A 144,179-nucleotide genomic window follows, 5' to 3' on the forward strand; every position below is an offset into this window, starting at 1 on the left:
CAATACACAGGTTAAAAAAAAAACTGGATTCGGTTTCCTTTAAATGTAGTGCTAATTATTGGTAGAAACTTTTTGAGTTGGTATGTTTTCTTTAGGGAAAGTCTTTTCCTCTGGTAGGCAAGAACCACCAGGAGAAAACTACAAGCCATGTGAGGAATAGAGTTAATAAAGAGCAGTGTTTATGGCTCATTTATCTGTATTTACTTAAAACTTTGCTTAAATAATTCTGGGTTAGGAAAAAAGCCCCACAAAATAAAATGAAATATAACAGTTAAATGAGAACTCAATTTTATTTACATCTATTTCCATTCAGTGTATCACATCTTCAGGATAGGTGATAACGTGTGAAGGGTGTGCTCATTTTCTTCAGATGTGAGTAGAGGACTCTTCCCCAGAGTAGCAGTTGTTGATCCAAATGATTGAAGCCTTCAGGTAAGGGAATAACTGCTGCAGGAATTCTTTCTTGAAGAATTTAAGCTGTTTGGTAGGAATTGTGTAACTACATACCTTTGAAACACTATTCACATTCAAATAAACGCTTGTTTTCTAGCCAGGCACAGGCTCAGTTAGTTTTTCGAACTCTAGCCAAGACAGTATTTCATTTGGGAAATCATGTGACAGAACTGCTCAATTCGTAAATTCTCCTGCTGTTAACATTTACGCTTAGACTGCCAACAACAGTTATCTTAAATTTTGGTCTCAAGAGATCAAAAAAAATTGCATTCAGAATTTAATATAGTATTTTAAAACTAATTTTAGCCTGTAAGTCATTATGAGCAATAGTAACTTTTATACCTCCTCATCTTGTCTGATAATATATTCTATATGCTATCAATCTGATTATATAGTCTATATGCTAGAAGGTGCTAATTTTCATTCTGCCACCAAGAAAATTGTACTTTTATTTATGGCAAAAGGATTTAAATACTCCTAGATACTTAAAATTTTTTTAATCTAAAAGTTGATTTTCTCCCAAGAACAATTTTGTTTGCTTTCTGCAAAGTTTTAAGTTTAATAAAATGCCGGTAATCACCGTTTTCCTCCCCAAAATAAATGCTCTGATCCATATTATATTAGAGTGATACTGTCACTTAGTATTGATATCTTATTAGTTTTTTACATCATGAGACATTGTTATGATCTTACCTGATTGTTATCTCAAGGTGAGCTAATCATCTTTATTTGCCTTAAAAAATACTGTACTGGCTGGATATTTAATCTTGTTAGTTTAGTTATACACTTGTTTTAGTCTAGTTTAATTCAAAAGGACTCTTAACAGTATGGTGTAAAACTCAGATTTTCTAGTCCAGACAAATTGCTCTCTATAACTATTTGGCAGATCATTGGAGACATCCATTTTAACTTTATTGTTCTGTACTTACTATGTAGTCATGTGCAGTTTATCAACACAAAGAATACGGATGAGGGCATTTAAATGGACTACAAGTGACTCTGACTTGTAAACTAGGGAAGCCTCTTGTGTTTGACCTTAAAGGCCAGAGAAAAACTGAAGATAGATTGACTTAACTATTGCCAAGCAGATTATGGGTTACTTTATACTTCCTTTCTTTCTCCCAGAATTGCTCTTAGAGCTAGGTGTCGTCATTAGCATGTTGTTGCTAATGATACAAACAAGAACATACATGTAATCAGAGGTGGACAAATCTTCAGAAGTTCCTTAAACTGGTTTAAAAAAGAAGATTGGGAAAGAAGACTAAATCAACATGTTTCTCTGCTTTGAAGATAAAACCAGAAATGGTTTCCATTGTAGCATCTTGACAGTAGACAAATATGTGACGTTTATAGCAGATAAGGCAGTATTACTAGTTTTTCAGGGCATTGAGAGTTACAGGTTACTCGTGCGTGTGTGTGTGTGTGTGTGTGTGTGTAAATTTTGCGATTTATCACTAGAGTGACTAACTGCTTTATAAAGCTATCCTGGTATTCATATGCCATATACTAGGGAAACAACCAGGCCAATCTCCATTCGATTTCATTTCTCACTTTGTTCACTTGCATATTAATCACGTATTTCCTAAAGTATTATTTAGTAGACCACACCAGCACAATGGTTCCTCCAGCTTTTGGCAGGTGGTCTTACTGTACAGAAGATATAAATGACACATACAACCTTCCCCTGCTCCCTCCCCATGAGCATGATGCATGTTGTAGTCAGACAGTAACATTTCCATATGTACATGTGCACAAATACATTAAAAACATTTCAGAATTATATAAAATTGTACATTACAGGAAGTAGAACCATAAAGATTATCCTAAGTGTAACTACAGAGAAAATGCATGCAGGGAGAGCCCAGTAAAGTACACAGCCTGTGGGGTGTATAATTTTATTTTTTTTAAGTTTATATTTCCTGCAGGATAGTAACATACATCTTTTCCTACCCAGAGGCAAAATACATTTTCCAAAAACTTGGACACTGCCCACTGCATTAAGTTTAAAGTGCTCCCTATGTATATAGACAGTAAAAGTAAGCAAAGAAACTTACAACACATTCCAATCTTTAATATATCAAAAATGTTTCCAAGGCGACATTATTAAAATAATTATACCACAGTCCCTAATATAACATCAAGCTCTAGTAGGAAGGTACAGAGAGGGCAGGAAGTTTCCATCCAGTCTGGTTTAGGTGCTTTTCTTTTCTTCACCCAGTAAATTCACAGTGGCTTTCTTGGCTGTTAGGAGGGAAAGAAAAATATATCAAAGCTCTTTGGAATGCATGCTTTGTGCCTAATGTAGCTACTAGATAACAAAACTTGGATGACTCATGTTCAGGTGCGATCATGTTGGGGTTTGTGGTCTGGGCTAAGAGGGTTTCCAGGAAATGGAGAAGGTACCTCTTAGAGCACAAATCCTAAATACTTGAGCAAAATACTTTAAGGTCATCTAGCCTAGCACCTTGTTGTGACACTGTCACCTAAACTGTCTGCCCTCTGTTCTCCTTTAAGCATTAAAAGAAGCAGAGATTCCTTAAGAGTAGTGTTCAAATTCTAGTTTGTATCTGTGTGCTTGCCTGTAAGATTTCACTTATCAATATATTATCAATCTGATGACAACTAGGTCATCATATTTATCCCATGGCGACAAATCAGAGAAGTCCTCATTCCCAGCACTAGAAATACAGTCATCCCTTGATATATGTGTTTGGGGGGGGCTGGGGGGGGTGAGGGAGAGGAGATTAGTTCCAGGAACCCTACAGATACCAAAATCTGTGAGTGCTCAAGCCCTTAAATAGAATGACATACATAGTATTTCCATATAACCTATGTGCTTCCATATACTTTATTTATTTATTTATTTATTTTTTGAGATGGAGTCTCGCTCTGTCACCCAGGCTGGAGTGCAGTGGCGCGATCTCGGCTCACTGCAGGCTCTGCCTCCCGGGTTCATGCCATTCTCCTGCCTCAGCCTCCCGAGTAGCTGGGACTACAGGCACCCGCCACCACGCCCAGCTAATTTTTTTTTTGTATTTTTAGTAGAGATGGGGTTTCACCGTGTTAGCCAGGATGGTCTCGATCTCCTGACCTCGTGATCTGCCCGCCTCGGCCTCCCAAAGTGCTGGGATTACAGGCGTAAGCCACCACGCCCGGCCTCTTCCATATACTTTAAATCTCGGCCAGGCATAATGACTCATGCCTGTAATCCCAGCACTTTGGGAGGCTGAGGTGGGAAGATCACTTGAGGCCAGGAATTTGAGACCAGCCTGGCCAATATGAATGGTGAGACCCCCACCCCCCACCTCTATTTTAAAAAAATTTTAAAAGCCCATCTCTAGTTAAAATACCTAATGCAACATGAATGCTATATAAATTGTTGTTATACTAAATGGTTTTTAAAATCTGTATTTATACTCTTACTGTGCCACCAGTACAGTAAGATGAGAAGAGTTTGCTCTAAGTCTTTGAGTTGGTGACAAGACACTACATTCATCAAGAAAACATTCTGTCCAGGTGTGGTGGCTCATGTCTATAATCCCAGAGCTTTGAGAGGCTGAGGTAGGAGTATTCCTTGAAGCCAGGAGTTTGAGATCACCCTGGCCAAAACACAGTGAGAGCCCATCTCTATAGAAAAAAAAGAAAAATATATTTTCTTACGTCTGCAGGAGACCAAGCCTTCCACTTTCTAATTACCAAGTGGCAGGGAATGTGCTATAAGAACCAGTGCAGTGTGTGAGATGGAGGGGAAAGGGGTTGTCTAGAAGCCTCCAGGGCCCACTGTGAGATTTTACAATCTGCAGCTGTTCTTGATGGAGCCCAGAGTCTTAGTGATGAGGGCCAAGGAGTCCCTTCTTGTCCTGCAGCTGCCTGACAGCTGCTCTCCCTTTGCTCAGTTAAAATTACTGAACCAAGTTCACAGCAAAGGAGAAAATGTAGTCCTTCCCTTAACTAACCCTTTGTAAAAATTCCTAGTTAATCCAAAAGCTTTGAGAAAAGTCTAAAATGTGTCAGCATGTAAATTCCTCCTAACTTATTTTAATTCTCTTGCCCCTGTTTAGGAATGTGTCATACCAAAGTGAGATTGGATTTTAAGTATTGATATCTAAGAGAACCAAGAGGCTAAGAAATGTGGGTGAAGTAGACAGAAATGACATCACCACAGGTTGCTGATTAGGCTAAGGGAAGGGAGAAGAAAAGAAAGCTCTTAAAAAGAAGCTGGTAATCCTGGCCGGGCGTGGTGGCTCACGCCTGTAATCCTAGCACTTTGAGAGGCCGAGGTGCGTGGATCACTTGAGGCCAGGAGTTTGAAACCGGCCTGGCCAACATGGCATAACGGTGTCTCTACTAAAAATACAAATATCAGCTGGGCATGGTGGCCCACATCTGTAATCACAGCTACTTGGGAGGCTGAGGCAGGAGAATCCCTTGAACCTGGAAGGTGGAGGCTGCAGTGAGCCGAGATCATGCTACTGCACTCCAGCCTGGGCAACAGAGTGAAACTCTGTTTCAAAAAAAAAAAAAAAAAAAAAAGCTGGCAATCCTAAAGTGGGAGGAGGTTAAGGCTACAAGTTAAAAAATACCTAAAACATATTGAAGTAGACTGGATTTGTATGCCCAAAAATAGGAGTCCAGAGAAGAGAGGTCTGTGAGGGAGAAATGGGGAACATACCACCTCTGGGGCATCAGTGCTGCTGGAGAACTGTCTTGGGATTTTACTTCCCCATGGTCAGGCTACCTCACAACTCCCATGTCTAACTACCACAGAGCTCTAAAAAAACACAAAAATCTTTCTCCAATTTCTAAAGTCCTTGAGTCCCTCTGGAACTCAAGACCCATCATCGGCAAAATCTATATCCTCATCCATTCCTCCGAATGTTTCCTTTACCTTCTTGCTCTTAGAGAAAGCTGGCTGTGCCCTGAGGACACTGCTTTCTCAAGTGGTGGCTGTTTCTTCCCTCTCATGACCGTAGTACAAACGGATCTGGTAGGTGTTGTTTTTGTTCTTCGTTGCCACTTTCAGAATCTCATGTCATCAGATTATATCACTGAGTAGCCTTCCTTTTCCCTGTCATCCCTGACTCTTGGGCTACTCTGCCTTAGTTCTTGAAGATTTTAGCTCCTAACTTAATGTTCCTTTCTAACACTACTCTTATGATTTATTTATTTATTTATTTAGAGACAGGGTCTCACTCTGTCACCCAAGCTGGAGTGCAGTGATGCCATCTCAGCTCACTGCAGCCTCAACCTCCCAGGCTCAGGTGATCCTCCCATCTCAGCCTCCTGAGTAGCTGGGACTACTGGTACGCATCACCACATCTGGCTAATTTTTGTGTTTTTTTTGTAGAGACTGGGTTTTACCATGTTACTCAGGCTGGTCTCAAACACCTGAGCTCAAGCAATCCACCCACCTTGACCTCTCAAAGTGCTGGGATTACAGGTGTGAGCACTGCACCTGACCTACTACTATTTTAATTATTGATGATTTTAATATCCATGTAGACATACATGATCTTCTAATATCCTGACCTCTTAGTTCCTCCCCTCCAATAACCCTTATATTCCACCCTACATATGGCACTGACTCCCAGGATCCCTCTTAGTACCAATACTGCAGTCCCTCCATAATCTTGTATCAAGCATCCCACTCACCCACCATCACCTTTTATCTTTGTAGTGCACTCCCCACCCCCCTTTTTTGCTCGTTGTAGATGATGATGGAGTATTCCCGCTATTATCCTGATTCAGAGTTCTTCCACCACCACTTCCCACCTTACTCAGGTTAAATTCCATTGTCAAGCATTAACCACTCCACAGTCCCACCCTCACTTCATAGTTCTTGCTGGAAGTCACAACCTTGACACAACTCTCCACCTACTCTGCAGCTATACCCATGTAGCTGAGTATGGCTAGAGAAAAACATAAACAAGAACTGGTTTCACTATAAATTCATGAACACAAATCTCAAGCATGCCTTTAACACTGCCTGACAGTCCATTTACTCTCCAACTGTCCTAGAGGGGCCAGCACACTGCAGCCACACTCGATTATGTAGTGTCCATGGCTGTTTTCACACTACAATGGCAGAGGAGAGTAGCTGCAACAGAGACATGGTAGCCTATGAAACTTAAAACATTTGTTATCTGGCCCTTTACAGAAAAAGTTGAGCAGTCCCTCTCCTTTGCAACTATTTCATACCTTCTCTTTCCATTGTCTCCTTCCCCATCCTCTCTCAATTGGCCTTCTTTCTTCCTACTTTAGTGAGAAATTTGAAACAATTAGAAAGTCACTTCTGTAGGCTCCCATAGTCACATGTGCTCACAGCATACCATAAACCCTGATTTCCCTGCTGTTACCATAAACTTGCAGCTCTTCGACCAATCCCTCTACTGTATACTGGATCCTTCACTGGTCGATAGAGCTCCAACAATTCACCCTCTCACTCCTATCATCATTTTTTGCTGTGTTGAATTATTCCCATTAATTTTCAAACAGGCTTTGTTTCTCCTACCTTAAGAAAAAAACTTTTAAAATTTCAGGACCCTAATTCCTTCTTCCCCATTCTTCTGCTCCCCTTTGCAGGAAATTTCTCAAAAGAAAGATCTATATTCTCTCATCCCTTTTCTCTCATTCTCTCAAATCCATTGCAGTCAGGAGTTTGATACCACTCCACAAAATCTATGTTATCAAAATCACTAGTACCTTCCTCATTGCTAAATCTGCTCAGTTCTCAGTCCTTATCTTACTTGACCTGTCGACAGCATGTAACATGACAGATCACTTCTACTCTTTGAAAGAAGCACTTTCTGTTCTTGGCCCCAAGGATACCACACGCTCATGGTTTTCTTGCTACTTCAATTGGCCATTCCTTATCAGTCTGCTTTGCTAGTTGCTTCTCATCCCTCCAGTCTCTAAACCCTAGACTCCCCAGCGTTCAGTCTTTGGACCTCCCGTTTCCTAACTACACTACCTTCGTGATCTCATCTAGTCTCATGCTTAATATTTATAAGCTTGTGGCCCCCAAATTTATATCTACAGTCCAGACCTGTTTCTTGAACTCTTGACACCTGTATCCAACTAGCTATTTGACTAATCCTTGTAGGTATCTAACAGACACCTCAAACAAATGTCCAGGACTAAATTCCATATCTTCCCACTCACCACAACCTCCCACCCCAACAAAACCTGTTCTACCCAGTCTTCTCCAGCTCAGTGGCAATTTTATCCTTCCATTTGTTCAGGCTAAAAAGCTCGTCCTTGTCCTTAACCCCTCTGACCCATGCCCAATCCATAAGCCAATCCATAAGCAAATCCCATTACTTCTACCTTTGAAATATATCAAGAATCTGATACTTCTTACCCCCTACTGCTAAACAAGGAACCAAGCCACCATCATCACCTCCAGCCAGATCACTGCGAGAACCTTTTAACTGTTCTCCCAATTTCCTGCCTTATCCCCCTTCAGTCTGTTCCTAATACAGTGGCCACAGGCATCTTATTAAAACATAGGACAGATCATTTTGCTCCTGTGGTTAAAAGTCCCCAATACCTCCACATCTCACATAGAGTAGAAGCCAAACCTTTACAACGGCCTATAAGGCATTATGTGATATGTCTTCCAGCCTCCACTCGCAACCTCTCCCACCTTGTCTCCTCCTGCACCCCTCTAGATCACTTCTTTTGTTGCTCCCACCTCAGGACTTCTGTATATGCAGCTTATTCTGGAGTATGATTCCCCATGGTTCCTTCTTTTACCATTTTCTTTTTTTTTTTTTTTTTTTTTAGGGGGATAGGGTTTTGCTTTGTAACCCAGGCTAGAGTGGCACAGCTCACTTGCAGCCTTGACTTCCTGGGCCCAAGTGATCCTCCTGCCTCAGCCTCCTGAGGAGCTGGGACCACAGGCTTGCATCACAATGTCTGGCTAATTTTTTAATTTTTGTAGACAACGGGTCTCCATAGGAGACCTTGTCACAAACAAGCTGGTCTCAAACTTCTGGCCTCAAGTGATCTCCTGCCTTGGCATCCCAAAATGTTGTGATTACAGGCTGAGTCACTGTTCCTGATTCCTTTACTACTATTGAGTCTGATTCAGTAGAGCCTTCTGGTATAGATTTCCTAAACGTCTCTATTTAAAATCATAACCATCCCTCCAGTCCTTGGCCCCCCCATCTTTCTACTTGCTTTATTTTTTCCCTATATTATTTGGTAAATATACCATCTAATTTTCAATTTTACTGCCTATCTCTCAACTAGACTGTAAGCTTCATGAATTCAAGGAGTATGGTCTCTTCGGTTTGCTGGTTCACTGCCAGTGTTATGAACATGCTTGGCACATATTAAACACCTCAATAAATAAATATTTATTGAGTGAATTAATCAGAGCTGAGAGTGGACATTCTTTTGTACCCATAACAAAAACTGAACAGCATACTGAACCGATCAACCTGAACTGAATTAGGCTGGCCGTCAGGGCCTCCAAAGTACTGCTTCTGTCTGGTCAGCCTGCTGCTACAGCCTTGGCCAGCTAGGCCCTGCTGCTCATGGTGCCAGCCCAGAGAGAAGCCAGCCAGGAGATGGTGAGTGCTGTGGGGGTGGGGAGCCCCAAGGAGAAGGCACTGAGGAGGAAACTGGAAAACAGGGTTAGCAGCTCGAACTTCCAGAGACAGAAAGCAAGCTCAAATGAGTGACCTGAAACAGCAAGTGGTAGATTTAGAACAGAACCAAAAACTTTTGCTAGAAAATCAGCTTTTACAAGAGAAAATGCGTGGACTCATAGTTGAGAACCATGAGTGAAGAACAGCACTTGGGGATGGATGCTCTGGTTACTGAAGAGGAGGTAAAAGCCAAGATAATTCCATCTATTTGATGCTTGACATCCCTAACTAGGCAGATGAGGGTAGAAGTTAGTTGTGGTGGGGTTGGAAGTAAACATTAACTACCTTCCCAGTATGATATCCTGTTGGGCATGGTGGACAACTTAGACCCAGTAGTGTTCTTCAGATGTCCTTCCCCAGCGTCTGCCAGCCTGGAGCAGCTCCCAGAGGTCTACTCAGAAGGACCCAGTTCCTAACCATCCTCCCTTTCTCTGTCAGTGGGGACATGATCAGCCAAGCTTGAAGCTATTAATGAACTAATTAATTTTGACTACATATATGCCAAGCCCGTAGTCTGAGACAGAGAGCCAAGCTAATGTGGTAGTGAAAATCAAGGAAGCACCTCTCAGCCTCTTAGAGAATGATCACCCAGAATTCGTGGTCTCAGTGAAGGAAGACTTTGTGGAAGATGACTTCATTCCAGACCTGGGTATCTCCAATCTACTTCCATCCAGCCTACTGGATGTTTATAGTGACTGTGGGTATGAGGGCTCCCCCTTCCCCTTCAGCGACATGGCCTCTCCACTTGGTGCAAACCATTCTAAGGAGGAGACTGGCCAATGAACTCTTTCACCAGCTGGTTAGTGTCTAAGGAATGATCCAATACTGTTGCCCTTTTCCTTGACTATTACACTGCCTGGAGGATAGCAGAGAAGCCTGCCTGTGCTGCTTCATTCAAAAGGCCACAGAGTGTACAGTCCTAGAGAATTCCCCTAACATATTTACCTGTTCAAACATCATAGATAACCCCAAGTATTGTCTTTTGGCATCCAGCAGTCCAAGGTATTTGATATGTTACAATTCAGAACTATAGCTTTTGAGGTTGTACTTTCTTTTTCTAAAGAGTGGTAGTTTGCCCTAAATATTTATTATGTGAGGGTGATTAGACAAGTGTCTTAGAGTAGACATGGAATTCATGAATGGCTCTTTATCATTTCTCCTCCCGCTTTTTGGCATCCCAGGCTTGTCTCTAGTTTTAGGTCCTTTAGTTTTCTTCTGCAAGTGGAGAGAACACGTACCTGAGGGGGCTCTTTTCCCCTCATGTACAGTTCAAGTAAAGATCAAGAATTTTTTGTAAAATTATAGAAATTTACTATGTAAATGCTTGATGGAATTTTTCCTGCTAGTATAGCTTTTGAAAGGTGCTTTCTCCATTTATTTAAAACTACCTATGTAATTAAGTATAATGCAAAAAAATTAAATAAACAATTAGAAGAGATGGACTTGCATATCAATATAGATGATTCTCTAAAATTGCTGCCTACCAAGGAAAGTCATTTTTCCTAATGTTCTCACTGAAGGCTACATTAAATGTGGCATGGAGGAAGAGTCCTGGGAAAAGTCGAGAACTTTAAGTGTTCTCAATAGGCAAAGACTTTGTAAAGAAATCCCAGAGTAACGTTGGCATTTGGCTGAGGGGTGCTGATAAGATGAGAAGGCCAGGAAGCCTGTTATTTGAGCCCAGTGTGTCACATCTCCTCTCACATGTGGGGCCATGTTGTTCCTGAGTCTTACCTTCTTTAGTGATGGCATCTGCAGTCTCTTTGGCCTTGTCTTTAAGGTCCTTGACCACACTGTCCACCTGGGACTCGTGCTTCAGGAAGAAAGGACGGATGATGCGCTTGTAGAGCAGTTCAGCCCCATTAGAAGGGCTCGGGGCCATGCACCACAACAGGAAGCCACACTGCACAGAATAAGAGCCAGCATGGGTAACAGGAGGGTGGAGGGGGCACATTCTGAGAATACACACTGTCTTTTACTACTCTGGGGATGGGAAATGCCTCTGTTATTTTCTCCAAAGGCATTACCAGTGTTTTCTGCAGGTTGAAGGTAGGCTTTCTTTAGATGGAAAAAACATGATGAGTAATGAGCTGGTAAGGAAAAGCTGAGACTAAAAAACAAAGGGTAAAACACACCAGGTCCAGGAGCTTAACTATCTTCCTAACTTGGACCACGCTTTAGTATATAGCTGTAAGAGGCTTTTATTAATCATAACTCTTAGAAATCAATTTAAGAAAATATAGTACTTATCTGCATGTATAAAGCCCTGTACAGATAAGCCTAATATCTAGGAGGCCTGTGCTTGATAGGCTTATCTTGGTAAGTTTATCACATTTATTCATCCTATTATAGAAAAAATACCTTGTCCATTCTTGAATTCTTCCTTTGGTGGAACCTCAGTTTTGGGTAGATCTTAGCCTTCAAGGAATCTTTACAGTTGTTCTTCATCTTTCATCTTGAATGTAGTTATTATTCCTAACTCCTTCTATACAGCTCTACTTTGCCATTGAGATTTTTTTTTAATTGACAAGAATTCTGCTCTAATTACTTAAATAAGGATTTTTACACTATGTCCAAAAAATTTTTACTGTTTATTCAAATAATAAATACCAACTCGCCACTTCAAGTCATCCATGCAATTTACTCCTTTTTAAGATAGAAAGAAAAAAAGAAGGAAAGGGAATATTCAGAGTAATCTGCCCATTTCCCTAGAAAGTTTAATAAACAACATACTGAGTTATTTTAGTTTAAAAGATTCTAACCACATTGTATTCCACACAGCCTAGGTGACTCTACAAAAGAACAGAAGTCACTTACAGAGATTCCAAATCAGTATTTTTTACAACTTCTCCTTAATGTAAAAACATCTTAATTTCTCATGCTTTAAATTTAAAAGTCTTAGTCCTTATGATTCCAAACCAAGGGATGTACTCTAATAATCAACAAGCTATGATGCCTAAGACAGTCTTTCAAGTGTTTTAGAGATACAAAGCTGATAAAAGGCTAACACTAATGACAAGAGTTTCAGTTTAAAATGCACAAATAGCTCACTCCATCAGCACCATGTTGGCTCTGAGAAATTTATACTAGACTTTGAACTTGTATTACACTGAAAATAAAAAACAAAATCCAAGTTCTCAACAATATCTCCAGATTATTCTTTTTGAGAGTCTTGCTCTGTCACCCAGGCTGGAGTGCAGTGGCACGAACATGGCTTACTGCAGCCTTGAACTTCTGGGTTCAAACAATCTTCCCACCTCAGCCTCCCAAGTAGCTGGGAATGACTGCAAGCATGAACTACCAGGCCTGGCTAATTTTTTATAACTTTTTTTTGTAGAGACAAGTCTCACAATGTTGCCCAGACTCCCCTTATCTCAACTACAGTAAAAAGTAACTCTTGAAATGTAACCTTTGTGAATTAAAATTTGTTACACATGCACAAGAGTTTTTAAGACAGAGACTTGCTGGGCATGGTGGCATGCACCTGTAGTCCCAGTGACTTGGGAGGCCAAGGTGCAAGGATTGCTTGGGCCCAGGAGTTGGAGACTGACATGGTTTAGCTGTGTCCCCACCCAAATCTCATCTTGAACTGTAGCTCCCATAATTCTCATGTGTTGTGGAAAGGACAGGGTGAGAGATAACTGAATCATGGGGGTGGTTTCCCCCACGAGAACGCCATACTGTTCTCGTGGTAGTGAATAAGTCTCACGAGATGTGATAGTTTTATAAGGAGTTTCCCCTTTCGCTTGGCTCTCATTCTTGCCTGCCGCTGCCATGTAAGACATCCCTTTGCTTTTCCTTCATCTTCCACCATGATTGTGAGGCCTCCACAGCCATGTGGAACTGTGAGTCAATTAAATCTCTTTCCTTTATAAATTGCCCAGTCTCGGCTATGTCTTTATTAGCAGCATGAGAACAGACAAATGCAGAGACTATCCTGGGCAACACAGCAAGAGCTCATCTCAAAAACAAAACAAAACCCAGACACTATAGGACTAAATTTTTTATAAAACCCCAAAACTATAGCTGTATGCTTAAGAAACATACCTACAACAAAACCAAATAGGAACACTGAAAATAAAGTTATGGGAAAGATATATCAGACAAACACCAACTCCCAAAATAGCTCATTAGTAATATTAATACATACAAATTACTTAAGGCAAAATAAGTAAATAGAATGATAAAGAAGGAAAGCAATTCACCAAGAATATTAAAATTCCTGAACTTGTATATACCTTTGAAATATGTAAATTATATCTAGCTTTGCATATGTTTGCAATAGAATATTTTTATAATTATATATTTTATATATAGCTATAGATAGCTTTCAGATATGGCTTTGAAATATGTAAATGTAAGTCAGAATTATATAGACAAATGGACAAGATCTGCAATCACAGATTTTAACATTTCCATCAGAAATTGATATACTAGCCAGGCTTACACCTGTAATCCCAGCACTTTGGGAGGCTGAGGTTGGAGGATCACATGAGCCCAGGAGTTTTGAGACTAGCCTGTGTAACATAGGGAGACCTCATCTCTATGAAAAAAAAAATTTTTTTTTTTTTTTTTGAGACGGATTCTTGCTCTCTTACCCAGGCTGGAGTGCCATGGCACAATCTCAGCTCGCTGCAACCTCCACCTCCCGGATTCAAGTGATTCTCCTGTCTCAGCCTCCCAAGTAGCTGGGACTACAGGCAAACACCACCATGCCCAGCTAATTTTTGTATTTTTAGTAGAGACGGGGTTTCACCATGTTGGCCAGGCTGGTCTTGAACTCCTGGCCTCAAATGATCCGCCCCCGTCGGCCTCCCAAAGTGCTGGGATTACAGGCGTGAGCCACCACACCTGGCCACAAAAAAATAAATTAAAAATTAGCCAGGCTTGGTGATGTGTGCCTGTGGTCCTCCTGGGAGGCTGAGGTGGGAGGGTGGCTTGAGCTTGGGAGGTTGAGACTGCAGTGAGCTGTGATACCATCACTGCAATCCAGACTTGGTGAGAGAGCAAGACCCTGTCTCAAAAAGACAAAAAAAAAAAAAAATTGATATATAAAACAACCTAGAAATTAGTAAGAATACAGAATAAAGAACACAAAATTTAAGTCTTTTTTTTTTTTTTTTTTTTTAATAAAAAAGGGTTTCACTTTGTCACCCAGGCAGGAGTGCAGTGGCACAAATACAGAACACTATAGCCTCAACTTCCTGGGCTCAAGTGATTCTCCCGCCTCAGCCCCCCAAGTAGCTGAGACCACAGGCACGCACCATCACGTCTGGCTAATTTTTGTACTTTTTGTAGAGATGGGGTTTCGCCATGTTGGCCAGGCTAGTCTCGAACTCCTGACCTCAAGTGATCCACCCGCCTCAGCCTCCTGAAGTGCTGGGATTACAGATGTGAGCCACTGCACCTGGCCTGAAATCTCACTCTAAAGATATATACAGATCTCTCAACCCAACAAACAGGGATTCAAAGAGTGAATATAGTATATAGAGAGTAACAGGATGGACTCAAAGAAACTAACTTCCAATCCTGGTCCTGCCATTTACTAGCTAAGCAAACCTTGTACAAGTTACTTAATCACTTAAGTCTGTTTTTTCCTCTATAAGATAGGTATTAATTGAAAATTTTAAAATTTACCCCTATAATTTTGTAAGAAAATAAAATTACTAAGCATAGCAAAGACTTTCTCTGACCCAAGAATACTGTGTTTTCTAACAACATCTATGAAACGTTACTAACAGGAGAACATGTTAGCTTTCAGTGGGGGAAAGCAAATCCTAGAACCAAAAATATTTAAGCAAATATTTATTTTTATTTTTTATTTTTGAGACAGAGTCTCACTCTGTCACCCAGGCTGGAGTGCAGTGGTGCAATCTTGGCTCACTGCAACCTCTGCCTCCTGGATTCAAGCAATTCTCCTGCCTCAGCCTCCCAAGTAGCTGGGATTACAGGCACATGCTACCATGCCTGGCTAATTTTTTTATTTTTACTAGAGATGAGTTTTTGCCATGTTGGCCAGGCTGTTCTTGAACTCCTGGCCTCAGGTGATCCGCCTGCTTCGACCTCCCAAAGTGCTGGGATTACAGGAGTGAGCCACTGCGCCTGGCCATAAGTAAATATTTTAGAACTCTCCTTTTAGTACATGAAATGAAATTCAAATTTATGATACACTTAATTACAAAAAAAAAGTCTAACTGCAATATAAAGGAGAAACAAAATGAAAGTAATTTGTAATATATATAAGTATGCAAACAAAACAATACTAGAAAACATAAAATATTCATAAGTAGAATCACTGACTGTGGCAGCTATGAACAAAATCTTCCATACATTCCCATAGGTTAAGAATGTCTGAGGGGCCAGGCGGTGCCAGCAAGATGGCTGCACTCGAGAAGATGACGTTTCCCGAGACGATGACGTTTCCAGAGAAACCAAGCCACAGAAAGTACAGGGCCGCCCTGAAGAAGGAGAAACGAAAGAAACGTCGGCAGGAACTTGCTCGACTGAGAGACTCAGGACTCTCACAGGAGGAGGAGGAGGACACTTTTATTGAAGAACAACAACTAGAAGAAGAGAAGCTATTGGAAAGAGAGAGGCAAAGATTACATGAGGAGTGGTTGCTGAGAGAGCAGAAGGCACAAGAAGAATTCAGAATAAAGAAGGAAAAGGAAGAGGCGGCTAAAAAATGGCAAGAAGAACAAGAGAGAAAGTTAAAGGAACAATGGAAAGAACAGCAGAGGAAAGAGAGAGAAGAGGAGGAGCAGAAACAACAGGAGAAGAAAGAAAAAGAGGAAGCTGTGCAGAAGATGCTGGATCAGGCTGAAAATGATTTAGAAAATGGTACCATATGGCAAAACCCAGAACCACCCGTGGATTTCAGAGTAATGGAGAAGGATCGAGCTAATTGTCCCTTCTACAGTAAAACAGGAGCTTGCAGATTTGGAGACAGATGTTCACGTAAACATAATTTCCCAACATCCAGTCCTACCCTTCTTATTAAGAGCATGTTTACAACGTTTGGAATGGAGCAGTGCAGGAGGGATGACTATGACCCTGACGCAAGCCTGGAGTATAGCGAGGAAGAAACCTACCAACAGTTCCTAGATTTCTATGAGGATGTGTTGCCTGAGTTCAAGAACGTGGGGAAAGTGATTCAGTTCAAGGTCAGCTGCAATTTGGAACCTCACCTGAGGGGCAATGTATATGTTCAGTACCAGTCAGAAGAAGAATGCCAAGCAGCCCTTTCTCTGTTTAACGGACGATGGTATGCAGGACGACAGCTGCAATGTGAATTCTGCCCAGTGACCCGGTGGAAAATGGCGATTTGTGGTTTATTTGAAATACAACAATGTCCAAGAGGAAAACACTGCAACTTTCTTCATGTGTTCAGAAATCCCAACAATGAATTCTGGGAAGCTAATAGAGACATCTACTTGTCTCCAGATCAGACTGGCTCCTCCTTTGGCAAGAACTCCGAGAGGAGGGAGAAGATGGGCCACCACGACGACTACTACAGCAGGCAGCGGGGAAGGAGAAACCCTAGTCCAGACCACTCCTACAAAAGAAATGGGGAATCCGAGAGAAAAAGGAGTAGTCATAGGGGGAAGAAATCTCACAAACGCACATCAAAGAGTCGGGAGAGGCACAATTCACCAAGCAGAGGAAGAAATAGGCACCGCAGCCGGGACCAGGGCTGCCGGAGCCAGAGCCGCAGGAGCCACCGCAGCCGGAGCCAAAGTTCCTCTAAGTGCCGAAGTCGTGGCAGGAGGAGGTCGGGTAATAGAGACAGAACTGTTCAGAGTCCCAAATCCAAATAAACTAGTTTTGTTCTTAAAAAAAAAAAAAAAAAAAAAAAAAAAAAAAAAAAGAATGGACTAGAATAGTGGCTCACACCTGTAATCCCAGCACTTTAGGAGGCTGAGGCGGGTGGATCACTTGAGGTCAGGAGTTTGAGGCAAGCCTGGCCAACATGGCAAAACCCCGTTTCTACTAAAAATACAAAAATTAGCCAGGTGTGGCAGACGTCTGTAATCCAAGCTACTTGGGAGGCTGAGGCAGGAGAATCGCTTGAATCTGGAAGGCAGAGGTTGCAGTGAGTCGACATCATGCCACTTCACTCCAGCCTGAGTGACAGAGCGAGACTGTGTCTCAAAAAATGCAATTTCTGGACTAGAGGAACTACACCGCCTGCTTTCCATATCAGACCATTCAACCCAATGCGATTCACTGCCGTAATCTCCATGTTATGATTTTAAGCCAGGCCTCTCTTCACCTTTCCTATTCCTTACATTTAAAGACTCCAAAGCTTGTTTACTGAGCACAGATCTTGGAAAACAGGATCTTCAGACTTGGGAAAGCATGACAGTAGATGATGGAAGGGTAAAGACTCAGACTAGCATCTAGTAGTCTCACTACACATGGATAGTAATGCTATGTGCATGAATGTGCAATCATGCAAAAACTCAAATCAGCCTTCCACACACACACACAATGGTAGACTAAGACCTTCTGTTAAAGGTCCAAGCACTCCAAGGAAGCCAGCGCCTTGAGGTACCCTCAGTATGTGCAAGTAGTTCCATGTTACTCTTAGTTTTCCCAGCAACTCTGCTCTAGCATGCCCTAGGCTTAGCCAGCAACAGATCTCACTGAATTATAAGATGTTGCCAGAAGTTCAGAACCTTGGTTTTTTTGAGATACGCATTTGCATTGACCCAAAATGGAGAATTAAATGACTGTATTTTTCACTGGCATTAGCTTTGTTTCCTTGGCATAGTGCCAGTTAATTACAACAGACCCTGCAAGACCACCTCTCTAGTTATTTCCCTGTGGAAGCCTTTTGGTTGGTTTTGTTTTTTTGGTTTTTTTGGTTTGTTTTTTTTTTGAGACGGAGTCTTGCTCTGTTGCCAGGCAGGAGTGCAGTGGCACGATCAGCTCACTGCAACCTCCGCCTTCCAGATTCAAGTGATTCCCCTGCCTCAACCTCTCGAGTAGCTGGTACTACAGGCGCGTGCCACCAAACCCAGCTAATTTTTTGTATTTTAGTAGAGACAGGGTTTCACCATGTTGGCCAGGATGGTCTTGATGTCCTGACCTCACGATCTGCCCACCTTGGCCTCCCAATGTGCTTAGGATTATAGGCGTGAGCCACTGCGCCCTGCTGCCTTTTGTTTTTTAATATCCAAAATTCATATAATGTTTTACTGTAGTTGCTTATATAGGAAAAGCTATACATCCCCAAAATGCAATACATTATGATATGCAGGAAATGTCTTGAGTAACATTTTTGACAGAATATGAGAATCCTTGGTGGACATTTTGAAGAATATGCAGAGCATCACAGGGGATGTGCTATGTATTCCAGCACACAAAGCAATTGTTTGTTACTATATTAACTATTTGGAGAGCAGCAAGTGTTTTTAGCATCTAACATCCTAACATGATATTTGTTACTTATATATAGGTATTTTGCTATATTTTATTAATACTTAGCGAATTTCGTTGAGTTTTACACTGACATGTAATACATTAAAATTTTTCCCACTTAAAATAGTGGAAAATAAGCTTCTGCATAGAATGTATTCCTACATAGAATATCTGATTTTCAGAAATGGATTATCGAGAGAGAGACAGATGTCCATATTAAAACCAGAGCATTAAGGTGAACTGAAAATGACTCATTGGATTAAGAATCAGGAGAGGTGGGGCCGGGCGCAGTGGCTTACGCCTGTAATCCCAGCACTTCAGGAGGCTGAGGCAGGTGGATCACGAGGTCAAGAGACCGAGACCATCCTGGCCAACATGGTGAAACCCTGTCTCTACTAAAATTAGAAAAAAAATTGCCGGGCATTGTGGTGGGCGCCTGTAGTCCCAGCCACTCGGGAGGCTGAGGCAGGAGAATCACTGGAACCCAGGAGGCAGAGGTTGCAGTGAGCTGAGATTGCGCCACTGCACTCCAGCCTGGTGACAGAGCGAGACTCTGTCTCAAAAAAAAAAAAAATCAGGAGAGGTGGGGTGTGTTTTATGACTTTAGGCAAATCAACCTAAGAGACAGTTTTCTCTTCTGCAGAGTTTTAGGAAAGTCACAAATTAATGTACTTGAAGAAAGCATACAATAGAATAGTAGTATTACCAAATCCTAAAGTTCTTATTGTGGAAAATCTCTGAAATATTACCTGCCTATGTAGATGCCAACCTTTCAGCAATCCAGACAAGCTGATTATCTTTTCTGGATGAATTAAGTCAAGTGTCCACAGTTTTGTACCCCTTCAATGTGATTACTTTGTACGCCAGACTGCAGACTGTTAATTGACTACTTTCTGGTACCCTCTAGCTATTGTCTTGAGACAGTAAAATAATTACTGCTCTCTAGCTACATCCTTAGCATTTTCCAGTTCTGAAATGAAATCATTTTCTTATGTTAAAAATAAAGTTAATTACTGTTCAACTCCCAAGGTGATATTCAGCTGCCACCTCTTACAACCCTCTCTTCTTAATCTATGTAACTATTCTACAGCCCAGGAATAGCCTGAGTTTATTAAAGTCACCCACACAGATCTGGCTCTTTTCAATCAAGCTGCCCTCAAAGTGCCAGTTGATGATACTCCCAAGGAGACTCACAAGCCCACTGCTGCCTGCAGTTCAGACAGAGTCCATGCTGTTTTAACTGGACTCTTGGCACTATTAGCACTGACACAGTGACTCCTTAAATTACGAATTACAACAGGCCATTCTATTCTGTCTGTGCTTCTAATGCTGTCACCATCTGATTTTCCCCCAGAAGAGGTATTTCCCAGGTAGGGGTATGCTTAACATGCAGTTAGGGAACTGAGAGTTAATGTCAGAAGAAAATGTACTTCAACACTGACTTCCTGATAGGCTACAATGACTTGATCAGAAACAGAAGTCTAAGAAAGCCTTTGCAGTGTAGCCACAGAATAGTTATGGGCTACATTGCTCAGCATGCACAAATAAAAGCTTAAAAGAACGTGTTAAAGGAAAGATTTCCCTGTCTTTTTAGCCTCCTACGAAGATTAAGAAGAAAAATGTTGCCAGGCACAGTGGCTCACACCTGTAATCCTAGCACTTTGGGAGGCTGAGGTGGCCAAGAGGATCACCTGAGGTCAGGAGTTTGAGACCAGCCTGGCCAACATGGTGAAACCCCATCTCTACTAAAAATACAAAAATTTGCCTAGCGTGGTGGTGGGCACCTGTAATCCCAGCTACTTGGGAGGCTGAGGCAGGAGAATTGCTTGAACGCGGGAGGTAGAGGTTGCAGTGAGCAGAGATCACGCCACTTCACTCCACTCCAGCCTGAGCGAAATAGCGAAACTCCACCTCAAAAAAAAAAAAAAAAAAAAGAAAAGAAAAATGTTATATTCTCTGTCAATGGGTGAAATAGCACAGGTGACAATTCAGGTCAGGACCTAATCCTGCCAGAGTTTACTCAACCTTGTTCTAAAAATAAATCTAGCCAGGCCTGGTGGCTCACGCCTGTAATCGCAGCACTTCGGGAGGCTGAGGCGGGTGGATCACAAGGTCAGGAGTTGAGACCAGCCTGGCCAACATGGTGAAACCCTGTCTCTATTAAAAATACAAAAATTAGCCGGGCGTGGTTGTGCACCTGTAGTCCCAGCTACTCAGGAGGCTGAGACAGGAGAATTGCTTGAACCTGGGAAACAGAGGTTGCAGTGAGCCGAGGTCACGCCACTGCACTCCAGCCTGGGTGACAGAGCAAGACTCCGTCTCAAAAAAAATAAAGTAAATCTAGAAAATGATTTAAATGAAGGTAAACAGAGGATACAAAGATATTAATTGAAGCATTATGTATAATCGCATGACAAATGTCCTAAATGTCTTTCAATTGGGAAGTGGGTATCAATAACAGATTAGATAGCTATGTCAAAGAATACTGAATAACATGAGAAAATACTCATAATACTGTGTTAATTGAAAAAAGCAAGACACAGAATTATATATGTGATCTAAACCACACATATGGTTAAGACAGCAATACATACATACATATATATATACACATACACATACATACACACAGAGTTCTGTTTTTATTTATACACATAGACCAATATATTTGCACATTTTAAAAAATAGGAAGACTACTCTAAGATGTAGGATTACAAATGTTATTTTCCTCCCTACATAAAACACATCCCAACACACACACACACACACACACACACACAAATGTAAACAGTAGGACAAGGACTTTGTTTTATTCACCAAAGTATCTCCCAGATGTAGAACAGAATCTGGCACATGGAGGTTCTAAATAAATCTGCTGAATAAAGGAATGAGCATATGTAAATTTCATAATCAAGAAAAAAAGCTTTTAAATTTATTTTTAAACCCTCTTGCTCAAGGCGAGACGTCAGAGCAAAGCTCAGAACATGCATGATCCAATTTCTACCTAAATATGTCATATATTATCTTCTCAACTAAGCTTTGATGCCAAGCCATTGGCTCCTTTTATTTTCCTCCAATCTTATAAGCTGCTTTAGAAAAATGAAAATAAAGCCAACAATATTAACTCTGCAAAAAATAAAATATTAAACATGTCCTTGGGCTGGGAGCAGTGGCTCACACCTGTAATCCCAGCATTTTGAGAGGCCGAGGCGGGCAGATCACTTGAGGTCAGGAGTTTGAGACCAGCATGGCAAACATGGCGAAACCCCATCTCTACTAAAAATACAAAAATTAGCTGGGTGTGATGGTGCACGCCTGTAATCCCAGCTACTTGGCAGGCTGTGGCAGGAGAACCACTGGAACTGGAGAGGCAGTGGTTGCAGTGAGCCAAGATGGTACCACTGCACTCCAGCCTAGGTGACAGAGCGAGACTCCATCCCAAAAAACAAAAAACCAAACAAACCCATGTCCTTACTTGTAAGTCTCTTTCCCACACTTGCAGTCAGCATGCGATTGCAACAGCATAGGTAAGATGGATTCTAGTCCCTAAAATTCAATACTCTCCTGAACCTTCTCGTACAGACTCTGCAATTCAGAGGCCTCTTCTCAGTCTGTTTACTAAGTCATTCAGAATATGCCACTAATGCAGGAAGAAAGTATTTTGATTGACAGCATCATGACTTTTTAATCCTTTCAAGTATATTATCTATTTGGAATGTATGCAATAAATTCACTCTCATGAACACTATGATGCCATGTAGCTGGAGACTACTAACGGATGCACATTCATTTTACCATTAGGGAAGAAAGTTTGCTGCAAAGCAATATTTTAAATGAACTTCAAAACCAAATATAAATGATTCAGTGACTACCATTTATTTTGGATCTTCTCTCTACCTCTCTGTGAACTCCATTAGCAGAGGTGATTAGGAGTAGGCTAGAAGTCAAGCTTGCTCACATTTGGAAGTTTGAGGTCAGAACTACTGCAAGTAGTTCTGCTGACAAGATACTGTTCACTGCCACAAGCAAGTGGGCCCAAAGCAAAAGCCAATTTCTTTCCACTAAAGACTGCACTGTGAGGTCCCTACGATTAGATGAATCTTATTAAGGGCTTTAAAATTATCTGAAGTTTAAATTATGTCATGTCCAAATTAAAGATTATAAGAATATTTTTATAAATGTTAAATGACTTTGAATAATAAAAACAAAAAAAATCCAATCTTTGAAATCAACTCTTTCCACAGACCAATTTTTATTTTCTTCCATTAGTTTTGAAAGGAAAATTCTTAATTGCCTTACAAGGCATTCTGTGGTGAAGTCATTCCAAAATATAAAAGAATCGATACTGAGCATGTTTTCATTTAATTCTTTAAACTTGAAAAGACACTCACTTCATATAGTGTCTTGTCTTTTTTCTAACCATAAATGGTGTGATACTGTATTTAATGTTCTATTACTTTTTTTCTTTTTCGAGACAGGGTCTCACTCTGTCACCCAGGCTAGAGTGCAGTGGGGTGATCGTTGCTTATTGTGGCCTTGAACTCCTGGGCTCAAACCATCCTCCCACCTCAGCCTCCTGAGCAGATGGGACCACAGGCATGCACCACCATGCCTGGCGTGCGTTTGTGTTTTTTTTTTTGGGGGGGGGCAACATGCTGTGATCTGGGAGCCTGGTTAATTTTTAAATTTGTGTGTGTGGAGACAGGGTCTCACCATGTTGCCCGGGATGGTGTCAAACTCCTGGCCTCAAGCAGTCCTTCTGCCTTGGCCTCCGAGTATGCTGGGATTGCAGGCAAAAGCTAGCACAACTGTCCTCTATAACTTTTCATAATTACTAAATTATGCAAAAAATTTCTGGGTCTGTACATATGGATCTGTTTCATTCCATTTAACTGTATGGATATACCATTAATTGAATGAACCATTTACCTCCTGATGGACATTTATGTTTATAATGTTTACATTATGGAGTTCATATTATATACAGTTTACAACAAAAAATGCTGCCATGAATCTCTTTGTGCAGCTCTTTAATGCACAGTGACTATTTCCTTAGAATTGTTAAGAATATCATTTTTCAATTCAACAAGAAATTGTTAAAAGGTCCCTTAAAAAGGTTATTCCAATTTATACCACTACCCTGTTAAGTATCCCTTATCTGAAATGCTTGGGACTAAAAGTGTTTCGGGTTTCACATTTATTCAGATTTTGGAATATGTACATTATACCAACTGAGCATACCAAATCAGAAACTCTAAAATCTAAATGCTCCAATGAGCATTTCCTTTGATCATCATGTGGGCACTCAAAAAGTTTGGGATTTTAAAGCATTTAGGATTTCCAATTTCAGATGTTCAGCCTGTACCATTACATGTCCATTTCCCTATACATTCACTAATACCAGATATTTTCAATCTTTAAAATATCTACCAGTTTAATGAACAAAATATGGGATTTCACTATTTTAACTCACACTTCCCAGATCACTGGTGAGCTGTTTACTAGCCATTCATATGTTTTCTCTTCCATGAAATACTTATTTAGAACCTTTTCCCATTTTTCTTTTTCTTTTTACTTACAGAAATTGTTATGTATTCTGGATATTCCTTATTTGGTGTAAATGTTGTAAATTTATCTTCCTAGTCTGTCATTATTTTAACTTTGTTTATGCTGCCCACTGTCATATAGAAATTTAATTTTTAGAAATTTTATTTAGTTGAATTTATCAAATCTTTTTCTTTGAAACTTTCGTATTTTGTCTTGCTTCTATACCTCAAAGTTAAAAAATATTGTCCTCTACTTTTTTCTAAAACAGAGGTTTTGGCATAAAAGTCCTGTCTTTGCAAGTCACTCAGGAAAACAGGTGGACACTAATTAAAGGCAGTTACTTCCCTACCCCTCCTGCTCCAACCCCTAGAGCTGTGAACTATAACCCAGGATCACTTCCTTTTGATGCTGCTTTGCTGGGGTGGAGGGGGACTGTACAGTGAAGCTTTGACCTGAGGAGCTCTTCTGTAGGTGAAGAGTGGTTAACTATGGTTCCTGTGTGCCTGGGGCCCCCCACTCCTAGGACTCATCCACGCCCTACCCAGAACTTACTAGTACTAGCACGGACTGGGGCCCCCTCCATTCCAGTGCCTGATGGGATAGCTGATACTCATGGATGAAAAGCAGTTTGTAGGCCAAAATAAAAAGATATTTTAAGAATATATTTCTTTTTTTTTTTAGAGATGGAGTCTGGCTCTGTTGCCCAGGCTGGAGTGCAATAGTGTGATCTCGGTTCACTGCAACCTCTGCGTCCCAGATTCAAGCAGTTCTCCCGCCTCACTTCCCGAGTAGCTGGGACTACAGGTGCACTCTGCCACACCCAGCTAATTTCGTTTGTATTTTAGTAAAGACGGGGTTTCACCGTGTTGCCCAGGCTGGTCTCGAACTCCTGAGCTCAGGCAATCTGCCCACCTCGGCCTCCCAAAGTGCTAGAATTGCAGGCGTGAGCCACCATGCCTGGCCAAGAGTACATTTCAAAAGAAAAACAACACAATGAACTACAGGTTTTGGTCAGGAGCAAAAATATTAGAACTGCTGACCAAGAATTTTAAACTGGGGAGCGGTAACCATACTAAAAGAAATGAGAAAATATTAGCAATATGAAACAAGAACAAGAAAACAGAAAAGAGCCAAGCAAAGGCATTAGGTGTGAACAATATAATAAGTTGAAATGAAGAACACAGTATATGGCAGGAATAACAGAATGGTTATAATGTAATCATGGAATACAGTTGAAAATTAGATGGTCAGATTGAGTCCGGGCACGGTGGCTCACGCCTGTAATCCCAGCACCTTGGGAGGCCGAGGTGGGTGGATTGCTTAAGGTCAGGAGTTCGAGAGCACCCTGGCCAACATGGTGAAACTCTATCTCCACCAAAAAAAATACAAAAATTGGCCAGGCATGGTGGCACATGCCTGTAATCCCAGCTACTCGGGAGGCTGAGGCAGGACGATCACTTGAATCCAGGATGCGGAGGCTGCAGTGAGCAGAGATTGTACCATGGCACTCTAGCCTGGGCAACAGAGCAAGAGTCCATCTCAGGAAAAAAAAAAAAAAAAAAAAAAGGAGGTCAGATTGAGAAATCTCCCAGGAAGAAGTACAAATAAATAGATTTAAAAAAACAACAACAACAACCCTGTCTCTACTAAAAATACAAAAATTAGCCAAGCATGGTGGTGAGCACCTATAATCCCTGCTACTTGGGAGGCTGAGGCAGGAGAATTGCTTGAACCCGGGAGGCGGAGGTTGCAGTGAGCCAAGATCGCGCCACTGCACTCTAGCCTGGGCAACGGAGCAAGACTCCATCTCAAAAAAAGAAAAAAAAAAAGCTAAGACCAAAGACAAAAAGATATCTATATCCATAATTACCCAGAACTAAACCTCGAGATACTACCATTTGTGATGGTGGTTGGAGTGATGGAGCTTCCTATATTTAATTTCCTATATCTAAATTTCTTTAGAAAAAATTGTTGAAAAGAGTAGCCAGGTGCAGTGGTGTGCGCCTATAGTCCCAGCTACTCGGGAGGCTGAGGCAAGTGGCTTGCCTGAGCATTTTTTTTGTTTGTTTTTTTTGAGACAGAGTCTCGCTCTGTTGCCCAGACCTGTCTTCTTGTTTATAATCTGAGACAGAGCCACAGATGTACAACATTAAAGCATTTATTCCTACTTCTTCTATACAGATCCTGAGATGGAGTTTTAGTGGTAGCAAGACCAACATACCTTCAGCATGTAGTAGAAGGGGAACCATGACAGGAAGATATCAGAGAAGAATTCAGCAATGCTGAACACACCATACACTACCCAGTAGGTCAGCCACTGGGTATCATCTTCTTTGTTGGGACTCTCTATAGCTTTAATTCTGAAAGGCAGTACAAAAGAAAGTATATCATTTGGTAAGATATCAATGAAACATGTTCAAATACACTTTCATAATCTGTCCTCTGATACCACTGAGAAACTTAGGCACATGTAGGCACTGTGTCACTAGATGCAAGAGTACAGCTTAAAGACTGGAAGCAATGTGGATATCGGGACAAGCCATTATAACCACTTGTTTCTAGTCTCCTGGTCACCAGAGAAACCAGCACCAGCTGTCACTGCCCTGGATCTCCACCCTGCTAAAGCCTCCCCACAAGTCCTAGAATATACCACTAGTGACTGGGAGCTAGAGTAATTTCCACTCCCAAGCTGGGTCCTGCCACCAGGGATATATCAGGACGAATTCTCTCATGATAACCAGGTTCTTATATACTTTTAATAATTGAGATATATCATGGGTGAATAAGAATTTCCCATAAAGCAACATTTGGAACATAGGTTAGGTACTGCCCAAAATCCACAGTATATTTTATAGTAAACGGGTGAAAACAAACATCATGGTGTCTATTTAGTTCAGAATGTCTTTATCTGATCCACAGGCTATGGACTTTCCTCCTCTCCTCAGTTAATAACAGAACTTTCCCAACCCTAACTATTGCTTAAACAAAATTCATTCTGCAAATGGATGGAAATACACTTAAAATAATTTTCTCTTCTAAATCACAGAAATTTCCTTCAGTCCTAGGAATCTCATTATTCTAAACCTGAAGCTCCACAACTTCTTATCCTAACAGATCTAGATATTTATCATAACTGAGCTGGACTGAAACAGTAAAATAAAAGAACTCTGAATCTTGTTTAGCCTATGAAACAGGTTAACTACTGAAAATACATTGGCAGGGAGCTAAGCTATGAGGACACAAAGGCATAAGATACAATGGACTTTGGGGACTTGGGGGAAAAGGCTGGGGAGAGTGAGGGATAAAAGACTACACATTGGGTACAGTGTACCCTGCTCAGTTGATGGGTGCACCGAAATCTCACAAATTGCCACTAAAAACTTATCCATGTAACCAAGTGCCACCTGTTACCCAAAAACCTATTGAAATAAAAAATTTTCAAAAAGCAAATACATTGGCTACTCCATAACATCAGCTCTCCAAAGAGACAGTCAGGCTGCTAAATCATGCTCAGTCACTCACTAAGAAAGCCCTTGTACAGTTAATTAGAAGCAGCTATGTGTGTGAGTTTTAGAAAATAATCAAAAGGGGAAAAATTATAGCTCAATGAGATGATTACTAATGAGGAAGACATAGAGAGGAACAAGTAATAAGGTGACTGTTGCTTTGAACTTCAAGACTAGGCAGAATTTTTATTTTTTTGAGACAGGGTCTCTGCACAGGCTGGAGTGCAGTTGCACTCCATCATAGCTCACTGCAACCTCAAACTTCTGGGCTGATGTAATTCCCTTCACTTCGGCCTCCCAAGTAGCTGGGACTACAGGTGCACACCACCACACCTGGCTACTTGCTAAATTTTTAGTAGAGACAAGGTCTCACTGTGTTGCCTAGGCTGGTCTCGAACTCCTGGCCTCAAGCAATCCTCCTGCCTTGGCCTCCCAAAGTGCAGTTTGGCGGCTCCCACACCCAGCCCCAAATATTTCAAAGTACAAAAATCATATAAAATGAATTTAAGAGAGCTGATTATTAAAAAATGGCTTGTAATGTATGCACAAAGTCTGTATTTTTTTAGCTTCCTTCAGATAGAAGCTGGCTGATGTAAGACCAAAGGAAAAGTGTAGGCAAGCATGTTAACCAAAGAACACAGTATATCCTTTATGTGTAAGATTTCTTCTCCTGCTGTGTTTCATTTGGTATAGTATGGCTTATCCATATTTAATTGGATTTATTTAATTATTAGTATAATAAAAATTTGTTTCCTGTACATTCATTCTGGGCAGAGGAGATACGTAGTTACATTTCACTTAAGGTCTTAGTTTTGTGAATGCGATAGCTCACAACTAAAATACCTACTATGTACTTCCAAAGGAAGCAACTCTCAGTACACACCTGGGAATTAAACAGTCTTTTCTAGAATATGACGTAAAAACCTCAAAATGTGATAGGACTGTCATTATTAATCCAGTGGCTTTTAAATTCTTTTGGCCACAACCCTCGATAAGCATACATTTTACATCATGATCCAGTAAACAGACATCTTCACATAAAAATATAAACTTAAATAGACATTTCCTGAAATTATTCTGGTATTTTAAATTCCATTCTATTTCATTATTTTTTAAATGTTAGTCAAGTTCCACAGATTGAAAAACAGGAAGCCTAAAGTTCAGCTCTTTTAGGAAAAAAAAAAAATTTTTAATTCATATCCACAATATAAATTCTAAAGTCCCCATGTTAATATAGTAGAACACTATATAGTAACATTGAAAAGTAGAAGTAAAAGAACTCCAAATTGAATACATACATTGATCACAACTTTGCAGAAAACCAAGGCATATGAAAGAAGCCAGGAAAAGGCCACTGAGTCTATTAAGCTAAAGAGATTTTTTAATAGATCTTCTCATATTATTGAAGCATTTAATTGTTTTAATTTAAAATAGCACCATGTTCAATTTAAAAAATGTCTTTATGTGTCATAACAATCACAAACTACCCAAAACAAGAAAAAAGGGAAGAGATGGTCTAGCTCACTCAGGAAACCGAGGTTCAAAAAGGTGAAGTGCCCCATGTAGTCATGGTGAGAGAAGAAAAAAGCTTAAAACTGAGGTTTTTGGCCGGGCACAATGGCTCACACCTGTAGTTCCAGCACTTTGGGAGGCCGAGGTGGGCAGATCACCTGAGGTCAGAAGTTCAAGACCAGCCTGGCCAACATGGTGAAACCCCACCTCTACTAAAAATACAAAAATTAGCCGGGCGTGGTGGCACATGCCTGTAATCCCAGCTGCTTGGGAGGCTGAGGCAGGAGACTAGATTGAACCCGGGAGGCGGAGGTTGCAGTAAACCGAGATTCCACCACTGCACTCCAGCCTGGGTGACAGAGCAAGACTCGGTCTCAAAAAAAACAAAAAAAAACCAAACTTGAGGTTTTCTGAATGCTATTTACTTATATATCTTCTTTTTAAAAATATTGATTGATTGATTGATTGAGACAGGGTCTTGCTCTGTCACCCAGGCTAGAGTGCAGTGGCATGATCACAGCTCACTGCGGCCTCAACCTCCTGGACTCAAGTGATCCTCCCACCTCAGCCTCTCCAGTAGCTGGGACTACAGGTTCACATCATCATGCCTGGCTAACTTTTGTACTTTTTTATAAAGATGGGGTTTTGCCTTGTTCCCCAGGCTGGTCTCAAACTCATGGGGCTCAAGTGATCCTCCTGACTCAGCCTCCCAAAGTACTAGGATTACAGGCATGAGCCACCATGCCCAGGCTACTTATATACCTTCTGATTAGACTTGTCCAAATTCAGCAGACAAAAGTGATTCTCCAACAAAACATATTTGTACTGCCTTGTACAAATATGAATCATATTCCAACTTGGTGTATCAGAATAAAGAGGTAGCAATTTAAGCAACATAGAGGATTCATGAAACCATAAGATATGCTCTATGCTCTTAGGTCCCTTGCAGTGTAGCCAAAATGGCCAAGCCATAGAATGGAGGGGTAGAAACCTAATAATTATTTAATTTAACCTTCATAATAGCCATGTAGGATAGGTATTGTTCCTGTATTTGAGCGGAAGAAACCGAGGCTTAGTGTAGAGAAATAACACGTGCGGGGCACCCAGCTACAAGTAGCAAGGATTGGTCTTACACTTAAAACTAACTCCAAAGCCTGTGCTTTGTTGACTATCCTATGCTGTTTTGCTAATTAAGAAGACAATTCAGTGGCAAGCTGGATAGCACTTAGCAAAATGTCCGGTACAAAGTAAGCATTTAATATTTATTGAATTAATATACATACAATAGGAGGTCACAATCTTACTTTTGGAGGGGACCCCAGAGAGAGGTTAAACTGGCCACAGAGCAGAAAAACAGGAGGAAGGGTCATAGTCTCAGTGTCCAGATCCCTGGAGGTCCATTCTACCCTCCACTCTACTCACCTGGGTTTGCAGGGAGGAACTATCACCAGTGAACAGGATAGCGTTCTGAGTTGGTGTCCTAGTCCACTGGTCCTCAAACTTAGATGATCATCCACATCCATCTACAGAACTTACTAAAAATATACATGCCTGGGTCCTTCTTCAGACCTAGTGATTCAGCTGCTCTTACAAGTCTGTGCAGGTGATCATAATGCAGAACTGTGTTTGGAAACCACCTCAAAGTTCCAGTCTTCACAGCACCTGCCCTACTTGTTCTAAGAAAGAAAATCCAAATGGCCAGTTTGGGTATAATCAGCTGTAGCCAGAGGGCAGGCTACCCCTTTCCAGTAATGAGTGAGAGGCCAAAAGAGAAGAAAAGTTGGACGTAGAAGGCAAACTGAATAATGAATGTCTCTACTAAAATTAGAATAAGTCAACTCTAATATGATCTAGAACCCTCATCTGAATATTCTGAAATTTGTAAAAGGATTCAAGATAACAACACTAAAATAAAACTGTTCACTAAGATTTCAAGAACTGCATCTAAAAGCCCTGTATCTGTATAGCTGGAACTTCAGCCTGCACAGCTAACCCCTAGAGGAGTTCTGGAATGACCCCATGGCAACAGGCAACAATTCCTACCACTCTCTCCACAGGCCTGGTCCACTCTTTTATAGGCTCCTCTCTCTCTAGTACCGCGTCATCCTCTGGCAGTCACACTGATCCTGGGCTCAGAACTAACACACCCACATACAGCTTCTGTGGACAGACACCACAGTCTTACTGCTCTCTGCACACCTTACTGTCATATTCTCACCACTGTTCTAAAGCCTGGCTGCCTAGGCTCAGTGCTGTGGCTTCCTTATTCTCTCTCCTGAGCCACCTACCATGTTCTGGGGCAGCATTTCCTTCCCCAAAGCAGATATCAAGAGAAGCCAGGGCTGGGTGAGCAGCAGAGGCACGACTACAAGGCAGAGGATGGTTGGCAAAACTGTGGGAGCAGCTGGCAGCTCTAAAATTAATCGAGCAGAATTAGGAATCACCATGTGTGGAGTTGGAAGACATCTCAGAGATGAACTAGTTCAAATTCTACATTTTATATAGACAAAATGAAATTTAAAGAGAAAGGAGTTATATTAAAATGAATGTTAACTTATTAAACTAGAAGGTTACAGAGCATGTGTATGTAAAGGGCAGTAGACTGTTTACATTTTGGCACATCCATGCAATGAAATATTCTGAAGCCTTTAAAAAGGGTATTGATAGGAAAAGATGTCCAAGATACAGTGTTGAGTGTAAAAAGTGAATTCTAATTTTTTGTTTAAAAAAAGGTATGTTTTTGTATGTTTACAGACCAAGAATGATATCCAGAAAGATATGCAATACATTTCAAATTGTATAAAGTTAATCCTGAATAACAGAATTTTACTTAAGGTCTTTGCAATGAGTATGTACTAAAATTGATTAAAAAAAGAAGGGGGTGGGGGAGATTTCCATTTGGAAAAGAATGAGCATCAGAGACTTTCTTTCCTTTTTTTTTTTTTTTTTTTTTTTGATGGAGTCTTGCTCTTGTGGCCCAGGCTGGAGTGCAGTGGCACGGTCTCGGCTCACTGCAACCTCTGCCTCCCCGGTTCAAGCAATTCTCCTGCCTCAGCCTCCTGAGTAGCTGGGATTACAGGCACCTGCCACCACGCCCAGCTAATTTTTTTGTATTTTTAGTAGAGACAGGGTTTCACCATGTTGGCCAGGTTGGTCTCAAACTCCTGACCTCAGGTGATCCACTCATCTTGGCCTCCCAAAGTGCTAAGATTACAAGCGTGAGCCACCGCGCCTGGCTGAGCATCAGACTTTCTATAATGATTTTCTCCTATGAGAGTAGTTTTCTCTATGAGGCTTTGTTAAAAAATAAACACTAAAGTGAACATCAGATATATTCATTTAATTTCTCTTTGAGAAAACAGCTAATAATTTTTTTTTTAAGACAGAGTCTCACTCTGTTGCCCAGGCTGGAGTGCAGTGGCGCGAACTCCACTCACTGCAAGCTCTGCCTCCCGGGTTCATGCCATTCTCCTGCCTCAACCTCCCAAGTAGCTGGGACTACAGGCGCCCACGACCACGCCTGGCTAATTTTTTGTATTTTTTAGTAGAGACGGGGTTTCACCTTGTTAGCCAGGATTGTCTCGATCTCCTGACCTCATGATCCGCCCACCTTGGCCTCCCAAAGTGCTGGGATTACAGGCATGAGCCACCGTGCCCAGCCCAGCTAATGATTTTTATTTTATTTTTTTTTACAAATTTCTCTAACAATGGTCAGATACAATCTGTTTTGTTTTAGAGCATTAAAAGGCCTTCAACACACACACCCACATAGAGACACACAAAGACAAAAGAGAGCCACACAGCCCATCACATGAAATTGACTCATTTTAACCTTCTACTTAAATAATATAAACTATCATAAGTTACTGATTACACTGAACTATGGAATGGCCAGGGCTTTCCCTTCATTTCTTCTCAGTGCTTTTCTGGCTTTGCAGCATTTCACCATCCTTAGTTTGTAGCTTTGTATTCTAGCTCTACTACTTACTAGATATATGACCCTGGGCAAGTTACCCAATGTCTCTGAGCCTTAGTTTGTTCACCTATCCAGTATGGATAAGCCTCATTGTGTTGTTGTGAAGATTAAAGTAGTTAATGTATGTAAAGCACTAAGAAAGTCTCAGTAAATACTCCCTTAATAGGTATTAATTATAGTACAGTAATAACTTATTATTATAGGCAGATAAGAGATTAAAAAGAAAAGAGAGAGATAAGAAGACTCTAGTTTCTTTGGCTAAGTAGCTGTCAGAGGGTTTATATTGTTAATAAGGCTAAAAGGAGATTAGAGTTACCCATCAATTTTAATTATACCCTACTCCAAATGCCATATGCTACAGGTAGTAAGAAGTTAGCTGAAATCCCCAAATTCATGTTTGCAGGTAGTGGGAAGAAATTTGAACATTGCTGAAAACATTTTCCAGGCCCACTCTGCAATGGTAGAATGGCAGAAATTCTTTACACTGGCATTGGACTGGTACATATATGAACACAACTCACTGGCCATCCCTCATCCAGTACGCTGGGCCCCAGTAACTGGTACCAGTTCACTCCACCCTTGCTGGCCCATCTACTTGTTCACACCTTGGCTGCTATTTTCTGAAAGCAAAGGCAAGAACTAAGGATGGCCAAAGAACAGCATTTACATGTGAAGAAAACAAGGCTGAGCAGAGATGATTCTGGGCTGGAATGTCCTTCCCAAATTAAGTGTCATCATTCAGAAAACCTAAGATATTCCCTGACCCATGACACAAGTAAGCTGTACATCCTCTAAGAACCTTAGGTGACAATGATGTGTCAATGTATGTTCACCAATTATAAAAAAATAGCACTCTGACCAGGCATGATGGCTCACGCCTGTGATCGCAGCATTTTGGGAGGCCAAGGAGGGTGGATCACTTGAGGTCAGGAGTTCAAGGCCAGACTGGCCAACATGGTGAAACCCCGTCTCTACTAAAAATACAAAAATTAGCCAGGCATAGTGGTGTGCACCTGTAGTCCCAGCTACTCGGGAGGCTGAAGCAGGAGAATTGCTTGAACCCGGGAGGTGGAGGTTGCAGTGAGGTGAGATCGTGCCGCTGCACTCCAGCCTGGGCGACAGAGTGAGACTCCATCTCAAAAAAAACAAAGACAAAAACATACCCCTCTTGTAGGTGATGCTGATGGTAGAGGAGGCTGTGTATGTGTAGGCGTAGTGGGTACATGGGAAATCTTTGTATCTTCTGCTCAATTTCACTGTGAACCTAAAATTGCTCTAAAAAATAAAATCCATTTAAAAACAAAAAAAGAGAAAAAAAAAACTACACTTACCACCTAGGCATTCTATAATACCAGATTTTTAAAACTATTTTATTACCATCATGCCATTTTGGTTGTTTTGATCTGGAGAGAGTATCTGTCCCCATAAATCTAGATACCATATATATGCTAATCACTTCCAAATTTGTATCTGCAGCTCAATCTCTCCATTGTACACTGCCTGGCAGTTATTCACTGCTGAATGATGGTCACCAGCATGATCAGATTGTCACGGTAACACTGCTGCTTCAAAAATCCTATTACAGCAACCGGTCACTATCATTGCTCAAGGAAATAAGCAGACACTGCTCCTTGCCTATCAATTAGCCAGTCCTTCCTACTCACCCACAAAGCCCTGATTTTATGTACATGTAGCTGGCAAATCTGTCTTGACTCAGGGAAGCTAGGCTCCTGCCCCAGGCCTGGGGGATAAATCAAAGTTAGTACAAATCCACCATGGTAATCCCATTGCTTTTTGCTAGATACTGACTTTCTTAGCCCCCTTGGAGTTAAGGGTGTCCATGTGACACAGTTCTGACCAATGAAACAGAAAAGGAAATACGGTAGAAGGCTTTGGGACAAAATTTTCCTCTGCTGATAAAATAAGAGAGGCGCACAAATAAAAGGTCTCCAGCTTCCTGCTCTTGAAAGCCTTAGCGCTATATGGCAGCAATCTTGCTATATATTGAGGAAACAGGCGTGGGCAAGGAAGATTATACTCCAAAGTCGCTGGAAAAGAGCATGGATTTCTGCTGCAGCGCCTTGAAATTTCAACCTCCAGACTTCTTACAGGAGGTAATTCAAGGTCATTATTCTTTAGGCCACTGTAAATGGCTGCAACTCACTGAACTGACATAAAAGGTGTGCAGCATCACCAAAAGCTTTCTAAGCTAAGCTTAAGTTAGTTATCTCGGTATTGGTCAAAATGTGCTCTTCTTCTTTTGCTGAGGTTTCATCTATCAATTAATATTTCAAAATACTTACAGCTAATGCTTACTTGGAGGCAGACAGGAAAGAGACAACCTTCCATACTATTTTTCAAATTATTTCAGACACAATAAATCCATCTGGAAAAACATCTACTTTTACATGTTCTTAATTCAGATCTATTTTGTTCTTACTATGCAAAATAGATCAAATGCTTTTTTATATGTGAACTGTACAACCTTTTTATATTTCTGTTTTGAGTTCTTGCTTTTAGGACCAAGTTCATATTTCTTATGCATAATATAAGATTTAATATTAAAAAATTGTTAGTCCAAATTATACTCAATGCTTAGGAACATATACACCATTGTACCAATACAGAAGAAAACCACTAGCCCTATCACATATTTTTAACTTGGAAGAACAAAACTTTATTGTGTTTTATTCTTTGAATAATGATGTCTTAAGCTGATTTAAGTACAGGAAAAAAATAATAAGACAAGGAACAAAAAATGAAAGTGAAAAAATAAATGAAAGAAAATACTCTTAGGAAGGTTTTTCCTTAAATCAATGAAAAGCTTAATGACACAAAGTTAAAGAACTATGACTATGATTAAGTCAATTTTCCTCTTTATATGTTAATGAAACTAACTGCCCTTAATTGAGCACTTACAGAATGCCTGATTTGTCCTAAATGTTTGACATATATTATCCCAACTCCCCCCAACCCTATCCCCACCTTTTACATATGAGAAAACTGAATTTTATAAAAGTTAAGCTGTTTGCTCAAGAGGTAATAATCAGCTCCACATACACATGCTTCTGGCTACTCACACCTAAGACACATAGGTACATACTATGTGTACTGTGCATGGTTCATAAGTAACTCAGTTGCTACAATTCAAACTAGCCAAAGGACATAAAATTAAGTAATAGTATGTCTTCACAGCACTGGCTTTATTATTCAAACCAGTTGTACCAATACCAACTATTTACCAGAGACTGACAGTGTGAAAAAAAAGCAGTTCATTAAAATATATCTATATATCCATTTATATCCATATATATTTTAATTTTATCCATATATATGGATAAAAAGCTTTAAGATGTCCTATTGGTAAAGAACAGAAAGGAATCATCATCTGGTCCATCTGCTTTATATTTTATTTCTAATGTGGTAGCTTATGTTTAATAGCAAATATTCCAGAGGTTAAGGTAGGTTCTTTGAAAACTGAATATGAAGAACATGGACCATAATGTTTATAATCCTTTTTGTTATGGCAGACACATAACTTGACCATCCTCCATGCCCACCATGCATGGGATTGCTTTTGGCTGTATTTACCAGAGAGTATGATGTAGGAATTCCTAATAATTCAAAATGGTTTTGCTATTATCAGTACCTCAAATAAGAAGGAAAAAAGAATCAGACATTTTAAGACATAAACACTAGTTCGTTTCCATGAAGAAAATATTTTTCTCCTTCATAGAAAAAAAGGTAGGAAACTATGCGTGATCAGAAAGTTACATATCTTTTTCACTGCAGAGTATATGTGCTTTTAAAGCAAGAGAGAAAACCAACAAACAGAATGAGAAAGACTAATGAAAGACTGACCCGGTGCAGTGGCTCACGTCTGTAATCCCAACACTTTGGGAGGCCAAGGCGGATGGATCACCTAAGGTCATGAGTTCAAGACAAGCCTGGCCAACATGGTGAAACCCCATCTCTATTAAAAATACAAAAAATTGGTGGCAGATGCCTGTAATCCCAGCTACTTGGGAGGCTTGGGATTCTCCATCACTTGAACCCGGGAGGTGGAGGTTGCAGTGAGCTGATTGTGCCACTGCACTCCAGCCTGGGCAACAAGAGGGGAACGAACGAAAGAAAGGAAGACAGACAGACAGACAGAGAGAAAGAAAGAAAGAAAAGAATAAAAGAAAAGAAAAAAGATTACAGAGGCTGTGGAGTGAAGATAGCTAGAGCCTGGGAGGGCAAGGCTGCAGTGAGTCATGATTGCACCACTGCACTGCAGCCTGGGTGACAGAGTATGACCCTGGCTCAAAAAAAAAAAAAAAATTAAGATGCGTCTATAGAATACCTATAATGAAGTATAAAGAAAAAGTGCAGTCATTCAGTGGTCAAATCTTTTGGTGTTTAATTACAGTGATCTCATTTACCACTGTCCACCATTTTGTTTTTAAATGCAAAATGGAAGAGTCAGTCACAGTCAAATATAACAACGTGGAATGTTGACAGACATCCCTACACTTAAGACTGAATTGGTCACAACACACCTGTGACCTATGTCAATTAACTTCACTTTGTGCCCTTGATTTCCACATCTGTTAAAGGTGGCTATCACCCTAGCAGCTTAGTCTCTAAGACCCCTTTTAGCTAACATTTTATAACTCAAAACAGAATGTGTGTGTGTGTGTGTGTGTGTGTGTGTGTGTGTGTGTGTGTGTGTGTGTGTGTGTGTGTGTGTGTGTGTGTGTGTGTGTGTGTGTGTGTGTGTGTGTGTGTGTGTGTGTGTGTGTGTGTGTGTGTACACCCAGGAGTTTCAGACCAGCCTGGGCAACATGGCAAAACCCCATCTCTACAAAAAATACAAAAAATTAGTACACGCCTGTAGTCCCAGTTACTCCAGAAGCTGAAGTGGGAGAATCACCTGAGCTTGAGAAAGTCAAGGCTGCAGTGAGCTGTGTTCATGCCACTGCACTCAGCCTGGGTGACACAGTGAGACCCTGTCGCAAAAAAAACACACTCAAAAAAACCAGGCTGGAGTGCAGTGGTGCAATCTCGGCTCATTGCACCCTCCGCCTCCTGGGTTCAAGCAATTCTCCTGCCTCAGCCTCCCAAGTGTGTGTGTGTTTTTTTGAGACAGGGTCTCACTCTGTCACCCAGGCTGAGTGCAGTGGCATGAACACAGCTCACCGCAGCCTTGACTTTCTCAAGCTCAGGTGATTCTCCCACGTCAGCTTCTCAAGTAGCTGGGACTACAGGCATGTACTAATTTTTGGTATTTTTTGTAGAGATGGGGTTTTGCCATGTTGCCCAGGCTGGTCTCAAACTCAAGCAATCCACCCATCTCAGCCTCCCGCCTGTCCCCCCAAAAAAACTGTTTGAATGATTGATGGTAAAAAAGATTAATGCCAAGAGCAATAAAAGAGCAGATGCAAATCCCACTGGGACAACCCTTTGTCAATAAAACTAGTGGTTCTATAAGTATCTGTGTCAGATTGGTATCATAAAGTTTAACTTAATCTCAAGTACCCTCACAACTTAGATGAGGAACAACCTAAGCTGCCTTTTCCTAGGTAAAGGAGGGCCACCTTAGATGTGGACAGCAGTCTAGACAAGTAAGTGATCCCTTAACTAGATCACTTGGTCTATCAGAGGCTGCAGGATATATATAGTAGCCACATGACTCAGAGTGACTGATAAGCTCCACTCCCTGGAATCAGGAAAGTGTGCAAGTGACAGAATGAAGTCAGGGTACGTTTCTACAGCCCCCACTTATATTTCAGCTGCTACAAAAAATAATTTCATTCACAATTTTGAAATTGTTTTAAAACTTCTGCCATATTAACTCATATTTCCCCAAAATTAATTGTTAATGTTATGAATCACCACTAAATACCTTAACATGTTACATTTGTATTTATACTTGTTTTAAATGCCATGTGAAAAAATTAAGCTGAAAACTGAGTCCTCATTCAAAGTCAGTCCTGAAAAAGAGAAGTCCAGGTCAGAAGGAGATGAGGGAGGCTATGACAGAAAGAAGGACAAATAGACTAAATCTCCAGGGCCTTCATAAAGAGAAAAAAAAAAGCTCATAAAGAACATTCCAGAACAGAGTATTAGAAATGAGATCCTCCTCCACAACTGCTTTAGAGCCCAGAAACTCTGATCATGAATAAATAATTTAAATCATTCATCTTACTTGCTTTTTAAAACTTTATTTTCTTTATGACACAGGCAAGCAGTGGAACCTTAACTGAAACGCTGGCTGTCATTATTTTACAAAATAGTCACAAGTTGTTATAAGGATATTTTTATTACTTTTTCATTTCTCCACAACACTTTCATCTTTAAAGAGTTCAGCACTCTTAGTAGTAATGTTAAGTGAAACAAGGACAGTAAAAAAGTTGACGAAGGTTAAATGTTTAAATGCTTAAGATTTCAGATTTAAATTAAGTAAATTAAAGATTTAAATGTTTAAGTAAATTGCTTAAGTCACAATTTGCAGAATGCCAGTTATATTTTTTATCCAAGTGCACATCGGCCAGAAGGCCACATTGGCTTGTGCTTCATACTACCCCAGAAGGCAAAGCGCAGGCATGCATGCTCTGCTCTTCAACACTTTAACAAAGCACATATAGATCCAGAGAGAAAAGCTAGTGTAATGGGAACATAGGCAGCTCAGTAGAAAATATATCTGCTCTGAAGTTCTCACAAGTAAAAAAGAAAAAAACATAATTATAAGTTTTCAAAAAAAAAAAAAAACCCCACAAGAAAACAAATACACCCCCTACTAATGAGTCCAAGAAGAGAACTACAAATACATATCCTCCAGTACTGTTAAGGAAACAGCTCTGCTTCCAATGACTGGCTGCAAAACAGAAAGTGTCTGTTCACAACTGTCATTCACACCACGGTGACTTTCTCAAAGTCTCCTCTGGGTAATAAACCTCTTTAGGAGTCTGTCACTGCACACCTTAAGCAAGTAGACTGCAACTCTTTTTAACTTGTGTTCCCCAGAATGTGTCCTCCCTTTGTGTGCTGAGCATCATTTAGCTAAGAGGATGCTGTTGCTTTTACTTGTGGTTAACTGTGTTACAACTCTTGTAGATATTTTCATTGTTTTTTTTTCCTCCAAATTAACCTTCTTGCCATCCCTTTCTGATCTGACCTCGATAGGGGGTCATCCCCAAACATCTCCCCTTGAGATACCTGTCTCTCGAAACAGAACTAAAGGCAACGCTGCATTCCCTTAGGAAATCCAGTTCAGTGTGCCATTTTCAGGTGGCCTTGTGCTAGTAAAACAGAGCAAGCCTCTGCTGTCATAAGTCAAAGCTACATAACAGATAAGAAAAAGAAATTGTTAGTAACATATTCTAACTAATGTCTACAAAACACAGTCAATGCCTATGTGTGCAGATATATGATTTGGGATGGCAGTATCTTATTTGAGAGAGGAAAAATACACTGCACAAAGGTAATGTATTGACAGGGTCAACTGTGTTTTTAAAAAGCCTACTTTAATTTTCATCTCTACATAAGGTTATGTTGTGTTTGTGGGACATTCAAAGAACCACAAGGGAGGTAGTATAACATAATCATTAAAAGCATGAACTTTGGAGCCAGATTCTTTGGATTTAAATACCAGTTTCATCACCTGCTAGTTGTGAGACTTTGATCAAGTTATTCAAATTCTCTTTCTGTGTTTCCTCATCTGTAAAAATGGGAATAATCATAGCACTCATATAATAGGGTTGTTCTGAGGATTAAATGAGCTATATTTGCAAAGCACTTAGACAGAGATATGTACGTATCTGTTAAAGAAAATGCTACACAGATTTCAGGAGCCATACAAAGAGCTAAATGCAATATAACTCTTTACACCAGCAGCAAAAGTTTAAAATGGGCTTGTGAGGACACACAGAAACTAAAATGACACATTACTGAACTGGGTATGAGATTTCAGAAGTGTTATTAAAGATTAAATATATAGTGCTGGACTCTCGTCTTGAACTCCTGGCCTCAAGCAATCCCTCTGCCTCAGCACCCCAAAGTGCTGAGATTACAGATGTGGGCCATCATGCCCAGCCCCCTAAACATATTTAATCTTTCTAACATTGGCACTAAAATATGCCTAAATGTGCTTTACATTCCTGTGTAGTTCCAGACCAAGCCTGCCCTCTGCGTGACCTTGGGAAACACACTCCACCTTTCTCTGTCCCTGAATTGTCATTTTAAAACTAAAGGAACTGGACTACCTGTTTGATCTTTAAGGCCCAACTCTGATAGTCCCAGGAAGGTGGCAGCCCGAGTCTTAAGGAAAATATGAAATAAAAAGAGGAAAAGTAATAGACATTTTCATAGAATTTTAAACAAAAAGGTTACCGGGTAGGACAGAAAGCAAACCTTCCCCTTTCCTTAAATAGAAGATAAAGTCTGAGTTTGCCTCACAATTCCATTTGTACAAAGGAGCAAGTACAGGACTAGGGCCCTGGCTCACTAGCGCCCACCATGGAGGGACTGCACCAGGAGGACTTATTCACATATGAGGGTGCAGCACAGCATACACCCTCCAGAGGACTGTTATTTGTGCAATCCCATTAAAAGCAGGGCTGCACCAGACATTAAAGGCCATAGATTGTATGATTCCATCTACATGAAATGCTCAGAATAGGCAAACTCATAGAAACAGAATGCAGATTAGTGATTTCCAGGAGCTGGGTAGGAGGAACAGGGTTGATTGGTAATGGTTTCCCTTTGGGGTGATAAAAGTGTGTTGGAATTAGACAGTGGTGATGGTTACACAACTCTGAATACACTAGCCACTGAACTGCATCCTTTAAAAGTGTACAATTTATAAGTACCTAAGTTATATCTTAGCAATGGTGGGAGGTCTATCTTTATAATAAAGATTTCCAGTAGTCTGCCTCCTGTTATCAGTAAAAGAGGGAAGTAAGGAGATTAAGGTAATTATGTGAACAGTTCTTGATGAAAGGAAGGCTGGAATTAGATTCTGAATTGCGTATATAAGATGGCCAAAAATTCTAGAAACTAGAAGTCAGAGATGAAAGGCCCCGTTCTCAAAGAGCTCAAAGGGAAATTATGCGCACGGAAAGAACAACCAGTAGGAAGAGGGGTATACGATAAGGTACTGGTTGCTCCCCAGTGAGCAATGGCCAGGTCTTCAACCATCTACATGCTCCAACGTGCAGCAGACCCTGACCAGGAGCCAGATGCACCTGAGCTTCACTCACAGCCTTCCAAAGGCAGTGCAAAGGGAGAAAAGCTAGGAAGCCAAGTGAGCTTTTCCCAATTTCATCTTTGCATCCTGCAGTCTCTTGACCCAATACTGACACTACTCCCCTTCCTGTGATGGCCCAAGGAGAGGAAACAGCAAGAGAAAAGCTGAAAGGTGAGAAAGGAAGGAAATAAATTACTGGCAATAGTTTGGCAAGATCACGAACTCCTTACAGAGGGCACAGCAGCCAAAGTGACCTTAAAATATAAATCGTTATCATGTCACCCCCTATTTAAAGCCCATCCAAGGCAATCAAAAAATGCAAACTCCATACCACTATCTGGAATGAAATGCACACTTCCACCACTGACCCTACCTGCTGGCACCTGCACCTCTCTGGTGCCTCCCCCACCACTCTTTGCTCACACAGAGCTAAGCTGTGTGCTGCCTCAGGGCCTGACACACTCTCTCCCTCTCCCTGGCTCTGCTCTTGGCTGGCCCCTTCTCATTCCTCAGGTCTTAACTCAGATAGTATCTCAGATAAATAGCTAAAGAGGGTCTTTCCTGTTATTCTCTACCAGAGCTGTTTATTTACTTTAGAGGGCTTACCACATGGTCACTACTTTGCCTATTTCTTGCCTGGGTAGACTGCTCATTCAACAAGGACAGAGAGTATGACTACCTTATTTCTTGCCATATCTAAAGTGCTACCACAGTGCCACACATGTGACTGGCATTTGATTTTTGCTAAATAGATGAACCTGTATTTGAAAAAATAACTCTGGCTAGGGAGCATAAGAGTTACAAGAGGTATGGAGAATAGTTAAAATGAAGGTGACTGCTATGGTCTGAATGTTGTGTTCCCCCAACATCCATATGTTGGGACCTAATACCCAATGTATTAGTATTAAATAGTGGGGCCTTTAGGAGGCAATTAAGACATGAGGGCTTGGCCAGGTGTGGTAGCTCACACCTGTAATCCCAGTACTTTGGGAGGCTGAGACGGGCGGATCACTTGAGGTCCGGAGTTCAAGATCAGCCTGGCCAACATGGCAAAACCGCATCTCTACTAAAAATACTAAAATTACCCGGGCGTGGTAGCACATGCCTGTAATCCCAGCTACTAGGGAGGCTGAGGCAGGAGAATTGCTTGAATTTGGAGGGGGGAGGGGCGGGGGTGGGGGCGGCCGGCGATGAGAGTTGCAGGGAGCTGAGATTACGACACTGCACTCCAGCCTGGGCGATATAGAGCGAGACTGTGTCTCAAAAGAAAAGAAAAAGGCATGAGAGCTCTGCCCTCATGAATGGGATTAGTGTCCTTATAAAAGAGGCTTGAGGGAGCCAGTTGGCCCTTCCACCATGTGAGGAAGCAGTGAGAAGATGCCATCTTTGAAGCAGGGAGCAAGCCCTCACCGGACACCAAATCTGCTGGTGCCTTGGTCCTGGATTTCCCAGCCTCCAGAACTGTGAGCAATAAATTTCTATTGTTTATAAATTATCCAGTCTAAGGTATTTTGTTATAGCAGCCCAAGCAGACTAAGACAATGTTCATAGGTCACACTTTAAGCAACATGGATTTTGATGCTACTATAAAGACCACCATTTTCAAATACTTTTTCTTTTTTTGGACAATTATACAATCATATTGGTTATGCAACGAACAGACTTGATTAGACTAATGTAACACTGACCACCTGAGTATTTGCTCACGGGGGTCTGTATGCTTTATTCTGTGCACACAATCCCGTTTTTCCTTGAGTCTCCTCCATAAAGCAGAGCCCAGGGTAGGCCTCAGGGCTACATGTAGGTAGACTTTCTGGAGTATGACTAAGTGTCTGTACCAGACTAACACAGTAACAACTACTAGGTAACTGCAATTTAATTGCTCAAATCAGAACTAACTTCTAAAACATGTTTATTCCCTTATAGTCATAGACTAAATTCTAGCCTAACTAGTGACAGACACAAGCTGTAATAATGTGTTTTCTGTGTCTTCGCCTCCTAGTTGAAAATTTTTTCTTCATTTTTATCCCTATGGTTGAAGAAAGTAGCAGAGACCAACTGAATGAAGGTAAAAACCACTGGCTTTCTTGGGAAGAACTGTAGAGCAAAACAAAATTCATTTCTGGAGAGGAATAATTCCTACTTGAACGAATGGAAAAATAAAATTGTAGAATTAAAAAAACAAATACACTGTAGAATAAAAACAACTTTGGTAATAAATTCAGATCCTAATCGTAAAAATAATTCATTCATTTTTAAAGTAGCTCAATTATATAAATGAATCACTTATGTAACCAAGGAGCTATATCATGGAGCATTTTTAAAGGTTTTTGTTTTTACACTAGGGTAAGCATTTCCCAAGTTTGTCTGTAATATGTGGCTTTTTCAAAATAAAAGAAAAAGACAAAATTCTCCCTACTGTCTGAATTAACATAATTAGGAATTAGGGAAGACCTAATTGATAGGGTTTTACTCTCTAGGTGCATAAATATATGGTGAAATACCCATTAAAATAATTACTAGACAGAAGTGCTCAGCTCCCTGTACCTTCTGAGATCCTCCCACCAATAAAGGCAGGACAACAGAGTGGTAGCGCTTTCCTGTTAGTGTGCCAAAGAGAGGGGACACTGGTCACCAGGATAATCTAATGCAAATACCTTTAGGCTAATCGTCAAGAGATAGGGATTAAGTTAAGGTTCCAAAATGGTGAATACTATCCCCACCCCTTATGTCCAACCCCATCCCTCCCCGCCGAGCTTTCACTTTTCTCCCGGGAAATGCGGATGTGCAGTCTACTGCAGCAGCCCTGCGGGGGGTAAAGGGAGGAAGGGAAGGGGACGGCTGCAGGGTGTGTCACTTACGAGATGTAGGCTGGGTAGCCAAATCCTATCAGGTTGCAGAGGAGAGAGGCTCCATAACCAAACACCAGGTACAAGGCCACCAGTCCGATGACACCTGGGGACCATAAGGAGAGAAGGGGGTCGGGCAGCATGAGAGCCGTTCACGCAGGACAACCGACGCCCACACCGCGAGGCTGGGCCTGTTGTAGGAGTTTTCCTCCCGACTCGATTAAAGGAGCGAGAAAAACAAACCACACGAAAGCTGGGCCTGCGCGTCCACGGGGCCATGCCTTGAAGTCTGGCGATACCAGGCAGCCCCACCGTTGTGCCTCTCCTACCTCCCGCAGGGGGCCCCGGCGCTTTGCGCAGCAACCCCCGGGGCCCGGGACGGTCCGGGGCACCCCCTTCCGCCCTCTCGCAGGGCCCGCTGGGCAGCGCTCCGGCCTGGGAAGCTGCGCTCCGCGGGGAGCGTCCCGAGAGGCCCGGACTCCCGCACCCGCTGCAGCAGCAGCCCCCGCCCACCCGAGGGGCGCCCCTCCCCGAGCGGAGCTCCACGGAGGGTCGGGTAGGACCGGGTACCTCCGTCAACGCGCCCGCCCGAAGGGGCCCCGCCGTCAGGGGCCCCGCCGTCCGCGCCAACCGCGCAGGACCGCAGGAATAGGGCGCCGGGCCGCGGGGCTGACACGTCAGCGCTTGCCCTTCCAGCTGCCAGCGCCCGGCGCCGCAGCTGCCCTCCAGCCCCGCGACCCTCAGCCTGGGCAGCCCCGGCCGGGTCCTCCGATGCCCACGCTTCCCGGGAGGCCAGCCTGATCCCCGAGGATGCTGCTTGTCCCTTCTATCTCCGACTCCACCTTTCCCGAGTCCTCTCCCTGCTTCCTTCCCCAGCAGCTGGGGCAGCGGCGGCTCCCGTGGCCCTGCCAGCGGCGGCGACCCCTGGCCACCCACCAAGAGCGATGAAGCTCCGGTTCACGCCGGTCTTGGCCTCGAGCTTGGCCAGAAGGTCAGTCATGCAGTTCTTCTCGTGCAGGAACCGGTCGAACCTCTCCCTCATGGCCGCAGACATGGCGGGGACCGTCTCGCTGCCCGGGGCTGTTCCTAGTGCCGGACAGACTGGAGCGGGGACTGCGGCGGGGCAGCGGCAGGCGGGGACCGCGGCGCGTCTACGCGTCCTCCCCTCGCCTCCGCTCGCCCCGCCCGGCCGCCGCGCGCCCCTCCTTCCCCGCCCCGCGCCAGGGGGACAGCGCCACACCCTGGCGGGGGCGGGCCTGCAACTCCGCGGACGCTGCGAGGTGGCCTGGCTGTTGACAGTCTTAACCCATTGCGGGGTAAAAAGGATGTGGCGTGGGGGCGTGCATTTTGTGTCTCTTGTGGGTCCCCTTCTGAAATCGGACTATTGCAAAAAGCAGGCAGAAAGGAGGCAGGCGTCCTTGTTGCTCCCGCTTGCAATTTAGTGCGACGAGTTTGGCACCTACATTGCTGTGCTAAACCTACTAAGGCATTTTTGACCTAAAAAATTGAAATGTTTGAGCATCGCGAGAGAACTCTTTGGAAGCAGGCCTGCTTTCTTCCTCTTTGCCTTAACTTGGCAGTTTTTCTCACCTACAGACAATCGTTGCCTTGTAAAGACCCTTGAAGAAATCTAACACATCCTCCCTGGGGTACAGCTTTTCCAAGAAAGCACTGCATTAAATCTTTTCCTGGTGGGCTTGCGTTGTCTTGGTGTCTGATACCGTGGCAAGTGTCCAAATTCTCTCTGTGGAGCCAATATAGTCTGCACTTCCTACACTCAAAATACTCTGAGGAAGATGGAGATTCTAAGGTCCAAGCCTTAGGGCAGGAGCTCATTTTTGCTTCCTTCAGAATGAGTTGGCCATGCTCTTCCTCCACCTAAACCTAGGCTCCTGTTATCTCACCCATATGACTTCCAGACACTCCTAAAATTACTCTTGCTGACTCTTATTCTGCACAGTGCTGCAGAATTTTTGTCAGAAGCTTCGTATTATTATCCTAACAGACTAGAGCTCCCATTCCTTAGCAGAGCATTCAATGCCCTGCCCACAACTGGCCCCCAACATTCTGTCTTGGTCCTACACAACCCCTCTGTGCTTTCAAATCTACTTAATTACCCTACTGCCTTCCACTTCTGCAAAAAGTTGTCTTGCCCACGCCTAGCTTTTTCCTTTTATGCTAATCCTCCTTCCTCCTTTCTTCCTCAGAGCTTCTTAGCTCAGCTTTCTCAGCTGCTGCTACCACCACCCAGCCAAATCAGTGAACAAATGAAACAACCTGCTGTCTACTTCTGTCTTTTCACCTACAGTTAATTCTCAACGTGGCAGCCAGTAGAATCTGTTTTAAAATGTGCGTCAAGTTGTGCTATATTTTTGTTCTCAACCCTCCAGCAGCTTCCTATCTGCCTGAAAGAGGGCATCAGGGTCACAGGTGACATGGTTCATCCCTCCCCTTTCTGATGTCTTCCCTTACTGCCTGCCTCCTTGCTGTGCCTCAGACAAGGTAAGCCCATTCCTGCCTCTGAGCGTTCGTTCACTTTTCTTCTATTTCAGTGGTTCTCAACCAGGAGCACTTCCTCTCCCCTTCCTCCTCCTGGGGGGAGGAGTAGCAATGTCTAGAGATACTTTGGTTGTGAAACAGATTGTCACACAAGGAGAGCAGGAGGTGGCAAGTGCAACTAGCTTCTAGTGGTTAGAGACTAGGGGTGCTGCTAAACATCCTGCAACACATAGGAGAGCCCCCACAACAAAGAATTATCCAGCCCCAAATGTCAATAGTGTGACAGTCCAGAAACCGTCCTCTATCTGAAAGTATCTTTCCCCAGTTAACCATTTAACTGTCCCCTTCCATTATTCAGATATTTGCTCAAATGGTACCCTAATCTCAAATTGCAACCCCCAGTGGTCTCTAGCTTGATTTTTCTTCATAGAATTCATTACTGTCTGGCATTATGTTCTACTTTTTTTGGGGGGGGGGGACTGTCTCACTCTGTCACCCAGGCTGGACTACAGAGGCGTGGTCACAGCTCACCTCAGTCTCGACCTCCTGCTGTGCTCAAGCCATCCTCCCACCTCAGCCTCCCAAGTAGCTGGGACCATAGCCATGCGCTGCCATGTCCGGCTAATTTTTTGTGTTTTTAGTATAGATGGGGTTTCACTATGTTACCTAGGCCAGTCTTGAACTCCGTGATCTGCCCACCTTGGCCTCCCAAAGTTCTGGGATTACAGGCATGAGCCACCACCATGCCAGACCATGTTCTATTTTTAAATTATCTTTCTTTCCTCACTAGATTATGAGCTCCATGAGGATAGACATTTTTGCTTATTTTTTTTTGCTTCAATATTTTAAGCACATTGAACAGTGCCTGGCACTTAGTAGGTGTTCAATAACTATTTGTTGAATGAATGAATGAATGAATGAATATCTAACATGTGTTGTACCACCCAGTATTCCAAGTGTTAAGTGGACTAGTTCATTTAATCCTCACAACTGCACGAGGAAGATGCTACCTGTTTCATCTTCATTTAAGGAAAAAAAAATGAAATATAGTGAGTTCTCATATCACAGTAAGTGGCAGAGCTAGAATTCAGAATCAGGTTCTTACCCCTATATTATATTGCTATTATGGGTTGAATTGTATTCCACCTCCCTAAAGGAGACATGTTGTAATCCTAACCTACAGTACCTCAGAGTGTGATCTTATTTGGAGATAGGGTCTTCAAAGAGGTAGTCAAATTCAAATGAACTCATTAGGGTGGACCTCAATCCAGTGTGACTGTTGTCCTTATAAAAGGGGAAATTTGACCAGGCATGGTGGCTCACACCTGTAATCCTAGCACTTTGGGAGGCCGAGGCAGGCCTCGGCCTGCCTGAGGAGGTCAGGAGATCGCTGCCTGAGGAGGTCAGGAGATCGAGACTATCCTTGCTAACACATTTCTACTAAAAATACAAAAAATTAGCCAGGCGTGGTGGTGTGCACCTGTAGTCCCAGATACTCAAGAGGCTGAGGCAGGAGAATGGTGTGAACCCAAGAGGCGGAGCTTGCAGTGAGCCGAGATCAAGCCAATGCACTCTGGCCTGGGCAACAGAGCGAGACTCTGTCTCAAAAAAAAAAAAGGGGGAAATTTGGACGGAGACAGATACATATAAAGGGAAGACTGTGAAGAGACACAGGGAGAAGATGGCCATCTACATGCCAAGAAGAAAGTCCTGGAACAGATCATTCCCTCACAGCCCTCACAAGGAACCAATCCTGCTGAGACCTTGATCTTGGACTTCCAGCCTCCAGAGCTGTGAGATAATAAATTTCTGTTTTATTTATTTATTTAGAGACAGGGTCTCGCTGGGTCACCCAGGCTGGACTGCAGTGACACAATCTCCACTCACTGCAACCTCCACCTCCCAGATTCAGGCGATTCTCCCACCTCAGCCTCCCAAGTAGCTGGGAGTACAGGTGTGTTCCGCCATGCCAAGCTAATTTTTTTTTTTTTTTTTTTTTTTTTTTGTAGAGATGGGGTTTCACCACATTGGCCAAACTGGTCTCAAACTCCTGACCTCAAGTGATCTCTCCACCTTGGCCTCCCAAAGTGCTGGGATTGCAGGCATGAGCCACTGTGCCCGGCCTCAATTTCTATTATTTAAGCTATCCAATTCGTGAGACTATTACAGCAGCCCTAGAAAACTAGTACAACTGCTTAGCAGAATAACTGAAATGTGAACTTCAAACCAGTTGTGAATTTGTATAATTTCCTACTGAGTACAGTATGTATATTAAGTTGGGGTTGTTTTTGAGTACTTAAAGTGATTCATAATTTGATTTTTTTTTTTTTTTTGAGATGGAGTCTGCCTCTGTCACCCAGACTGGAGTCCGGTGGCATGATCTTGGCTCACTGCAACCTCAGCCTCCCAGGTTCAAATGATTCTCGTGCATCAGCCTCCTGAGTAACTGGGACTGCAGGTGCACACCACCACGCCTGGCTAATTTTTGTGTTTTTTTGTAGAGATGGGGTTTCACCATGTTGGCCAGGCTGGTCTTGAACTCCTGACCTCAAGTGATCTGCCTGCCTCAGCCTCCCAAAGTACTGGGATTACAGGTGTGAGCCACAGTGCTGGTCCTGATTTTTTTTTTTTTTTTTTTTTTTTTTTTGAGACAAGGTTTGACTGTATCACCCAGGCTGAGGTGCAGTGCACAATGTTGGCTCACTGCAGCCGCCACCTCCTGGGCTTATGCCATCCTCCCACCTCAGCCTTCCAAGTAGCTGGGACTACAGGTGTGCACCACCACACCCAGCTAATTCTTGTACTTTTTTGTAGAGATGGAGTTTTGCCATGTTGCCCAGGCTGGTCTCAAACTTGTAAGCTCAAGTGATCCGCCTGTCTCAGCCTCCCAAAGTGCTGGGATTACAGGCATGAGCCACTACACCCAGCCTCACAATTTGATTATTTTATTTATTATTTATTTATTTTAGCAAAGGAGCAAAATCCTTTTAAGTTAGGTATCCAAATCAACCTAGGTTTTTGTCACTACATTTCATGCAGTGGCAACATTTGTACTACATTAACTATGCATGGAATATCTAGAAACATACTGTTCATTTGGATTTCTTCCTTTCTTTCTTTTTTTTATTTTTTATTTTTCAAGACAGGATCTTACTCTGTTGTCCTGGCTGGAGTGCAGTGGCACCATCATGGCTCACTGGAGCCCTGACCTCTTGGGCTCAAGCAGTCCTCCCACCTTGACGCCACAAAGTACTGGGATTATAGCTGTGAGCCACTGTGCCCAGCCCTCGGCTTCCCTTCTGTAGATATTGCTCTCTTTTCCATTTTCTCTTGACATAGATTCCAAATTTCTTCTTTCCTCAAGCATTCAACCAATGGTGAGGCAAAGCAGTATACTAAGGCATAGTGTGTGGAGTTCTATCTCTGTATTCAGTCTGTATGAGCTAAATGCCAGCTCTACCATTTAGCTGTGTGACTTTGGGCAAGTTGCATAAGCTCTCTGTGCTTCTGGTCTCTCATCTGTAAAACAGGGATAAAAATAGTACCTATTTCACAGAGTTCTCATCATGATTAGGTGAGTTACTATTTGTAATGTTTTTAGAAGAGTACTTGATACAAAATAAGTGTTTAAATAATTTAAGAAAGAAAAAAAAAACACAGCTAGGTGTAATTTTTTTTTTTTTTTTTTTTTTGAGACAAGGTCTGGCTCTGTCACCCAGACTGGAGTGCAGTGGTGTAATCTCAGCTCACTGCAACCTTTGCCTCCTGGGCTCAAGCCATCCTCTCACCTCAGCCTCCCAAGTAGCTGGGACTACACGCACACGCCTCCAAGCCTGGCTAATTTTTGTATTTTTTGTAGAGATGGCGTTTCACCATGTTGCTCAGGCTGATCTTGAACTCCTGAGCTCAAGCAATCCTCCCCTCTCAGGCTGCCAAGGTGCTGGGATTACAGGCATGAGCCACCATGCCCAGCCTCTAAAATTGAGATAGAGAAATATTACATTATTCTTGCCTTTAGCAAATTACAATCAGATTCGGGGAGTATGGGATCCTAGTTTATCCCATCAACACTATAAACCTTAGATTCTTTCATAGCAGAGGAAAGAGATGCAGAAGATAAGAACCCAGAACCCTGCCTAAGGTCTCAAACTGTTCACTTACTCATATTTACTAAATATATCCTGTGTGCCAGATGCTGTTAGATCTGGGAACTAGATAGATGAGATCTGTTTTGGAGGCTGTGAAGAAGGTTGGCCTGGAACCGGTTGACACTGGCAATTTCTTTTTTTTTTTTTTTTTTTTTTTGGTCCCCCAGGCTGGAGTGCAGTGGCGCGATCTTGGCTCACTGAAAGCTCTGCCTCCTGGGTTCACGCCATTCTCCTGCCTCAGCCTACCGAGTAGCTGGGACTACAGGCACCTGCCACCACACCCGGCTAATTTTTTTTTTTTTTTTTGTATTTTTAGTAGAGATGGGGTTTCGCCATGTTAGACAGGATGGTCTCGATCTCCTGACCTCATGATCCGCCCGCCTCAGCCTCCCAAAGTGCTGGGATTACAGGCATGAGCCACCGCGCCCGGCCAACTTTGGCAATTTCTAAGGAGGAAGTTGAACTGACTTGGGATGAGGCAAATACTATTATTATACCCTCTGTGAGCTAGAGAAGAAAATTCTGCTGGAGAACTCAGATCAGGTCACTTTTGTTCTACACAAACTGTTTCTTCAGGGTAAGAAAACAAGTTGAAGTCATCAAACACATTTGTTCTTACTCATTTATGTTAGGAAGAAGAGGTACAGCATAATTTGTCAGGTAAATCTCTTCCTTCCTTTCCCCTACCCCTGCATTTGTAGGGTACCCTGGCATGGCACCAATGAGACAGGCAGGAGACCCTCAGCCCCTGCAGACACAGCCCTGTTGGCACATACACCCTCCCTCTGCTGCAGGAGGCTTATGATGACATGTCATCAGAATAAAAAGGGAAAAAGACAGAGTAAACAAAACCTGAGACACGGACTTGCCAGACGATGGGAGGAAAATGTAGAGGCTGAATGTAATTTAAGAAAGAGCATTGAAGGAAATAAAATGTGAAAATTACCATGTTTCATTGAATATATTTGAATTACATTTTCTTTACCTCATTTGTCCTAAACATTTTCTACTGAAAATATGGACAAAGCATTTTAATGTATTTCTCCCGTTATCAAACAGGAAGTTGATTTTTAGAAAATTAGTGCTCACAGCTGGGAATAAACCAACATGGAAATATCCTTTAGTTTAGCAAAGTATTTTTATGTGAAATTACTAATATGTCATTGCTATTGCACAAAAATCTAGAGTTTCTCACCAGGTTTAAAAATGTCCTTTATGCCAGGCGCGGTGGCTCGCGCCTGTAATCCCAGCACTTTGGGATGCCGAGGCGGGTGGATCACGAGGTCAGGAGACCGAGACCATCCTGGCTAACATGGTGAAACCCTGTCTCTACTAAAAATACCAAAAAATTATCTGGGCGTCAGGGTGGGCGCCTGTAGTCCCAGCTACTCGGTAGGCTGAGGCAGGAGAACGGCGTGAACCCAGGAGGCGGAGCTTGCAGTGAGCCGAGATTGCGCCACTGCACTCCAGCCTGGGCGACAGAGCAAGACTCCATCTCACAAAAAAAAAAAAAAAAAAAAAAGGGTCCTTTATTTCTCCTTGACATTTCTCTAATGGTATCTGCACAGTGGACTAATAGGAGGAAACAAGTCACTAATAGGTTGTTTCTCTATGCTCAAGACCAGTTAGTCCAGTTCCAGTTAAAGCCTGGGGTTTGGATTCCATACCAGGATGATATGGCATTCACTCACCCTGGGGTATGGGTCCAACTACGGAGAACAATCCACATTTGCCTCATAGCCTACAGGGTGGTATGAAGTTTTGCTTTTCTTTTCATGTAAGAGAAGGACCAGAAGGAGTCAGACAATTTTGCCCACTTCCTTTCATGATGAGACATCAGGTAAATATAGTTAACATGAATAAAGAAACTGACCAGGCTGGGTGCTGTGGCTCGTGCCTGTAATCCCAGTACTTTGGGAAGCCAAGGCAGGAGGATCTCTTAAGCCCAGGAGTTTGTGATCTCGTCTCTATGAGAAAAATTTTAGAAATTAGCCAGGCATGATGGCATGCTCCTGCAGTTTCAGCTACTGAGGAGACTAAGGCAGGAGAATGGCTTGAGCCAGCGAGGTCCAGAGTGCAGTGAGCTATGATCACACCAGAGTGAGACCCTGTCTCAGAAAAAATAAATAAAAATGAAAAAGAAAAGAAAAAGAAACTAAGCAGTTGTATTAAGTTTATATTGCTACTGTAACAAATTATCCCAAACTTGATGGCTTAAAACAACACAAATTTTTTGTGTTGCAGTGCTCTGTGTCAATCTTGCTGGGTTAAAATCAAGGTGCTGTCAGCAGGGCTTTGTTCCTTTTTGAAGGCTTAAAGAAAGATTCATGTTTTTTTGCTAATTGGGTTATGGCAGAATTCAGTTTCTTGTGGTTGTAGGACTCAAGTCCCCATTTCCTTCCTCATCTTCAAAGCCACTGCCAGCAGCAGTCAAATCCCTCTCATACTTCAAATCTCTCTTCCTTTTCTTTCATCTCATCTCTCTCACCCATCTGCCTTCTACTTCTACGTTTAAGAACTCATGTGATTAGATTGGGCCCACCCAGGTACCAGGATAATCTCCCAGATCTTTTTTTTTTTTTTTTTTTTTTTTGAGACGAAATCTTACTCTGTCACCCAGGCTGGAGTGGAGTGGCACAATCTCGGCTAACTGCAACCTCTGCCTCCCGGGTTCAAGCAATTCTCCAGCTTCAGCCTCCTGAGTAGCTGGGATTACAGGCGTGCACCACCACGCCCAGCTATATTTTTTTTGTATTTTTAGTAGAGACAGGGTTTCACCATGTTGGTCAGGCTGGTCTCGAACTCCTGACTTCGTGCTCTACCCACCTCAGCCTCCCAAAGTGCTGGGATAACAGGTGTGAGCCACCACACCCAGCCAATCTCCCTGATTAGTCTACATAACCTTAATCCCATCTGTAAAGTCCCTTTTGCCATGCAAAGTAACATCTTCACAGGCTTGGATATTAGGGCATGGATATCTTTGGGTGGAGATAGAAGTCATTATTCTGCCTACTACACTAGCCTTACATGGGGGACTCATAACCAGCATCAAGTTCCCTGGAAAGAATGAACATGTTGAGATCAGATAACTGGTGTAAGTCCTTTCGCTCACATCAAGCGCCATCCCAGGACATGGCACAGGGTCAAAGGACAGGCCCTGGAGCGAGCAGATACCCTGGATCCCTTACTTAGTAGCTATGCACTCCTGGGAAAGTTCTTAACCTCCAAAAGCCCCACTGTTCTCAGCCTATAAGACAAAGATAATGCTAGTATCTACCTCATATAATTGTTGGAATAAATGAGATACTCCACGTAAAGCACTTCACAGAGTGCCTATGTGAAGGACACATACATCAATGAAGTAGACACTAACAAGAGTTTATGCCCAAAATTATACTATCTTATCTTATTCCTTTGATTCAAGGATTTGGTATCTGTGAAAATCAAAATACTCTGGTAAAAATAAGAGCACATTTTCATCAACAATTTGACTATGGGAAAGAAGGAGGAAAAGAAAATGTATACTGAGCACCTATTTTGTGTTAGACAATTTGTATGAAGATGCTGACAGCATGTTTTGATGGAGTCAGGGGTCACTAAGTACCTGAGGATTAAAGCAGTAGTGTTTTCCAAGGTACAAAGTAGTGAAACAAGGTTGCTTATTTTTCAGTTTTGTCTAGGATCCTTGGATTAACCCTTGGCCAAGTGAAAGGGACCCTCCAGGCCTACACAGATGTGAGCAAGGAATTGACCTACAAACAAATGTCAGGTCAAAGTCAAGCTGTTCTCTGACATGCGGCAAGCTGATTTATATAGCTCTTTATCACTTAGCAGTCTCTTAATGCTTCCTGTCTCTCCTCAGTCTCTGACTTTCAGCCTATTTTGGATGAGTTTTGGCCCATGTTTCTCTACCTCTTGGACATCAATCATGCTGTGGCCACACTGGTTGACTCAAGGACGTGCGTCTTCCTTTCATTACATAAATAACTTTTGCTTTATGATGAGCTCTGTCATGCAGTTAGGAGAGCATTGACTGACCACATAGCCTTTTGCATTTTACCCAGGATAGTCTCCCTAAAGTCCATGCTGATGGAGATTTATAACTAGTTAGTGTTGGGGGATTTGGAATAAGGTTTGGGAGGACAGGCTTGTTTTTGTTTTTTTCACACCATTGTTCCCAACACATCTTTATCTGTTCACAGCCATAACAAAAACACCCTACTAAAAGTTAGAATTCGTTAGTCTAAAAAAATTACAATATATACTCTTTCCAAATAGCACCAACTATTATAAGCATCATCTTAACCACCTTTATAGAATTTACTGAAAGTCATCGCTTCTCCGCCTTTTGGCTAAGAACAAGGGTAGAATTTACTGAAAGTCACAAGTGAGAGTCCAGTTTTATACTTTTGATGGTCTTTTTTTTTTTTTTGAGATGGAGTCTCACTCTGTTGCCCAGACTGGAGCGCAATGGTGTGATCTCGGTTCACTGCAATCTCCAATCTCCTGGATTCAAGCAATTCTTCTACCTCAGCCTCCTGAGTAGCTGGGATTACACACACATGCCACCACGCTCACCTAAATTTTGCAATTTTAGTAGATATGAGGTTTCACCTTGTTCCTAGACTGGTCTGGAACTCCTGACCTCAGGTGATCCACTTGCCTCAGCCTCCCAGAGTGCTGGGATTACAAATGTGAGCCACTGTGCCTGGCCAGATAGTCATTCTTATGCAAATAGTTTGGACTTGGAAGCATCAATAGTGATAACTGTAACTTCTAATTTTGTACAATAGTAACTGAGTTAGTATTTAATACAATATACCCAGTCTATATCACATGTGTATTTGGTATGTTTATAACCCAACACACTGGCATATGAAATGGATTAAAGGAAGAGTCTCCATTTCTGGATTCTTTGGAAATGTGATTACTTACAACCTGTCTTTAACATGTAGGAAAACCGTTTTACTTCGATTATTTCATATCAAGTTCTCAACTTGCAAAATTAAGTGGAGGATAGGCAGTTTTCTTAATAAACTAATACAGAAAACAACATTGGCTTAATGTCAGAGTAGTCTTTTTAAATACATTATTTTTATAGTTAACTGAAACCACTTTTCCAATTTGTATTTATTCAGAGGAAAAATTTTTAAAAGTCACCTTGGACTGAAGACCAGCATCAGTTTATATGGTGTGAGTTCTTTCCATTTGCCTTAGACTGCATCTACACTGACAGAAGAAAGTGGAAAGGTAAGCAATTATCTTAGGATTGTACTAGTAAAAATTATATCAATTATATCTACTTGGTGTAGACAGCCCAGGCTGTCTTTCAGCATAGGAAAATTGGTCATGGGTAGATTTTTCAGGGTGACTTAGTTTGAGACCAAGAAATAGTCATTGCTGTTTTTGTCAAGTATAAAATAGATTCCAGAATGCATTCCTTCATCCTTAAAGGCCCTTCTCATTAGTATTGGACCTAATTATCTAGATATAATTTGTTAAAGGTTTTACACTTATTTAAAGAAGGCTAATGAGTCACCAGCATTTAATATTCATTCATTCATTCATTCATTCATTCATTCATTTAACAACTATTCACTGAGCACCTACTGTCTGCTAGGCACTGAAGATACACCAGGAACCAATATAGATTAGGTCCAAGCTCTATGGATCTCACAGATTATAACCACAGCAACATTTGCTATCTGTCATTAAGAGTTTGAAACTTTAATATCTTAACCTAATATTTATATTTTTCTTATCACTAAAGAAAAAACTATTATCAATAAATTTGATAACTGATAAACTTAATGTGACTATGTTTTTATCATATATCCTTTGTTCTCTCTTTACCTGTGACTTTGCTAGCAGTAAATTCTTTTCAACTTCATTAGCTTTTCTTTTCCCTTTCCCACAGATCCAGTAGTTGAGGGAGCACTGGCTTCATGGTTGAGTCATCATTTTGCTAAATTATGTAATACATTCATAAATACTAACAGTGGAAAAACTAAGCAGTGGAGGGAAAATCCACTGTTTATCTTCATCTCCCAGTCTCCCAGTATTTCACCAGTGGTGTCAATTGTGAAATGTCAGACTCATAGGGAATGGGAGACAGAGCTGGTCAATGACCTGACGCATCTGATGATAATAATGTTTTTATTATATAAGGAGACACTTAAAACTGTATAAATAGACATTTTATTGTTTTCCTCTAAATGTGTTTAACTCTAAAAATGTTTTAGTGCAAAATGTGTTAGCAGTTAGCAATTGTTTGTTATACTAGTGATCCAACATCTGTTAACAATGAGGTTCTGGCATACCATCTGTATTAGTCCATTCTCATGCTGCTATAAAGAACTGCCTGAGACTGGGTAATTTATAAAGAAAGGAGGTTTAATTGACTCACAGTTCTGTGGGGCTGGGGACACCTAGAAAATTTACAAGTATGGCAGAAGGGGAAGCAAACACATCCTTCTTCACATGCTGGCAGGAGAGAGAATGAGAACCAAGTGAAGCGGGGAGTCCCTTATAAAACCATAAGATCTTGTGAAAACTTACTCATTATCATGAGAATAGCATGAGGGTAATCACCCCCATGATTCAATTATCTCCCACTGGGTCCCACCCATGAAACGTGGGGATTATGGAAACTACAATTCAAGATGAGATTTGGGTGGGGACACAGCCAAACCATATCACCATCCCACGTGAGTAATTCTGAAGAAAAGGAAGCCAGAGTAGCAGGGTAGCAGTCACCCCAAAATAACCCTGGGACTACAGCTTTGGACAGAGCAACCCCTAGGCAAAAGCTATGAAGTGAACAGAGCTGTTTATCCATTAATTCATCTGTTCTATACCCATCTATACTGGCTATGATATTCCAACATTATGCACAAGGATGAACAAGATTTACTTCCTGCCCATAGAAATTTACACATTTTAGCTTCCTTCCTAAAGTCAGCTTCCTGAATTTTCTACACTTACACACCCATAAGGCCAGTATCCTACTGTTCTTTGGCCTCTTGATTTCCTCCTCTTATCAAAAACTCTTCTTAATTAGCTACAAGTTGGGAATAAACTGATAGTTAATTCATACTAAGGTGTAAAAGACTACATGGCTGAACACATTGTATTCTACTATCTTTCTCAGAGGTGTTTGCATTTTTAGAGAAAGGAAGCCTTAAATTTGAAGCAGTGAAACTAATGGTAGAACTCCAGGTATTAGTGAAGCAATAGCAGAGACTTTTTTTTTTTTTTTGAGACGGAGTCTCACTCTGTCATCCAGGCTGGAGTGCAGTGGCATGATCTTGGCTCACTGCAACCTCCGCCTCCCGGGTTCAAGTGATTCTCCTGCCTCAGCTTCCTAAGTAGCTGGGATTACAGGCACACGCCACCATACTGGGCTAATTTTTTGTATTTTTAGTAGAGATAGCATTTCACCATGTTACCCAGGCTGGTCTCAAACTCCTGACCTCGTGATCTGCCCACCTTGGCCTCCCAAAGTGCTGGGATTACAGGCGTGAGCGACTGCACCCGGCCAATAGCAGAGACTTTTTCCCCCTGAGTGTATATAGTTTCCCAAGATCCACCATTCACGGATAAGGCCAGCCTTGATTTTGAGTCTTGAATGTTCAGTTGACTTTTAGATATGAACCCTAGATAGGAAACCAGGCTGACTACCTTTTTTTTTTTTTTTTTCGGACCTAGCATAATTAGACCAAAATCCTTTAGGCACAAGGGTGCATTTCCTTTTCAGTCTCCAATTAAAGAAAAGTTTTCATGGCTTTTTAAAGTTTATTATCCACTTATTTGTCCAACAAATGCTTGTTGAGTGCCTGTAAAATGCTAGTTACACTGTTAAGCACAAATAAACTTTTTTTTTTTTTTCATTCACTCTGTCGCCTAGGCTGGAGTACAGTGGCTCAGTCTTAGCTCACTACAACTTCTGCCTCCTGGGTTCATGCGATTCTCAAGTCTCAGCCTCCTGAGTAGCTGGGAATACAGGTGTGAGCCACCATGCCTGGCAAATTTTTGTGCTTTTTGTAGAGTCTGGTTTTCACCATATTGGCCAGGCTGGTCTTGACCTCAAGTGATCTGCCTGCCTTGGCCTTCCAAAGTGCTGGGATTACAGGCATGAGTCACCACACCCAGCCAAAAAACTAAACATTTCTATTGGCATTAATAACACAAAACATAAAATGGATAAGTATAAATTTGACATGAATATGTGATATACTTATTTATTTATTTATTTTGAGACAGAGTCTCACTCTCTCTGTTGCCTAGGCTGCAATGCAGTGGCATGATCTTGGCTCACTGCAACCTCCGCCTCCCAGGTTCAAGTGATTCTCCTGCCTCAGCCTCCGAAGTAGCTGGGATTACAGGCACGTGCCACCACACTGGGCTAATTTTTTTGTATTTTTAGTAGAGATAGTGTTTCACCATGTTAGCCAGGCTGGTCTCAAACTCCTGGCCTCAAGTGATCCTCCCGTCTCAGCCTCCCAAAGTGGTGGGATTACAGGCATCAGCCATCGCACCCAGCCTGTGATGTACATATTTAGAGAAAACTGTATAACCTGACTGGGGAACATAATAGTCTAAGGACATATTCATATTCTAAATAATTTTTCTCAAATTTATATGTAAGTTTAACACAGTCTTAACATTTGGGATTTGACAAAATGATTCTAATTACCAGTAAGAATAAACAAACATGTGAAAGGAACTAGTAACATTTCAAAATAGAAAAGTCTGAGCAGAGCGTGCCTTAGCACATGTATAGCTACAGTAATTAAAACTATGAGTCCTGGTGCAGGGATGGACAAACCACAGAAATAAAATAGCACATGGACAGTCCAATATATACATGAAATTAGCGTGTGATATGGTTTGAATTGTCCCCTCCACAATGCAGGTGTTGCCAATGTGGCAGTATTAAAAGGTGGGGCCGGCCGGGCACGGTGGCTCACGCCTGTAATCCCAGCACTTTTGGAAGGCCGAGGCGGGCGGATCACGTGAAGTCGGGAGTTTGAGACCAGCCTGACCAACATGGAGAAACCCCATCTCTACTAAAAATACAAAATTAGCCAGGCATGGTGGCACATGCCTGTAATCCCAGCTGCTCAGGAGGCTGAGGCAGGAGAACTGCTTGAACCCGGGGAGCGGAAGTTGTGGTGAGCCAAAATCACGCCATTGCACTCCAGCCTGGGCAACAAGAGTGAAACTCCATCTCAAAAAATAAAAATAAAAATAAAATTTAAAAAAGTGGGGCCTTTGAGAGGTGATTAGGCCATGATGAGCCTCCTCCCTTGTGAATAGGATTAAGTACCCTTGTAAAGCAGCTTGATGAGGGAGTCAGACCTGTTTTTTGCCCTCCAACCTTCTGCCATGTGGGGACACAGCATTCCTCCCCTCTGGAGCATGCAGTTTTCAAGGAATCATCTTGGAAGCAGAGACTGGACCCTCAGTAGACAACAAACCTGCCAGCACCTTGATCTTGAACTTCCCAGCCATCAGGACTGTGAGAAAATAAATTTCTGTTCTTTATAAATTACCCAATATCAGGTATTTTGTTATAGCAGCACAAATAGACTAGGACAGCAAGTGAGTAAAAGCGGAGGAGAATGGCAAAAAAAGAAAAAAAAAAGGCAAAAGAAACATGAATCTAAAAATTGAAAAGCAAACCTGGAAAAATACTTTATATATGTGTACTGCAGATGGGATTAATAACTTTATATATAAGCAGTTATCTAAGAAAAACATGAAAATTCCAAGAACAGTGGACAAAGTATATGAATAGGAAAATCCACAAAATAAACAAAAATAAAAAATAAATAGATAACATGCATGGGAAATATGTTCAATTTCACTTGTCATTTAAAACTGTTGATTAAAATAAGAACTATTTTTGGCTGATGGGTGAAAATATAGTAAAATTGGTAATACTCAGGGCTGATGAGAGAGTACAGAAAACATATGCAAAGTTATCCTATCAACATTGTTCATAATACCAAAAGATTGGAAACATCCTAAAGCTGTTAAGTAGACAATTCATTAAACACTATACTGTAGTCAAACGAGATAGTAGAGAATGATTAAAAATGATAACAAATAATGTTGATATAAAGAGCTGTTTTTTATGTGTACTTTGATTACTTTCTGAAATAGTATATGTATTTTTTTTAGAATAGATATCGCAGATACATATAAACAAAAATTTGAAGTTTCCCCTACTTACCTGCCCTTCCCTTCCATCTCATTCCCTGTTGTTAAAAATCTGAGCCTGGGCAACATGGCAAAACCCTGTCTCAACAAAAAAATTACAAACATTAGCCAGGCATGGTAGCATGCATCTGTAGCCCCACCTACTCAGGAGGCTGAGGTGGGCAGGTCACTTGAGCCTGAGAGGTCTAGGCTGCAGTGAGCGGTGTTTACACCACTGCACACCAGCCTGGAAGGCAGACCGAGACCCTGTCTCAAAAAAAAAAAAAATTGGTTTGTATCCTGTCAGATAATTTTTTTTGAGATGGAGTTTCACTCGTTGCCCAGGCTGGAGTGCCATGGCGCGATCTTGGATTACTACAACCTCCGCCTCCCAGGTTCAAGCGATACTCCTGCCTCAGCCTCCCGAGTAGCTGGGATTACAGGCATGTTCCACCACGCCTGGCTAATTTTGTATTTTTAGTAGAGATGGGGTTTCTGCATGTTGGTCAGGCTGGTCTCAAACTCCTGACCTTAGGGGATCCACCCACCTCAGTCTCCCAAAGTGCCGGGATTACAGGTGTGAGCCACCGCGCCCGGCCCCTGTCAGATAATTTTCTGTACAAATAAAATCATATAACCATGTGTCTACATAGGGATTTTTATTTGTGTCTACATATAAACATACAGGATTTTGTTGTTGCTGTTGTTGAGACGGAGTCTCGCTCTGTCGCCCAGGCTGGAGTGCAGTGGCGCGATCTCGGCTCACTGCAACCTCTGTCTCCCAGGTTCACGCAATTCTCTGCCCCAGCTTCCCAAGCAGCTGGGATTACAGGCACCCACAACCACACCCGGCTAATTTTTGTTTTTTAGTTAGCCTCCCAAAGTGCTGGGATTACAGGCGTGAGCCACCATGCCCGGCCAACATACAGGAATTTTAAATGAAATATAGGTCATACTATGTGTGTGTGTTATATATATATAACTTGCTTTTTCATCTACAATAGATCAAGAATATCTATGATATATTAAATTAAAAAAAAAGTGAGGCCGAGGTGGGTGGATCACGAGGTCAGTAGATCAAGACCATCCTGGCTAACACAGTGAAACCCTGTCTCTACTAAAAATACAAAAAATTAGCCAGGCATGGTGGCAGGCACCTGTAGTCCCAGCTACTCGGGAGGCTGAGGCAGGAGAATGGTGTGAACCCGGGAGGCGGAGCTTGCAGTGAGCCGAGATCGTGCCACTGCACTCCAGCCTGGGTGACAGAATGAGACTCTTGACTCAACAAACAAAAAAACACACATAAGTGGGGGTAGAGGGAGGAGCGTGTGTGTGTGTGTCCATGCGTGTGTGCATCTGCAGACAAAAAAAGTCTGGGCAAATAGATTCCTTAGTGGAGAGAATACTGATTTTTTTTGGGGGGTGGGGGGTCGTCAGGGTCTCACTCTGTCGCCCAGGCTGGAGTGCAGTGACATGATTGTGGCTTACTGCAGCCTCAACCTCCCAGGCTCAGGTGATTCTCCTAATTCAGCCTCCCTAGTAGCTGGGACTACAGGTACATAATACCACACCTCGCTAATTTTTGTATTTTTTGTAGAGATGGGGTTTCACCATGTTGCCCAGGCTGGTCTTGAACTCCTGAGCTCAAGTGATCTTCCCGCCTTGGCCTCCCAAAGTGCTGGGGTTACAGGCATGAACCACCGCACCTGGCCAACTTTTATTTTTTTGATATATATTAATATATTCCTGTTGTTTAACTTTTGAAAGTAATGAATATGTATTACTTTTTAATGTTACTTTTACAGCCATAGTCAAATCTGTTTTCATTACAAAGGGAAAAAATAACCACAACTCTACTGGAAAACCTGTAAGCCAGCATTTGGTTGAGGTCTCACTGATAAATGGTCATTACCCATATGACCTCTTGCCATCTCATAGTCTGCAAGTTAATATTAATATTCTATATTGTTGTAAATGAAAATGTGAACTACATAAACTATATATATTTAAAGTGAATTGTGACTACATTTAGGATTTCTAGATGAGATGGAGCTTGCATTTTTCTGGTTTATTGACTTGGATAGTTATTTCTAATAAATCCAGCAATAACAGGACAAATGAAAGCTACCGCAACAGGAAAGAATTAAAAACCGCAATCATTTTGTTGCCATTTTTGTTATTGCCATAGGTGGTAAGATTGATTTCCTTTTTGAATCCAAGGAACTGAGCTATAAATGACCCTTCCAAGGTGAACAGAGGGAGAAAGCCTTCTATGCACAGTCAGCATTCTCTACCATCCATTTTGTTAGTCTGCAGGGTTGCAAGGAAAAGGGCCTACATAGTGTGTAGATTGAGTCATGGCTAAACTGGAGCATTTGCTTGGGCACCTCTACAGCCCCTTCAGTGTTCTTTTTCCTCTGAGGATGAATACTCTTCTACTCCCACACTCATTTTCTTTATAATATCTGCTTTCAGAAAAAGTCTGAAATGTACTTATAATGTGCCACCACCTAAATAGGGAACAAACCTAGGGAAGTGTTGGGGCTGGAATGATCAAGTCTGGCACAGTCTCTAGACCTTGACTAAATATCTGAAGATGAGAGCTCCAAGACAACCTGCCCCTATATCTGTATAGAGTCATGAGTTTGTAGCTATAATAAAACTATGGCCCTATGGATGTGGGTGTTTTTATGCCTTTGTGGGTGTCTTTCTCTTCTATGTTTGGCCTTGCTTTTTATGCCCCTATTTCTTTTTCTCTCTTCATTTCTTTTCTTTTCTCTTTACTTTTTCCTCTTAATTGGCCATAATATATTGCAAAAGCCGATTTCTTGTTGACCTTATCAAGTAATTATATTTTCTATGTACTTTGTGTTAAGAATGAAACTCGGCTGGCACTTATTTGGAGGCTAGGGGTCAACTATGTTTTATGTTGCATTATCACTAATTGACATTGCATTATTCATTTATTGGTTTATTTCTCCCAATATTGTGTAAACACCCTGAGAGCTGGGCCTTGGTCTCATTCTCTGCTGTATCCCAATGGGGTCCATTCTGCAGCCACAGTAGAGGTCCTTCATTTACCCTGTCCCAGTCCCAATCCTTTCCTTTTCCCCTGAAAGTAACTACATCTTGAGTTTTATGTTCATTGCTTTCTTGCTTTCTTTATAGTACTGTCGCCCATGATGCACCTCTAAACTCTGAAGCTTAATTTGCCTTCTAACTATATACATCTTTTAAGTTTCTTCTACCTACCCCTTCAATCCCCTTTGCCCCACCTTTTTCAACTTACTTCTGAAAGAAACTGGCTTGTTTTGTTTGACTTGTAGAGTTTCCCACATCTGTATTTTGCTGATTGTATTCCCATGTAATTTACACTTGTCTGTCTCCTGTATTTTCTATAAATTGGTAGTGAGATTATAGGCTTGATCAGATTCAGGTACAATTTTCAGGCTAGACTCCTTTGTAGGTGACTTGTAGAAAATGTGTAATAACTGATTGTCTCTCTCTGTGTGATGTTGGCAACCATTGATCCGTTAATTCATCAGGAATTGAAAACTTCTCTACTTCTACTTGCTTACTTTGTATAGAAAAGGCAGAATAAATGCTTAATGAAAGTGCATCTTTAGGTATACAATATATAAAACAAATATATACAAATAAGAGAACTTACTAACCATAGACCTACAGTGAAAGATCTACTAAAAGACATACTTTAGTTAGAAGAACAGTAAACCCAGGAAGAAAAAATTAGATGTAAGCAAAAATGAAAAACATAGAAATTGATAAGTTGGTAAGTACAATTAACTATCAATATAAAAAATTATTTGAGGGTTAAAAATAATATGGGGGCCAGACACGGTGGCTCACGCCTGTAATCGCAGCACGTAGGGAGGCCAAGGCGGGCAGATCATCTGAGGCCAGGAGTTCGAGACTAGTCTGGCAGACATGGCAAAACCCCGTCTCTACTAAAAATATATAAGTTAGCTGGGCGTGATGGCATATGCCTGTAATTTCAGATACTCAGGAGGCTGAGGAAGGAGAATTGCTTGAACCGGGAGGTGGAGGTTGCAGTGAGCTGAGATTGCGCCATTGCACTCCAGCCTGGGCGACAAGAGTGAAACTCCGTCTCAAAAAAATAAATAAAAAATAAAAACAATAATGTGAGAGTACTTACTAGGTAATTAAAGCTTGTTTAGCTTTGTGTCTTGTTCAGGAGAAGGAAAAAACACTGTGTGTGTAACTGGAGACTTTATAGGAAAAATGTAGAGATATTCATGTTAAAAAAATAGAAATGCTATGCATAGCTTTAAAACCAACAAAGAAGGAAAGAAGAATATATAAAATTTCATCAGTCCCAAAGAAGCAAGAGGAATAAAAAGAGAAAAAGAAAAAAAGAAAAAGGATAGTAAAGACCTAAATTAGATGGTAAAAATAAATTTAAATATACCAGGATGACTAACTATATAAGTTTATTAGATAGAATTCATTTACTAATAGATAAAAATCATCTCATTTAATTAACAAGCAAGCAAACAATAGTGTAAATAGTTCAAAGAGCCCACTTAAAACCATCCAGAAATTTCAAAATAAAAGTAAAATATAACAATCAAATACTAATAAAAAAAAGAGTATGCAGAAATGCTAATAACATAATGGAATTAACAGCAAATGAATAGAATTATTATTATTATTAATTTTTTTTTTTTTTTGAGACAGAGTCTCGCTCTGTCACCCAGGCTGGAGTGCAGTGGCACGATCTCAGCTCACTGCAACGTCCGCCTCCCAGGCTAAAGTGATTCTCATGCCTCAGCCTACAAAGTAGCTGGGATTACAGCCAACCGCCATCACACCTGGCTAATTTTTGTATTTTTAGTAGAGATAGGTTTTTGCCATGTTGGCCAGGCTGGTCTCAAACTCATGACCTCAAGTGATCCCCCCGATTCAGCCTCCCAAAGAGCTGGGATTACAGGCATGAGTCACGAATAAAATTTAAGATGAAAAGCATCATTTGGGGTAAAAATGAAAACTTTTTAATGATAGAATAATTTAAGTCAGGCGTGGTGGCTCATGCCTGTAATCCCAGCACTTTGGGAGGCTGAGGTGACTGGATTGCTAGAGTTCAGGAGTTCGAGACCAGCCTGGGCAACATGACAAAACCCCATCTCTACAAAACGTACAAAAATTAGCCAGGCGTGGTGGCGGGTGCCTGGTGGCGGGTGCCTGTAATCCCAGCTACTTTAGAGGCTGAGGTGGGAGGATTGTTTGAGCCCAGGATGCAGAGGTTGCAGTGAGCTGTGATCAAGCCACTGCACTCCAGCCTGGGGGACAAAGTGAGAGTTTGTCTCAAAAAAAAAAAAAAAAAAGAAAAAAGAAAAAGAAAGAATAACTTAGTATGAACCAGCACATCCCCAGCTGTGGTGGCTACTGGAAGAAACTCCTGTTTGAGAAAAGCAGAGGGAAAAGTAAAGGGGACTTTGTCTTGCACCTTAGGTACGATCTTGGCCACAGTGGGTGTAGAGCAAATAAGAAGGCTCTTAGAGTCCCTGAGTCCAGGCCTAGGCTCTTGGACAGCATTTCTGGACCCACCCTGGGCTACAGGGGAGCCTACTGCCCTGAAGGCTGTTTTTTTGTTTGTTTCTTTTGTTTTGTTTTGTTTTGTTTTGAGATGGAGTCTGGAGTGCAGTGGTGCAATCTCAGCTCACTGCAAGCTCCGCCTCCCAGGTTCACACCATTCTCCTGCCTTAGCCTCCCGAGCAGCTGGGACTACAGGCGCCCGCCACCACGCCTGGCTAATTTTTTGTATTTTTAGTAGAGACAGGGTCTCACCGTGTTAGCCAAGATGGTCTGGATCTCCTGACCTCGTGATGCGCCCGCCTCGGCCTCCCAAAGTGCTGGGATTACAGGCATGAGCCACCACGCCCAGCCTTTTTTCTTTTTCTTTATTTTTGAGATGGAATCTCGTTCTGTTGCCCAGGCTGGAGTACAGCGGCGGGATCTCAGCTCACTGCAACCTCCATCTCCTGGGTTCAAACGATCCTCCCAAGTAGCTGGGATTATAAGCATGTGCAACCACGCCAGCTGCTTTTTTTTTTTTTTTTTTTTTTTTTTTTTTTTTTTTTTTTTTTTTTAGCAGAGATGGGGTTTCACCATGTTAGTCAGGCTGGTCTCAAACTCCTGACCTCAAGTGATCTGCCCACCTCGGCCTCCGAAAGTGCTGGGATTACAGGCATGAGCCACCGTGCCCAGTCAAATTATGGTACAGTCATTCAGTACATTTCTAGTGGTCACCAATATTTCTTTTATTTTTCTTTCTTCTTCTTTTCTTTTTATTTTGAGACAGGGTCTTGCTTTTTCACCCAGACTGTAGTATGGTGGTGCGATCACAGTTCACTGCAGCCTCGCCTCGCAGGCTCAAATGATCCTCCCACCTCAGCCTTCCAAGTAGCTGGGACTACAACCATGACTCACCAGGCATGGCTAAATTTTTTTTGTATTTTTTGTAGAGATGGGGTTTTGCCATGTCGCCCAGGATGGTCTTGAACTTCTAGATTGAAGCGATCCTCCTGTCTCGTCCTCCCAAGGTGCTGAGATTATAAGGCAAGCAGCACTGCGCCAGGGCACTGGTCACCAATATTTCTCGATTACTTCTTCTGAGTACATGGAGGGAATATACATGTCTTCCCCTTTGAGGTTTAGCTTGCCAATGTGATTTGCTTTGGCCCCTGAAATTTGAGAAGCATTTTAGCAGCCCATTGAGATTCTCCATGCTCTCTTCTGCTGCAGCAATTGTAGAAACACGTATTGAGATGGAGGACCATGAGATGCTAAGCATCCCAGACCACTGATAGAGGACAGCAGATTTCACATGCACAAGAAATAAACTTGTATTCTGTTAAGCCACTGAGATTTTGGTAGTGTTTATCACAGCATAACCTACATCATTTTGATTGACACTGTATACTGTGCAGTCAGTAAAATAAGTATGTGAGATATATATATAAATATATGTTATATATTATATATATAAATATATGTTATATATTATATATAAAAATATATGTTATATATTGTATATAAATACATGTCATATATAATATATAATATAGATATATATTATATATAATATATATAATATAGATATATATTATATATAATATATATAATATAGATATATATTATATATAATATATATAATATAGATATATATTATATATTATATATATATATAATGAAATGGAAAATGTCCAAGGTATTTTAAGTAATAAAAACCAAGGGACATAGCTATATAGAATTATTCTATTTGTAATTTTTTTCAAAAAATTATCTATAGAAAAAGAAAGACTGAGGAACTCTTGCAAATTAAAGGGACCTAAAGAGGCTGACAAATAAATAGAGTATATATCTTGGATTGGATCCTGGACCAAAAAAAGTTATTTCTCTTTTACTATAAAATATGCTAGTAGAGGCTAGGTGCAGTGGCTCATGTCTGTAATCCCAGATCTTTGGGAGGCCGAGGTGGGCGGATCACAAGGTCAAGAGATGGAGACCATCCTGGCCAACATGGTGAAACCCCATCTCTACTAAAAATACAAAAATTAGCTGGATGTGGTGGCACGTGCCTGTAGTCCCAGCTGCTTGGGAGGCTGAGACAGGAGAATCGCTTGCACCTGGGAGGCGGAGGTTGCAGTGAGCCAAGATCATGCCACTGCACTCCAGTCTGGCAACAGAGTGAGATGCCATCTCAAAGAAAAAAAAAATGCTAGTAGAGTAGTGAAATTTGAATAAGGTCTGTAGATTAGGTAATATTACATTGATGTTAATTTCTTGATTTTTATACTTGTGCTGTGGGTATAAAGGAAAATGTCTTTGTTTTTAGGAAACACACTGATGTATTTAGTGGTAAAGTGCCATCATATTTGCAATTCAATCTCAAATTGTTCAGAAAAAATATATAGAGAGAAAGAATAATGAAACTAAAATAGTAAAATGCTAATATTTGAGGAGTCCGGGTGAAGGGTATTTTTTTGTGCAATTTTTGTCATTTTTCTGTAAGTCTGAAATTATTTCAAAACAAAATCCAAAAATATCTTTCTACATACATATACGTGCTTATGTATGCTTAGAATTTGATTTAAACTATAGAATATGGTTATCTTTGGATAGGTAAATGGGTAGATGAAACTGAAGTCATGGGGCTGAAAGTAGACTTTTACTTTTCTTTGGGTACTTTTGTATTCCACTTGAATTCCCTAGAGATAATAAACGTTTCTTGTGTTCAGGCACGAAGTTTGGAGGTGATTTGTTTTGTAGTAGTAGATAACTAATATACCAGATGACTCCTTGCAAATTATAAACTGTTGTCAGAGAAAGACAACAACCTAAACCACAGCCAAAAGAGTAAGAGAATTTATCAAAATTCAATTATAGCAAAAAACAGAATTTCTGGAAACATAAAGCAAAAACAAAATTAGTTTTCTAATTTTATAATTTAGTAGATAAATTTTAAAGAAAGGGTGGTAATGGTGAAAACTGAATTAGTGGTCTAGAAAATTAAATGGAAGTAAGATTTCAAAACACGGGGTAAAATAGTAGAAGAAAGATTTTAAAATACAGAGAGGAAATAAGCAATGGAAGTGATGAAAAAATATAAAAGACTTGGAAGATAGATAGTGAAGATGCAGCATGTAAATATGTTTATCAGAGGCAGAAAATAAACAAATGGAGGAGAGGCAATAATTAAACAAAAAAAGGAAGAAAATGTATCTGAGTTAAAGAACAATTTGAATTAAAAGATTAACGGTTTAGCTGAGTTTCAGTCGGTTGTTTTTGTTTGTTTGTTTGTTTGTAGACAAGCTCTTACTCTGTCATCCAGGCTGGAGTGCAGTGGCTCGAATATGGATCACTGCAGCCTCAACCTTCTGGTCTTAAGGGATCCTCCTGTCTCAGCCTCCCCTACAGCTGGGACCATAGGTTTGTGCTACCACACCTGGCTAATCTTTTTTATTTTTTGCAGAGATGGAGTCTTATTATGTTACCCAGGCTGCTCTCAAACCCCTGGGCTCAAGTTATCCTCCCACCTCAGCCTGACAAAGTGCTGGGATTACAGGCATGAGCCACTGTGCCCAGCTTTCAGTCAGAGTGATTAAAAAATAATGGCAACAATGACAACAATGTATACCTCCATAGAGGCATATTCTGGCAAAAATCTAGAACTCCAAGAGTCAAAAGTAATAACCTTAGAGTCTGTTGGATATAGAGATAACATTAGTCTAAAAGGAAAAATATCAGCCCGGCTTCACATTTCTCATCAAGAACCTGAAGCTAGAGAAAATAAAGTAAAATTCACAGACTATGGAAAGAACAAACAACGCTACCCAAGTATCTTTACTCAGTTGATCTATTGTTTGTCTATCAGAGTAAAAGAAAGGTCTATGAGGATCTACAAAGATTCAGAGATCACAGAAGTGCCCCCTTGATGATACAGACAACAACTGAATCAGAACTACAGTAAGGAGGGCCAGCACACTAATTTACTGTTAGGTAAAAATGAATCTGACTCTGTTCCAGAACCCCTTGTTTTGTACATTCAAGATAAAATTAGTAAAGATGAATATATAAAAATGAATTGATAAAGATTAATACCATGAATAGAGATAAAACCCAACAATCACTTTTATCAAGATGCAATAATTGAAAAGAATAGTAACTCCAATGACTGGGGGCAATAGAGGTGACTACAAGAGTGGACATGCTCATCTATTAAGTTTGGATCTAGAAGTTTAATACAGTCCATTGGGAACACAATCTGGCAGTTCCTATTAAAAAGTATTTATTTGTTTCTATTTTCTTTTATTTTTGAGATAGGGTCTTGCTGTGTCACCCAGGCTGGAGTGCAGTGGCATGATCTCAGCTCACTGAAACCTCTGCCTCCCAGGTTCAAGAAATTCAGATGCCTCAGCCTCCTGCGTAGCTGGAATTACAGGCACGCACCACCATGCCCAGCTAATTTTTGTATTTTTGTTAGAGTTGGGGGTTTGCCATGTTGACCAGGCTGGTCTTGAACTCCTGGCCAGAAGTGATCCACCCGCCTCGGCCTCCCAAAGTGCTGAGATTACAGGCCTGAGCCACGGCATCTAGCCTAAAATTTAAAGTCTGCATTCCTTTGCTCCTCTAATCCCACTGCTGCTAGTTCTTGGAAATAAGGGCACCAGTACATAGGAACTTGCATACAAGGATTTTTACTGCAGCACTTTTTGTAGAGACAAAAAACTAAAAGTATATACCCTTCAAGAAGAAACTATTGACTAAGTTGTGATATATCCACCTCTTTGAATATTAAGCACACAGAATGTTAGCTACTTAATAGAATGAGTGAACTCTCTATCAATTGACTTGGAGAGATGTCCACTATGTGTTTTTACCAAGAAAGGGAAATGCAGATAAATTTATAGTATTTTATTTTGTAAAACAGTGAGGAGAAAATCCCCATGTATATATGTTTGTTTAGAGAGTAGAGAGAAGGTATGTGAAGATACACACTGGGTTGTTAACATTTCTAGGAGTAGGGGAATGGGGTTAGAAGGAAAAGGAGAGGAGAGGTAAGTAAGATTGGTGACACAAGCAGGGCAGGGGAAATGAGCAGTAATCCAGCATTCTTCATAAGCATAGCACCTGTTAGAGTGGGCTGACGCTTTGCAAATAAAACTTTAAATTTGTGAAAACTAGCATTTTTTTTATAGCTTTTATGGTTGTTTTCTAATTATAGAACTCTGGCAGAATGGATGTTTTACCTAAATTAGGGATGCATGCTGTATTATTCAAGTTTAGCAATGCAAATTTTCTTCTGTAGGAAATTTAATGAACAGAAAATTTTAATATGGGTACTGAAACAATGCCAAACCAGCAGTTCTTTTGAAATCTGGCAGTCTGCCTGTTGGTCATTATTTGCCATTCTTTCCCAAACAAATATCTCTGAAGAAATGGCATTCCAAAGGCAGAGGTAGATAATCTTTAAGATTTATATACTTTTGGTTCACATAAGCTCAGTGTTGTGAAAATAGTGGTATATATGGGCAAATGTATGGAAATTGACAGTCCACTTTTACATATTAATAATATAAAGGCTTGGACTTTTTAAGCATAAAAATTGCCTACATTTCAGAGCTTGCAGTGAGCCAAGATCGTGCCACTGCGCTCCAGCCTGGGAGACAGAGCGAGACTCCATCTCAAAAAAAAAAAAAAAAATTGCATATATTCTTTATTCCCAGCGGAGTCCTTTCATTGATTTGTATTAATTTTTCATATTCAAAGTTAGGAAAATTAACTTTTAGAAAGTCATTTACTACTAAAAATAATGAAATTCTTTTAAGTAGTAAAATAAAGTATACTGATTTTTGCTTAAAAAAGAAATTTCTTGGCCCTGTTGCTGGCCACCTGGCTCCCTGTCCTTAAACCAAATCCATCCCTCAGAGGCCACTAGCCATCAAAGGCCAGATGCAGACCCTCCCAGTTTAATCAGAACAGTTGCCAAAATCTTGTTCACTTCCAACCTGATCTTTTATTACTCTGTCTCTGACTTGGACAGTGTAGTCTCCTTACCCCACACTTCCATTCCAATTCTGCATCCCTTCCCGAAATTCTGATTCTGCTTAAGACCATCTACATGTGCTGTTTGTACTTGGCTTCCAGGGTGCAGTTTGACTTTCCAATTTGTCAAATGGTTTTGATCTGGACTGTCTCCATCTCTTTTGCAGGGTGCTTAGTTGTGCTGACAGAAAATTACATGGGATGTAAAAATGTAATCTCAGGATTGCTTGAAAAGTGTTGAATTGAAATGAAGCCTAAGCTGAGTGATTTTCAAGGTTAAAGGTCCTATTAGAGCCATTATATGGAAGTACTGCCAAGCAGATGGTTAAGTTGGTTACTCAGTGTTTCTTTAGTCTGTGGGACTTGAGGCGCGGTGCCAAACCCTGAGGCTCGGATCTCTTTCAGGCTTTCCCTGTGTACTCTGGTGACTCATTGTTTTTTTAAAGATGCAAATAATGTTAGCGAACTGTCTAATTCAGCTCTTCACCCTTGGACCCATGAGACAGTTTTCTGCAGATAGCATGTTTTACTCATGATATATCAATTTTATTATTGTAAATCAGAGTGTTCTCAACTTCTCCACGTGTTGGTGGCCATTCTTGTTTGTGCCAAATTAGCAGGGTCTAAGCTTCTGTCTCTGTTTCCAAGGTTACCATCCTGCCAATCATCTTTTGCTCTCATCACTTTTTTTTAATGCTTCTTTGTTTTCCTAATAACCATTTATTCCAAATGTAGGTACAGACCTCTCCCTTGATTCCCCCAAAACATAGTGAGAGCAGACTTAGTGTGTTAGTCAGGACTCTTGGTTGCAAGAGACAAAAATTCTATTCAAACTGGTTTTAAAGAACAACAACAATGACAAAAAAGAGAATGTATTGGCTAAGGTAATGAAAGATCCAGGGAATATATGTAGTTTGAGGCTCAGTTGGATTCCAGGGCTCAAACAGTAAGATAAGAAATTGGTTACTCAGAGTAATGTAGTTTGAAAAAGAAAATAGAAAAGAAGCAGAAAGTGGCTTCTTTTCATCTCTTTCTCCTGCTTTCTTCTGTTTTGGCTTCATTCTCATGCAGGCTTTCCTGAGTGGTAGCAGAGAAAGCACTAGAATCCCCAGGCTTATGTTCCTAGCACTTTAGCAAGCCCAACAGAAAGAAGAAGCATTTCTTTTCCAATCAGTTCAGAAAGCATCCCCATGCTGGGTCTTTGGCAACTTGGCTTGGGTTCCTAGCTTTTTTTTTTTTTTTTTTTTTAAATGGAGTCTCACTCTGTCACCCAGGCTGGAGTGCAGCAGTGCGATCTCTATAGAATGAATAAGACTTAGTATTTGTTTTTTGTTTTTATTTTGTTTTGTTTTGTTTTTTTTGAGACGGAGTCTCGCTCTGTCGCCCAGGCTGGAGTGCAATGGCACGATCTCGGCTCACTGCAACCTCTGCCTCCTGGGTTCAAGTGATTCTCCAGCCTCAGCCTCCTGAGTAGCTGGGATTACAGGCGTGTGCCACCATGCCCAGCTAATTTTTGTGTTTTTTTTAAATAGAGACGGGGTTTTGCCACGTTGGCCAGGCTGGTCTCGAACTATAATTTTTTGTTGTTTGTTTGCTTGAGACAGAGTCTCACCCTGTCGCCAGGCTGGAGTGCAGTGGCAGGATCTCAGCTTACCGCAACCTCCAACTCCCTGGTTCAAGTGATTCTCCAGCCTCAGCCTCCCGAGTAGCTGGGATTACAGGCACGTGCCACCACACCCAGCTAATTTTTGTTAGAGACGGGGTTTCGCCATGTTGGCCAGACTGGTCTTGAACTCCTGACCTCTGGTGATTCACCTGCCTTGGCCTCCCAAAGTGCTAGGATTACAGGCGTGAGCCATCGTGCCCAGCCTCCTGGCTTATTTCTTAAATAATCATGGTGACAAGTGCTCTTGGAGGTTGGAGTGAGGGTGGAGGGGTTAGAGATGAGGAATCAAACCCACTCAGAGTACATGAATGAGAGTGGGGGAGGAGTTGCTCCTGAAGGAAAAAGAGCTTTATGTTTCCAGAGGGGAAATGAATGCTGAGAAGTTTTTTTGTTTGTTTGTTTGTTTGTTTTTTAAGAGGCAGATGCTCACTACACTTGGACATTAGCAAAGAAAATTACTTTGCAGGAAAGGAAAAAGAATCCCCCTTAAAATGAAAGCATGTTGATATTCTGGCTCCTAGATCCATCTGTGCAGGGGGTGCTCTTCCAGCTGTCACCCTCCTTAGGCCTCTGGTGCCAGGAGCATCTTTGAAATCATAGGTGATAGATGGGGATTCTCTGACCTGGAGCCCTACCCAGGCTGCAGGCCCTCAACTATAGCCTTTTATTTTTTTTCCTAAAAAGAGAAAATCCTTCTTGCCTGCTTCTTCTCTCTTCTTCCAACATCATAATCCTCTTTCTGCAGAGCCTCAACTCTGCTCAGAGAAAGATAAAGCTGGCCGGGCGCGGTGGCTCATGCCAGTAATCCCAGCACTTTGGGAGGCCGAGGCGGGCGGATCATGAGGTCAGGAGATCGAGACCATCCTGGCTAACACGGTGAAACCTCGTCTCTACTAAAAAAAAAATACAAAAAATTAGCCGGGTGAGGTGGCGGGCGCCTGTAGTCCCAGCTACTCGGGAGGCTAAGGCAGGAGAATGCCGTGAACCCCAGGGGGCGGAGCCTGCAGTGAGCCGAGATCGTGCCACTGCACTCCAACCTGGGCGACAGCGAGACTTTGTCTCAAAAAAAAAAAAAAAAAAAGAAAGATAAAGCTTTGCATCATTCCTCAGAGCTGTTTACCTTCAACTGTCCTGTCTCAAACTCTTCTGTCTGTAATAGTTTTTGGGCTTTAATTTTGTATGATCAAAGGGCCTATTAATATGTTTTTATCCAAAGAAAAGTGCACTCTCAAGCCTTAGCTGAGAACTACCTTTGCCTCTACATAAGGAGAGAATTGCTTATGTCAGTTTGGACTACTGTCTACATATAACAGAAAAAAAACAGTATCATCACTTAAACAAGGTAGAAATTTATTTCTCTCTCTCGCTCAGTAAAAGAATTCTAGAAATAGGCACTCCAGAGCTGGTTTAGTGGCTCCAAGGTCATCAGAACCAGAGAGTTCTATTTTGCTACTCTGCTCAGGTTACCAATTGCTGGCGACAGGAAGGGACAAAGAGGAAGTGGTGGCAAAGAGGCTTCTGCTTTCTTTTAAAAACTTCCCAATGGTTCTAGACCACCGTTATGCTTGTATCCCCCTGGCCAAATGCAGTTTCACATCTAGCAGCATATAGCCGTGAGACAGAGAAGGACATGTAGGCTTTTAAATGAGGCCTTTAACTGAGAGGAGGGAGGAGATTGGACATTGGAGAAGGCAGCTCCCAGTGATGGTGTCTGTCACATTGTTGACTTCCCAGTCAAGGGCTCTGTAATACTGACTGCCCTGGAACCCACTGTGCTGCTTTGATCTTGGAGGACCAGGATGCCTTTTCACTACCCTCTTTGCTGCTCTCAAGTCCTTATTTCAGCTGATATTTTGGTAGTCTATCTATGGCTCCTAAGATTTACTCAATATAATTTTAGGATCATATCAGAAAATAGATTCAGGCAGAATGTTTGAGAGCTCTGAAAAAATAGGTTTCAGTAATTTTAAGCAGTTGCTCATAGTTCCTATGTAAAGCTAAGAGGAAGGCATGTAAAAGTCACAGAAAAGTTTTCATTTGGAATATACTATAAACATTCAACACCCAGACAGAAAATGGTTATAAAAGGGCAACATGAAGGAACTTGTGGTAATTAAATGTTCTGTGTCTTGACTGCATTGACTTCAATATCCTGGTTGTGATACTGTTTTGCAAGATATTACCATTGCGGAAAACTGGGTAAAGTATATACCAAGTTTCTATTTTGAGAAAATTGTAGATTCATATCCAGTTGTAGGAAGATCTCTCTTCTACAATTTTCTCAAAATAGAAAGTTTAATTTTACAAAAAGTGAACAGCATATATTTTTTAAATATATGGATATATTTTTTAAATATATGAGGTCTGCTGTGTTGCCAGGCTGGAATGCAGTGGCTATTCACAGGCTGGACCATAGCTCACTGAAGCCTTGGACTCCTGGGCTCAAATGATTCCCCTGAGTAGCTGGGACAGGAGTGTGCCACTCCATCAGCTAACAGCATTTTATTGTATTTAAATTATATCTCAATGAAGTTTTTTTTTTATTTTAATTTTTTTTGAAGATGAAACCTTGGCCAGGCATGGTGGCTCACGTATGTAATCCCAGCACTTTGGGAGGCCAAGGCGGGCAGATCATCAGAAGTCAGGAGTTCGAGACCAGCCTGGCCAACATGGTGAAACCCTGTTTCTACTAAAACTACAAAAACTAGCTGGGCATGGTGGTGGGTGCCTGTAAGCCTATAATCCCAGCTACTCGGGAGGCGGAGGCATGAGAATTGCTTAAACCCAGGAGGCAGAGGTTTCAATGAGCTAAGATCATGCCTCTGCATTCCAGCCTGGGTGACAGAGCGAGACTGTGTCTCAAAAAAAAAAAAAAAAAAGATGAAATATTGCTGTCCCCCAGGCTAAAGTGCGGGGGTACAGTCATAGTGTAAGTGCTCAGTCTCAGACTACAATAATGTGCCATCACTCCCAGCTAATCAAGTTTTTTAAAAAGTCAATTGCATTTTGAATTGGGGCACTTAATAATGGTATTTTGGTTTGCAGTTTCAACTGTTATCATCAATCATTTTTCTCTGAACTACTCAACAAACAAGAAGAGGAAAAGTCCATTGACTTCTCAGTAAGGTCTAGATTTTTTAAAAAACTTTTTATTGTAACTACTTGAAACTGCACCCAACTTCAACAATTACCATCCTTTTGCCTTATTTTATCTATTTGCCCTATAATTCTCCCCAACAGATCATTTTAAAGCAAATCCCAGATATCCTATTATTTTACCAACAAATAAGGATAATTTTTAAACTGAGTAATCCCATGCAAGAGGAACAAAGGAGATACAATTCCATAAATTCAAGCTAATGAAACTAGAAATTACCAAATGATAAAAATTTATGTCAGTGATTCCTGGAGACAGGAAAGTAAGGAGATGGGTAGACATAGAGAAGGGGCTACTAAACAAGGACACAGAGAGTATGGCAGGCAGGATAAAAATTTATGTCAGTGATTCCTGGAGACAGGAAAGTAAGGAGATGGGTAGACATAGAGAAGGGGCTACTAAACAAGGACACAGAGAGTATGGCAGGCAGAATAATGTCCTCCAAAGATGTCTATGTCCTAATCCCTGGAATCTCTGAATGTGTTAATAGCAAAGGGGAATTAAGATTGCAGATGGAATTAAAGTTGCTAATCAGCTGATTTTAAGATAGGGAGAGGATCATGGGATCATGAATTATCCAGGAGGGCCCAATATAATCACAGGGGTTCTTAAAAGTGAAAGAAGACCAGAAGGAGTGAATCAGAGGGAGGTGGAATGATGGAAAAGCTCAGAGATGCAATGTCAGAAGGAATCATTTGTCATTGCTGCTTGGAAGATGGGGGAAGGGGAGCATGAGCTGAGGAAGTAGATGGCCTCTGAAAGCTGGAAAAAACAAGGATACTGATTGTTCCTTACAGCCTTCAATAGGGAGCACAGCCTTGCCAACACCTTGATTTTAGCCCAGTGAGATCTGTGTTGGGCTGCTAACCTACAGAACTGTGAGAACTTGTTTGTTTGTTTTTTGAGACAGAGTCTCACTCTGTTGCCCAGGGTGGAGTGCAGTGGTGCAATCTCGGCTCACTGCAACCTCTGCCTCCCAGGTTCAAGCGATTCTCCTACCTCAGCCTCCCAAGTAGCAGGGATTACAGGCATGTGCCACCATGCCCGGCTAATTTTTTATATTTTTAGTAGAGATGGGATTTTGCCATGTTGGCCAGGCTGGTCTGGAACTCCTGACCTCAAGTGATCTGTCCGCCTTGGCCTCCCAAAGTGCTGGGATTACAGGCATGAGCCACTGCACTTGGCCATACGTTTGTATTGTTGAAGCCATCAAGTCTGTGGTAATTTGTTATAACAGCAATAGAAAACTAATTACAGAGTGAGATTGTATCACCGGTTGGCAGTGCTGTGATGACTAAAAGAAGTAACTCTAAGGGGGAGGTTTCATTGTGTGAGAAAGGGTTTCTTCAGAGTTCTGAGTCATTTAACCAGAAAACACTGCCATTTCCCTAACTCCTAAGAAGTGGAGTCCTAGGTATGTCAAAAGCTGCAGTTTTAAAGTCGTGTTCTTGTACTAAAAATATTACTCAGCAGTATGATGCAAAATTTAAAAATGGAAAAAAGGAATGAACACCCTCTGCTGGTAGCAGATAAAACATACTTGGCTTCCTTGTGTATTCTGGAAATAGTTAGGTCTACCTAGGTGGAGCCTCTGGAGAGTACCACACAACTGGGGACTTAGGAGGGTTTCACCATGTTGGCCATTAACTTCTGACCTCAGGTGATCCACCTGCCTCGGCCTCCTAAAGTGCTGGCATTAAATGTGTGAGCCACCACCCCCAGTCGAGACTATTTAAATACAGTGGCCAGGGAAGGTTTTTTGAAGAGGTGACATTTAACCTATACATAAAGATGAAAAGGAGGCAATCATGGAAGGTGGGTGCAGCATTCCAGGCAGAGGGAATGGTATTTGGAAAGAGCTTGGGGTATTTGACGAATTTCAAAAAGACTAATATGGCTAGAGTGTAGCAGAGACAGATGAAGATGGGACATAGGATGAAGCTAAAGTGACATTTAGTGCTCCATCGTGTAAGGTCTCTTAGATAGCAAACTAGAGTTTACTCTGAGGGTCATGAAAAATTTTAAGCAGGAGAGTGATGTGATTAAATTTATGTCATTTTTTTCCTTTATTTTTATAGAGACAGGGTCTTATAAAGATGAGGTCTTGCTATGTTGCTGAGGCCAGACTGGGCTCAAGGGACTTCTTGGATAGCTGGGACTAGAGGCACATACCACCATGCCCAGCATTCAAATTTGGGTTTTAAGATGATCACAGGCCAGCTGCAGTGGCTCATGTCTGTAATCCCAGCACTTTGGGAGGCCAAGGCAGGAGGATTGCTTGAGCCCAGGAGTTTGAGACAAGCCTAGGCAACATAGTAAGATAGTCTCTACAAAAAATACGAAAATTAGGATGGGCGTGGTGGCTCATGCCTGTAATCCCAGCACTTTGGGAGGCCAAGGCAGGAGGATTGCTCCAGCCCAGGAGTTTGAGACAAGCCTAGGCAACATAGTAAGATAGTCTCAACAAAAAATACGAAAATTAGGATGGGCGTGGTGGCTCATGCCTGTAATCCCAGCACTTTGGGAGGCCAAGGTGGGCAGATCACCAGATGTCAGGAGTTCAAGATCAGCCTGGCTAACATGGTGAAAACCCATTTCTACTAAAAATATAAATTATTAATTTTAATACAGATTAAAATTAGCTGGGCGTGGTGGTGCATGCCTGTAATCCCAGCTACTCGGGAGGCTGGAACAGGAGAACTGCTTGAACTCGGGAGGCGGAGGTTGCAGTGAGCGGAGATCAGGGCACTGCACTCCAGCTTGGGCGACAACAACGAAACTCCATCTCAAAACAAAACAAATAAACAAACAAAAACAAAAATTAGCAAGGCATGGTGGCACATGCCTGTAGTCCAAACTACTTGGGAGGCTGAGGCAGGAGGATCACTTGAGCTCAAGGGTGTGAGGCTGTTGTGAGCTATGATCACGCCACTGCACTTTAGCCTGGGCAGGAGAGTGGGACCTTGACTCTAAAAAAAATTAAAATAAATAAATAAATAAAAGATTATTACTTTTTTTTCTCAGGCTGGAGTGCAGTGGTGCAATCATAGCTCACTGTAACCTTGAACTCCTGGGCTCAAGGGATCCTCCTGCCTCAGCCTCTGGAGTAGCTGGGAGTATGAGTGTATACCACCACGCATGGTTTTTTCTGTTTTTTTGTTTTTTCTTTTTTACTGTTGTAGATACGGGATCTTACTATATTGCTCAGGCTGGTTTCTAATTCCTTCCTGGCCAGGAGCAATCCCCCAACCTCAGCTTCCTTAAATGTGGGGATTATAGGAGTAAGCCACCATCCCCAGCCTGATCATTCTTGCTGCTCTCTGTGGAGGACAGATTAAAATGGAGCATGGGTGCAAGACAGGAGACCAGTTAGAAGCCAATTGAAGTAGTCTAAGTGAGAAGTGCTGTGGGCTGGACTAAGGTGGGGAAAGTTGAGGTGGAGGAAATGGGAATGGATCTTAGGTATGTTTTGGTGGTAGACTAGTTAGGAAGTGCTGATGTATCAGGCATAGTGATACATGAGAAAAACAGGAATCAAGATTCACTCTTAGGTTTTCTGATTTGAGCTACTAGATGGATAGAGGAACATATAAATTAAAATGATTTAGGCTCAAATAACAGATAGCTTTGGCTTAAGAAATATTTGGTTCATGTAAGTTCAGAGGTAGGATAGGCTTTGGGTTTCACTTAGTTCTTGAGGAGTCCAGCTCCTAGTTAAAAACCTACGTGTGGTTTTTCAGGTCTGTCTGACTGCAGGTGATTACAAAGCCTCTACCTGGCAGCCCTCATGGAGGAAAGCTGCCCTCCCTTCCACAGACTTGGTGCACAGCTAGTGTGCTGCAGGCTCTGATACAGTCACGGGCCACATAACAGCATTTCAACCAACAACATATTCGAAGGTGTTGGTTCCATAAGATTATTATACCATATTTTGACTGTGCCTTTTTTGTGTTTAGATATTTTTAGATATATAAAGCCTTACCATTGTGTTACAATTGCCTATAGTATTCAGTATAGTAACATACTGTACAAGTTTGTAGCCTGGGAGCAATAGGCTCTACTATAGAGCCTAGGTAGGTTATGCCATCTATGTTTGTACCAGTATACTCTATAATGTTCACACAATGTCAAAATCACTCAACAATGTATTTCTCAGAATGTATCCCGTTCTGAAGCAACTAATGACTGTAAATATTTGCATCCCTATCCCTGGTGCCTCCTTCATTCCTAGGTTTCTTTATCTGAGGCCTTGTGCAGAGGATTTTTTTTTTTTCTTTTGAGAGAGGGTCTGGCTCTGTCACCCAGGCTGGAGTGCAGTGGTACAATCTCAGCTCACTGCAGCCTTGGCTTCCCGGGCTCAAGCACCCCTTCCACCTCAGCCTCCTGAATAGCTGGGACTACAGGTGGATGCCACCATACCAGGCTAATTTTTTGTAGTTTTTGTAGAGACAAGGTTTTGCCATGTTGCCTAGGCTGGTCTCGAACTCAGTAGCTCAAGCAATCTGCCAGCCTTGGCCTCCCAAAGTGTTGGGATTACAGGCTTGAGCCACTGTGCCTGGCTGGGGAGAGGGTTCTTTAGGCTTCTCTGCTGAGGCCTCCTTATGGAGAGGGGAAGGGAAACCTTGACATTCTTTTCCAGGTTGCCTAGGTACTCAGTACTTTTCCACTCTTAGCCTTTCCCCCTTGCCTTCCCCTGCTCCACCTCAGAGTCCATAAAACTGCTGGAGCTTTTTCTTCAGGGATCCCTTAACAGTGATATGACTCCATGACCCCCTACATCTGTGCTGACCCATGTGACCTGCAGGTAGTGCGCAGTTCTGTGGGGGAAATGGAACAGAAACAGTGGGTACTTTCTCTGTTTCTTGTTTATATCATTGCAGTAAACGCTACTCTCATTTTTGGCTTGTTGGTCTAATTGGCTACTCTGATACCTGTTAGCTCAGCTAGGGCTCTCTGTCTCTCTCCCAGCCCATTTCCTGACAATTCTAGGTCCATTTTCCTACAGATGTTTCAGCTTTGCCCCATTCCACACATTAGCTTCAACCTCAAAGTGATAGTGAGTAGTAGTATATCAGTCACTGAGTACTGGCTGTAGAAGTTCCAGACATCATATCCTGACCTGATGACATCCAATGAAAGAAGAGAGACTTTTTCATCATGAGGTTTTAAGCAAGAGTTCTATGGTATACACTGACTGGACTATGTAGGTATGTACCTGTCCAGAGAATGGGTACATTTCCAGGGAATGGAGTGTGGTGTTTGACTTACCAACCAGATCTTGGCCTTTGAGCCAAAAGTGTTTCTGGCTTCCCCAGAGTCACATGTGCTGTGTGAGGGAAGCTAAGAGATACATGTCTTAATCAGGGTTCTGTTAGGAAAGAGTAAGGGGTGAATTCAGGGCCTGCTATTAATATGTAATTTGCAGAGCCTGTTCCTCTCATGAAAATATAGAGCTCCTTATTCAAAAGGCAGGAAAAAAGTGTCACTAAAGGTACTAGAAAGCCAGGTGAGGTGGCATACACCTACAGTCTCAGTTACACAGGAGGATTGCTGAGCCCAGGAGTTTAAGTCTGGCCTGGGCAACAAACCGAGACCCCATCTCTTAACTACAACAACAACAAAAATACTAGAATATAAAGGCTTTTCCTTTCTTTCACAGTTTCTCTCTTGACTTATGGTGTTTCTGATATTTATTGTCATTCTAAGTAAGGATTAAAATTAAAATTAAGTAAAATTAAATTCATTCTAAGTAAAATTAAAATCATTACAAAGACTTTTCACCATCTTAATATTATGCAATGCTGGTTTTTTTGTGTGTGTGTGTTTTTTTTTTGCTTTTTTGTTTGTTTTTTTTTTTGAGACGGAGTCTCGCTATGTCGCCAGGCTGAAGTGCAGTGGTGTGATCTCAGCTCACTGCAACCTCCTCCTCCCAGGTTCGAGTGATTCTCCTGCCTCAGCCTCCCAAGTAGCTGGGATTACAGGCACGCACCACCACACCCAGCTAATTTTTGTATTTTCAGTAGAGACGGGGTTTCACCATATTGGCCAGGATGGTCTCGATCTCCTGACCTCATGATCTGCCCACCTCAGCCTCCCAAAGTGCTGGGATTATAGGCGTGAGCCACTGCGCCCGGTCACAATGCTGGTTTTAAATGCAAATATAAGAACATTTAACTTGCACGTGGAATCACTGAAATTACATAATTCTTATTTCATACTTCATACATGTATGATGTATTTCATTGTTACCAGAACAGTCAAAATGCTGTACGAAAGTCAACTGTTTTTATGTCACTTCTTGATATGCACATACATATTCTACCACATTCTCTACCTTCTTATTGATGAGGAAAAAACTGAAAAGAAAAGGAAAAGATGGGTTGCTCTATCTTCCCCTTTCCTTCTATGTCATCATTTTCAGCATAAGGGGTTGGCTAAATCAGAAAAGCAATAAGAAAGGATATGATAGAGTTTCTTGGTTCTTTGTGTTTTTAGACTGCCATTGTCTTCTTACATTAGAACAAGTTCTGATACACAGGAAGCTTGACCTCTTAGGGCTGACAGAGACCCCACCTACTCAGTTGTAATGTGCCTATGTTGTTCTTACTCTGAATCTTGCTGAACTTTCATGCATTGTGAGTTCAGTGAAATTCTATTTAAATAGGACAATGCAAATGCTATATGCAAATGGCATGGCAAGGAGTGAGTGGACATGCATATTGCACGTCTCAACTCTGCTCATGCTCTATTGTCCCTCCAATTTTACTTACAAAACACAAGTTCAAAAACAAAATTGAGAATTTCAAGATGGTAACAGCAGAGCATTAAACCAAACATGGGGCCTTTCTGAGTGTAGGGTTCTGTGCAACTATACGGTTTATACATACACACACATGCAGCTGGCCCTGGGTAAATGAGTGCTGGGTATGCAAACAAGAATGACCACTACAACCTGCATTTACTGATTATGGAAAAGAGTTTGTGTGTAAAAAGAAAAAAAAACCCAACAACAAAAAAACAAGATACTTTATGCAGCAAAAGTTTATTTTTTGCTCATGCAGAATCTGGAGCAAATGCTCCAGGGTAGCTCTCCTCCAAGCAGTATACTCAAGGGTCTGTGCTTTTTCCAGTATGACTCCACTATCTAAAGAGTTCTTTGCTTTCAGCTGGGAAAAGAAAAGGGAGAAATAAAAATTATGTGAAAATTACATAGAGCATTTCAGGAGCTGTGCTTTGAAGTTGGGTATATCATGTTTATCTTCATTCCACTGGCCAGAACTCAATTGCCTTTTTCCATCTAAACTCAAGGAGGCCTGTGAATCCAGGAAAAGGAAACGGGATTGGTGAGTGACATGGTTTGGCTGTGTCCCCACCTAAATCTCATCTTGAATTGTAGCTTCCATAATTCCCATGTGTCATGGGAGGCACCTGGTGGGAGGTAATTGAATAATGGGGATGGGTCTTTCCTGTGCTGTTCTCATGACAGTGAATAAATCTCACAAGATCGGATGGTTTTATATAGGGGAGTTCCCCTGCACATGATCTTTTTGCCTGCTGCCATGTAAAATATGACTTTGCTCTTCCTTTGCCTTCTGACATGATGTGAGGCCTCCCCAGCCATGTGGAACGGAGTCAATTAAACCTCTTTCCTTTATAAATTACCCAGTCTCGGGTATGCCTTGATTAGGAGTGTGAGAATGGACTAATACAGTCAGCATCTAGTAAGACTCTGCCATAGAGATCAAGGGAGATTTTTGTTTCTTGGTAGATGTTACCAAAACATATTATATGCTGTGGGAGATGTTATACTAGAAGGAGTGTGGGGCTAACAGAAGGGGAAATTATGTGTTACTCTATGAACATTGAGTTGAACCATAAGAACTTTGTAGGGATGTGAAGAAGCTTTGACAGACTTAATTTAACCTCACTGTATTTATTTATTTATTTATTTTTATTTATTTATTTTTTTGAGTCAGAGTCTCGCTCTGTGGCCCGGGCTGGAATGCAGTGGTGTGATCTCGGCTCACTGCAAGCTCCGCCTCCTGGGTTCACGCCGTTCTCCTGCCTCAGCCTCCCAAGTAGCTGGGACCACAGGCGTCTGCCACCGTGCCCGGCTAATTTTTTGTATTTTCAGTAGAGACGGGGTTTCACCGTGTTAGCCAAGATGGTCTGGATCTCCTGACCTCATGATCCACCCGCCCTGGCCTCCCAAAGTGCTGGGATTACAGGTGACCTCACTCAATTTAAAAGGCCAATAAGCAAGTTAAATATTTTTTAGGATTCAATGACAGCTTATTTTGTTGTGAGATTATCATATTTGAATTTTATACTATAATATGCTGTATAGACATAAATAATAGTTTTTGTGTCATTCTTCCTAAGGCAGAATTCCTGCTATGAGTTTAGAACTGAATTCTAGTCCTGACTCAATTACATACTGTTGCTTAATCATTAATCTTTGAGTCATTTAATCTTTATAAGCCTCATTAATCTTTGTCTATTTCATGTAGTAATAAAGACAATGAGGCCAGGCACGGTGGCTCATGCCTGTAATCTCAGTGCTTTGGGAAGTTGAGGCAGGAGGATTGCTTGAGGCCAGGAGTTTAGGACTAACATAGGCAACCTAGTGAGACCCCTGTCTCTACAAAGTTTTTAAAAAAATAATTAGCCAGGCCTGGTGGTGCACACTTGTATTCCTAGCTACCTGGGAGGGTGAGGTGGGAGATTGAGCCCAGGAGTTGGAGGTTACAGTGAGCTATGCCACTGCACTCCAGCCTGGGCAACAGAGTGGGATCTTGTTCCAAAAAAAAAGACTAAATGAAATAGCATATTTTAAAACTATAAAGGTTTTAATCAACCTAATTATTTAAAAATCAAATCAGTATTATAATTTAAGAACCCTAGCATCTCCTGTTCTCCTGTTCCCTCAACTCTAAGCTCCACTTTGTCATTCTCAGCTGGGTCCTGTGAACAATTAGACGGAATTGAGGCCTTGGTGTCCCTATTCACTTTAACAGGGATGGCACTAGGTTCAAGAGGCCGAAGAAGAGACCCAGAGCCAGCAAACGAGGCATATGGTTTATTGAGGGGAACTTACATACAGAGCGGTCCACTAGAGGTGAGCTGGACATGAGAACAACATCACCTGCAGAAAGCATGCAGTTTATATAGCATTTTCATTTTGCACCCTCTCCCTAACAGCTTCCACCTGGCAACCTTCATTTAGCCCAAAACAAAGGGCCTAGCCCTCCTGTGCGGCCTGCATTCCACAGGGCTCAGATGTTCCTCATAGATAAGGAATGAATCTTGGTTGGAACTGCAAACTCATTCAGGTTGTCTGCCACACAGGGTCATTCCCCTGGGTCCACTTACGTTACTGCTGTCAGGTGCCTCTACCATACACTTGACTTCTTTGGAAGTCATGGCTTGGAAGGCTGCTATAAGGGTTGCGCTAGTCCAGCTCCTGGAAATCTGTGTGTGAGGAGGCAGTGGGCAAGATGGGGCAAGATGGGGCATGGGTAAGATAATATCTTGGACCACAGACATCTCAGAAACTCTTAATAAGGCAGACTGGTTTAACACCATGTGAGAGTTTGGGGACTTCCTGGCCTCTATGAGCCCAAAAGGAGTTGTATAGCTGCCCCTAAACTGGGAGACTAGAAAGGTAGTAAGAATAATTCCTCCAGGTGCTTCAGCAGGTGCTTGGTAACCTGCTTGTTTCTATTAATATACCATTGGCCCATGTGGGTAAGCACCGCTTTGCCTTGAACTGTTGTTCCACTGCCATCATTTAGAGTACTCTAAAAACTAGACTTGAGCTCTAAGTGAGACAACTAAGAAAACCACTATGGTGCCTCCCAGTCAGAGAAAAGACATTCAGTCAGTACAGGTAGAATGCACACCCAACAAAATAGAACTGAAGGGGCTCACTCTTACCCTCACCAATCCATCCACTACACTGGCTGGAGGTCCAACTGCTAGTATCTGCATTTCTTTGCCCTAAGGCTTTTTCTGGCCACCAGAGCCCATCTTGCTGCCCATGTAGCAGGCTAGAGTGCAGACCCCAGGGGCTGCCTTCAACCATTGAAGGAAGTTGGTATATAAATCCCCATCTCCCTCACCCCTTGAGTGGGATAACTCTGGGGTATATGTTTTATACTGGCCACCAGAATTCTCCAGTGACAGTAAGCTCCAGTTAACCACAGTGCTAATTTCCTTGATAATAAACCCTTTGGCTTTCTTCCCTTCCTTGACTCACTTTCCTGCTCTGCTACCAATGTTTCCCAGGATCACCTCCCTCACAGGCTATCTGCACTCAAAACCTTGTCTCAGTGCCTGCTTCTTAGGAAATCTAAAATAAGACTTGGACTGTGCTGGGAGTACTGAATAAAGCAAATGGAATACTGCAGCCTGTGCTTCTGTACTGGACTCCCAGAATACATGAAGCTGTGCCTGGAAGCATTTTCTCTTTAGGGAATTTCATCAGCAGAAAGAATTACGTACAGATACTGATGCCATGTATTTCCAACCAACAGCTCAGCCAGATCATCCTACAGTGAAGCTCTCAGGAAACAAGTACCATCTACAAGGTGAGAGCTTCCAATTAGCTTTCAAGGCACTTGACTCCAGGTTAAGGCCTTACTCTTAAGTGTGAGTGAATAGTCAAGGACTACAGAAGCTTCTACTAGGATAGATGAGACCAATATAATAGCAAAAAGCAGCTGAGAGGAATAAGACTACTCAGGGAGAAGAAAACGTCAAAATCTATTATTAATATCCTCAGGATAAAATAAAATATACAAAGCAAGAATATGACACCACAAGAAAGGGGCATTTGAAGAACAAAATAGAACTCTAAATAAGTAAAAACTCTGTAGTTGTCGGGAAGATAAATTTGAGGAATTCTCCAAGAAAGAGGGGAAAAAAAGGATGGAAAACGGGAGCAAAATAGATGGTGACGGGCCTCTTATGCCAAAGGAACTTGGGCTTGATCATACAGCAGAAGCTGAAAAGATAACTTGTTCATATCTGAGTAGAACAAAACAAAACGTAGGCAGTTGCATAGGCCAAGAATGGAGGCAGAGTCACTGGTTAGGCAGCTCTCGCTGTAGTATGGAGAAATGATGCAAAACTGAAGTACGCAGTGGCATGTGACAAATTTAGACAAAAGATGGGAGATTAAATGGTAGAACAGACTAAACTTGTGACGGAGCAGGTGTGTGTGGGCCTGTGGGTCTGATGTAAGAGGAAGAAGAACAGATGGATCTAGTTTCTCCAAAGATCCCAAATGGATTGGACTCCATTAAGCAAGATGAGGAATGAATAAGGACGAGCAGGTTGGGATTGCTTTGTACAGAGGGTGGAATACAGATCAGAGTTCAGCTTAAATCAGTATTTTCTAAGATTTTGCTAGGTGCTAGATACTGAGATAAAATCCTTGTCTTTATATTTGGAACCAGGTGCCTAAGGAAGGACAGAGGTGAGCCACCTCGAAAATGGATACCCTCTCCAAGGGTTTGTAGTGAAAGAGGCACAGCTCTTGGCCTGGAGTTGGTGGGGGCAGCGATAAGTGCAAGATACTTGGTGACAGGAATCGCGAGCATACTCTTGTGTTGTACGGATCCTCACGGTCGGCCCTGCAGAGGAAAGAGCTCAGTCACCGCGAGGTCCTGCACAACATGCCAAAGTCCCGGATATGTGTCTCGGGGTCTACACCTAAGCCGCGACCCCTCTAAACTTCCTAGAATCGCGCGGGAGGCATGGTGCGCATGCGTGTAGCCACCCCAAAGGCGGCGGGAAGTTGGTTTTCTGAGTAGCAACTGAGCAGCTTGAAGACGGATTGGAAGTAGCGGACCAATAAACAAACGTCTCATTGGCTTAGAGTGCTTAGGTTCCTAATTCTTCAGCTTCCCATTGGGCCTTTCAAGCGAGTAGGGGCGTGACTCCAGGGGCTCCGCCCCGAGCCTTGGCCCAGTCTTGGGGTCCAAGGCTGAGGGAGCGGGACGGAAGTGAGCGGGTCCCGCCCCTTCCCCTTCTCGTCTCTGTTGGAGTCGTCTCTGCAGCAGCTTCCTCGGCTGCCAGCTCTCCGGCGAGCCGGAGTCCTCGTGCCGTACCGTCAGTCCCCGGCCGCGCGGAGCCGGGATGCACTGTTCCTGCAGTGGGTCCTCATCATGGAGACCAAACGGGTGGAGATTCCCGGCAGCGTCCTGGACGATCTCTGCAGGTACCGCGCTACCCGACCCCCTTTCGCCCCCGTCGGGTTTTCTCAGTTTCGCGGACCCCCAGAGGCCTCCGGGTCTTTTTCCCCGCCCACGTCCATGTCCTCGCTTTCCGCTCCCGCCGCTGCTGGTTTTCCATCTTCGACCCCGCTCTCCGACGACACCGCCCCTCTTTCCGCCGCAGCCACCCTGTTTCTCACGGCCCTCCGTCCTTCCCCGCAGAACACCCGGAATTTCCTCATTTTTTAAGTTACTCAACTATTTTGCTTTCCCGCAGGCGCAGCCGCTTCGCCGGAGCCTGGGTCTTAGCGTTTTGCCGCCGCCGCCGCCTCCCTCTCCCATTGTTTTTTCTGCCACTGTGACTTTTCCACGCCGTGCACCCCCTCCTCCCTGTGTCTCATTCCCCGATTCTGAAGGAAGACCGTAGGGTAGTAATTTAAGCCTTAGGATCCCAGGTACGCGGACCTGCGCAAGGAGCAGTTTTTTGGACTTATACTCTGACGCCTGCGTGTTATTTGTCCGTGGCGTTCTCTGTAAATTCCTGTAAGGAATTACTTTTTTTTCTCGTCCCTAGCCTTGTCTTTGGGGGAGAGAGGGAAAAAGTGTAGCGCTGCTTTTCTTTTTATCCTTAATTATCCTATTTTAAAGGAAATTCTCAAGCGCGGGGGTTTAACTCAGGGTGTATACTTCACATGAGAAATTTTCTGCATTCTTCCCCCTTGTCAACTCTGATTTCAGATAGCCAAACACGTGTAGGATACTTAAAAATACTTCTTTTCCGAAGGTAAAATTTGGGGGTGCATTGATACCCGGAGTTGTCGCCAAGTGTGTGTGGATGGTGATTACAAGTGATAACACCTTTTCGTTCACAGTTACTGTGTTTATGTTTTAAAAGGCAGGCTTTTAGTAGTTGTATCTACTTCATGCAGTTTTTTTTAAATGGAAAGTAAAGAACTGGTGTTTGTGGAGGGTTTTTTTTGTTTGTTTGTTTTTTGAGACGGAGCCTCTTTCGTTTCGCCCAGGCTGGTGTGCAGTGGTGCGATCTCGGCTCACTGCAACCTCTGCCTCCCGGGTTCAAACGAGTCTCCGCCTCAGCCTCCCGAGCAGCTGGGATTACAGGCGCCCGCCACCACACCCGGCTAATTTTTGTATTTTTAGTAGAGACGGGATTTCACCATCTTGGCCGTGCTGGTCTCGAACTCCTGACCTCGTGATCCACCTGCCTCGGCCTCTCAAGGCGCTGGGATTACAGGCGTGAGCCACCGCCCCTGGCCTGGAGTTTCTACTGTGCACCAGGCACTACCTTTACATGTATTGTTTTATTTAATCCTCATTCAGCCCTGGTTGGTAGGTGCAGTTAGTATAATTCCATTTTCATCTGCGCAAACAGATTCAGGAACTTTGTAATTTACAGAAGGTCACATTCATCCTAATTCACAAAATCAAGATTTCACACCTATTCCTTTTTCTTTCCAGTGCCTGTACTTTTTCTCTCATACCAAGAAGGAAGTAATAAGCCTAACGTTTTAAACCTCACAAAAGTACATACAGAAAAGTAAATAGCCTAATTTTGCATCTAATAAAAATGGCATTGTACTTCTTTGGTGATGGTAGATTTATAATTTTTGAAGTATGGTAGATTCAAATGAACCACTGAAAAGGCACTTAGTTTCTTGTCCAAAATTAAAAAAAAAAAAAAAAAAGGAAAAAAAACCTGAATTTGATATGTGTGTGTGGATAAATGACTAGACGCACATCAACCAATAGTGGGATTATGAGATTGTGATCTTTATTTTTTGTTTCCAATATTTTTTATGCATTTTATAGTTAGAAAAAAATTGAAGATAAGTATTTAGAAAGGTGATCAGTAATTAGCTGTGTGTTAATAGAGTTAAGAGTTGATTTAGAAAAAGATGTGGTAATCTTACACATTTTACAGACATCAGAGCTAGTCTTCCTACTGGTATTGGGGTTAATTTGCATATTATCTAGGATTACATCATTTAAATAAGTGATGTCAGCTATTAACGATTTTATGTATGGAACCTATTCACAAAATAATTACGTTGTATTTTGTAAACAAAATGTTAAGCACCTGTCAAGTGTTAAAAATAGTTGGTTTTCCAGTGAGTGTATTTAAGCTGTTATACAAATATTTTTGAATGGAATAACTTTTTTTTCCTTTCAAGAAATTTCTTTTTGCAGTTACTGTTTTTGGCTGTATAAATAAGGATATGATATATTTAAAAATTAGGGCTGGCTGTAATAATGAAACCAAATAAACATTTCTCAAAACTTCAGGTTATAAAATAAATGCCATTTTCAAGTTAATATTTATAGCTTTGATTAATTGAAAGATTTTTAATGTTACCGATTCAAGCTTTTCATTGTAGATTAAATTTTTTTTTTTTTACACTTAGAATTTGGTAAACTTGTGTAAAAGTAAAGCTTAATTTGAGGTTAATTTTTCTGAACTTCTTTGCTCTCTTTTATGTACCTCTTGATTTATGAATTCAGTCTAGGTGCTTGTTTTTACTCCCTTCATTTTTTGCCCCAATTCTGTTGCTTATTATTAGTGTATATAGGAAGTTTTTTGTGTGTTACTTTGTTTTTTGATAAATTACATGTTTCTGTTAAATCTTGCCTTTTGATGTGAAAAATTAGAGCAGGAGACTTAAATTTTCAAAATGTGACTTTGTAACCATTAGACTGCTCATAACCTAAGGCAGATGCTTTAATATGTAACATTCCATTTATTGGAATATTGTGCAGCCATTCTAAGTTCCTCAGGCAATTAGCACACAGTAAACTGAGGGAAAATACTTGTGTGTTGAAAAGATGTACACAGTATACTGAGTGAAATACTTATTTAGTCACTTGGTGCCGTTTGTGAAAACAAATTTTTAAGTGTGTATGTGGGTGGGGAAGGGGTGTATGTATTTGTATGCCGAAAGAATATGCGCCAAACTAATAACACTGGTTACTTTCTGAGTGGAGTAGAATTGGAGGAGAGGAAGGGAAGAGTTTGATCTTAAAATATTCTAGTGAACAAAAACTGCTTTGTAATTTAAAATGTATGTGTAAGGTGAATCTGCAGCATTTTATGGTGATGCTTGTTTTTGATGTACCATGATTTTTGATATTAAAAGTCAAATACAGAGTTTTTCAATACTGTTTAAACTAGCTTATTAAAGAATTGAAAAACATGTTTTTAAAGTAGCAACTAAAAAGTTGGTTGGTTCAAATAAATGCTTGGAATTTTTTTAAAGCCCTTTTAAGAGTTGGGTATAGTTAGGCCACACTAGTGTTAAAAGGAGAAAGGTATTTTCTGGCAACTAGTGTTGCTGCTATTTTGGTGATAGCGTAGGTTAATTAAATAATTTGTGCTCACCTTCAGCTAGCCATGTTAGTGTTGAATTCAACTGGAACATTTTTCTACTAATTGCAATCCTTGTGCTAATGTCTTGTTTGTAGGAACATTGAGAAAATAACGTTTTGTGTGATGCAGTTTTTTCCGTAACAAATTGTAGTGGAATGCATTTTATTTCAGCTATTACTATATACACATACATACACATATGTACACGTACTTTTGAACCTTTAAAACAGATCAAAAGCATTCACAGAATGAACGCATTAAATGTTTAATTTTCATACATGAGCTCTTATAAACTTAAGTCAACTTTTTACTATTAAAAATAAGTAATCATGTACATGGTTTTGAAAATTAGAGTACAGACAGATTTATAAATGACAGGCAACAGTCTTAGTTTCTTACCCTACCCTTTTCTATTCCTGTAGAGGCATTGACTTTTACTTGTTTTGTTTTGAGTTCTTCTGGTGGATACCTCATATTTTAAAATATACTTGTGCCAGTTTCTTGTTTTATGAACTTTCTATATTGAATTGGGGATTTGGTTCACCTTCGTAGGTACTAGATGAAAGTTCAGTTTACCACACCCGCTATTGCCCCCATCCTGCTTCCAGTATGTCTCTATCAGTATTTTAAATTGTTCCATTGTTTACCTTTGTGAGTTTATGATTTTTTTTTAGAGACAGGGTCTTGCTCCATTGCCCAGGCATGATCATAGCTCACTGCAACTTCCAACTCCTGGACTCAAGCTATCCACTTGGCTCAGCCTCCTGAGTAGCTAGGACTATAGGCGTGTACCACCATGCCCAGGTATTAAATACATTTTTTTTTTGGTAGAGATGGGATCTTTGCCCAGCCTGGTCTCAAACTTACTTGTAGCCTCAAGCAATCCTCCTGCGTCAACCTCCCAAAGTGTTGAGATGACAGGTGTGAACTACCATGCTGGCCCCTTTGTGACTTTAATATACTTAAAATTATATTTGTTTTATGAACTTACAGTATTTCTTGAGTCTCTGATATGGTGAGATGATTAGTGCCTCATTTTTTCTTGCCCATTCCCTCGGCTTCTATCCAGATTAACTTTTAAAAAATTAGGATTGATAATATTTATATTCTATTTTGTAAATTGAAGTCTGTTATATTTTGTGCTATTTGTTGATTGTAAAAGCTGAACGATGATAATACAGTGTAAATAGATTATTACAGTAGAGGCAAGTCTTCAGTGGCTAGTTTCTTTTCCATCGGGGCATAGTCAGGATCCCTTTGTAAGTGTCTTGCAGAATATCTGAATGAATTCTCCGTTCTTATATCCTACAAATTGGTCAAAATGATGGTACCATTTAGTTTTTTTGGGGGTGAAAGAAATATATGCTTTTGTTACTATTGCTTGATTCCTTCTAGCCTTTTTGTTTGTTTGTTTTTGAGATGGAGTCTCGCTCGGTTGCCCAGGCTGGAGGCAATGACGTGGTCTCAGCTCACTGCAACCCCTGTCTCCTGGGTTCAAGTGATTCTCCTACCTCATCCTCCCGAGTAGCTGGGATTACAGGCGCCCTCCACCACACCATTTTTTATATTTTTAGTGGAGACGGGATTTCACCATGTGTTAGCCAGGCTGGTCTTGAACTCCTGACCTCAGGCGATCCGCCTGCCTTGGCCTCCCAAAGTGCTGGGATTGCAGGTGGGAGCCACCATGCCAGGCACCTTCTGGCTATTCTTGAAATCCATTTTTTTGAGGGGACGGGACAGTTGGCTTTCTGTTCTAACTTTGGTGTTTTTGCTTCACATTTGGACTATGATTCTGTTGTACATGTACTCCTCTCTAATATGTCCAAAGTTTCTAACTGCTTTTTTCAACGCTTCTCATCCGTTTCCTTATTTTATCCTCAATCATACTTTCGACAGAATCCTTTTTTCCCTTTAGACTGCGCTCTTGGGGACCTCCATCCTCCTAATCCAGTCTGGACACGTTGCTCCTCAGACTTGCCTAGCAGCTAGAATACTAGAATTCACTTTCACAACACAACCCTCTGAGGTGCTACTTATTCTTTCTTGAATATCATGTTTTATCCTTTCTTGGTTTTCATTCTTGTTTTGCTTGTGCGCATTTTAATTTCTTTGAGGGGGTTCGTTAGGAAGTAAACTGAGTCCTTTAATGTCTAAAATACCTGTTTCTCTTTTCACACTTAGTTCCCACGTGGTCTAGCGTCCACATTTTGAGTACCATTGTCTAGGTGATATCCTTAATACTACCTTCCACTGCTTCCGTTGGTTATAGTAATAATAGCTTTTTTTCCCCCTGAGGGCTCTTACTTAGTTATTGTACATTTAAAGAAAAATACAGTTGCTCTGAAAAAGGAATACTCTTTTAAATTTCTTTTAGGATAATTCCATCTTTCAACCCTCACTCCTGTTTTCTTCTGGTTCTTCAATTATGTTTTCTTCAGGGTCAGTTAAAAAACTTTCTTGTCATGCTTCACATTTTCCTTAGATGGTAGGTGATTTTTGGATGCCTTTTTATATTAATGAGGAGACACTTGAGGGGTTTATTCATTAATACGCTTCTCCTTTATGTGAGTAGATAGGGAGCTGGCTCTTACACTTGAGGGTTTTTCATTTTTTAAAATACAGATAAAGCAGACTTTAAAAGATAAAGGTGGTGGTTATCAGTGTTGGTTAATCAAGTTGGGCTCAAGGATTTCACAGGTCTTAAATGCCATCACACAGACTGCCATGCCAAGGGCATTCTGAATGCCAATTACAGATTGAAGTTCCTTCAAAAACCAAGATGTTATCAAAAACTGATGAAGTTTGGGTTTCTCTTCAAGTAAGACAAACACATTTCTTACATAGAGAAAATAGATTACTTGGTTCTGAAAGTTGAAACACTACGCTGAATAATTCCCGTCCCCTTCCCCACAAGTCCCTAAGGCAATATTACGGTTGCCTCTGACAGTTACAATTTCAGCATTTCAACAGAGGGGGGCTGAGGAGAACTGGGAAAAATGAAAAGCAAAATTAATGTAATTGATATAGGGAGCTATTTTTAAAAAAAAAAAGAGACGGGGTCTTGCATTGTTGACCAGGCTGGATTTGAACTCCTTGGCTTGAGTAGCTGGAATTTCAGGCATGTACTACCATGCCTGGCAAGGCAGTATAGAAACATAAAGACTCACAGTAGGATTGACTTACGAGACCTTTCAGCACTGAAGGATATGAGTTTCCAAGTACATATGGTCTATGGAATGACAGTGTAGTGGATCAAAAATAGACACTGCAAAATTTCACAACACTGGGGATGGAAGGAAGATATTAGAAGCATCCAGACTGGGGAAAAAAAAATCATATACAAAACATTAAGAATCTGAATGGCTTTTGTCCTTGGCACGAATTAGAAGTAAAAAGAAAAAAAAATCTGAATGGCTTCAATCTTTTCAATATCAAAACTGGAAGTTGGAATGAGAGAACACTTGAAAATTCTGAAAGAAGATCATTTCCAACTTAGAATTCTTTACCCAAATTATCAAATATGAGGATAAAGACATTTTTAGATGTATATTATCTGAAAATATAGTATTTACCTCCCCTTTGCATCCTTCCTTCACAGGATATGTGAGGATGTACTTCATGAAAACAAGGAAGTGAATTAAGGAGGATGAAAACAAAAAGAGAAGAAACATGACCTTTGTGGGATAAGGGCACAGGGAACTATAGGATGCTAGTGAAAGGGAAGTGTAGAGTTGACAGATGTGTACCAGGTGTAGAGGACAGCTGATCCAGACTAGAACAGATCAGAAGACTAAAAGTCTTAAAGATGAAACTGTTGAATCTGAATTGTGGGGAAAAAGAATCCAAAATGAAACTGATGGATCTGAATTGTGAAAAGAAAATTCACAATGGAGATGATTATGTCAGAATATCCAAAAAGGAGCCAGGAGGGCATAAGGAGTTGGATCCTAGTCACATACACATCTAGATGGAGTTTCACCTGCTGAACTGGGCCAAAGTGTAAAACTAGCTGCATTTGACTCGAGGTGTATATACTGGGCCTGATCAACCTCCTGGAGAGATAACCATGCCCAACTATATTGATCATTGACTAGAGACATCCTGAGCTGACAACCAGCCATCATTTATCATGGACTGTGCTAAAACCTTCCAGATACGTAAATTTACAGGAGCCCTTAAAAGCTCTGCCTAACCTTGCCTGAATGCAACATGATTTAGCTGCTTGCTAGACTTGTGTCTCCCAAATTGCAATCTCTAAAAACCTGATTAAAATGCCTTTTGCCACTCAAGTGTTGTTTTTATTTCTTAATTAAAAAAAATATATATGTGTATATATGTGTGTATATGTGTGTGTGTGTGTGTATATATATATATATATATATATTTATGTTTGAGACAGTGTCTCGTCACCCAGGCTGGAGTGTAGTGACATGATCATAGCCCACTGCAGCCTTGAACATCTCGGCTCAAGTGATCCTCCTGCCTTAGCCTACCGAGCAGCTAGGACTACAGATGCATGCCACCATGCCTGGCTAATTTTTAAATTCCTTTGTTGAGAAGGTCCTCTTGTAATTGGAGAAAAGTATTCTTAAGCTTATTTGAAACTTGGAAACAGCCAAGAATTATTTACTATGATAGTGATTAAACAAGTGATCAAACTGGGTGGTACTATTTTTAATTTGAAAAAATGACTCTTAAAAACCAGTGGACTTGAATCTGTCTCTAATGGTTACCGGGAAAAAGGATTACCAAAAATGCTTAACATTGGAAAAAATAATTGATAGCTGCTTAATGACTGCTCTGAATTACAACATTCACTTAGATTGATTAATTTTAACTTGTATGTTTCATAATAAAGGGGTTCATTATCCTAATTACATATGTGTACATGCACTATTAATGTATATTAATATAAATGTGTATTTATATGTAAAAGAAATATGTCTTTCCTTCCTTTCCTCAATGTACATGGAAAAGACAATTTAGGGTTTTGAAAAGTGAGTATATTTGAAAGTTTGAACTGAGACTGTGCAGATGAGGCTCTTTGGGAAGTCTAGTGTATTAATGAGCAACAGAATATTGGTTTCTTTTCCAATATCTCTTGGTAATATTTTATATGTGAAGATTATGTAGTAGCAAACATTTTAAAATTGTATGAATATATTTACCTATATTCTTGGAAATGTTGCCAGACATGGGAGGAAGTGGAGGTTTTCTTGCTCACTTTTGTTGTTAGTGAGCTCTTAAGCTGATCGCTGTACTTGTGAACAGAGGGTACACAGGCTGAGAACAAACTGTATTAAAAGTGAGATACATGTGGTGTCTCCTCTCTCTCTAAGACTCATCTTCCCTATAGTATTTCCCTCAAATATTAATTGCTTTGTTGAACAGTACTGCTCTTGGTCCCTTTTCTGAGTTGATGGGTCAGGTATGAGGCACTTAAATAGCTTAAGATAAATCGTTATAGTTTGTAAATGTAATTTTTGTATGTGTTTTGTTTTTGACAGCCGATTTATTTTGCATATTCCCAGCGAGGAAAGAGACAATGCAATCCGAGTGTGTTTTCAGATTGAACTTGCCCATTGGTTTTACTTGGATTTCTACATGCAGAACACACCAGGATTACCTCAGTGTGGGATAAGAGACTTTGCTAAAGCTGATATCCTTTTTATTACTATAATGACTGACTTTCTTGTTAGCAATATATTTTAGCACAAATTTCTTTTTGCTTGTCTTTTCAGATTTTAAAACTATTAGAGAAAACATACTTGATTGCTAAAATTTGTCAAACATAAATAGTAGACACAATTTAGTAATAATCATATTAATAATTATAATCATTAATAATCATAATAATCATACAGAGGACTCCCTAAAATGTACACTGATTAAATTTTATTTTTTTCCCATGCATAGCTAGCCTGTTTGTAGAACTTTACTCTTGCTGCTCCATGTAACCAGATGATCTTTTAATCAGATTACTGCGTTTCTGATTTATTTAGTATTTATTTCCTTTTTTAAGAGACAGGATCTTATTCTGTCGCTCAGGCTGAAGTGCAGTAATGTGATCCTAGCTTACTGTATTCTTGAGCTCCTGCTTAAGCAATCCTCCCCCCAGCCTCTCGAGTAGCTGTGACTACAGGCATGCGCTACCATCCCTGCTAATTTTTTTTTATGTTTTCTAGAAATGGGGGTCTCTCTTTTTTGCCGAGGCTGGTCTTGAACTCCTGGCCTCAAGTGATCTGCCTACCTTGGCCTCCTAAAGTGCTGGGATTAGAGGTGTGAGCCACTGTGCCCAGTGACATTTATTAAATAATTATTGAGTGTTTACTATGTTTGAAGCAGTGTTTTCAGTTGAGTGGCAAATACAAAGAAGCCCTTGCTGGGTGCAGTGGCTCACACCTGTAATCCCAGTACTTTTGAGAGGCCGAGACTGGTGGATTGCCAGAACTCAGGAGTTGGAGACCGGCCTGGGCAGCATGGCGAAACCTCATTTCTACCAAAAATAACAAAAACAGTTACCTGGGCATGGTGGCGCGCACCTATGGTCCCATCCACTCAGGAGGCTGAGGCAGGAGGGTCTCTTGAGCCTGGGAGGTGCAGGTTACAGTGAGCTGAGATCGCACCACTGCACTCCAGCCTGGGCAGCAGAGTGAGATTCTGTCTCAAAAAGGAAAGAGTCATCTTTGCCTTCAGAGAAGCTTCTCGCCCCATGTACATATCAGGCAGAAACTTGTCATGATTTATTAGTTATAAAAGATTCACATGAATATTTAGCATTATAAAAGAAGCTATGTCATAAGGCAAATAATTGAATAATTGCTAATAGTCCTGATAGTACGTGTTTTTAGAATTTGGAAAAATAAGTCGAAATATTTTAGGGAAAGCTATATTTTTAAGGGAATATAGGATTTTCTCAGTAGAAGTGGAGAATGTGTTTTAGGTGAAGAAAAATTGTAGATTTGAAAAAGGATAGCTCAATAAATAAATTAGTTTGCATTGAACAGCATCCTCTCATGGGGCCATAATAGCAGATATGGTTGGAAAGTCATATGAGTTGATCATGGGATTGTATGGGTTCTTAAATCTTGAGCCAAAGCCCTTTGATTTTTATTCTTTTTTTTTTCCCCCCCTGAGACAGCCTCGCTTTGTTGCCCAGGCTGGAGTGTGGTGGTGTGATCTTGGCTCACTGCAGCCTCCACCTGCAGGGTTCAAGTGATTCTCATGCCTCAGCCTCCTGAGTAGCTGGGACTACAGGTGCAAGCCACCACACCTGGCTGCCTTTTTTTTTTTTTTTTTTTTGTATTTTTAGTAGAGATGGGGTTTTGCCATGCTGGCCAGGCTGGTCTCAAACTCCTGTCCTCAAGTGATCCACCTGCCTTGGCCTCCCAAAGTGCTGGGATTACAGGTGTGAGCAACTGTGCCCAACCTGATTTTTATTCCATAGGTCTTTTTTTTTCTCTCCTTTTTTGAGATAAGGTCTTGCCTTGTTGCCCAGGCTGGCTTGAATTTCTGGGCTTAAGCAGTCTTCCTGCATTTTTCCCAAGTAGCTGGGATTATAGGTGCTACCGTACCTGGCCAGGTTATTGTTTTTGACCATGACGTGTATGTTTAGTGGATTTGTAACCACAAGTTCGTGTACTAGAACTAGAGTTGGAGTAGGGATAGGTGAGCTGAAATACCCTCATTCTCAGCTGCCTATCACTTTCCTTTAGCCTCATGAAGTATGGAACCCTTAGGGCTCTGTAGAAAATGGATGAAACAGTGTTTGTTCTGTAATAGTTAACTGTTAACCATAGCACATTTTTGAGCAGTGGTAAAGAATATTACTTTGATCATTTGAAAACGGTATCCAAGGCCGGGTGCAGTGGCTCATGCTTGTAATCCCAGCACTTTGGGAGGCCGAGGTGGGGCGGATCATGAAGTCAGGAGATCGAGACCATCCTGGCCAGCACAGTGAAACCCCATCTCTACTAAAAAAAAAAATACAAAAAATTAGCCGGGCGTGGTGGTGGGTGCTTGTAGTCCCAGCTACTCTGGAGGCTGAGGCAGGAGAATGGTGTGAACCCAGGAGGCGGAGCTTGCAGTGAGCCGAGATCGCGCTCCAGCCTGGGTGACACAGCGAGACTGTGTCTTAAAAAATAGAAATAAAAAACAACAAAACACGGTATCCTAGATTTATTGATTGGTCTGTTACATCACTTGACATTCAGGGCAATAAATCCCTGAGCCATAGTAGTGGGACTACAAAGAAAACACTGATGGGAGACAGATTTCAAAGGAAGAAATGATCAAACCATTTGATTAAATGTGTAGAAGTTAATGAGAAATCAAAGGGGAATAGAAATATATTGAGCACTATCTTTGTTAAAGGCCTTGGTGATAGGTTCTCTGGAGAAACCTTAGTAGACTGGTTTTCAGGAGTTACAATCTGTTTACGGAAACATGACTAAGATAACCAAGTCCTCTTTTGCTTTGGTCATTTTGTATGGACTTACAGCCCTACTAGGGCAGCTTTACATACTTTAGGGTTTTGGATAACATTTTGTGTGTTTGCACATGAGTTTTACACTTTGCCTGCTATTAAAAAACACCGAGAACCTTTGTTTTAGGCATGTTTCTTTTAGTTAACTAAGAATAGCTACATGGAGAAGGAATGTTTAATGTGGTACACTTCATTAAATAACTTCATGGTTTCTCTGTGCCAGGCCTTATGCAGTGAACAGAGTAGACTCAATATCTTCAAGAAGATGAGAAAAGACAGGAAAGGAAATGATTACAGTGCAGTGTGGTAGAATGTGATACGGAAGCACAGTGTTCATTGGGAACAGAAGAGGGATACCCACTTACGATTTGGAGGCTGTGAGTTTGATTCCCATCTTGGCCACTCGAAAATCTTGGGTAGGTTATTTAATTTGTCTTAGATGAGGATCCCAGTTTCTTCCTGAAAAATAAGGTTATTAATAGTGCCTAATCCAAAGGGTAAGTTTTAGAAGCACATATATTTGTACATGTAAGTCGTTTACTTGGTACAGTGATCAATAAATGTTAATAAGTAATAAATGTTAACTATTACTCCAAAAAAAAAAAAAAAAGATTTGGGAGCTAAATAGAAGCCTTCTCTGAGATAGTGATTTATGTGAGGAAAATCGGAGGAAATGAAAAAAGTTACTGTATTTTAGACTAAATGGGAAAGATAAGAGATGATGCTACAGAGTAATTCAGGGGCTAAAACATGTAGGGGTCTTGTGGGCCATATTTCTTTAAAAAACAGATTAAAAAAACTTATTTTGGGAAAAAACTTTCGGAGATGGCCAAAGAACATGACAACTGCCATCATACCCTTCATCTGTGTTCATTCATTATTAACAGTTTCACACATTTGCTTATTTCTCCCTATAGGGGTATTTTTCAAGACTCCTGTGGAATAGTGTGAACAATGAATTGGAGGAAGGCAAGATTGGATTCTGAGAATCTAGTTAACATGCTATTTTATTAATTTACTAGAGAGAGAAAACCTGTGGTAGTAGAAATGAGTAGAAGAGATCAAATTTGAAAGCTGTTTAGGAGATAAGATTGGGGATGACTTGGATATCTGAGGAGAAGTAGAAGAAAGGATGGTACCCAGGTTTCTAGTATGAGCAGTTGAGGATCCCAGTTTCTTCCCGAAAAGTAAGGTTACTAATAGTGCCTAATTCAAAGGGTAAGTTTGAGAAGCACATATATTTGTACATGTAAATCGTTTACTTGGCCATCTCTTTGACCGGAAAATGAGAAATGGAGGGAATTGATGTGGGTTCTGTTATGGGCTAGTTGAGTCGATGGTACATGTGGGATATTGCAGTAGAGAAGACTGCGTACTTTTTGATAAGAGCATACGTTCTCGAGCCACATCCTTTCAGTTAGCATCCTTTCTCTGCCACTTACTAGCTATGTATCCTTGGGTAAATTGTGGAACTTGTCTATGCCTCTGTTTTCTCTTTTGTAAATTATGCATAGTCTTTGATTTTTTTTCCTTCAGTAAGTACTCAGCAATGTGGATACAGACAAGAGTATCCCAGATTTGTTCCTTGGCTGAAGTTCTGCTAGGGATTTTACTAAACATGTAAAGCCAGAATTTTAATACCTTTTAGAATCTTATCAGGCCCTTATAGAACCATAGAGCTTCATGGAATGGTTAATGTTGTATCCAAGCTTTTATCTTTTTTTTCCTCTCCCCAAATGTGAAGCCATGGACTAATTATATTGAGATTAACTTTGCACTTGTCTTAAAAAAAAAAATTGTAGGGACAGGGTCTTACTATGTTGCCCAGGCTGGTCTTGAACTCCTGGGCTCAAGCATTCCTCCTGCTTTGGCCTCCCAAAGTGCTAGGATTTACAGGTATGAGCCACCACACCTGGCCAAATTACAGTATTGTTATAGATGGCTGACTGACTTGGGCTCTGAGGACCTATTTCATTTGTACTACACCTGTGAAACAAATTTTAAATTACAGAATTGTAGAACACGTAAAATTCAAATAAATAAAATGAATTTGATGTGATTTTTTTTTTTTTTAAACCAGACTTTTCATCACAATGTGAATGTATATAATGCCGACTTCTTTGAGGGTGTTTTGAGTTTGGTGTACCTGTACTAACACCACCTTTCTCTGCTCTCTGTTATGAAACATTCCTTTCTATATTATGTCGTATGTCATTTGATTGTAATGCATCATTTGTAGATTAGCTTTATTTCTGTTTTTAATAGCCTGTAGCAATTAAAGTAGTAGTACTAGTACCAATATGGTCTCTGAAATCAAGTGGTAGTATTTGATACATATGGTCATCTAGATAATTGAAAATATGCTCAGATTGCGTGTTAGAGTAATATAAAAATGAAAACACAGAGTATACAAATTTTTATTGAAGAATTGAGAACCCTTAAAAGTGTGACCTCATTTTGAGAGATACTATCATAAATTATCATTTTCTCTATGCTTTTTTGTAATTAACAGTATTATAGTGATGAGGCATTTGATAGCATGGAGTGTTGGAAGTCTGAGCATATAATTTCAGGGTTTGGATTTTACTTACTTTACTATTAATATTTTACACTCCCCAGTTTTGGGGGAGGCATGCCTAGTTTCTTTGAAACTGGCTATGTTTTCCTTAATACCTGATTTGTCTTTCTCTGTAATCCTTAAAGTAAAACTTGATAAAAGTGTTCTTCATTATGGAAACAATATATATGTGGTAAATAGTATAGAATGGCATACCTCATTCATACTTCTCCTTCCCAGAATTAAGCACTTTATCCTTTTTTTGATGTGATAGTTTCTTTCTCTTAGCAATATATTTTCTTCTGTTTCTTGCTATCACTTTATATATGTAATTCTATTTCTTGTTATTACACTAATATCTATAACTACCTGGCATTATGAATTTGACTCACTTAACGAGAAGTGTTCTAGGTGTTTACATGGTCCAGAATTAGTTTGTGTTAGGGATCCAGGACTATGAGTACTAAAAACTTACTTGATTTGTGTGTAGGCTATAAATGAAAAAGTTAACAGTGACTTTTTAAGAGAAAACAAATGTGGAAAAAACAAAAACACGGTCTGCCTCGGCCTCCCAAAGTGCTAGGATTACAGGTGTGAGCCATGGTGCCTGGCCAAAATGCTACACTTAAATGAGGGAAGATTTGATTAATTTCACATAAAATACACTATTGATTTAAATGGGTCTCTTTCTGTATATAATTTCTCAAGCCATATTAAAGGAGAAAGTAACTTCCTTGACACTATTTATACTCTTCAGTCATTGTCCGTTTTTGCTGCCTGAAGGTGAAGATGTGGAAAAAGTTTTGGATGAATGGAAGGAATATAAAATGGGAGTACCAACATACGGTGCAATTATTCTTGATGAGACACTTGAAAATGTGAGTGTAATGAAATAAAAATTTTTAGTGAAATGGTGATCGTTAGTCTATAAACAAAATTTGTTATTGATGTAGTGTTTCTAAATTGAGGTTTTAAAATATACTTAGATTTTTAGTGCTAAAAGGCCAAGTTTTGTATATTATCTGCATGCTAGGTCTGCAGATTTTTTACTTGTTGCAGTTACGGCGTGGTACAAAAAAGTGTCGCCTAATTGTTGAAGACATTTTTTTTTTTAAATGGGCAGAATGCTTTCACACTGGTGGTGATGTATTCAGACTCACGGAATATACTTTAAGAAAATACTCTGTAAAATTATTGGCGATAATAGTTACCTCAAGTAAGGAGAAAAATGCCTTTGATTTTTAGAAAGGGGTATGGAAAAGGAGGGCAAGTTTGATTTTTACTTCTGCTTGTTTTTTAGGTACTACTGGTTCAGGGGTACCTAGCAAAATCAGGCTGGGGATTTCCAAAAGGAAAAGTAAATAAAGAAGAAGCTCCTCATGATTGTGCTGCTAGAGAGGTAAGTTATTGCAGTTTGATACACAGTAAATTTGGCTATTAGGGTCTGAATGTATTTTTTTAAGCCATATAGACTTACTTCTTTGGACTGTCTTAACCCTTGCGAGAACTTGAGTGCATGAAGTAACTTAATTTTTTTTTTAACATCACTGTTGATTCTTTTATCCACATCTCTTTTCATTTATTCTTCTCTTATCTGTTCCCATTTTTTTATGGTCCGTTTTGTATTATCTCTCGTTCCTGTCTTTGATGATATTTTTCCCACCTTTCCCTTTAGAATTGGATTTCCTATTGGTAAAACATTTTGGCTGTTATAATCCTTGTTTTATGTTTATAGCCTTGGCTTCCTGACAAGTGCACAATTTGGGCCTTTCTAAGAAGCTGACATTCGTTGCTGAAAACCCACTCAGGCTTTCCACTGCCTATAGGATAAAGTTTAATTCTTTAAGTATTTAAACTCTGTCCTCTCTCCCCCACACAAATCTTAACCATTTCTGAATTTATCATATTTTCAGTCAAAACAACTTACTCTCTCTCTCTTGAACTTGATTGATTTGTTTCGGCCTTTAAATTTTTTTTTTTTTTTTCGGCCTTTAAGTTTTTGCTGTTATGGCCGGGCACGGTGGCTCACGCCTGAATATGGGAGGCCGAGTCAGGTGGATCACCTGAGGTTGGGAGTTCGAGACCAGCCTGACCAACATGGAGAAACCCTGTCTTTACTAAAAATACAAAAAATTAGCTGGGCGTGGTGGCACATTCCTGTAATCCCAGCTACTTGGGAGGCTGAGGCAGCAGAATCTCTTGAACCCGGGAGGCAGAGGTTGCGGTGAGCCGAGATCACCACTGCACTCTGGCCTGGGCAACAAGAGTGAAACTCTGTCTCAAAAAAAAAAAAAAAAAAAATTTTTTTTTTTTTTTTGCTGTTATTTTCCTACCTGGAATGTCCTCTCTTGTTCCTTCTGTTCAGCTCCTATCTAGATGTGTTTCTAAACCCAGCTCAAATCCCTTTTCCCTGAAGAACTGTCACTGCCACCAACTAACTCTGTGTATAGGGCTTAGGTTTCTTTTCTCTCTCTCTCGTGTGTGTGTGTGTGTGTGTATAAATATGCACACGCATACACATATAATTATTTTTGGTGTAGGATCTCGCTTTGTTGTCCAGTGGCAACATCATAGTTTTTTTTTTTTTTTAATTAATTAATTAATTTATTTATTTATTTATAGAGGCAAAGTCTATGTTGCCCAGGCTGGGTTTGAACTTCTGAGGTCAAGTGATTTCTCCTCCTTGGCCTCCCAAAGTGCTGGGATTAGAGACACGAGCCACCGTGCTTGACTGGACCTTAGTTTCTTAAAATGAAGGTTAGAATGGATGTTCTTTGAAGTTCATTCCTTTTTTCTTTTTTCTTTTTTGTTTTTTTTTTTAAAGACAGGGTCTTGCTCTGTTACTGAGGCTGGAGTACAGTGACATGATCATAGTGCACTGCAGCCTCGACTGCCTGGGCTCAAGCAATCCTCCTGCCTCAGTCTCCCAAGTAGTTGGGACCACCGTTGCATGCCACCATGCGCAGCTAATTTTTTTTTTTTTTTTTAATGTTGGAGTCTCACTATGTTACCCAGGCTGGTCTTGAACTTCTGCGCTTAAGTGATCTTCCTGCCTCAGCCTCCCATAGTGCTGGGATTACAGGCGTGAGCCACTGTGCCCAGCCTTCATTCTTACTTAAAATTCTATTTTAAAATCTTACCAGTTAGCTCTAGCAAACAATAGTCTCTGAACTTCAATAGCAATTATTGTCTTTACTGTTCACTATTAATTACATAATACCTTGGGATGGATTGTTTGCCGTATTCTTATTTCTCACCATTTATCACACAATTTATCATGTATCACACAATTATTCTTGAGATTTGAGAAGTTGAACTGATAGGAAGTATGATATAAGGGAAAGCAGATTGGCCTAGGAGTTGAAAGATTTTTGTTCTAGCATACATTTTGTTACCCAGTACCCTAGAGACTTGAGTCACTTAACCTCTGTAAGACATAAAGACCTTTAAGGAGATTCACTCAAGTCCTTTAGAAGTAATATCTTTAGGGAAAAAATTCTAAGGTGGTAGTGATTTGATGAATTTAAGACTTTTTGAAATGGTAATATAGATTTTGTGGCATTATTTCATTAGAATTCATTGCCTTGTATATGTTTGACTCGATTTCCTGCAACAGTGTTTACTGCCTACTTTAAGTTTGGGTGTAACTATTAATGAGGGATAATAGTTAAAATTTTTACAAACTGCTGATGGTTGTTTATTATAGAAAAACCATTAGTGGTTATTCACTTTGTAATAGAATTAAAAAATGATTGAAAGTGCTGTATTTTAAATTTGATATGGAACAGCTTGCCCACGCTATTATTTACAACAGCCTATAGAGAAAGCTGTTGTGTATGAGTAAATGAAGGTTAATACACAACTCTTAAAATTGGAAGCAGTTTGGTGAGAATGTGAGGAATTGCCATATCACCTAAGAGCTTAGCTTTTCTTTCTGTAGATGGTAGGGAATGAGACGGAGCATGTGTAAAAGTCCTCCCTTTTATTTCCTCAAACTTTGTAGTTCTCTTGCTCATAAGGAAGGACAAAACAGAAATCAGCAGTATCCTACTTAGAGGAATTGATTGTAGCTCTGTACATGGAATTAGACTGGTCTTACGGCAGTAAGGTAAGGTGGTTGTCCAGGTCAGGAAGAGGATATTACATTGGTTGGAATAACAAAACAGTTCCATTTTAGGTTTTTGTCTTGGTTTGAGGGAAGCACAGGCATTCTGAAGAGCTGTAGTCTCTTAATTTCAGGGAGAATTTTTTCGTTTTCACAATAAAAATTCTAACCTCTAAACATTCTTTTTGATCTCCATGATATCCTTTTATAAGCGACTAACGAACTTTAATTTCAGTAAATTTTTGGATTAGGTTTTTTAAAGGCAAGTTTGACTTTAAATGACCGACTTTGTCATAAAGTTTGGGATTAGGGTGAAGTGTTGCTGTTTTAGTCTGTGGGGGCTACCATAACAAAATATCACAGATGGAGTGGCTTAAACAACAGAAATTTATTTTGCAACGGTTCTGGACGCTGGGAAGTCCAAGACCAAGGTGACTTGTAGATTAACACCTTGCCGAGCAAACTTATGGCCTTCTTGTGTATATGCAGAGGGAGCTCTGGTGTCTCTTCCTGTTGTAAAAATGGCACCAGCCCTGTCAGATTAGGGCCCTGGCCTTATGGATCTTATTTGACCTTTATTATTTCCTCACAGCCCTATCTCCAAATACAGTTACATTGGGGGTTAGAGCTTCAACATATGAATTTTTTTGGTGAGGGGACATAGTTCAGTGCATAGCAGTGGCCTTCTTTGAATGATGACAGTATTCAGCTAGAATTGCAGTTTGTCCTTCTGCCACTTGGTGGTGCTGCGGTATAAAAGAAGCTGCATGGCTTGACCGAGTGACATTACCAGTTGTAAACCAGATGGTTATTCCATTCTTCATAGTTTATTAATGCCTCGTTTTTCCTTTTCATTTCCACTTGTATTAACAGATGAGGAAAGATTTTGTTCTAATTTTCTAGCTACTGATTAGACTTAGGCTGATGTTTTAAGCACTTTCTTTTTTCTTGCATGTAAGTTATGCAGTTCTACCATGGGTGCTTACAATTTTAAGTTGTTAATAGCATTTTTATTTAGCTTATTATGGCATTCATACAGTTATATTAATGTTGTTATTTTATTATAATTGGCATTCCAGAGGTGTTTCGTTACATTGTAGCAGAATTTGACACATCCTCAAACAGGGAAGGGTCTGTGGGCTAAGCCTAAAGCAGCAGTGGCAGACAAGCTACTTAGGGAGAAGGTATAAGTAATTATCAATAGAGAGCTGAGGATAGACCTTTTTTTTTTTAGCAGATCTCTTTTTTTGGGCAATCTTAATTAGTAATTTCCGATCTTCTATTTGACCTTTTGGCTCACCTTTGTTAATTTGACTATTTCCGAATAGTTTATTCGGTGAAATAGATTTAGGACTGTCAGAAGACAAAATCACAACAAATTTAAAGATTGTGATGGGTTTATTTGCAATTTTAGAATTACGCAACATTTTATTCCATAAAATAAAATGAGCATTCCAATGGTTGAGCAAAGGAGGTTGGCTTTAAAGACAGAAAACTGCTGAGGAAAGCAGAACCAAAAACCAAATGTAGATTGGCGTTTCAAAGTTAGTTTTCTTCTAAAGGTTAAAGCAGAGGGGACTTCCTTATCATGCTAACTGAAACTGGTCTGTTTTGGGATTTGGCTATTAGTTCTTTTTCTCCACATTTCTTGAAGGTTAGGAGAACAACTTAGTTTTGGTTTGGTGACATGGAACGTTAGCATGAGTAATTCCATTTTGTTTAGGTCTGTTGGGGCCTAGTGTGGGAATGCAGTCCATACCGTGGCCTCCTATAAGTTTTATTTAACAGGACAAAGATGTTTTCTAGATATTGTCGAAGGCATAATAATCTCAATTGTATTTTTTGTTGTGATTTGTGGTGAAACATCAACTTTCTTGAGAATAAGCAAATAATACTTAGCTGTTCACTTGTGGTTTCAAGATTTAATATATCGTTCCTTATTATTTGGCAAAACAATGTTTTATTGTAATGAAACTGACTTTCATGTGCTCTTACATAATTTAATAGAATTAATACAAAGCAACTATTGGTCAGTTTATTCTGTCTCTTCCTGTAGGCTTATAGGATAAAGATTATAGACAGGATTTCATTGTCTTTGTACACTGCTGCTCTTTGGGTTACACTTTTTCTTTTTTTTTTTTTTTTGAGACGCAGTCTTGTTCTGTCACCCAGGCTGGAGTGCAGTGGTGCGATCTCAGTTCACTGCATCCCAACCTCCGCCTCCCGGGTTCAAGTGATTCTCCTGTCTCAGCCTCCCTAGTACCTGGGATTACAGGCGCATGCCACCATATTTGGCTAATTTTTGTATTTTTAGCAGAGACGCGGTTTCACCACGTTGGCCAGGCTGGTCTTGAACTCCTGACCTTGTGTTCCACCAGCCTTGGCTTCCCAAAGTGCTGGGATTACAGGTGTGAGCCACCGCGCCTGGCCCTTTGGGTAACACTTTAAAAAAAAATTTTACTTGTGGATTTTTATCTGATAACATTTGAACAGTTGATACTCCTTTTGCCAGGAGAATTAAACGCTATGTTATAATACAGCAATAGATTTGATTCACAGGAGGTGTGGTATAAAAATTTTTGTCTTTGGTATCTGTTTATATATTTCAACTATTAAAACTTTTTCCTGGCAAATATTTGATGAGAATACTTGCCTAATTTTACAGGCAAATCTGTTTTATCACTTTTAGAATTGATTGGACAGTTTGAATCTACCTTTTTTAGTGCTGGTGGCCCTTGCTGTTTTGCCTCATATTGTACTACTTCCTCTCATGTAATTCTTAAGCTGTAACCATTCCCAGCTATCTAAACAGAAGGCCTTTTTTCTCCTTGTTGGTTTAGCAGATTAGACTGCTGTCCATAACCAAAGATGACCATCCCCCAACTCTCAAAGACGTCTACTAAAGGCTGAGTTAGGCACTCTTCTCCTACCTCGTAATACTTATATCATATTAAAATTTTTTCTGTTGTAGACTGAACTCCTTAAAGGGTGCTGCTTGAGTTATTCATTACTAAATTCACTGCCTAGAACAGTGCCTGTCACTTATTAAGCACAAAGTACATAGTTGAGTGAAAGCACTAAGAAGAACTAAACATTCTAGCTACGTGACCCCGTAAAAATTACATTGAGGATGAGATAGTGTCATATGTAGAGAAGAATAGATTAATTCAAAGAATAGACTTTAGTTAATGTTACACCATAGTTGCTATATTACTTTTGATAAATGTGTGTGCAGACTTTTTTATTATTGCTGAATTATTTAAGAGTAAATTGCAAACATAATGCCTCTTTGTCCTTAATTGCTTCTGCATGTATGTTTTAAGAACCAGGAGTTCTCTTAGGGCAATCACAGTGAAATTCTCACATTCAGGAATGTAACATTGATATGGTGCTGTCTGTTATCTAATGGACAGTTCATATTCACATTCACTAATTGCCCATTATGATTCAGCAGTTCCCACCCGTTTGCCTACCCAGGATCCAATCCATACTTATTTGCTGCATTTGCATTTAATTGACACGTCTCTTCAGTCTCCTTTAATCTGAAACTGTTCCTCACTTTTTCTTCAGTACTTTCTTTTATTAAGCATCTAGTTAGATACTATTGGTAACATAAAGATAACAGGCTGTGCCCACGAGGAATTTAGATTATACAGTTTACTTTTAGCATAATTTCCAGTTATGCAGATTCACATGACTAGCTATGTATACTTATTTCTGATTTTTGAGGCATATTCAAAGAGCAGAGCTAAAGAAAGTAACTATAAAACTAGAATTAAGAAACATATAAAAATTACTTTTTAAACCTTTTTCTGTTGTTTTTTTTGAGATGGAGTTTCGCTCTTGTTGCCCAGGCTGGAGTGCAAATAGCATGATCTCGGCTCACTGCAACCTCCATTTCCTGGGGTTCAAGTGATTCTTCTGTCTCAGCCTCCCGAGTAGCTGGGATTACAGGCATGCGCCACCCCGCCTGGCTAATTTTGTATTTTTAGTAGAGACGGAGTTTCTTCATGTTGGTCAGGCTGGTCTGTAACTCCTGACCTGGTGATTAGCCCACCTCGGCCTCCCCTTAGTGCTGGGATTACAGGTGTGAGCCACTGCACCCAGCCTGTTGTTTTCTTTTTCTTTCTTTTTTTTTTTGAGATAGGCTCTTGCTCTGTCATCTAGACTGGGGTGCAGTGGGGTGGTGATCACAGTTCACTGTAGCCTGGAACTCCTCGGATCAAGTGATCCTCTCTCCCCAGCCTACTGAGTAACTAGAAAAATAGGTGTGCGGCTGGGCGTGGTGGCTCATACCTATAATCCTAGCACTTTGGGAGGCCAAGGCAGGTGGATCACCTGAGGTCAGGAGTTCGAGACCAGCCTGGCCAACATGGTGAAACCCCGTCTCTACTAAAAATACAAAAATTAGCTGGGCATGGTGACAGGCAGCTGTAATCCCAGCTGCTCAGGAGGCTGAGGCAGGAGAATTGCTTGAACCTGGGAGGCAGAGTTTGCACTGAGCCAAGAGCCCACCATTGCAATCCAGCCTGGGCAACAAGAGCAAAACTCCATCTCAAAAAAAAAAAAAAGAAAGAAAGAAAAACACCATGCCAGGCTAATTTTTATCTACATTTTTTGTATAGATGGAGTCTCACTGTTGCCTAGAATGGTCTCGAACACCCGGGCTCAAGTGATCCTCCCTCTTTGGCCTGCCAAAGTACTGAGATTGCAGGTGTGAGCCACTGTGCCCAGTCCTATTTTTTTGAAGTGCAGTTACTTGTCTAATACACACACATACACACACACACACACACACACACACACACACACACACACACACACACCCCCCTGAGTTTTTAATATATTCTTGATATGAATGTATTGTCTCTTCTGGTTTATCTTTTGACTCTCTTAATGGTGTCTTTGAAGACAGTTGCACATATGGATAGGTAAACTTTTAAGTAAACCAGCCTTAATTGTTAAAATTATAAATCCAAGCCATCGAGATTAATTTATTAATCAAAAACATTATTAAGCTCTATCTCAAGCAGTAGATTAGACCTTAGTTTCGAAGGAAAGGAAAACCAAAGCATCTGGACTTTTACTCTGATTGGAATGCTCACACAGCTTGCATGAGTCAATTCCACATGATTGATGATTTAATTACCTTACCTTCTGTATATAAATGTTAAGATTTGGAGAGTGGGAAATCTTGAAACCTCTATCACTAGCTTTCAGAATTTTATTCTGGGAAAGATATATAGTTTGGGTGTGTTCGAATGTCAGCAATCAGGTCTACAGTGGACTGGTTATATACCATACCACCTGTGGTTACAGTATTAGAAACAATAGGACACAAGAAGTTTTTTTTACATCTCATATGCATTTCTGTACCAGCCTGTCATTTCTACAAGTAGTAAATACAAGTCATGTCCCCTTTTTGTGAGTTTTTGTCTTTGGAATAAATTTTAATGAACTAGAGGCCTAAGAACTAAAATGAAAATTTCATCCAAATTTGTTGTTTCCAGGTCTTTGAAGAAACTGGTTTTGACATCAAAGACTATATTTGTAAGGATGATTACATTGAACTTCGAATCAATGACCAGCTTGCTCGTTTGTACATCATTCCAGGAATTCCAAAAGACACAAAATTTAACCCAAAAACTAGAAGAGAAATTCGGGTATGTAACAAGAATATTTTCAGGTTACTGGACAGTATCCCAAATGAATGAGTAGGGAAATCCTTTTATAAGCTCCTTGATAAAAACTAAATGGATTATTTTCTTCTGTGTTTCAGAACATTGAGTGGTTCTCTATTGAGAAATTGCCTTGTCATAGAAATGATATGACTCCCAAATCCAAACTTGGTTTGGCACCTAACAAATTTTTTATGGCCATTCCCTTTATCAGGTGTGTTCATATTTTTGAAATGTAACTTTCATGATTGGGATAGTCATCTTCTGTTTGTAGCCATATTTTGAAAGCGAATTCTTAATGTTTCTGCAGACCATTAAGGGACTGGCTTTCTCGAAGATTTGGTGATTCCTCAGACAGTGACAATGGATTTTCCTCAACTGGTAGCACGCCGGCTAAACCCACTGTGGAAAAATTGAGGTAAAGAAATATATTCATGGAATCCTGATTTTCTGATAGTTTTTAAAAGTAGAAGAATAGTATTTTGCTTCTAAAATTTGCAGAGGGTGTAAGATTTCTTTTTATAGATACTCTTTGTTATTGGTCTCACATATAATAGAAAATTTTTTTAAAGGGTTTCTGAGATGAAAAAGGTTAATTGGAGTTGGAAAGGAGCTTCAGGCACCTTTTAAAATAGTATACTCAAGAGGATACCAACTTTTTAGATAGAACACTAGGAAAAGAAAAAAAATCCTGTGTCTTGTGTTCTTAGTGTTACTTCTCTGTTCTCATATCCTACTTTTAAGGTAATTGATTTTCTAAAGACGTTTGGATGGAGGATATGTTGAGGTTTGTTTTCTTGTAGGGGAGAGGAAGGATGCTAATATAGCTTGTTAAATTGGAGATAGAACAGTGAAGACTTGGGCTTTTTAAAAAATTTCCCAGCAGGGGACAGTGGCTCTCGCCTGTAATCCCAGCACTTTGGGAGGCCAAGGCAGGTGGATCACCTGAGATCATGAGTTGAAGACCAGCCTGGTCAGCATGGTGAAACCCCATCTCTACTAAAAGTACAAAAATTAGCTGGGCGTGGTGGCAGGCACCTGTAATCCCAGCGTCTCGGGAGGCTGAGGCAGGAGAATGGCTTAAACCTGGGAGGCAGAGGTTTCAGTGGGCCAAAATCATGCCACTGTACTCCAGCCTGGGTGACAGAGTGAGACTCGGTCTCAAAAAAAAAAAAAAAAAAAAAAATTGTGTCAGAGATTGTGTGTTATCGAGAGTGACTACTACCTGGACATAAACCATGAAGAACATTTTCTTGCTTGGAACTTTTTGTTTGTTTTTTTGTTTTTGAGGCAGGGTCTCTCTCTGTTGCTCAGGCTGGAGTACAGTGGCATGATCACAGCTCACCGCAGCCTTGACCTCCTGGACTCAAGTAATCGTCCCACTTAGTCTCCTGAGTCACTGGGAACACAGGCAGATGCCATTAAACCTGGCTAATTTTTTTTTTATTTTTTGTAGAGATGGGGCTCTCCCTATGCTGCCGAGGCTGCTGTTGAACTCTTGGGCTCCAGTGATCCTCCTACCTCAGCTTCCCAAAGTTTTGAGATTATGGGCGTGAGCCACCATGCCTGGCCTCTGGCTTACAACTTAATTGCATCCAAGTCAGTTACAGAGTAGGCTGGGAAAGTAACTTTGTTAAATAAGCTTGTATTTTTAAACATATATATATATGTTAAGCATAATCACCTTGTTTGAAAGTTGCCTATGTTAGATTCAGAGAGAGTTGATTTTTACATTTTCTGTAATTTGGATTTGCTTTTATGACAGAGCTTCAGAAATTAAATAGGAGTAAACCACCGCTATAGTAAGTATTTCTTAAATAGGTAGCATTCCATTTTACATGGATATTCTGAGGACAGGAGCCTGGACTAAATGCCCTGATGTCTTTCAAAATCTGTTATTGTAATATTAGTCAAAAGCTGATCTCGAATTACTGACCTTGAGTGATCTACCCTCCTTGGCCTCCCAAAGTGCTGGGAGTTTAAGAGTGAGCTACTGCTCTCAGCCTGCATTAGTACAACATTTTAATAGATTCTTTTGCAGAAGAATTCAAGACTGGATCTTTACTTAATTTGCTCATTCATTATCTTGTGACCTTTAATTTTATACCTTAGAGGGTATCTTACTTTCTCAGATCATCGTTCAGCTAGGATGTGGTCTGTAACTGACTTGTGCAGCGTCAAAAAATTAGCAGGGCATGGTAGCGTGTGCCTGTAGTCTCAGCAACTTGGGAGGCTGAGGTGAGAGGATGGCTTGAGCCTGAGAGGTTGAGGCCACGGTGAGCTGTGATCCTGCCACTGCACTCCAGCCTGGATGACAGAGGGAAACCCAGTCTCAAAAAAACAGGAAAATGTACATTCATTTGTTTCATCTAAATTTAGATTTATATTCTGCATATTTTTTAAGAGTAGCACTTATAGGGAGGAGATGGCCTGGATAATTTTTTTAAGTCTAGGATGAAAAATAATAATAACGTATTAATTCATTCAAGAAATATTTATTGAATACCAGGCACTTATCTGGGTGATGAGGATAAAGCAGTGCAGATTAAAATCTCTGCCCTCATAGAACTTACATTCCAGTGGGGAAGACAGTAAATAAGAAAATAAAACATGTAGTCTATAAATTTAACTATTAAGGTGTTAAAAGAAGTATAAGTGAACATTTTCTGATTTGATTATTTTTTAAATCTTGGTGTAGTCGAACCAAATTCCGCCACAGTCAGCAGTTATTTCCTGACGGTTCTCCTGGTGACCAGTGGGTAAAGCACAGGCAACCACTGCAGCAAAAGCCATATAATAATCATTCTGAAATGTCTGACCTTTTAAAAGGAAAGGTGAGTGATACACAATTACAGTCTTTTCAGAAATTTAGATCATTTGGCTTTGAAATTATTCTCAATTGAGGAATTACATCTTAATAGTTACAGAGAGCTCTGAGTTACTGATCAAAGCCTTGTATGTTCCTTACTTATGATTTGAAGCAGGGCTGAGGCTTCTTAACGTTTACGGTTCTGGTGTAAATCCAGTTAATAATAAGAATTAACATCTGACTTTTGTGTATATGCTGCCAATGAAAGGTTCATTTAAAAATAAGTCATAAGGAAAATATTTTCCAAATTAACATAAGTGGGATCTATTGGCTTTTATTCGGGAAGAAAAAGTAACAGCGTATTGTAAACTTCGATTTTCATTGTTGGATTCGAGTGTATAATTACACTGCTATTAATACTTGTTTTCCTTTTTCCACATGTTCTAAGCACCACAATTTATTTATTCATAACACTGTTAATGCACATTTTGGTTGTTTCCAGTTTGGGGCTTTAACAAACAGTGCTACTATGAACATTCCCATACCCGTCTTTTGATGAATATACACAGTTCTGTGTAACTAAAAGGAAAGAAAAGTAGAATTGTTGGATCACTGGATATGCCTGTGTTATTGAGTATCTATTTGCTAATTTACTCAAGTTATTTATATCCTCAGCAAAATACATGAGAGTTCTAATTGTTCCACATCTTTACTAATACTTGATGTTATCTTTTTAATTTCAGGTTTCAATGTTACTTTTTTTTTTTTCTTTTTTTAATTTTAAAAATATACTGAGCTTGGCCAGGCGTGGTGGCTCATGGCTGTAATCCCAGCACTTTGGGAGGTGAGGCGGGTGGATCACCTAAGGTCAGGAGTTCGAGACCAGCCTGACCTACATGGTGAAACCCTGTCTTTACTGAAAATACAAAAAATTAGCTGGGCGTGGTGGCGGGCTCCTGTAATCCCAGCTACTCCAGAGCCCGAGGCAAGAGAATTGCTTGAACCTGGGAAGCAGAGGCTGCAGTGAGCCGAGATCGCGCCATTGCACTCCAGCCTGGGCAATAAGAACAAAACTTTGTCTCAAAAAAAAAAAAAGTGTGTGTGTGTGTGTGTGTACTGGGCTTGTCAAAATTAAACTTTTGTGCTTCAGAAGACATTTTCAAAATAGTGAAAACGTAGCCCACAAAATAGGAGAAAATATTTGCAAATTATATATATAAGGGGTTAATAGCCAGAATATGTAAAGAATTCTTAGAACTCAACAACAACAAAACAACCTAATTTAAAACTGGACAAATGACTTGAATAGACAGTTCTCCAAAGAAGACATGCAAATGGCCAATAAGTACACAAAAGATGCTCAACATTATTAATCATTAGGGAACACTGTTAATAATTAGTGGTATCTCCACGGTGAGATATCACTTCTTACCCATAAGGATGGCTATAATAAAAAACAAAAAAACAGAAAACAAGTATTGGTGAGGATGTAGAGAAATTGGAGACCTTATGCATTGCTGATGGGAGTGTAAAATGGTGCAACCGCTGTGGAAAAGAGTTTGGCAATTTCTCAAACAGTTAAACATAGAGTTACCACGTGACTCAGCAACTCCATTCCTAGGTAATACCCAAAAGAATTGAAAGCAGGAACTTAAACAGATAACTTGTATACCAATGTTCATAGCAGCATTATTCACAATAGCCAAAATGGGGAAACAACTCATATGCCTGTCAACAGATGAATGGATAAACAATGTTGTGTATACACATAATGGAATATCATTCAGCTTTAAATGAAGGAAATTAAGAAATGAAATTCTGCCCAGGCATGGGGGCTCATAACTGTAATCCCAACTCTTTTGTAGGCTGAGGCAGGCGGATTACTTGAGCCCAGTAGTTGGAGACCCACCTGGGCAGCATGTCTCTATTACTAAAAATATAAAAAATGAGCCAGGCATGGTGGTGCACGCCTGTAGTTCCAGCTGCTCAGGAGGCTGAGGTGGAAGAATCACCTGAGACTGGGAAGTCAAGGCTGTGATGGCACCACTGCACTCCAGCCTGGGCAATGGGAGTGAGACCCTATCTCCAAAAAAAAAAAAAAAAATTCTGAAGCATGCTACAATATGGGTGAACCTTGAGGACATTATGCTAAGTGAAATAAGCCAGACACAAGAGGATAAATATCGTATTAATGTTATTCCATTCCTAAATAGGCAAATTCATAGAGACACAAAGTAGAGATTACCAAGGCTAGAGGGAGGGGAGAATAGGGAGTTACTGTTTATTGGTTGCGAAGTTTTTGTTTGGGATGATAAAAGTTGGGGAAGTGGGTAATGCTGACTGTACTAAATGCCACTGAATTATACATTCACAAGTGGTTGATGTGGTAAATTGTATGTATTTTGTACCACAATTAAAAAACATGCCGGGAAGAGTGGAATGAAACTAAATTAAAAGTGTGTAGTAACATGAGTCATTCAAAGCCATACTTCCCTCACATCACTTACTTAGGTTATTGTTTTCCAGCTATTTTAGCAACTGGTTATTTTTCCCTATAGGTTGGAATGTAAATTAACATTCTTATTTTATATATATAGAAGTTCCTCCTATTTATTCTATTTTAGCCAGTCCTCAAATAGCTATCTTTTCAATATCTCAAACGACAAATTAATGTTTAAAATGTTCGTTTTAATTTAAACTTAAGAATTTTTTGGTAGGAAAATTATCTTAAAGCAATTTAATAGCAAGATTTAAACTATTGCATGTCTAAGTTTAGGAATAATGGCCCACATTTTAAAACATAAATCTTAGCCGGGAACGTTGGCTCACGCCTGTAATTCTAGCTCTTTGGGAGGCCAGGGTGGGTGGATCACTTGAGGTCAAGAGTTTGAGACCAGCCTGGGCAACATGGTAAAAACCTTCACCGTCCCTATTAGAAATACAAAAATTAGCCGGGCATGGTAGCATGTGCTTGTAATCTCAGCTGCTCGGGAGGCTGAGGCAGGAGAATCCCTTGAACTTGGGAGGTGGAGGTTGCAGAGAGCCAAGCACTGCGCTCCAGCCTGGGCAACAAAGTGAGACTCCATTTAAAAAAAATAATAGTAATCTTTGTTATTTTGTAAAAATATAGTAAAAACTTTGTAAAAATTAATACTGCTTATTAATAAGTTAAAGCAGATTTCTAGGGTAACAATTGATTACTACATCTACCCATTTTCTGCTTTAAGAACTGTAGCCAATGTCCCTCGGCATTCCTTTACAGAGAGGTTCCATTTATGCATTAGAAATGAGATCTATAAGCAGACATGGGATAAGGCAAGAGGTGTGGAAAGATTTCTTTCTTTCTTTTTTTTAAAAAAAAAAAAAAAAGAGACAGTCTCCCTCTGTTGCCCGGGCTGTAGTGCAGTGGTGCCATCTCGGCTGACTGCAACCTCTGCCTCCTGGGTTCGGGCGATTCTTCTGCCTCTGCCTCCTGAGTAGCTGGGACTATAGGCATGTGCCACCACGCCCGGATAAGTTTTTGTATTTTTAGTAGAGACGGGGTTTTGCTGTGTTAGCCAGGATGGTCTCATCTCGACCTCGTGATCTGCCCACCTCAGCCTCCCAAAATGCTGGGATTACAGGCATGAGGCACTGCGCCCGGCCGAGGTGTGGAAAGATTTCTAGGGGCAAGTGTATTTGCTATTTCATACCTTTAGAGAACTCTTGCTTTGGGAAGCACTGATTCTATAAGAAAATACATTGATAGGGTGATTCATGAAAATTTGGGTAGGAGAAGCTTTGCTAAAATTAACTTGATTCAACCAGCTAAACATATTCATGGGGTATTTTTTTGTGCTATTACATTATACTATAGATTCATTTTATTTCTTTTTGGGAAAACAGAATCAAAGTATGAGGGGAAATGGCAGAAAACAGTATCAAGATTCACCTAATCAAAAGAAAAGAACAAATGGGCTTCAGCCTGCAAAGCAGCAGAATTCTTTGATGGTAAGAGTTATAGTTGTCACACAAAGTAGGCAGTTCATCCTCTGAAGAGTGAAACAAGGGCATTGCCAAAGCACAGGAATGTCACTTGCTTTGTTCTTATTTTAATTGATAGACTAGTAGGATTTTTGTGTAGCCGAATTGTGCACTGTTCACACTAAAAATCTCTGGCTGCTCTTAATTACAAATTTATAATGTTGATTCAATTGTACATCTAATTTTTTATGTGGCTGTTTATTTTAATATCAGTGTGTACTTAAACCTGTTCTCTAGAGCAATTATTTGGCTATTGCTCCATGTTTTTCTAAATACTCTGTATTATTTCAGTGAGGGTAAAAGTCTGGGGGGATTTAACTATTTTTTTCTTCAAGTTGATAGAGTTTAGAAAATAAAAAAAAAAGCAAACACAGCCGGTGCTATTGTCATTAGATTTTGCTTAGTGACAAATAACTGAATAATTTAAAGCAATTTCTTTCATTCTTTTGTTTAGTCAGTCCTCCAAAAGTTAATTCATAACTGACAGTCTCCTGCGTTATCTTTTCTGTAAGTTCTCATATTTGTATATTAGGTTTTCTTATTGTAGCTTCACCTGTTTTTCATTTATTGGTGAGTAGTAATAGTAATTTCAAATTTTTAGCAAAAATACTTTATCTGAATTCCCTGGGTATTTACTTCATTTGAGTTCTAATGACTCATTTGACTGCTTTACCTTTATTATTATTTCTCTTCTGTCTGATAAAAGTGGTGACAAGAACAGAGAAGACAATCTTAGGAGATGATTAAAAGGCTTTTAATAAAATTCAACAGCTGTTTTTAACAAAAACTAGACAGATAACTTTTTTTTTTTTTTTTTTGAGACGGAGTCTTGCTCTGTCACCAAGCTGGATTGCAGTGGCACGATCTCGGCTCACTGCAACCTCCACCTCCTGGGTTCAAGTGATTCCCCTGTCTCAGCCTCCTGAGTAGCTGGGACTAGAGGTGTGCGCCACCACCCCTGGCTAATTTTTTTTTTGTATTTTAGTACAGACAGGGTTTCACCATGTTGGCCAGGATGGTCTCGATCTCCAGACCTCGTGATCCATCTGCCTCCGCCTCCCAAAGTGCTGGGATTACAGGCATGAGCCACCGCTCCTGGCCGACAGATAATTTATTGATAATATTGTACAAGTGTTAATTGTCCTCAAATTAATGTGTAAGTTTAATATGATACCAGTAAAATTCTTTGCAGATTTTTTGGGAGAACTTCACAAATTACTCTCAAATTTGTCTAGAAGAACTTTGAATAGATTTTTAAAAGTTGTTTAAGACAAAAGTTAATGACAGAGAGTAAGTATATGAGCAGTTTTTAAGAGAAGAAATAAAAGGGACTGATAAACACATAAAAGTGTTAAACTGTATGTGTGGTCAAAGAATGTAAATTGAAATGGGATACATTTCTCCGATCAGATTGGCAAAGATGAAAAGAAATAACCCAGTTGTGTTTTGAGTGTATTGGTAACACATAAAAATTACTAATTGGTACAACCTTCTAGAGAGGAGTTTGCTATATCAAAACCCTAAAAAAGTGTTCACCTTTTCCCTAGAAGAGGAATATAAAGAATGTTCACCCCCGTTATGATGAAAACATGGAAAACAAATATTGAAGAAGATGATATTAAATACAGTATCGTAGATCTGTGCAGTTGGTTACCATGAAGTTGCTAAAAGTGACAATGTACATTTATTGAAAAAGGAATTTGTTCACAATATATTCTATTTTTAAAAATTATCAGACACTAGTATGTATGATATAATTCCATTTAAAGTTTGCAATTTTATGAAAAGATGTTAACACACATCTTCATAGGAAAAAGCTAGAAAAATATAATACTAATTAGCTCTGGGTCGAGAAATGTAATGAATAATCTTTTTTTTTCTTTTTTTCTTTTTTTGAGACAGGGCCTCGCTCTGTCGTCTAGAGTACAGTGGCACGTACATTGCTTACTGTAGCCTTGAACTTATGGGCTCAAGCCATTTTCTTGCCTCAGCTCTTTTTTTTTTTGAGACAGGGTTTTGCTCTGTCACCCAGGCTGAAATGTAGTGGTGCGATCTTGGCTCACTGCAACCTCCACCTCTTGGTTCAAGCAGTCCTCTCACCTCAGCCTCCAGAGTAGCTGGGACTATAGGTGCATGGCACCAGACCCTACTAATTCTTGTATTTTTTTTTTTTATTTTTATTTTTTAGTAGAAATAGGTCTCACCATGTTGCCCAGACTGGTCTTGAACTCCTGGGCTCAAGTGATCCTCATGCTTTGGCTTCCCACGGTGCTGGGATTACAGGTGTGAGCCACTGTGCCTGGCCACCTCAGCTAAATTAATTAGCTCTGGCTGATTTTTGTGTTTTAGAAATAAAGTATGTTGGGAGGTGATTTTGCTGGTCTCAGACTCTTGGCCTCAAGTGATCTGTTTGCTTCAGCCTCTCAAAGTGCTAGGATTACAGGCGTGAGCCACCACACCTAGCCAATACTTGTCTGTTTTTTTGATGTCTTTATAATGTGTATGTATGTAATCAAGAACTAAAAAAAATTTTAGGTGTGAAAAGTAAATACAGAAATACTGGTGAGAGAATGGGATGATGATTATATTCCTGGTTCAGTTTTCTCCATGAGAAATTGGATAATACATCTTTTGATTTTTAATAAGTGAAATAACTGGTGACTGTGTTGTATGTGTGTGTTTTTTTTTAAATAGAAGTGCGAAAAGAAACTTCATCCACGGAAACTTCAGGATAATTTTGAAACAGGCAAGTCATTTCCTATCTTTTTATAATCTCTGCCTTGTGGGATTTGGTTTGGTTTACCTAACTTTGATTTTAGTGGGCGTATGTGATCTGTGATAGTTAAGCAGGAAGAGTTGCACATGTTCTCTAGAAAGAGTTCGTGTATGTAGAGTTCTCTAAGAAACTGGATGAAACAAATTCATTTAGATAAATTACTTGCCTTCAGACTGTGCCGTTTCTTTTATGAATGTTAAGCCTTAGTGCTATGCATGAATATTTTAAATACGTAAATAATTGCATAAGGATTTGGTGAGAGTAGAAAGAATCCAGTATTGTAAAGGCTAGGAAACCTCACTCTCAGATCTATATAAGGGTTGCACTGACTTTAGAAGGGGAACATTTTTGGGAGGTAATCACTGTGGTTCTTACCATACACACGTTAGTAAATTTGTATGCCTTTTTTCCAATTAAAAGGAACATTCTTCCCTCTTTTGGAGGCAATGTTCAACTTTTTAAGGTGATACTAAGTATGGGTTTTATTAAAGATACTTGCAATTTCTCCTTCCTCGGTTATGAAAACTAGGTGTGTTGTCTGATTTGGAAAGTAATCCTGGTGAATGTAGAAAGCTCTTTGTTAAATACTGATTTAGTAGATGCTACTTGGAAGTGCAGTAGACTTTTTTCTTAGGTGCTATTTTGAATTGTATGAAATTTCCTGTGCAGTAGATACTCATTTATTCACCATCTAAATTTAAGGCTTTCATATAGAAAAGCCTAAGAAATGAAAAGCATTATCATATTCTTTTTCTGTAATACTGTCTGTGATTTAAGCAAGATAATGCTATTTTGAAAGAGATGCCTTAACCCTATTATGGAAAGTTACTGTTAACTACGAAGAAAGGAACTATCATTAGAATTTAGTTTGATACAGTCCCACTTGTTTATTTTTGTTTCTGTTACCTGTGTTTTTGGGGTCATATCCAAAAAAAAATCGTTGTGAAGATCGGCATCAGAGAGCTTTTTTCCCTGTTTTCTTCTAGGAACGCTACAGTTTCGGGTCTTGCATTTAAGTCTTTCATCCCTTTCAAGTTCATTTTTATGTCTGGTATATGATAAGGATCCAGTTCTTTTGCATGTGGATATCCATTTTTCCCAGTACCATTTATTGAACGGTCTATTATTTCTCCTCATTAGAGTTTAGTATAGAGAAGTTATGGGGGTATAAGTCCTCTTAATAGGATTTTTTTTCTGGCCACCTTGGGCGGTGGGGACATGTTAGGCGGATAGTGAAATCTAGTTAACATATATTCAGAAATTAGTTATTTCACAGAATCTTTTAAAAGCCATATATTCAGGGACATTAAAAAAGGTACACCATGCCTGCCTGGGCAACATAGCAAGACTCTTGTCTCTACAAAAATTAAAAATGAGCCAGGTGTGGTGGCAGATACCTGTAGTCCCAGCTACTTAAGAGGCTGAGGCAAAAAGGTCACTTGAGCACAGGAGGTTGAGGCTGAAGTGAGCTGTGATTATCACTGTACTCTAGTTTGGGCAACAGAATGAGACCGTCTCAAAAAAAAAGGGGGCAAGGGGCAGCATACTATAACTTTGGTATATCGATCTTAGTTGGGCATTATATGGATATATAAAATTTGGGTTGTCTTGAGAAGTATAAAAAGATTCATGTCCTGGGAAGCCTCATCCTCATTTCAGACTTTCTTTCTGCCCCAGCTTCTTGGTGTCTATTCCAAACCTACTTTCTGGTCAAGTCCCTGATCTGTTTAAAAGGGGGGAAAAAAAAGCTCAGATAAATTGGAGTTTTGTTGTACTATGATTTGGAAAATTTGGATTTTTCTTTTTTTTCTTATTTTTCTCTTTTGTTTTTTGAGACACAGTCTTCTTGTGTCACCCAGTCTGGAGTGCAACAGCACGATCTCAGCTCACTGCAACCTCTGCCTCCTGGGTTCAAGCCATTCTCCTGCCTCAGCCTTCTGAGTAGCTGGGATTACAGGCGTGTGCCACCATGCCTGGCTAATTTTTGTATTTTTGGTAGAGACAGGGTTTCACCATCTTGGCCAGGCTGGTCTCCAACTCCTGACCTTGTGATCTGCCCTCCTTGGCCTCCCAAAGTGCTGGGATTACAGGTGTGAGCCACCATGCCTGGCAAGATTTTTCTTTATGGTGATAAATTCCTGGAAATCTTGGTAAACCCCAGCTTTATTTTTCTGTAACAGAATGCACATATAGTAGGTAAAACACATCTAGGAGGTAAAGTTACGCTCATTTTGAAAGCAAAGGAATGTCAAGGGTCTTAATGGCTGAGATTAAGATTTTGAATATGTAGAAATAATAATATATTGAAAATGCAGTTGAACACCAGTTTACGGAAAGGAAAATACATATTTTGGTGGTTCTATTTAGGGTTAGAGTCTGGGAAGATAAATATATACTCAAAACTAATTCTTTTGTAACAAAAGGCAAAGGGCAGTATTTGATTTCTTACTAAGGTTACTGAGCTTATTTATTTATTTATTTTTTTTTTAAACAGATGCTGTATATGACTTACCTAGCTCCAATGAAGACCAGTTGCTAGAACATGCCGAGGGACAGCCCGTGGCATGTAATGGACATTGCAAGTTCCCCTTTTCATCCAGAGCCTTTTTGAGTTTCAAGTTTGACCATAATGCTATAATGAAAATCTTGGACCTTTGATAGCAGCAGATGTATTGTAAATGTCCCAGGATCAGAGACCTGTTGCATTTGAGTGGGTGTCTCCTCAAGCCTTACCTTTCTCAGGTGTTTTAAAGAAATGCAGGGAGGCAATGTTTCTGAAGACATTTTCTGTTTATAAGAGAGTAGAAAGAAACACGAGTTTGCACTGTAAATGCAGTTATATAACCTTTTATACAGATTTATCTTTTCAGTGTTTAGCACAAGTTTAAGTTGCTTTCTTTGAGGGCATTTATTCTGTGTGACTGTGGGTTTTATTTTGTATTCTGGTTAAGAAAATAACGTATTGAGTTACTGTCAAGTAGCCAAGTTAATGGGAATGTTCCATCTACCTGTTACAGTGATTGCAATAATAGTATATTGGAGTTTTTCAAAGAAACTTAAAATAATGCCCAATTATTAAATGAACACAAGAGCTGAGATGTTACAGTCGCCAGGATTACAGGTGATCTACTTTGGTGGCATTTTGTACTTCTCTCTGCTTCTAACCACTGAGGCTCTGTAATCTTCCTCTGGAGTTTTAGTGAAAGGATTTATTGAACAGCTTCTGGAATATAATGTGCATGTCCAAAATGAACTCTTAGCACTTCAAAAGGACAAAGTCTGTAGCCTGGAGGGGCTTGAGTGGATGGGAGTTGATGCTGTGATTTTGAGCTGTGGTTACATGCAGTCAGTAAACCTGTGAGACTGCTGGAGGAAATGTAGCAGACAGCATGGAGGCTGGGACCCAGCAGCTACTTTGGGTCATGTCTTTACTGTCCTGCCTCCAACCCTTTAGTCTCGTAGACTTTTGTTCTTGTGGAAATTTCTTCTATATTCCAGTTGTGTAAATATGTATGGAAAACTGATATTACTAGGTTTTACATTGCATCTCCAGTATTGATCTTTGGAAACTGATGTTATATTAGGTTCCAATTTGCAATAGTAGCAGAGACTGACATGCTTTTGTTGGCCTGCTAAGCCCCTGGATGATGGAGCGAGAAGGGAAGGGGTATGCAGTTTACCCAAGTCCAAATAAAGCATTTCACTAGGTTACACGTTATGTATATGTGTTACATAACAGTAACATACATAACTCACTCCTAGGAATGTATTTTGCTTCAGGATTTTTAAATTCAAATACGGATGGCAGTGCCCATTTTAAGGAGGATTTCAGCTATAATTGAGGACAATCACCAGGGCGTTAAGGGGGCTTTAGTGTTTTGGCTGCATCTGACCTCACTGAAGGAATTTCTTGGGAGTGGGGGGTGTTTGAGTATGTGTGTGTGTGTGTATCTATCATGTGGGTTTTAAAAATCCTTTTTTACAGTGGTATCTACAAAATACTTCTCTGCTTATAAATGTTATTGTAGAAATCTTTATTCTGTGTAGGTAGCCTATTTAATTGGGTTCCACTGAACCTCATGGGACTTTTAAAAGAAGGGCTATTTAAGGAATTCACTTGGTAGTACTTTGCTTTAGCTTTTAAATGGCTTGATTTTAAAGGAGAAATTCTATTTATTAATGAAAGTATCACCCTTTTGGTGCTAAGCAGGAGAATTCACAATTAAATCAGTGTGTATAGAATTCTGATACTCAGAATCCTGCATCTTTTAATGTGACAAATTTTTGAATCCTGTGACTTTTGCTTTTTAATGCATTATATGATTGTGTTTGGAAGCTTTTACTGTTTTTTTCAGAAATACGGCTGCTTTGCTTGGGTCTCTTCGAGCCATATTTATAGTTGGTCCCAGCATTCCAGACTTCTGTTAAATTGTTAAAGGAGTGAAAATGTGGTTTGCCTGGCAGATGAATAATTTTCACTCATTTATTGTCTTCTGGAAACCATTTAACTTTTACTGTTTTTTATTTTTTTGGTATGTGTTTTTTTTTTTTCTTTTTAAGTGCATACTTTGGCCAGTCTTCCTGGTGCCTGTAGAGTTGGATTTTTCAGCTCTCAATACTGAAGCAAAAGAGATTAGAGTTAGTTACCAGAAGTATGGCCTCTGATGGTGTTGAGCCTTTTCAAGAACCAACAAATTATCTTTGTGATTACAGTAGTTTAACTATGGTTAAATGTTATTGCTGTTGCGCTGCTTTATTTAATGCACTGTGGAACAAAATATAAGGGTATTGTTGGGATGTGATTATGATAACTTCAGGCTTTTAGCTCTCCTCAAAGTTTGAGGTTAAAAAAATGTTAAAAGATGTGAGTTAAAGTTTATGTGTGTGATGTGACTTAACTATGCAGAAAATATTTAAGTTGGATGTGCTTGTTTTAGGTACATCTACTATACTTATTCCCTCAAACCTGGGTAATAGTTTCTCAGTGTTCAGGTTACCTTGAGAAAGGCCATGCTTAGCGAACTGGATTTCTCCTTTGAGAAATTTTAGTATGGTTTGAGGAAATCAAGTGATAAAGGAGTATGCTGAATATGCAATAATTTACTTCTACTGAGTGCTGCATTTTAAATGCTAGATGAGAAGAATAGTTGGTTTGCTTCATTATGTTTTATGTCTTTGAGAGAGATACAGGTCTTGGAATTCACTTTTTAAATGTTATGTTCCAACCTTATATGTTCCAAGGTGCAGTGCACTGTGAATCTTTTATTTTTTAAAAAATTTGTAGGTGCTTTTATGTATAACTTTAATGATTTATAAGATGCTAAATGAATTGTTTTTGTACCTAACCATTGTAATCCAAAAGATAAGGGTGTGGTTTACATGCTTTTAAAAAATTTTTGTTAAGAAGTAGCAAATGAATGGTTTAGGATTTCAAATAGTGATACCCTCCTGAGACATAAGCATATGGAGAGGCCTGAGAACCTAATAGAACTCATATAGTGTGAGTGAAATTTGGTTAAAGACGTTGGAAAATGAAGTTGGATTTTTGTATTCATGTATAAAGGAAAGTCTTCCAGTGCTGTCAAAGGAATTGTGGTTACTACTTGCGGTTCTGAGCTTTGAATATCCTTATTTTTCTATTAAATATCAATTAGTAAGTATAGTTAATGAAGACATATAATGAAAGTAATTTTACGCTGTAAGAATGAGTTGGTACTTTTCCTTTTGAAGACTTTAGTAATTTGTATGTAATGTCAAATAAAAGGAATTCAAATCTGAGTAAATAACAGCCTCCTACTATAGGAATTAGATTCTTCTATAAAAGTCACCATATTGTGTCCTATAGAAAAGTTAAGGTCTGAGTGCATGTGTGCATTAAAAACATTTCACTACCTATTCTCTCATGGACTTCTCGTCCTTCCTTTTTTCATCTCCAACAGTTAAATGGTAAGGAGAGCAAAGTTAATTATAAAAATTAGAAATTTTGCCAAGTTACTTTTCTTACCACAATACCCTCTCGGCTTTTTTTTTTTTTTTGAGATGGAGTTTCACTCTTGTTGCCCAGGCTGTAGTGCAATGTTGCAATCTCGGCTCACCGCAACCTCCGCCTCCTGGGTTCAAGCGATTCTCCTGCCTCAGCCTCCCAAGTAGCTGGGATTACAGGCATGCGCCACCACGCCTGGCTAATTCTGTATTTTTAGTAGAGACGGGATTTCTCCATGTTGGTCAGGGTGGTCTCTCTTGGCTTTTTATCTTTATTTTTGTACCAGTGGACCTTCCTGCTCCCTGAGACTGTTTTGATTGACATCTTTTGTGTTTCTGTATTTTCTGAGGCAGTATTTTCTTTGTATGTTAATCATAGTTATAGTAAAGTCAGATTCATTAACTTTTCTTCCTAGTTATTTTGACTTGGATTATTTTCTAGCCTGGAGGATGGGGTTCATATGTGTTGTTGTAACTTTAGATTAATAAGCAAGACAAACTATTTTTTTGTTAGAAGGTATCCTTTACATACCTGTCTCTAGGTAAACAAGTGTTATTAAAAACAATATTGTCAAACAGTACTCCTGACAGCTTGGTAAAGTCTAGGTAGAGTTTCTCATTTTGTATTATGTCCTAAGACTTTAAAGTGCATTTGTCTAGTTGCCAAAAGTTCTAAAAATGAGATTATGATGGGCTTTCTCAGCATCTTTTCGCTTCCTAGAATTGAGTTGCTCTTGAAGTCTGTACTCCTGTGTCAGAAAGATGGCAGATTGCAAATGGGCAGTACAGGCTTTTGCCCCATGCTTTCAAAGTAGGATTTTGGATTGCAGTTTCAAAAGAATATGATAGATTATTGTTATAGAATCAAAGTGTCCTGAAGGGAGAAGAATAGCTATAGTTGCTGGGCAAAGAGTATAAGAAAGAAACTTTATTTATCAATACTTGAGTGCTATGTTATGTTCCAGGCTAGAAATGCGATCATTGCAGGGCCTAAGTGTAGTCATTCATACATATATGAATATCTATATCTATAAATATATATGTATCGCCATTATCGAGTGTTTTCTAGCCCTGGATAAAGTTAATTTTTTTGAAGTATGATTGCCAAGCAATCCAGTGAATCTAAAGTAATTTTTCTCACTTTAAAGACCAGTGGTGAGGAGTCTGGTCCTTCCTGTACTGATACTGTAGAACTCCAGTCAAACTCGAGTGCACTGCTTTCTTACAGGAAGACAACTCAGAACACACAGCCATAATCTGCTGTGGTGTCAGTCACATCACAGTGGTTATACATTTGTCCTGAATGGTGATTCATTCCTTTCCATCTAACTTCCTTGTGACAAATAGCATTTACTATTGAAATAGTAGTCTGTAAATAGGGAAAAGAGTGAAAGTTACTCTTATGCATGGGAGTGGGCCTAACGGGTTGACTTCCACCAGCTGAGTACAAACAAGTGTAAAGAAAAACTGTGATAAAGTATGGAGGTTTTGAGAATTGTTCATAATGAAATCTTTAATCTGGGTTATAAGAATAATGAAATCACCAATAAAAACATTCCATTTATCTTGGATCTTCTGTGGTTAGCAGAGGAGTATGGTCTAGTTATGTTAGCAGTTTGAAGGCACAACCTAAAAGGAATGAGCTTTCACGAGGTGCTTACGTTAGCTGGGTAGTATTGGTCAAAGGTACTCTGAAGAGTGAATGCAGAAATCAATTGCCTGTGTTTGTAATCTTGTCCCACGTGGACCCTAACCTTTAGTAGACTTCAGTCTTTTAGTCCAGTAGAAGACAACGGCCCTGAATATGTGTTTTCTGCTTTTTGGTGGAAGGTTTCCTGCAGGTGGTTGGGTGGTTTTGGGTTATTGGCCACTGTTCGTTTAGTGCCATTTGAAGACCTGTTGTTTCTTAATCCTTTTTCTTGGTGTGACTGGCCAGGAAAAAGTCCATTGAGTTCTTTTTTTCTCCCTGGTGTCTTATCCCTTTCCTAAAATAATCCATCTTTTAAAATTTGTTTTACATCTCTATAGCAAACCTGCCACAGACTTGCAAGCAGTGATTTTATCTTTCCTTCCTGAGAAGGTGATCTCACTTTTGATGTTTGGGTCATCTGTGGACACCTGTGCTCTTTTGAGTCTCAAGGCTTATAGCTTTCACATTGGCTTGGGGACAACAGACTTGTGTGTGGTTCTAGAGTGAAATGGGCAGTGTTCTGCTGGTCCTCAGTCTTTGAGAGGTCTTAGGCAACATCCTTAGTATAGTGGAATTTCTGAGGTCAAATTTAACATTTTAATGTATTCTCCTTTTAGTTCATTGAATCTGAGGTTCTAAGTCTGTAGCTTCATTTTGAGCACAAGTCTGCATTGTCATTTTTTAAGAGATTGGCAAGCATATGCTTTTGTGATACTTAGGAATAGACTATGGATGGCAACAAATGAAAGTAAAGGTTCTCAACTGTGAATGAAATTTAGAAAGATAATTCTTCAGCAGTTGGTTGATTAGATGGGTTAGTGCTTTTGGAACATATAACAGTAGACTTGTATTCTTTATGCACTATACATATACGCACTGACAGAAAAGCACAGAAGACATACTGCTAAGAGTTTCTTTGTGCGTTTCACTACTGTTCTAGGGGACTGCTGTCTCTTTGGTTCCTTTTAGGTTTGTGTTAGGATGTTGCACGAGTAATCATTTAATGTTAAATGCAAGTGTCCAGAGAAATGAGTCTTAAAGTTCTTTGGTCATATTTCACTTCAGAGTTAGGACAGGAGACAGCTAACCTGACTTCCATTTTATAAATATTAGAAATTTTTTCTTCAGTAACAAAAACAGGGAAGGACAATAAAACCATGAACTATTTTGCTTTATGTCTGTTTTTTAAAAATAATTGTTTTGAAGTTTCCTTATTAGCTTAATACCTTATAATACTTTTTAAAAATCATCCTTGGTAATTATTGACTTATCCTAGATCAATGTACAATTCAGACTTTTATCTGTTAGCTTTAATAAAAATTTAAAACAATCTCATTTCAGAATAAAGTAAACGGAATTATAGTTCATGTATTAGCATTTTTAAGTGAAGTTCTCTTAATAAGATTGTCTTTTGTCTAACCAAAATAGGGCATACAGATTAGTTTGGATGGGAAAGCGGTAAGACTTGACTTTTTAATACTGTGCCTATTTCCAAAACAAGACTTGATGTGGCTTTTTACATTATGCTTTAAAAATGGAGGATACGTAGTCTTAAAACAATTTGTTTGGGAGTAAGTTTTAGTCGGAAAAAGGTGAAGATATTTATGCTGAGTTATGTTAAGCAAATTATTTTGAGACCTTTTGCTGGTGGACAAAAACTGAGGAAATGTTTCACTAAATATATTATGGTCAATGAAAAAACCAGACTTTAGAGTAAATGTGATAACCAAGTAGATTTGTGAACTTTATTTCTTTAGTAATTATTTTTGTCTTATGTGAAATGATTCAACCTTTAATTTTTGCCTAGATTATAGCAGTGTTTTATTTTACCTTATAGGGCATTTTAATGCTTGGAGAAAGACTATAAGTGAATCTACTTCAAGGGATTCTGTTCATGGTAGTGTACAGTTCTTGGTGCTCTTGGAAATTGTCAAACATTACTGATAGCAGAAAAGGAACCCCAAAACACCTGTAGTGTTCACCTTGTTATAAGAACAGAAACATTTAGAACAGGTTTCATTTTGTTTCTAGATTTATGTTGTTGTAGTTGAACAGCAACTTTTTTTCCCTCAGTGTTAACGAAAGGATAAAGACTGACTTTACCTGTATTGTTAGGTATGACTATCAAAGGATTTCCGGTGATTCATGTTTGTGAATTGGAGTTTAAATGTTTGCAGGATTACTGTACTTCCAGAGACCCACTAGAATGTCAGCTGTACTCTGTACTCTCCACTGAGAAAATGAACAAAATCCTATGTCTTAACAGTTATGCTCTAACTTTTTGAAAGCTTTTTGATGTAAATAATAGATTAGAAACTAAAAACCTTTTAATCTTACAAAATACAATTTGAATGATGGAAGGTTGTTCAGATACTGGCTTTCTGTAAAAACATCATTGTGTTAGATTGTTTGTAATGTACTATCAATAAAATTGGCTGCTTGGGCAGTTTTAGTTACCACCTTAGCCTGGTTTTCTGTTACTGTTACTTATCATCGTAGGTTCTGAGTTGCTCATTGTGGTTGCTGTCTCTTTGGACCAATAAAAATGGCAAGTATGAGATGAACGTGATAAAAGTATGTTTATATAACAGGAAGAAGCTGGGCGCAGTGGCTCATACCTGTAATCCCAGCACTTTGGGAGGCCGAGTCGGGTGGATCACGAGGTCAGGAGTTCGAGACCAGCCTGACCAACGTGGTGAAACTAAAAATACAAAAATTAGCCAGGCATGGTGGTGCGTGTCTGTAGTCCCAGCCACTTGGGAGGCTGAGGCAGGAGAATCTCTTGACCCCGGGAGGCAGAGGCTGCAGTGAGCTGAGATCGCGCCACTGCACTCCAGCCTGGGCGAAACAGAGCAAGACTCTGTCTGGAAAAAACAAAAAACAAGCAAAAAACCCCAGGAAGAAATATTGTGGAGAGTCTCTGCAAAAATGAAAATACCTCAAACAATTAAGTTTGTTGCTTTAAAGCAAGATTATAGTGTAGGGCTTGAGATGTGAATTCATTAGATATTTAAAATCCAGCAATTCTTAAGTAAGTTTGTGCTAGAATCAGGTTTTGCAATAGGAATACTTAACTCTGGATCTCAAGGGGGAAAGAAATACATTCTTTTCCATTAGAGACCTCAGCTATATGATAGTAACTTTTAAATTTTCAAAAGGAGAGTGACTGACTGAGGTGTTATAGTTACTTTGCTTCCATAGTGAAAACTTGAGAACATTGTAATCTTTCTTTCTCTAACAGATGTGTTGCAAAGCTGCTTGCCATCTTGTCCTGTATGACTTCCTTGCATTTCCAGTCCTTAATTACGTTCCCTGTTTTAATGATGTTTAAGAGGGGAAAAGACTCTCTTCAATAGATAACTTCCTATTTATGCCAAATTTTAAAAAGCCAACTAAAAATGGGCTATAAAGGAGGGTTCTTTGGCCATTTTGATCTAATAATAGTCTTACTTCTAGCCCCCCTGCTTTGACTAGGGCTCTTGATTTCATGTAAGCATCATGGATTTGATATTTGCCTGTATGACAAACAAACAGTTCTACAGAAGGATAGCCTTACCCTTTAAATAACACAGTTAAGGTATACCGTGGAATTAGAAATATTTATTCAGAATATAAGAATGTTTGTAAAATATTATAAATGTCTCTGTATAAATAAATGGAGTTTTTAAAAAACAATTCTATATCAAATAACGCAAAGTAGCTATTTTACAGCAGCTAAAACTAAAGGCATCTGGAAACATTTAAAGAATACAAGTGGAGAATCTAAAAAATTACAAGGTATAGTACAGTGTTAAGTAGCAGTTTTAAAATGAGACTTTCAGTACAAACAGTAGAACAATACTGACAAATGCAAACTTAGTCACATGTGCTTTAATAACTGACAATACATTCAAGCAGGTTTTTCTAATTCAAGTGTATAGCACATATTCAAATAATAGGAAACAAATCTCATGCAAAGTAAATAAGTCTTGATGTCTAAAAACTGATTAGAACTAGAAAAGAAGTGGACATGTTTTATTATCTTTGCATTAGGTTGAAACAAAAGCAGATTATCAGGGGCTCTTACTCACTTGCCATTCCTGACATGAGCACTATAAGTGAATACTATGAGTTCTACAAACAGAACATTTTCCACATGAATTTGATTTGCAAAAAGTGCAAAAGTGAATGGTAGAGCCAGAATTACTAAGTACGGCATCAGTGTGAATGTGGAGGAAATTTGTATATAACTTGCTTTGTTCTGCTGAGCTGATATTTCACCTGATTGATTAGCAGATGAATGACTGTGGAAAGATGAAGTACTAGTCAAGGATGTGGTTTTTCACAGCAGTTGCTATTTCCGGGACTGAATGATTTCTTCCTCTTGGTCACATGCAAAATCTCACCCAGATGTAATGTGATAAACAATTTACCCCAGTGTAACCTTTAAGCAAAAATGTATGGTGATCTGCACGTGAAATTGTCTTTTCTCTACACAGGTATTAGCAAAACAAGAATACATGAACAGCTGCTATCAACTTGTATACTTTTTTTCCACTTGTTTATATTTTAACAGCCACTGAGAGATCAGTGATGCTGTGGTGACAGCAGTCAGCATTATTTCTTAGAGAATACAAACGTATTAAGTTGGAGTAATTTCAGGTGTGTTAAACAGGAGATCCTTCTGAAGGCCACAAGTTTGGAGCTTACTTTAACCTGACCTGCATAAACATAAGATTTGTAGGATGTGGATAAACTTTAAGAACTGGATAGTGAAGGCGTAATTTTTGTTTTGTAACCAGTTATGCCTCTTCTATAAACTCTATAAGAGTGCTCAAAGGTGAATCAAACTTGTATCATTCCTTGTCAAATAGGCTGTTCCCACTGGATAAGAAAATTTGCTGTATGTTTTCCTGAAAAATTTTATAGTGTTCTACAAAGCCATCACCTTCTGCAGAAAAAAAATGTTACTTATGCTCCACCTCCCCAGCCCTCACTAAAAACTTTGGTAGCCCTATGGCGGCACCCTAATTAAGGTCAGCGCGGAAATCTCAACCATTACAGAAGTCTCTTACTATTTTGGCTCTCAAAATACTCTAACTAGTAGTTCTGTTTGCTGAATCTAGAAGTAGGTGGAGCTGTAAATAGTTTAATAGAATGATTGGGACATACTCCCAATTAAGAATTTGCAAATGGTTTAAAGCCTTATGGAGGAAAGGACACTTTCAGAAATGTTTATTTTTTTATAGTCATCTTGATATCTTATCACTTTAAAGCTTGATAATCCAAACTCTTGAGGGCTATTAAGGTTGACTGATATAGACTTAAAAAGTGATTGCTGGATAATTCTTGTGGGCCATAGGAACACCTTCAGAAGGGAACAGGCAACTATGGAGGTTCTTTAATTCATGCCAGTGACACAGGCAGTCCAATCTTGATCGGGTAACTACGGTGCACTTTTCATTTAAAATAATTTAATCTGTATCCAGTTAGGAACCAGAAGACTTTCAGATAGTTTCATGTTTTCCTTAGAGTGGTAACTTTCTTACTACTACCTAACAGCTTTTAAGAAAAAGCCTATGGGCTCTAATTTGGACTTCCTTTTGGAGTAGTGTGTCAAGGCTCTGACTTAAAACTCTGAGGTCCCTCTAAAATATGGCTGCAGGCTCAGAGAAGACTTAGTGCATGCATCTGAAAGGAGAATTAAGCAATTTTAAAAGTTAAGTGCTAGTTAAACATAACATTTGTTTCAGGCAGCATGGATATTAACTTCAGAAAGCTGACAAGCCAGCTGATGAGAATGATGAAAGTTTCAATAAGGAATCATACTGTTCCCGAGTCCATGACAGGTTTTGTAGCTGGTAAGCTCACACTGATGGCACTCCAACTATGGACAGAAGTCTCTTTTGCTTGTGGTTTGCACAGTTGGTTTTGTTTGCCTCAGTCCAACAATGGGAAATATATTCCAAGGGAACTGTGAAATGGGTCCTTTTGCTCTGTGCCCATTTCTTCAAAAGCCAAAGACTGAATTCTGAATAGAGACGGTTACTGACTAAAAGGGGGTAACCACTGAGGAAACTAGGGAGAACAATTCAAAATACGAAATCTGAAGGTTTTTAACCTCATATAAATCAGAATCAAGATCACTGTTTACCCTCATTGGAGATGTTTGTTAGAGAAAAATTCAGGTAGAGCCAGGTTATTCACAAAGGAAAATTACCCAGGCACCTGCAAGCATTTAATTTAATCAGTGTAGTTCGGTAGCTCCCACAATTAGCATAATCAAGTGCCACCTAGTTCACCTTCAAGAATTGTGTCTTGGGGAGTATTTGAAAAATACAAGGAAAGGAAAAACTTATAGCTTTTATATTATACATATTTATAAAATTAACACTTTTTCCTGCAAAATAGTTTTTATCCAAATCATCACATATTTGAAAGTACTAAACTCTAAGGTCAGGTAGGATGAGTAAAACTGGGGCCCTTAACAGGAGCTGGAGCCGCCTCTGCCTGGGGGAATTAAAGGGCCAAGAAGGGGAGGTTCTCTGATTTTACCTGGAGCAAGAATGGAGACAGAAGTCGGTAGGCAGGATTTTATTCCTGCTTCAGCCACATATTTCTGTGTCAGTGAAAATGAAAACTGCCCATTTGATGCCTGCTTAATCACAAAAGAGCCATGCACATCCCACTTTGCTCAGGGGAGGACGTTTCCCTAGGCAAGCTGGAAAAATAGTGAAAACTGATTTTTTTTTTTTTGGCATATGTTTTTCAGCCAAAACATTTTCCTCATGACAAAATGCAACTTTATATGAAAAGTGAAAAATTCTAAAAAATCACAGGTATGGCCAGGCACATTGGCTCTTGCCTGTAATCCCAGCACTTTGGGAGGCCGAGGTGGGTGGATCAGTGGTCAGGAGTTCGAGACTAGCCTGGCCAACATGGTGAAACCTTGTCTCTACTAAAAATACCAAAAATTAGCTGGGTATGGTGGCAGGCACCTGTCATTCCAGCTACTCAGGAGGCTGAGGCAGGAGAATCACTTGAACTCAGGAGGCAGAGGTTGCAGTGAGCCAAGATCATGCCATTGCAATTCAGCCTGGGTAACGAGCAAAACTCCATCTCAAAAAAAAAAAAAAAAAAATCACAGAACTAAGTTTGACCAAATGATAGAAACCAGTGAACATTTTCATAGTGATCAAAGCACCCCAAAGCTGGTCCTTCTAGACTGATACCAGTTAATCTGTTTTGTTTTGGAGATGGGCAGCCTCACTGCTGACCTTTCAGTGGTTGCTTTTAGGATACAACTGTCTGCCCTCCGAATTGGTGGCTGGAGTATCCTCCAGTGAACAGAAGGCTGTGGAATTTGTATCATTCTCTGAAAACAGACCCACCCGTAGCTCATGGACATAAAGACTCTATGCAGAAACCTCCTCAACTTTAATTTGTAGTCAGCTGTGGCACTGGAACACATTATTCATAGGGAATTTTGGATGGATTCTCTGGTGCTACAGAAAAAAACAGTAAATGGTCCTTCAAGTGTATCAGTGTAGAACTGAGAGAAGGGGTAGAACTGAGAGAAGGGGTAAAACTGAAAAAGAATAATGAATTTGTTTTAAGATGGAAGACCTTCCTGGAATAATTCAGTTACTTTGGTTCTGCCTAGCCCTGTGAGCATTTTGCTTGAAATTTAACCTTCTAAGCACCATATGTCAACCATCACCATATATCTGGGGGCAAAAAAGCAGCCTTAACTACCATTCCCTCACCCTGTCCCCGTCATGACAACAGGAGCTAAGGCTTGAACTGGGGGTTACACAGCACTCTTAAGTAGGCGTGATAAGTTTTGCAAAATGTTCAGTATCTCCTCAGTGTCTTGTCCTTAGGTAAAGACAGGTCCAGAGCTACAAATGTACCCATGTGGAAGAGATTTGATTCAGCAGAACAGCAATTATGTAGTGCCCTGGGGCGGGAAGTGCTAATAATGTTTCTCAGCTCTTGAAGAAACCCCTGACAAAATTTTAGTTCCACTACAGGCATCAAAAAGATTCTCACCTCTAAGTCTTGGATATTAATAAGGCTCCACTGAGAGGGAGAAATCCCAGAATCAAGAGAGCGCTCCCTTCTCAGCCCTGCCTCCAAAATGAAGGTTGAAGGAAGTTTTTATTTTCTCAATACAAAATTATTCAGGCACAGTCCTGGTGGTGGTCTGTTTGCAACTTTAGTGTATTTGGGACTATAAGTAACACCTGTCTACGCTCTTCCCATGACTTATAACTCCCAGAGATCACCTCTTAGGGCCGCCTCTATCTTAAAGTTGAGACCCGGGACTTGGAAACCAAAGCCTTGCTGTAGTAAACAAATCAGCAGTCCTTTTAAATGCTGGAGGCACACACAGGTCTGTTTTCCCATGAAGCAGGAGGAAACAGGAGAAACGAGATCCTAGAAGATGAGCCCACCATCTACCAAAAAGAGGATACAATGGAAAATCTTACAGAAACAAATGCCTGGGATCCCACTGATACACAGCCACCAGACCAGAAGAGGAGGGAGAGAGTGAGTGCTGAAAGCAGAAACGAGGCTCTGCTGAGAAAGCACAGAACATGTGTTTACAGGCTGTTGTGGGCCCAGGAGAGAAGAGCGGGCACCTCTGGATACAGTCCACAGTGTCACCATGGCCAATCACCCCAAGGGCTGAGTTGGGGCACTCCACTGTACAAGTGCTGACCTACCTGCCGGCCTTCCCTTTCCTCCTCCTCCCAACAAGTACATGGGCCCTTCTGTCCTCAGTGGTCTGCTGCAGTTTACTTCCCGTGGGCAGAACTCTGGTGCGTGAGTGCTGATTAAAGCGAAGTTTCATTGGTGTGTGGCCTGGAGTTCTCCTCCTCCAGCAGAGCTATTCTTTGCTTGAGCATCCTCACTTGGGTCTCATGTCTCTCCACCATGGCCATCATCTGCGACTCTAACTTCTTCAGTTTGTTTTGATGCTTTTTCTTTGCTTTCTCATAGGCAGCCACCAGGTTGCTAGGTGGGAATGAAGGGAAATTGGTATGAAGATTCATCCTAAGTAGCATTGTGACACACCGTCCTGTCCACTGGATAACCAGGTCTAGTGAGCACTGCTCTGAAGAAAGATCACTCATCCTCTTCGGTAAGAATCTGAAATCTAGTGGTCAGAGGAGGGACAGCACCAGGATGTCAACACTCAATGGCCAGTCACCTACTGGCTAACCCTGATGAATCCAGCCAGATTGCTAGAGGCTGGTTACTCTCACATATTAGAAGGGGTTCTAAGAGTCAAACCAACAATCCAGATTGGCCAAGTCTAAAATGGATAAATGCAAATAGTGGGTCTATTTGTTGCTCCATGGTTGCTTGTAACATAGTCAAGTGTATCTTACAGGAGATTATTCCTAAGGCACTGCAATCAAAATGACCATATCTGGGATGAGAGCAGAGAGGTTGTTCTTGTTCCAGCTTCCCTTTATGCTTTGGGCTGGTGGGACTCAGAATATTCAATTAGGCCATAAGCCAATGCTGCAAAGCCAAACATGGAATATATAGGCCTTTGGACTGCTCCCACTAGAGCCTGGTGGTGAGGGTATACAGTGAGCCAGGGTAAGTCCATTCCATGTACAGTCATTACCCTTACAGCTGCAGTTCTCCCAGATAGTCTGAGGACTCACCCCAGGGATTTGTAAAACCCATTCAGGAGGTCTGTGAGGTCTTAAGCTTTTATTTCCAACTATAGAGCTGGATGATGCCATGTGTTCTCAATATACATCCACCTAATGTTGACTGCAGAAGCAAATGTGAGAACCTAGCTGTCTTCTATTAAGCCAGACATTAAAGATTTGCAGAATTGTAAGACCAGTGCCACTTTTCTAATTATTTCTTGGAAAATAGTTTCTCATAAAAATGCCATTTTTTTTGGTAAAGGAAATAATAAAAACTTTAAAGAATTTATCTTAGTTTTAGTTCTAACATGAGAAGTATCAATAAATACAACTTACAGGAACAAAAGCTCTTTGAGGTCCTCCGTTTTTTATAGAAAAGAGTCCTGAGCCCAGTCTTAGAGCAGTATTTCCTGAAGTATTCCAGTGGATATTGTGTTGCTCACATAAATTCCATGGCTAATTTTGTTTGGAAAATACTGGCTTAAACAGATTTTTTATTATATGACTTCTCAGAACCTTTAAGATACATAATATCAGGAGGCATATACCACAGTATGCTACATTTGGCCAAAGGATGTTGTTACTGAGCATTTCTTAGTTTCCACAGAACATCTTGGGAGATGCCACTCTAAGGAAGACCAGGCTCTTAGAGCACCAGGAAGGGACTCACCCACTTTCTAGAGTTAGTTCTCAAGAGTTAGGGAAATGTCCATCCCTGGTGCTGTGTCTACATGCGGGGTGTCAGTCCAAGTACCACAGGTGGAGGGCGGTGGGGGCTGGGTATAGGGAGATTTTTACCTGTTGGCCCGCTTTAGATCATTCACGAACTCTGCGGATTGCTGATGTCGGATTTCACTGCTCTTGGTGAGTCTCTCCAAGGCACTCACCAGCTCTTGAACTCTGGCCTTCAACTTCTTTTCTCTATATCAAAGAGAGACAAAATATGCCAGGAGTAGTTTCAGATGATGCTGGAGGTGCCCACTACCTGGGAAGTGGTGACAGGAAGAGAAAGGTTTAGCTTGCAAAGCCTAAAGGCAAGGGAGAGAAAAGATACTAAAGGGCCCAACAGCGCTACTGTCACCTGAATGAATTCATTCTCAAATGCAGATTTAAGCCCATTTCTTCAATGACAAGGGCTTTTTAAAGATCTTATGTGTCAAAGAAACAAGACAGGAATTTCTGTTTCTAGTCTTCTAGCTAATCTAGAAGTTCCTTTCTACTACTGGCATACCAGATCCTCAGCAATGAGTGCAGCCTGACCACAAACCCCCGTCTGTCTCCATCCCCTTCTTTTTCAAGTGTCCCTAGTATCTCCTGAACCACTCAGATTTAGCAACCTATCTTGAACAGGTCCCCACTCATTGAGACCAACATGATCCCACCTTGCCAAAAACAAAAAAATTGGTAGAGGGAGTAGATATGATACTCTCTTCATTGTAAGGGTCCTTACTTCCCATGAAATTACATTTGCACTTTCGACTACCTGCCCTCCACAGGCAAAGCAGCTTCAAGTTCTGTTGATCCTCTACTACTTTGGTAACCCAAGCTAATTAGTCAGTTCAGGGAGGTTTCCAGTGTCCAGTCAGCTCACTGCCTTCCTCTAGTTCCCAGGAGACCCAGCAGGGAAACACTAATCAAAGCCTCCCTGACTACTCTGACTCCCTTCCAAGATCCCTCTATCACATGCACAGTGTTACTCCACTTAGTATCACACTCAGCACTATGTCACTGTATTACGTGCTGGAGCCATGAGGCTCCCCCATGGTCGTGTTGGGTTCTAGAGTGGCGAGGACTTTACTTGGTTTGGTTCCCCAATGCACCCCCAGTGCTGAGCACCATGCCTGGGTGACAGCTTCTAGTGACTGTTAAAACAGCTGTAGAACAACTCACTGAAGGTAATGTGTTTGATTCTTTGGGACATATTAAGAAACCAGGATTTAGGGAAGGAATCCCTCTAAAAAGGACTCACTGTATGTAGAATGTAAATTTGCATGATTAATTTCTAAGACAGTTGGACAGGATCTAGCAAAATGATAAATGAACATGCCCCTTGACTAAGCAACTTGACTTTTAGGAATTGATTTTACAGAGATACCAGGAGCACAAGTTCCTAGAGATACATCACTTATATTTGGATTCACTTAGGCATTGGTTACAATAATGCCTAATAAAGGGAGACAAGCAGGGAACTGGTTAATCACAGCCTACCCATGCTACTGAAATGCTCTGCTTGAAAAATATTTTTAAAATGCAGATGGACGGCTGGGGGCATTGACTCATGCCTGTAATCTCAGCACTGTAGGAGGCAGAGGAGTGTGGATTACTTGAGCTCAGAAATTCAAGACCAGCCTGGGCAACGTGGTGAAACCCCGTCTCTACAAAAAATATAAAACTTAGCCAGATATGGTGGCTCATG

At 40.5% G+C, this 144,179-nt stretch overlaps 4 protein-coding genes and 1 pseudogene across 9 annotated transcripts in view; 3 read left to right on the forward strand and 2 right to left on the reverse strand.

Moving 5' to 3' along the window:
* Positions 1–271: 271 nt before the first annotated feature.
* On the reverse strand, positions 272–46,349 carry REEP5 (receptor accessory protein 5). The gene is made up of 5 exons (XM_054488733.2): positions 46,086–46,349; positions 45,162–45,255; positions 26,299–26,437; positions 10,842–11,010; positions 272–2,694 (listed from the first exon to the last, which is right to left on the reverse strand). The coding sequence occupies exons 1-5, from the start codon at positions 46,201–46,203 to the stop codon at positions 2,645–2,647; spliced, it is 570 nt and encodes a 189-aa protein (XP_054344708.1). The 5' UTR covers positions 46,204–46,349; the 3' UTR covers positions 272–2,644.
* On the forward strand, positions 5,204–10,301 carry LOC129037091 (uncharacterized; annotated as a pseudogene).
* Positions 14,221–25,994, forward strand: LOC129036977 (U2 small nuclear ribonucleoprotein auxiliary factor 35 kDa subunit-related protein 1). Its single transcript, XM_063665145.1, has one exon. It carries the CDS (start codon positions 15,455–15,457, stop codon positions 16,922–16,924), a length of 1,470 nt encoding a protein of 489 aa, XP_063521215.1. The 5' UTR covers positions 14,221–15,454; the 3' UTR covers positions 16,925–25,994.
* A 41,081-nt stretch (positions 46,350–87,430) lies between the features above and the next one.
* Positions 87,431–134,574, forward strand: DCP2 (decapping mRNA 2). Of its 3 annotated transcripts, none has more exons than XM_054488738.2 (12): positions 87,431–88,997; positions 89,868–90,631; positions 99,513–99,664; positions 105,798–105,925; positions 106,348–106,446; positions 114,663–114,815; positions 114,932–115,044; positions 115,141–115,248; positions 117,529–117,664; positions 121,525–121,629; positions 124,357–124,408; positions 126,933–134,574. In XM_054488738.2, the coding sequence occupies exons 2-12, from the start codon at positions 90,579–90,581 to the stop codon at positions 127,094–127,096; spliced, it is 1,263 nt and encodes a 420-aa protein (XP_054344713.1). In that variant the 5' UTR covers positions 87,431–88,997; positions 89,868–90,578; the 3' UTR covers positions 127,097–134,574. The 3 variants fall into 3 exon arrangements, with proteins under 3 accessions (XP_054344713.1, XP_063521218.1, XP_054344714.1); XM_054488739.2 differs by lacking the exon at positions 87,431–88,997 and adding an exon at positions 94,686–94,809 and having other exon boundaries at positions 90,369–90,631; XM_063665148.1 differs by lacking the exon at positions 121,525–121,629.
* MCC (MCC regulator of WNT signaling pathway) overlaps positions 127,493–144,179 on the reverse strand; it is a 478,671-nt gene continuing 461,984 nt past the window's right edge. For all 4 annotated transcript variants that reach the window (XM_054488736.2, XM_054488737.2, XM_063665146.1 and 1 more), the window contains 2 exons: positions 142,562–142,684; positions 127,493–141,110 (listed from right to left, as the gene is read on the reverse strand). In XM_054488736.2, coding sequence (XP_054344711.1) covers positions 140,930–141,110; positions 142,562–142,684 — 304 coding nt within the window. In that variant the 3' untranslated portion in view covers positions 127,493–140,929. The remainder of the gene's footprint in view (positions 141,111–142,561; positions 142,685–144,179) is intronic.

This window comes from Pongo pygmaeus, chromosome 4 (genome assembly GCF_028885625.2).
Source record: "Pongo pygmaeus isolate AG05252 chromosome 4, NHGRI_mPonPyg2-v2.0_pri, whole genome shotgun sequence".
NCBI classification, from domain to species: domain Eukaryota; kingdom Metazoa; phylum Chordata; class Mammalia; order Primates; family Hominidae; genus Pongo; species Pongo pygmaeus.

What these genes read in the sequence shown, in the direction of transcription:
- LOC129036977 (XM_063665145.1), top strand. Translation starts at nt 15,455, where the DNA reads ATGTCTGAGGGGCCAGGCGGTGCCAGCAAGATGGCTGCACTCGAGAAG.
- REEP5 (XM_054488733.2), bottom strand. Translation starts at nt 46,203, where the DNA reads ATGTCTGCGGCCATGAGGGAGAGGTTCGACCGGTTCCTGCACGAGAAG. An exon ending in GGCTACCCAGCCTACATCTC is followed by an intron (nt 26,438 to 45,161) that starts GTAAGTGACACA and finishes ACTGCCTTTCAG; the next exon opens with AATTAAAGCTATAGAGAGTC. An exon ending in AGATGCCATCACTAAAGAAG is followed by an intron (nt 2,695 to 10,841) that starts GTAAGACTCAGG and finishes CCCTCCTAACAG; the next exon opens with CCAAGAAAGCCACTGTGAAT.
- DCP2 (XM_054488738.2), top strand. Translation starts at nt 90,579, where the DNA reads ATGGAGACCAAACGGGTGGAGATTCCCGGCAGCGTCCTGGACGATCTC. An exon ending in ATGGCCATTCCCTTTATCAG is followed by an intron (nt 115,045 to 115,140) that starts GTGTGTTCATAT and finishes ATGTTTCTGCAG; the next exon opens with ACCATTAAGGGACTGGCTTT. An exon ending in AGCAGCAGAATTCTTTGATG is followed by an intron (nt 121,630 to 124,356) that starts GTAAGAGTTATA and finishes TTTTTTAAATAG; the next exon opens with AAGTGCGAAAAGAAACTTCA.